The sequence below is a fragment of the Pyrus communis genome, chromosome 7 (genome assembly GCF_041283825.1).
Source record: "Pyrus communis isolate YQ-2024b chromosome 7, ASM4128382v1, whole genome shotgun sequence".
NCBI lineage: Eukaryota > Viridiplantae > Streptophyta > Magnoliopsida > Rosales > Rosaceae > Pyrus > Pyrus communis.
In genome coordinates, this window is record NC_142571.1 from 26,385,024 (window position 1) to 26,508,455 (window position 123,432).

General features: G+C 37.5%; 17 protein-coding genes, 1 long non-coding RNA gene and 2 pseudogenes across 37 annotated transcripts; 14 read left to right on the forward strand and 6 right to left on the reverse strand.

The window, feature by feature from the left end:
* Positions 1-2,943: 2,943 nt before the first annotated feature.
* On the forward strand, positions 2,944-4,445 carry LOC137734474 (peroxidase 52-like; annotated as a pseudogene). The gene is made up of 4 exons (XR_015964448.1): positions 2,944-2,991; positions 3,155-3,348; positions 3,464-3,633; positions 3,837-4,445. The product of XR_015964448.1 is annotated as a peroxidase 52-like (transcript).
* A 5,626-nt stretch (positions 4,446-10,071) lies between these two features.
* Positions 10,072-12,275, reverse strand: LOC137735659 (LOB domain-containing protein 15-like). 2 transcript variants are annotated; one of them, XM_088696728.1, is made up of 4 exons: positions 11,666-12,275; positions 11,440-11,484; positions 10,938-11,193; positions 10,072-10,646 (listed from the first exon to the last, which is right to left on the reverse strand). In XM_088696728.1, exons 2-4 carry the CDS (start codon positions 11,451-11,453, stop codon positions 10,242-10,244), a joined length of 675 nt encoding a protein of 224 aa, XP_088552854.1. In that variant the 5' UTR covers positions 11,454-11,484; positions 11,666-12,275; the 3' UTR covers positions 10,072-10,241. The 2 variants fall into 2 exon arrangements, with proteins under 2 accessions (XP_088552854.1, XP_088552853.1); XM_088696727.1 differs by having other exon boundaries at positions 11,440-11,572; positions 11,666-12,273.
* A 10,170-nt stretch (positions 12,276-22,445) lies between these two features.
* Positions 22,446-23,631, reverse strand: LOC137734475 (uncharacterized). The gene has a single exon (XM_068473737.2). It carries the CDS (start codon positions 23,386-23,388, stop codon positions 22,777-22,779), a length of 612 nt encoding a protein of 203 aa, XP_068329838.2. The 5' UTR covers positions 23,389-23,631; the 3' UTR covers positions 22,446-22,776.
* A 7,623-nt stretch (positions 23,632-31,254) lies between these two features.
* On the forward strand, positions 31,255-33,906 carry LOC137735215 (WEB family protein At2g40480). Its single transcript, XM_068474620.2, has 2 exons — positions 31,255-31,769; positions 32,196-33,906. The coding sequence occupies exons 1-2, from the start codon at positions 31,515-31,517 to the stop codon at positions 33,708-33,710; spliced, it is 1,770 nt and encodes a 589-aa protein (XP_068330721.2). The 5' UTR covers positions 31,255-31,514; the 3' UTR covers positions 33,711-33,906.
* A 1,795-nt stretch (positions 33,907-35,701) lies between these two features.
* LOC137733382 (uncharacterized) lies at positions 35,702-37,693 on the forward strand. 2 transcript variants are annotated; one of them, XM_088696729.1, is made up of 5 exons: positions 35,702-35,842; positions 35,957-36,112; positions 36,589-36,723; positions 36,942-37,033; positions 37,235-37,693. In XM_088696729.1, exons 1-5 carry the CDS (start codon positions 35,760-35,762, stop codon positions 37,339-37,341), a joined length of 573 nt encoding a protein of 190 aa, XP_088552855.1. In that variant the 5' UTR covers positions 35,702-35,759; the 3' UTR covers positions 37,342-37,693. The 2 variants fall into 2 exon arrangements, with proteins under 2 accessions (XP_088552855.1, XP_068328635.2); XM_068472534.2 differs by lacking the exon at positions 36,942-37,033.
* Positions 37,694-38,696: 1,003 nt separating this feature from the next.
* On the forward strand, positions 38,697-41,702 carry LOC137734941 (5-amino-6-(5-phospho-D-ribitylamino)uracil phosphatase, chloroplastic-like). 4 transcript variants are annotated; one of them, XM_088696730.1, is made up of 11 exons: positions 38,697-38,879; positions 38,945-39,064; positions 39,297-39,365; positions 39,489-39,593; positions 39,761-39,815; positions 39,969-40,042; positions 40,167-40,274; positions 40,364-40,504; positions 40,693-40,842; positions 40,953-41,062; positions 41,291-41,702. In XM_088696730.1, the coding sequence occupies exons 1-11, from the start codon at positions 38,775-38,777 to the stop codon at positions 41,457-41,459; spliced, it is 1,206 nt and encodes a 401-aa protein (XP_088552856.1). In that variant the 5' UTR covers positions 38,697-38,774; the 3' UTR covers positions 41,460-41,702. The 4 variants fall into 4 exon arrangements, with proteins under 4 accessions (XP_088552856.1, XP_088552857.1, XP_088552858.1 ...); XM_088696731.1 differs by having other exon boundaries at positions 38,698-38,879; positions 40,191-40,274; XM_088696732.1 differs by having other exon boundaries at positions 38,699-38,879; positions 40,693-40,758.
* Positions 41,703-41,851: 149 nt separating this feature from the next.
* On the forward strand, positions 41,852-45,324 carry LOC137734940 (uroporphyrinogen decarboxylase). The gene is made up of 6 exons (XM_068474275.2): positions 41,852-42,481; positions 42,928-43,049; positions 43,154-43,264; positions 43,396-43,584; positions 44,017-44,142; positions 44,639-45,324. The coding sequence occupies exons 1-6, from the start codon at positions 42,367-42,369 to the stop codon at positions 45,152-45,154; spliced, it is 1,179 nt and encodes a 392-aa protein (XP_068330376.2). The 5' UTR covers positions 41,852-42,366; the 3' UTR covers positions 45,155-45,324.
* Positions 45,325-53,672: 8,348 nt separating this feature from the next.
* Positions 53,673-55,250, forward strand: LOC148695969 (uncharacterized). Its single transcript, XM_088696733.1, has 2 exons — positions 53,673-54,798; positions 55,110-55,250. Exons 1-2 carry the CDS (start codon positions 53,673-53,675, stop codon positions 55,145-55,147), a joined length of 1,164 nt encoding a protein of 387 aa, XP_088552859.1. The 3' UTR covers positions 55,148-55,250.
* A 6,400-nt stretch (positions 55,251-61,650) lies between these two features.
* Positions 61,651-63,651, forward strand: LOC137735541 (adenine/guanine permease AZG1-like). The gene has a single exon (XM_068474968.2). It carries the CDS (start codon positions 61,802-61,804, stop codon positions 63,527-63,529), a length of 1,728 nt encoding a protein of 575 aa, XP_068331069.2. The 5' UTR covers positions 61,651-61,801; the 3' UTR covers positions 63,530-63,651.
* A 2,191-nt stretch (positions 63,652-65,842) lies between these two features.
* LOC148695970 (uncharacterized) lies at positions 65,843-68,029 on the forward strand. The gene is made up of 5 exons (XR_015964624.1): positions 65,843-66,396; positions 66,575-66,710; positions 66,808-66,856; positions 66,999-67,111; positions 67,465-68,029. It is a non-coding gene; the product is annotated as an uncharacterized LOC148695970 (long non-coding RNA).
* A 4,884-nt stretch (positions 68,030-72,913) lies between these two features.
* On the forward strand, positions 72,914-74,406 carry LOC148695971 (phosphoglucan phosphatase LSF2, chloroplastic-like). Its single transcript, XM_088697442.1, has 4 exons — positions 72,914-73,060; positions 73,533-73,703; positions 73,902-74,081; positions 74,335-74,406. Exons 1-4 carry the CDS (start codon positions 72,914-72,916, stop codon positions 74,404-74,406), a joined length of 570 nt encoding a protein of 189 aa, XP_088553568.1.
* A 149-nt stretch (positions 74,407-74,555) lies between these two features.
* Positions 74,556-79,538, reverse strand: LOC137735315 (uncharacterized). 4 transcript variants are annotated; one of them, XM_068474732.2, is made up of 14 exons: positions 79,397-79,538; positions 78,546-78,689; positions 78,292-78,456; positions 77,862-77,957; positions 77,632-77,766; positions 77,435-77,503; positions 77,260-77,356; positions 77,076-77,178; positions 76,446-76,653; positions 76,120-76,233; positions 75,459-75,590; positions 75,157-75,237; positions 74,857-74,973; positions 74,556-74,758 (listed from the first exon to the last, which is right to left on the reverse strand). In XM_068474732.2, exons 1-14 carry the CDS (start codon positions 79,406-79,408, stop codon positions 74,672-74,674), a joined length of 1,560 nt encoding a protein of 519 aa, XP_068330833.2. In that variant the 5' UTR covers positions 79,409-79,538; the 3' UTR covers positions 74,556-74,671. The 4 variants fall into 4 exon arrangements, with proteins under 4 accessions (XP_068330833.2, XP_088552860.1, XP_068330832.2 ...); XM_088696734.1 differs by having other exon boundaries at positions 77,260-77,368; XM_068474731.2 differs by having other exon boundaries at positions 77,260-77,368; positions 78,546-78,665; positions 79,397-79,518.
* On the reverse strand, positions 79,462-82,248 carry LOC137735316 (reticulon-like protein B16). Of its 2 annotated transcripts, none has more exons than XM_068474733.2 (5): positions 81,867-82,248; positions 80,602-80,782; positions 80,328-80,469; positions 80,106-80,175; positions 79,462-79,894 (listed from the first exon to the last, which is right to left on the reverse strand). In XM_068474733.2, the coding sequence occupies exons 1-5, from the start codon at positions 82,018-82,020 to the stop codon at positions 79,728-79,730; spliced, it is 714 nt and encodes a 237-aa protein (XP_068330834.1). In that variant the 5' UTR covers positions 82,021-82,248; the 3' UTR covers positions 79,462-79,727. The 2 variants fall into 2 exon arrangements, with proteins under 2 accessions (XP_068330834.1, XP_088552862.1); XM_088696736.1 differs by having other exon boundaries at positions 80,029-80,175; positions 81,867-82,159.
* Positions 82,249-88,929: 6,681 nt separating this feature from the next.
* On the forward strand, positions 88,930-92,975 carry LOC137733475 (UDP-xylose transporter 3). Of its 3 annotated transcripts, XM_068472624.2 has the most exons (9): positions 88,931-89,126; positions 89,220-89,412; positions 89,956-90,103; positions 90,683-90,867; positions 90,983-91,050; positions 91,302-91,434; positions 91,881-92,042; positions 92,122-92,394; positions 92,523-92,975. In XM_068472624.2, exons 3-9 carry the CDS (start codon positions 89,983-89,985, stop codon positions 92,637-92,639), a joined length of 1,059 nt encoding a protein of 352 aa, XP_068328725.2. In that variant the 5' UTR covers positions 88,931-89,126; positions 89,220-89,412; positions 89,956-89,982; the 3' UTR covers positions 92,640-92,975. The 3 variants fall into 3 exon arrangements, with proteins under 3 accessions (XP_088552863.1, XP_068328725.2, XP_068328726.2); XM_088696737.1 differs by having other exon boundaries at positions 88,930-89,412; XM_068472625.2 differs by lacking the exon at positions 88,931-89,126 and having other exon boundaries at positions 89,385-89,558.
* A 710-nt stretch (positions 92,976-93,685) lies between these two features.
* LOC137735716 (superoxide dismutase [Mn], mitochondrial) lies at positions 93,686-96,327 on the forward strand. Its single transcript, XM_068475160.2, has 6 exons — positions 93,686-94,071; positions 94,454-94,500; positions 94,589-94,714; positions 94,823-94,879; positions 95,318-95,395; positions 96,014-96,327. Exons 1-6 carry the CDS (start codon positions 93,774-93,776, stop codon positions 96,104-96,106), a joined length of 699 nt encoding a protein of 232 aa, XP_068331261.2. The 5' UTR covers positions 93,686-93,773; the 3' UTR covers positions 96,107-96,327.
* A 454-nt stretch (positions 96,328-96,781) lies between these two features.
* Positions 96,782-98,548, forward strand: LOC137735572 (small ribosomal subunit protein eS26y). Its single transcript, XM_068475001.2, has 5 exons — positions 96,782-96,940; positions 97,031-97,123; positions 97,235-97,319; positions 97,464-97,597; positions 98,279-98,548. The coding sequence occupies exons 1-5, from the start codon at positions 96,938-96,940 to the stop codon at positions 98,351-98,353; spliced, it is 390 nt and encodes a 129-aa protein (XP_068331102.1). The 5' UTR covers positions 96,782-96,937; the 3' UTR covers positions 98,354-98,548.
* A 168-nt stretch (positions 98,549-98,716) lies between these two features.
* On the reverse strand, positions 98,717-101,761 carry LOC137735571 (tRNA (guanine(26)-N(2))-dimethyltransferase-like; annotated as a pseudogene). The gene is made up of 6 exons (XR_015964147.1): positions 101,232-101,761; positions 100,780-100,983; positions 100,583-100,682; positions 99,948-100,139; positions 99,787-99,849; positions 98,717-99,120 (listed from the first exon to the last, which is right to left on the reverse strand). The product of XR_015964147.1 is annotated as a tRNA (guanine(26)-N(2))-dimethyltransferase-like (transcript).
* A 283-nt stretch (positions 101,762-102,044) lies between these two features.
* LOC137734476 (uncharacterized) lies at positions 102,045-111,547 on the forward strand. 7 transcript variants are annotated; one of them, XM_088696738.1, is made up of 9 exons: positions 102,045-102,241; positions 106,346-106,540; positions 107,974-108,066; positions 108,757-108,939; positions 109,024-109,126; positions 109,207-109,389; positions 109,699-110,150; positions 110,283-111,115; positions 111,202-111,547. In XM_088696738.1, the coding sequence occupies exons 2-9, from the start codon at positions 106,448-106,450 to the stop codon at positions 111,257-111,259; spliced, it is 1,998 nt and encodes a 665-aa protein (XP_088552864.1). In that variant the 5' UTR covers positions 102,045-102,241; positions 106,346-106,447; the 3' UTR covers positions 111,260-111,547. The 7 variants fall into 7 exon arrangements, with proteins under 7 accessions (XP_088552864.1, XP_088552865.1, XP_068329839.2 ...); XM_088696739.1 differs by having other exon boundaries at positions 106,358-106,540; XM_068473738.2 differs by lacking the exon at positions 102,045-102,241 and adding an exon at positions 105,064-105,222.
* LOC137733497 (alpha-galactosidase 3) lies at positions 111,539-115,878 on the reverse strand. The gene is made up of 15 exons (XM_068472643.2): positions 115,517-115,878; positions 115,162-115,220; positions 114,930-114,986; positions 114,811-114,845; positions 114,363-114,466; positions 114,194-114,266; positions 113,758-113,816; positions 113,606-113,671; positions 113,437-113,520; positions 113,008-113,072; positions 112,848-112,930; positions 112,511-112,601; positions 112,351-112,409; positions 111,984-112,124; positions 111,539-111,881 (listed from the first exon to the last, which is right to left on the reverse strand). The coding sequence occupies exons 1-15, from the start codon at positions 115,723-115,725 to the stop codon at positions 111,768-111,770; spliced, it is 1,299 nt and encodes a 432-aa protein (XP_068328744.2). The 5' UTR covers positions 115,726-115,878; the 3' UTR covers positions 111,539-111,767.
* Positions 115,879-118,749: 2,871 nt separating this feature from the next.
* LOC148695972 (uncharacterized) lies at positions 118,750-120,195 on the forward strand. Its single transcript, XM_088696744.1, has 2 exons — positions 118,750-119,864; positions 120,152-120,195. Exons 1-2 carry the CDS (start codon positions 118,811-118,813, stop codon positions 120,193-120,195), a joined length of 1,098 nt encoding a protein of 365 aa, XP_088552870.1. The 5' UTR covers positions 118,750-118,810.
* The last annotated feature ends 3,237 nt before the right edge of the window (positions 120,196-123,432 follow it).

Sequence of the window (123,432 nt, forward strand, 5' to 3'; positions counted from 1 at the left end):
GATTTCGTGTGGTTGATGATATAAAGTCCGCATTGGAAAATGTGTGCCTCCGCGTGGTGTCATGTGCTGATATATTGGCCTTTGGCCCTTTGCTGCCAGAGATTCTGTTGCCATGGTAAGTTTATTAACTTAATTGTATAACCTATTTACTGCTTAGTATTACGATTTAATGATATTCTTTTTCATTTGTGATTGAGAGTCTTATGTTTGTTTCTTGCCAAAAGTGAAATTGAACCACATTATTGCTAGTCCATTGTGAGGTTAAACTCACCCGTTCTCCCTTAGCTTGGATAATATTGTTTGCTAAAAAACAAAAACAAAATTTGACAATAGTTACTGTTGATCTACAAAATTGGTTGATCTTGGACCAACGTAGCGTAAATCACACTTACACACATGAACACAAATTATATCGTGGTTCATCCCGAGTTAGGGCTACGTCCACATTGTTGTTGCTAGAGAAGCTAGGGTTTGTCATCCCTTAAAGTGAGGGTGAATAGTCCCTTTTATAGAATAAGGGTTTCTCTCACCTCTTACATATATCATAGGCTAAGTAATGTCCAAATATTGAGGCCTAATATATGGTACAACAATTACTGATATTAATTGTACAAAATTAAACATGATGCGTAAAACGCCTATCAATGGCTAATAACCCCATTAACCACTGATAAGCCTTGTACTCACCTCGGTAGCTACTCATGATAACCCTTCCACCCCCACCAGATGCTAAACTAATTTCACTCACTATTGTCAGTTTTCCTTGTAGTGTTTAGGGTGTAGGAATGGATGGACACCCCAAGAATTGTTCCTAGACGCCTAAAAAAACTTATATATATATATATATATATAAAAAAGTTGAACTACTCTTCATATAACTAATTAATTTTATAATAGAACCTCAACTTCTTCACAAATATGAACTTTTGGTGTCCACATAAATCATCCAAATGTTCAGTCCCCACCATTATATGGACGACGCATAAAATTGAACAGGATCCCATACAAAAGGACAAGCAAGGTGCACCATATTCAGGCCCGGGATATACAATGAGACCAACGTGGACAGATCCTTTGCCAAAACAAGGGAATCCAACTGCCCAAAAACCTATGGCTCAGGAAACAATGATTTGGCTCCACTTGATCTTCAAAGCCCTACAGTTTTCGACAACCACTACTACAAAACCCTAATCAAGAACAAAGGTCTCCTCCGGTCTGATCAGCAGCTCTTCGACGGTGGTTCCACCAATTCCACAGTGCGCGCCTACAGCAAAAGCTACGATACCTTCAGTTCCGATTGCGAGTGCCATGATCAAGATGGGAGATATCACACCCCTCACTGGATCTCATGGGGATATTAGGAAGAATTATAGGAAACCTAATTAAGCTTAGTACGTGGGTACTTAAGCCTGACTTCAGCCTAAAGGCATATGTCTTAAGAATAAAATTGTTTTGGGAAAGTATAACTCATGACCTTATCATCTTGTTAAGGTTTACTATAAATATTCTTCACTTTTTATAAGCAAATATTCATTTCAAGTGTCTAGCCTTCCAAGATAAGTTGCTTTCAATCATATATTTGTGCTTATTCGTAAGAAATTACAGAAATACAACAAGGCTATGCATAAAAGCCACGCCTTTAGCTACGTAGAATTTAGAGAACTGAATGATGATCCCTCAAGGTACAAATAGATGTCCAAGTCAGTGACTTTGAGTGCAAGCTGGCTAGTTTACTTGGCATGCAAGATAGAAATACAACTAGGAGAAGTAAACCTAATCTAACCCAAATAGTTAAGAGAATTTGAACCGTATTCATCCCCATTAACAAAGTTGACAGACTACAGCGATTAAGATGTCTAGCTTCTGGAAAAACATGAAATAATTAAATTTCAGAAGAGAGAAAATTTTATAACTCTTCATAGAGAACATTTTAAACCGGCAAGAGAAAATGTAAGTGTAGTGGATTTGTTGTGTGTGCAAAAGAAAAACTTTCATGATGTACCTACCTCGGAATTCAAGATTGGAATGGGTGGAAAAGAAACTCAAGACATAACCCAACTCTTTATAAGTTAAAAGAAGAAAGACTAGAAAAATTTCACAAATCACCAACGAAGAGATTTTAAACATAAATTGGTCAAACTTTTCAGTCGGAAGGTTGTTATGTTCAAAAACCACGTGTCCCTTGTTGAAGCCAATGGAGGAGGATTCTCTCCTCTCCTAATCTCTCTCCCCTTCCCTTCCTTCCTATTTGAACAGTTACGGTTTAGTCACGTCAATATCTTATATTAGTTTTTTTATAGAGACAATAAGACAAAAAACAATGTGTAAAAGGAGGGGAGGGAAGGGGATGAGAATAGAAGAGGAGAGAATCCTCCTCCGAAGCGAATATGTGTGCAGAAGTACTCTATTTTGTACGTAATAAGTGGACTACCAGGTGTATAGTAAGACTGTTTAGTAAACTGCTATTTTGTAGGATGAGTTTGAGTTGATACACTTCTACTGGGTCTATAAGTAGCTAATTAAGCAGTTACGAAAGTAAAATCCATGCATAGCTGCTGAATATACCAATCATATATATACACTTGTCTTCTGGAAGCTGATTTCACTAGAAGCAAAAACTACTCTTATTTTCTTTTAATTTTTTATTTGATTTAATCAACTGCCCCAGTTGAAGATTTTCCTATCCAACATAGTGCACAAACCAAAGAGTGCTTGGGCCAATTCCAAATCCTTCTGTGATTAACCAAATTAAGAACAGACATACATGAGATCAATGGCTTCCTCTTACTCCTTCTGGCCATTGTGATCTTATCTTTCCTAATTGTGCAAGTTGACGTAGTGAAAAGTGATGGACTCTCAACAACTTATTATGCATCATCTTGCCCAAAGCTCTTCCCCACTGTGAAATCCATAGTCGAATCTGCAATAAAAAAAGAGGCTCGAATGGGAGCCTCTCTCCTCCACCTCTTCTTCCACGACTGTTTTGTTAATGTAAATCTTCTCCGTCATCCCTGTGCATAAACTTTGAATGTTATCATGCATTGAGCAATTTAGAAACTGGCCACGCATTATAGCATTATTATAACTAACGTGGTAATTAGTCCTTGTTTTCTTCATTTGGTTTGTCTTAGAAATAAGTATTATTGGTGTGCAGGGATGTGATGGGTCGGTGCTCCTGGATGATGCGCCTATATAACTTTATTGAAGAGAAAAATGTACCTCCTAATAAGAATTCTTCAAGGGGATTTGAAGTCATTGATGAAGTCAAGTCTGCAGTAGAGAAAGTGTGCCCCGGCACCGTCATGTGCTGACATAGTGGCCACTGTTGCTAGAGACTCTGTTGTCATGGTAAGTTACATACCAAATAGTTCTTGATCTAATATTACTTCTGTTTTCAAAGCGTCATGATCATAATTTCCATTCATGTATCTAGTTGTATGAGCATACTATGCGTACATTGCAGCTTGGCGGGCCAAGTTAGGGCATTCAACTGGGAAGAAAAGACGCTAGCTAGGGCTACAAACCCAGTTGTTACTAACGTCAGCATACCCACCGCAAGGGCTAACCTAAAGGAGCTCATCCTTAGATTCAGTGGTATTGCACTCAACAAGAGGGACTTGGTTGCTCTATCTGGTATTTGATTCATTACATCGACACATTCGCATATTTTTCAAAACCATTTAACCGGTTCGTCCTGAATGTGATTAAAAAAAATTGATCTAACAAGAGAACATTACTGATTACTCAAAACAAATAGTCCCACCCAACATATACCCACTATTAATCCTTTATAAATTAGTGCAGTTTATAAAACTAATTACTTTACGTAAATGCAGGAGCTCATACTCTTGGGCAAGCACAATGCCACAACTTCAGAAAGCGGATATACAATCAAAACCAACATAGACACAGATCTAGCACAACAAAGGAGATCAAAATGCCCTAAAGCCAAAGGCTCATGGGATCATCATTTGGCTCCGATTAATGCTCAAACCCCGATAGTGTTCGACAACAGCTACTACAAAAACCTTGTCCAGAAAAAAAGGACTCCTCCATTCCGATCAGCAGTTGTTCAGTGCAGGCAAAACTGACTACATCGTACGTGAGTATAGTGAACACCAGGAATCCTTCTTTAACGACTTTGTGTCAGCAATGATCAAGATGGGAACCATCAACCCCCTCATTGGACCGGCTGGCGAGATTAGATTGAATTGCAGGAGGATTATCCCCATCGTTTGATTAGAATGGTAGCACGCATGGCTTTTTACAATCAATTAATTATGCTTTCGGGAGATCTTCTTACCTTAGAAAAATAGTAGTTAGAATTTCGCTTTTGTTTGACATCAGTAATATTGGTTGATTAGGTTATGAAGTTAGCATACGAAAATTTAGATGCCAAAAATTGAGCACGAAATCAGTAAAACCACGCAATTATACACAGACAATGCGTAAGCTATAACGGGATTCACCCAAATTGAATTATGTCTTGGGATTAAGATGGATTTCCATTCTAATGAATACACAGGACAAGCATGAGACGGTTCGAAATTCAAGAGTGAAAATCATGAAACAAAAGTTGCATCTTTATTCGAAATAAGATGTGTCGCCTAAGTAAAATCGTGGGCAATAAATAAAAAAAATTAACATAACAAACATGCTGACCTAGAAAAAAGGAAAAAAAAAAAAAGCTTCATGAGAAAATGATGAATTTCAGACCTGTATTTTACACGGCACGTCATGGTTCGATTCTTGCCGCTGGAGAATCGCATGATGATGGTCATGAAAGGTTGAAATGCTTCTGTAGGTCTTCCGAACCCCCGAAAAAAGTGAACTGCCATGGAGACACCACTAGCTAGTCCCCTGTTTTAAAAGAAGGGAGAAACCATGTGTAACAACTTCGTGATAGGAAAAAGAGCGTCAAACAAAATGGGCTCTCCACTTGTGGGCTTTAATGTTAGAGCTACGGTCATCTGGTTGGATCCACAATTGGGTTGGGTTTTCTTTTTTGGCCCTTCACATATTGAGATACTAATACTAGTTACACATGTTTAATCAATTCAGAAGCAATTTAATTAGCAATGACTAATGATGTTAGCCTGTAACCAAAAGATGACTAATGATACTACCAGTCTATCCAAATACAATAGATTTTTTGCTAACAATAAAGTCCATCAATGATAGTTTGTTAATAACTAATAATCATCCTGATTAAGTACTGGTTTCAGAGATAACATTCTTGTTTAGTTGACTTTATCCAACTTTGCTTAGCACGTGACTGCACCAAATTTTACTTAGCAATTTGTAGCCGACATACGAGTCTGCTAAGAGTGCACAAACATGCATATGCATGTCACATTTTTAATTGAATGATCTTATATCATCTGGAAAATTGTCATTAACAACGTTTTACAATTTTCCAAACGAAAGTTTTATGCACCATCACGTTCATTTTATAAGCATTAATGTGGCAGTTTTTATTTTTTGTAGGGTTTAAAGTATCAAACAACTTTGGTTAAACAATTCAAAACTAAAAGAAAAATCTGATTCGCAAACAACTTTGGTTCGGGAATCATTTTCTATCTCTTCTATCTCTTTCTTTCTTTGCTTCCAGTTGTGGTCACTCTAGCTTTGTCGATGAAAGTCTTTGTGGTTGTGGTCGCTTTCTCAATTTGTCGAGGAGAGAGTTTTCATGGTTGTAGTCGTGGTCATGACTTTAACATATGTTGTTTAGATCTGAGATGATGTTTTTGTGATTTCGGCGGTTGGCAAAGAATTATAAGAAGGATGCTCGACATTTGTTGGAGGTGACTTGTAGCAAAGCTTCTTTATTGACAGTTATAAAATCATCGGAGGTTGGGGCAATCTTTTCCTCATGGTCCCTTTAGTTCTTCAATTTGCAAAGTTAATTTAGTCATCGTGACTAGAGTGATGGATTTAAGACTTACAGTCCTTAGTGGCTGAAGAATAAATTTGTAATTGTGGAATTGTATGGTGCTGTTTAGTAAGCATCACGTTAAACAATTTTGCTTAATTTAATCCCATTGTCAACCCACATAAATGCCATGGGAGTCTAAAAAAATATAATCATATTCTTTAACTTCCCAAAGTCATGTGTGCACTTGTTTAAAATTCAGCATAGGAGGTGCTCCAACATGTTAAAAATTAAAATACAAGCTGTCAAAACTGTGTATTCTGATTAGTTTTCCATTTTTACAAGTGGAGTTTCATAATTTTGTTATCTTAATTTCTTTTAGCACAATAATTAAACATTTGTACGGATTATTCCTTAATGCATGGCTACAGCCAGATAGTATTTGCTTTAGGTTTACCCTCGAGATTTGAGCGCAAATATGTGCTACTCTGTGAGAGAGAGGAAACATTGGTCAAATATTTGATTTAGGAACCAATTAAATTTTGATCGAAACTTTGTTACCAATGACCATAAGCCATAATCATCCTTTACTTCTTCCTACATATATAGTCAAATAACTGTGACTTTAAAGACCCAATTAGTGACTTCATGAGAGAGATTATGTATATAGATTATGAAGCAAATTTATAGATCTTAGATCTTGGGAATCCTCTACTCACATCACAGTATATTGACAGATTCGAGAAACTTATTTAATTATTACGGGAAATTTTAATGTTTTTTTATTTTATAAAAAAGTGTTCATCAATTTCTTTGAGCTCAATTAGATGTCTCAAATATTTCTAATTTGGCTAATATTTTGCATGAATGATCTTTGAGGTGTAACTTGAAAAATAAATGATTCAGATTGTTAAAGCTCGATGTGATGGGGCCCCAGAACTAATCCCAAATTTCTCAAAAATTGGGAATCCTTTTCCTTAAAGGGCTTGTATTTTGTGTGTGTGTGTGTGTGTGTGTGTGTGTGTGTGGGAGGCCTTTAAGGGAAGGAATCCTCTTTTTTTAAATAAAAATGAGATTAGTGGTGGGACTCACTCTACATCGAATTTCAACGATTTATCCACAAGAAGCTCGACAAACTCTTGAAATAGCGGAAGCTGATTTGAGGAAAGTTGAAGGCAAGAGACAAACAATTGAAGCAAATTTAGCTCTCAGACGAGCTAGGACACAGAGTAGAAGCTATCAATGTGATGTCGTAACTAGTCTAGTTGGTCTGTCCGAATAAGCAAAATAAGGTGTATAAACAAAACTTTTGTTTATACACCTTATTTTGCTTATCCGATTGAATAAGAATCAATTACAATCAAGCGGAATAAAATTCTAATGAAACAAAAACGATAAAAAATAAATATTAAAGAAAATGAGTAGAAAAGATGTCTATTTTGTAAGTTTCAATTCATAGATCATCTTTGCAGAAATTTAATTCAATCCAAAACCATTTGCCTCTTTAATTATCTCAAAGAAATTTTATTTTTCTTATAGAACAAAATGCTCGTTAATTTCTTTAAACTCAATTCAATGTCACAAATATTTTCAATTTGGCTAATATTTTTCTAGGATGGTCTAAGAGGTATAACATAAAAAATAGATAGTTCGGATCGTTGAAATTCGATATGGTGTGAGCCCCACAACTAATCCCCATTTAAAAAAAATATGTGAGCCCCACAACTAATCCCCATTTTAAAAAAATGGAGATCCCTTCTCATATGGGCCTCGTGTATATATGTATATCAAGGAAATACAAACAAACCCTAAACACCTTTAGTCAATAGTGAACTTCCAATCAATTAGTACATAAAACAATTGATAATGCCCGTTGATATCATCCATGCCATATAATTAAAGGAGGGCATGGATGACATTTAGGGAACGAAGGGAAGAAGAGATGATCATGACAGTTATTTCGACAGTTTTCAATGGAGAGAATCAAAGGGAGTTGTATGAAGACAAAGTAAGATGCCATTATTGTAAGCAACCATGACATAAGACCAAATTCCATCACATCTAATTGGTTCTATAATCTTGAAGGAGGGATACCTAGCTAATTCAGTACAGTGTATATATTTGTTAATTAGTTCGAAATATTTCTCACTATTATTTAATAAAATTTGTTAATGAAGATCTTGCTTATGTGATTCAGGTTCCTCGCCTACTTTCCACTTGGGTTGAAATCCACACGCCAAGGAAACAAAACTGCTTTGAGAAATTAATATAGCTGGCAAGACCATTGACCATCCAACAAATACATACATCTACTTGACAAAATGCTGTAACTTCACTAAATAGCAATATATGTGTACGCGTTGTGTGATTATAGTACTGATCATTTCATTTTACAAAACTGCCCCTTCGATAATAGGGGACTAGTTGATATGATTCCCTTTCTTTACTTCTCATACTTCTAGGATCTTTGATTCCTTCATTTTTTTTCATTTTTGTTAAGTAAATATGTCCTTGGGGTTTAGGGTTTGGCTTTGAATATTCTACGGTCATCTATTGCACTATTCATGTGTGATTCAATAAAGCACCTTATTCCTATTGAAAAAAAATAAAAAGACAACCCCATTTTCAATTCTTTTAATTTTGATCAAAATAACCTTGACTGTTTGAAGTTTAAATGGAGATCAAATCTTCTACACCTAAAATGGGTGTGACATCTCTATGACCCCAATTATTGGTTGGCACATGTTAAGTTTTTACAACAAAGTTAAGTTTATATTTATACGTCAGACAATGATCGGAGCCAAAGAGAGACCACACTCATTTTGAGTGCAGAAGATTTGATCTCCTTATAACAATATAATTTCAGAAATTAATTTAATTTTGATTTTATGATAATTTCACGTAGCAATGAGGTTTCAAATATTTGTAGGATTCATTATTGTAGCAAATCCCACAACCTTCAATTTTATCATCGTGCAATAAATCAAAGAATCTTTAGTTTTTGAGCAGGAACCCTATTTATATATATATATAGACACACACACACACCACTACTCCATCAACCAGATGACTCTTAAAATCAAAATTAAATTAACTTGTGAGAACTATGAAATTGTTTTACAGCTTTTCCAGTACAAAAGTTCCATTTTAGCTGTGTCCCAAATGCTACCACTCATGCCATGCCATCGGTTGGTGGTGACTCTACCCAAAATTAATGAGTTATCTAATACTTAATTATTCAGTTTCTCATCATGCTGGGTCAGGGTTACCACCTTGGCCCTTAAAATCTTACTAAGGAAATAGAAACCATAATTTATCCAGAATTGTCTGATGAAATATGATCTGTACCCCAATTGCTCTGCCAACTCTTTATTATGTTTTCAACAAATTAGTGATCAATTAGCATAATGCACAAATTATCCAAGAATAAGGAAGAACAATGAAGCTTCCACTACTACTATTCCCAGTATTCCAGTACCCATATAAAAGGGCGATCCCAAGCCAACAAGGCTTCCTGCTTTGCGAGGGGAACATCTATCGTACTAGCTTTACCCTTGCTTTTTGCAAAGAGACCGTTTCCACAACTCGAATCCGTGACCTTTCAGTCACAAATTAAGGAGCAACGTTTCCGTTTCGCCAAGACTCACCCTCATACCCATTACAATATAAGGGTAGTAAATATTAAATAACGGCAACATTGGTAGAAATTAGATACATATACAAGATTCGCATTAGAGTTTCTAATGTGACCCAAATGCTGGGGATTTCAATTCACAAGCCTTAATTTAATTGTCACCTCCCCCTACTTCAATATTAATTTCTTCAAATTAACAATAATTCATGATCCTTGGTTGGCAGAGAGGTATACAACATGTAATAAAGCATATTTTATATATCATGTAGTAGGATTTCATTAAAATCGCGTTCTTACTAAGATATACGAGGATCAAATAATAAATTCAAAAACATGGTACATGGCAGAGAGGTACTTCTGCATGTTCAACATAATACCATGAATAATGTGCAACAACAGAACAAACTAACACGTTTGACTTTGGTGGCTAGAGTACGAGTTTTAATTTGGATACATGCTATATTTCGTCCAATATCTACGGAGAAGAACAAAAAGTGGTAGAAATTAAAGTTAATAAGTAGCATGCGGAAAGGAACATAACAACCAACAATATCTGGCGACAAAATAAGGACCTAAAATGGATTGACATTAACTAAGAAACTAAAAACCTTCCAAGAAACAGTATATCCACTATAAAACGTCTCTCTTTATCATCATTTTATTCCACTTGAAGAATCATCATAATAAGAAAATTAAATGGGATCGATGTCTTAATTTCAGTCTAAAAATTAAAGTTTAACCAAAGAAGGAAACATTTTCACTTGAAAGGGAGCTATAATCCGCGGCACTGGTTTGTTGATTAGTGTACATAGAAGAAGAAGATGAAGTAGGAGGCATAGGAGGTGGCGGTGGCGGCGGTGGGGTTGGCTGTGGGGTCTGGGGCAAGGAAGCAGCAGAAACAGCCCCGGAAGTAGAGAACAAAGCCATATGATGAGAATTAGATGGAAGGAGATTGGCTTCCCTGTATTTGTATTTAAGTATCTCATCCCTTACTGCGTTGAGCTCAGCTTGTAAAGATTGAATTTGTTGTTGCAAAGCCGAAATTGCACCCATGCATCCATACACCGGATCTCGTAGCCTCACATTTGCTTCATAAACAAGACTATTTGCTGCATCTGCTCTTTGAGTCTCCGGCACCTCCTGATTAAATAATTATGTGCACGACGCATAAGGTAATTAAGAAACAAGAAATAAAAATCCAGGATGAGAAATCTAAAAGATATACATTATCGATAAAAACCAAATATTCTTTTTAACGAAAATAGTGAGGGAATTGAAGGATTAGGATTTATTTCATAAAAACCAAATATTAACAAAATATGGACAAGATGAAGCTTGGCACCAGTATCAAACACTTTTCTCCGAAATTGAAAGTACATGATGAATGCATAATGATGACTTAATAAGAATTAGGACTTATAGTTTAATTACCATGAGCATCTTCGAGACGTTGCTGGCACCAAAGACCTTATGGACCGAAGCAAACTTCTGGGGTTCGTGGGGAGAGAAGTAAGGAGAGAAGGGGCATTCCTGTGCACACCTTCGTCTGAGGAGTTTACAGGCAGCACAAGGAGTGATGGTGTTTAGGGTTCCTGGAGGGCCCAACATGTGTCTTCTTCCCATTTGATAATGGGAAGAAGCATCAGTTTCTCTCTTAAACTTCTTGCCTATCTCATCAACTCTCTCCCTAGAAGCAGAAAATTAACACATAAACAAAATTGTGATGACACATATAATACAAATATAGAAAGGGAATTGATTCCGCAAACTCTTTTCTCCTTTTGCGCATTCCTATTTATTTCCGTTCCTATATATTCTTTTGATTTCTTCATTTCGAAGGCTAGGAAAAAACAGGTGTGCAAGGAGAGAAAAATTTGCGTGGAAGTCAGTTCCCATAGAAAACGTTGCAATTATATGAAAAAATAATTATTACCTTTCTCTGGACATTCAGGCATGCTCTCTCAGGGTGGTGGAGTTGCTAAAGGAGAAAGAGAGGAAGGGTTGAAGAAGGAAGTATAATATAGGTTGTACAAATTAATATGAGTGAACTTCAAAGGCAAGGTACACTATATAAAAAGTAGTCTACCGTTAATATGGTTTTATAAAACAAATTAAGAGACAAAAGGGGTTGGAGTGTTAAGAGAGTTTAAACTACTGACTCTGATTATAAGAAGGGGAGCAGAAAGCTGAGGAACTTTTGTTTGTTGGTGCTGAGAAATATTTCTTTGGTTGATGTACGAGGATTCCAGAATTATAGTTCTCCAGAATCCAATAGAGCACTCTCAGTCTGAGATAAAAGCATCAATGGAGAGAGAATAGTGAGAGAGAGAGGGAAGAAAAGCATAAATGCCAACTCTGTGACCGCTAGCTCTCTCTCGCTCACGTGTGGTTCCTTAAATGTGTTTTGACTTTTTGAATCAACCATTTGATTTCATGCCTGCATGTGATTCTTGCTTCATTCTCAGGAAAGACCTAATTAACTAGTTTTTTTCCCTTTCTTTTTTCTTTGAGAGTTGAACACAAATTATCTTATAAATAACACACATGTTTTTAATTAATAACCTATGACAAACTATTATTGAAAATGAAAAACTAGCTAGCTCCCGATGAGTGTTTAGAATTAGAGAGTACAACTGCTATTTGCTGATACCAAATGTCAATCTACAGTACATGTCTATAATATAATGTATAGTTGAACACACTCACTTTGACAAAAAAAAAAAAAAAAACGCACTCACATAATTCGTTATTCTTCTCCATAAAGTATTTATAAGACACAAGATAGAAAACTAATTTCAAACAAGAAATAAATCAATCCTAATTGAACAAGCAGGCCTAAATGCATAAGGGTAAGGAAACTTAATTTCCTCCTAAAAGTTATTTTGAGAAATAAATTAGAGAAATAAAATATCTCTTCTCTATTTTATTATTCTTTAATATATGTATAACAACAATGTTAATGTATCAGGAACTATATTAGTATGTCTCGGTACCAAACATTTTTTTTCTCTTTCACGTTTTATAATTGAGGAGATATATCTCACTATTAAGTTGTAATAGGCATGTTAGCTCCTTGTCAAAATCAAGAACCCACCCTTGATGAAAAAGCCTGTATCTGGGATCTTGTTCCGAAAACGAAGTTTTATATCGGCATCACGTGTGAAACCCGCAATTTGTACTTGAAGATGGCTAAGACCAACTTTAGACCCATATGATTTAGTCAGAACTATAATCTGTCAAACATTGATTTTCCCATTCTTTACAACTAGCTAATACGTACATATGGATCAACAGCAAATTAGTTCAAGCACTCCCTTTTTCCTTCTGGCATATCCAGCTAGATGGGTTAATTAATCGAAGTGAGTTATATATATATATATTCCTTGTCTAATTTAGTGAGTCATATTTACAAGCAAAAGAATCACACACACAACAATACAATTGGGATAAATCAAAAAATATACATTAGAAGTCATATATAAAAAGAATATAGGACAAATGAGGTTTGCTTGATGGGACGAAGAACTAATTCATGTCGAAAGTTATTTTTTCCTTCCCCTTGTCGGTCATCTCCCAAACTCCTACTTCAAGGAGCTTTCTAACTCTATAAAATTACTCAACACATCAGTGATGTCCACAGAAAAAGACTAGGCACCATTCAAGATAAGTTATATATTGCGACGTATCTATAGGAGTTTACCTACATTTTCATAGAAGGAATGCATTGTGATTAATCTAACCTAGTTGTCTATTTCAGCTATCCAAATGCTGCGTTGTCCATATTTTAACTAGTGCTGTCAACAGCTTCAATGATTGTATGCTTTGTTCAATGATTCGTCTGGCTAAGCCGCAGGCCATCAGAGTTTTTTTCTTTCTTTCATTCGATTAATAGTTAGCTTAAGAAGAAATCCAATGCCTTAATATCGAGTTGCGTGCCGTTATAACATGGGCACACTTATGCTTGGAGAATTGCGTTGAAGAATGTAAAAAAATCTCACATCATAAACTTGACAAAAAAATATATAACTTGTATTCAGTGGTATTATTTTTAATTGTATTGAAGTTTTTTGTAATAAAATTTCATACCTATTAACGTGCAAAGATGTTGAAATAATTTCTCGATTGACTAGCTCGATCTCATCTCTCTCTCTCTCTCTCTATATATATATATATATATATATATATATATATATATGAAAGCTGCATGCAACTATAACAGTAGTGCAATCTAATTAAAATCGTTGGATTAAACAACAAATGAGAAGATTAGACAAATACTTAAGCCAAGTTTCCAATGACCTAATTACTAAGACAAGGGGAATGAGGAATAGTATTAATATATATGTGGTCTGTAGTAGATGGGGCAAATTCTTAGTTGTGAATTTGCGGAGTGTTATGTCAAGGGTGGGTGGTGAAAGGGAGGGAAAGGAAAAGAAAGAATAAATTCCGAAGGGAAAAGAATTAATAAAAAATTGGAGGGGATTAATATTTTAATTTATTGTGAAATGTGAAATTTATATATCTGCATTGCTTAGATTGTAAGAAAATGGCACCATCTTACAATCTTGTTTGACCCGTATTTTAAGGCTCGCAAGCCGCCCCGATGTTCTCTCATCCCCAACCTACTTTCTCACACTTTCACTCTCTAATCTCTCTGCACCAAAACCTAGAACTTTATTATCCGCCATTTTCTTATGCCAATAGGTTTAAAGTTGCTTCAGATAAAGAGTAACTCCAGTTTTTCAGCACTCGTGGTCATTATCACGTGATATTACTATTTCACTTAATAAAATTTAACAAGTTTAATTATAATACCATGTAACAATGTTCCGAGTCCACACCTACATTTCACCATTTGCGATGCGATTTGATTTGATGTGATGAAGCCTGGCTAAAGCTACCTCACGTTTTCATTTTCGCTTTCAACTCTTTATACCGACATTCGTTTCAAATTTTTAAATAATTAGGTCAATATATGTATATGGTAGCTACTAGCCATATCAAGAAATCCACTATAAATAAGCTGTGTGCATGAACTTTGGTTGCAAAATGTTGTTATCTAGTTAAATTGTTAATCTATGATAGCGTGAGATCTCTTCCACTGGTCACAAGTATAAAACCTGAGACTTCTCCTTATCCAGGTCCTCTGCATCCTTAATAGATTTATCTTTCTATCATTCTAAGTAGAGGAAATTAGATATAAGTCCAATTTATATACCCTTATTAGGTTAAATCTGTGGATGGCTGGATCGCTGTTAATCACTAGACTTTGCCCTTATCGTTACAAAATATATGCATGCTAGCTAGCTGGGGAAAATGCTAGGTTTAAGGCATATATATTCATCACTGTGGATTCTTGGATCATTGACATTAAACTCAATGACGGAGTTAAAATGGGGTCATTATTTGTCCATAATTCCAACAACTTCAAAAACCCTATGTATATTGTGTTTGACCCTATAAACAACTATGGCAAACTAAATTACAATTTCTTCTTCCTACATCTTTTTTCTAACTTTTTTTATCATCTATGTCTTCCTTTTCTTTCTTCTTGTGTGACTCTATTGTGCGCACCAAATGCTCAACGAAATGATTTAATAATTAAAAAGTCTTGGCAATATTCAATATTACTCTACAATTTCCTATAGTCACCCTTGACAAGTCTCTATATATTATAGTAGTTGTTGACGTATATTGACATAAGCCTTCAGCATATTTTGGCAAGAATCGACATGTTCCTATCAAGTGTTCGACGAAATGGTCCAATGAAGTTTTTTTTTTTTTTTTTTTTTGGCCAAAATCATGACCCCCTAAATCATGACTCTGCCACTGGTAATATATACATCACTATGGATTCTTTGATTGATCGACGTTAAACTCAAACGGGATAACATGATTTTTGTGATAAAATTTTGGGTAAATTACATTTTACCCCCTCAAGTTTATGGTCGATTTCAATTTCTTACAACATCTGTAAAACATTTTAATTTCATACATTAACTTATCATTTTATTTCAATTTCATACAACCGTTAAAAATAAAATAAAATAAAAATAAAAACCCATAACCCCCTTCGTATTCCCCACCTGACACCCCTCCATCCCCTCCAACCCCTCCACGACTCCACCCCTCCATCCCCTAAAATTATCAATTTTTAATGGTGGGAAATGTGGGCAGGTGAAAAAGGCCGTTAATTTCGCAAATCGAAATCCGCGTGAAGTTTGTGCGTGTGTTTGTTTAAGCTAATTTTAAATCTCTAATCAAACCCCATATCACACAAACCCACAAAATTCAAATGTCAAAACCCTCATCTCGGATCTTGCAAGGCCTGCTAAGATTTCATCGCAGCCAAATCTCAAAATCCTCATCTCCGTCTCTGCCTCGGTTGTCCTTCACTAGGAGGAGCTACCACTCCAGCAATGGGCCTCCTCCACAATTTCCCTCTCACCCGAAAACAGTCCCCAGAGGCGAGGTTGGCAGATACTTCAACCCGGGTATAGGCCTAGGCATGAGGTTTTTCTCTTTCAAGCCGTGGAATTTCAACAAAATCGATGCTAAGAAGGTGTAACATCCCACATCGCCTAGGAGAATGAATCTTGTAAGCCTTATATGTATATTCTCGTCTCTACCTAGCATGAGGCCTTGTGGGAGCTCACTGGCTTCGGGTTCCATTGGAACTCTGAAGTTAAGCGATTAGCGCACGAGAGCATTCCCATGATGGGTGACCCACTGGGAAGTTCTCGTGTGAATTCCCAGAAACAAAACCGTGAGGGCGTGGTCGGGGCCCAAAGCGGACAATATCGTGCTTCGGTGGAGTCGAGCCTAGGATGTGGTGAGGGCCTGAGCCAGGATGTGGTGAGGGTCCGGGCTGGGATGTGACAGAAGGTGTTTGATAAGCCGCTCTTTGCGACATCATCGGCTTTCTCGCGGTACTAGAAGGCCATTGGGTTACAGATTGAGGCATTCTGGAAGAGGACAATCTGGTACTGTTGGGAATTGGGGAAGTACTGTTGGGAATTGAAGAGGGAGGAGTGGATCGGAGAAAGGGTGGCTCGAGTGGGCAAATGGTGGATGATAGGGGATAGGAAAAAGTGTGAGGGCCCAAGTCGGGATATGGTAGAAGGTGTTTGATAAGCTGCTCTTTGCGACATCATCGCCTTTCTCGCGGTACTAGAAGGCCATTAGGTTGCAAATTGAGGCATTCTGGAAAAGGAACAATCTGGTGCTGTTGGGAATTGGGGAAGTACTGTTTGGAATTGAAGAGGAATGAGTGGATTAGAGAAAGGGTGGCTCGAGTGGGCAAATGGTGGGTGATAGGGGATAGGAGAAGGTGTGGGGGCCCAGGCCGGGATGTGACAGAAGGTGTTTGATAAGCCGTTCTTTGCAGCGTCATCGGCTTTCTCGCGATACTAGGAGGCCATTGGATTGCAGATTGAGGCATTCTGGAAGAGGAACAATCTGGTGCTATTGCGAATTGGGGGAGTACTGTTGGGAATTGAAGAGGGAAGAGTGGATCGGAGAAAGGGTGGCTCAAGTGGGCAAATGGGGGGTGATGAGGGATGGGAAAAGGGGATGCTCGGGTGGAGAAGACAAAGGGGGTGGAGGGGTGTCGGGTGGGGAAAACGAAAGGGGTTCTGGGTTTTTATATACTTTTCTTTAATTAATTATTTTAATATTTTAAAATTTTTATTAAGTGTTTAGCTACGTGGCATAAATATGGCAACCACATCAACAGAAATGGGGACCTCATATTTGCCACATCATCGCTCAACAATTAACTTAACAGATTTTTTAACTATTGTATGAAATTGAAATAAAATGATTAATTAAATGTATGAAATTGAAATCTTTTAAAGATATTGTAAGAAATTGAAATCGACCCCAAACTTGAGGGGGTACAATGTAACTTACCCTAAATTTTTTGATACGATAATACCTTATTGAACTTTCATGTTCTTATTGTATTCAATTACATTAGTACAGAAACTGAGGAATATGATGGTGGCATGTTTGGATCGTTTTTGGAAGAGTTGAAAGTGTTTTTTTTTTGACAGTTAAAAAGGTTTAAACTACATTTGGTATAAGAGTTTAGAATGGTTCATAAAAAATATAGAAATTCTTCTTCATCTTAGTTTCATGTATCTTTCATAAGCTTCTTTATATTATAAGGGGTACGTTTTATGTTCATGAGTATGTGTAACCTTTTTTTTTTTATTTAATAAAAATTTTACCTCTCGTAATGCGAAATTTTAATTTAAAACATAAAAAAGAAGCACTTGGAATTTTAATGACGATTTCAACATCTTAATAATAAGGGGTTTTATCACAAATGGTCTCTGAAATTGACCCTTCCCATCAAGATAGTCCTTGAAATTAAAAATATATCAATGTAGTCCCTGAAAATAGGTATCGCAAATCAATGTGATCCTTCTGTCACAATTTTGTTAAAAATTATGCAAAGTGCTGATGTAGCACGTAAATGGGACCCATAAGCCATTTTTTTCGAATATGGATCCTGGGGATCCTCAAATTGTGTCCGTTCATCGTATATCGTGCAGTTAGTTTTTGTCAAGTACTATTCATATTTAATTTTAAATAAAAGTATTTAAAATGATTTCTGGGCGCACGATGTGAGGATCCTCATTAATTTTTTTCTCACAAATGGTCCTTGAAATTGACCCGCGACACCAAAATGGTCCCTGAAATTGACTCGCGACATCAAAATAGTCTCTGAAATTGAAAATTGATCAATGTAGCCCCATAAGTAAGTGTCTTAAATCAATGTAGTCATTCCATCACAATTTTGTCAAAAATTCTATTATGTGCTGATGTGACACATAAATGGGTCACACAAGTCTAATTAAATTAAAGAAAATACAAATAGGCTTAATAATTTAATAGTTAATAAAAAAGTTGTGAAAAGAGAGAACTTCATAGTGCAAAAAGATAAACCAGGTTACAAGTAGGCCCTACTATAAGAAAAAAAAATTTCATAGTGCAAAAAGATATTAAGACAACTTTTTAATTAATTATTAAACTCACATCAGTACATAACAAAAAATTTTGCAGAATTCTGGCAGAAGGATCATATTAATTTGTGACACATATTTTCAAGGACTATATTGATTGATTTTCAATTTCAGGGACCATCTTGATAATATGGGTTAATTTCAAAGACCATCTTGATGGCGTAAGTCAATTTCAATGACTATTTGTGATAAAAAAAAACAAGTAAATCTTGTGGGACCCATTTATGTGTCACATCAACCCTTAACGGAAGTTTTAACAGAATTGTGACGGAATGACTACATTGATTTGCGAAACCTATTTTCAGGGACTACATTTATCGATTTTCAATTTTAGAGACCATCTTGATGGTGAAGGTCAATTTCAGAGACCATTTGTGATAAAAACCCTTATAATAAAGACACTTCTAGCAAAAAAACACTTGTGATAATAATTACAGAAGCAAGATATTTATCTACACGCCACCAAACGAAGTACTGTGGTTTAAGACATTGATATATAAATAAAAACCCAATGGAAAACGAATAATGTTATACTTACCACATTTGAAAGGCAATACACGTGGTATACAAAATGTGGTAAGTGTAGCATTTTCAACCTACTGGATTCAATTAAAAATAAAAGGGCATGTATGGTAACATTTTGAGAAATAATTTTGAAGAACTGTTTTATAAAACAAAAAGGACAAATAGGATTTCTGATTTGAGAACGATAGTTTATTCCAAAAATGAATTTTGAGAATGAAAACATTGAAAATGCATATGGTACCAATATCTAAAATGGTGAATGGGGTGAAGAATGTGATGGTGGTAGTGGTGGCGATAGTGGTCGGAGGTGCTTGTGGTGGTGATAGAGGCGGTGGTGGTGGCTTTAGCAGTGAGACATTGGAGGTGGTGATGGATGGCTATGGTGGTGGGGTGATGGCGATGAATAATATGGTGGTTATGGTGGTGTTAGCGACGATGACAGTGGTGATGAAAAAAGTGCAATGGCAGTGATTATGGTAAGACGGTGGTGGTGGTGTCATTTGATGGTGAAATGGTGGAGGTGGTCGTGGCCTTGGTCAAGGGTGATGTCGGTGGAGGATGTGGTGCATGATGGCAGTGATGGTGGTGAGTGTTAAAAATGATCACAGTTGGTGATGATGGTGAGACTATGAAGAATGTTGTGGTGGTGATCAGGGACGGATCTAGCACTGGCTGGGTTGGGCTATAGCCAACCGAAAATTTCCTCTCCCAACTACCACCTTTGCGTTGTAGCCCAACTAGAAAAAATAGTTCACGTGGTTGCGATGGGCTCATTTTATCAATCTGTTTGAGAAAATTAGGGATTGAAGTCATTAACAGGTAATTTAAAATTTTGAAACAAATAAGGCCTCGCTGAAATTTTTGAAAATCTCTGGACTAATATAATTTGACTTTAAAATTTAGCGCACCTCGATTTCGAATCCTGAATCCGTTCCTAGTGGTGGTGTTGGCGATGGTGACACTAGTGGTGAGCATACATTATTATATTTTTTATTAAAAAAACCTATTTTATATGTATATTTTATTTTTTATTATTTTGAAAACTTTTTTTAGAGTCCCCGCATACATAATTTTTAACTCGTTTTTATATGGGCAAAACGAAAAATTGTTTAACAAAACGTTAATGGACGTGCCCAAAATTTTTTGACAAATTTAAAGGAATTATAATCTTAGCCCAACCTAAAATTAAAAAGGCCCAAATTGCCCGAATGATTTAAAGTTTAGTTTAGCATGAGCAGTGTTTCTAACTACCTCAGATCTCTCAAAACAGGAGATTATATTCACACACCTTAAATTACTTCTCTCATACCTTTTAAATTTTTTAATATTTTTTTATCAAATGTTAATGGTGTGTAAAAAATATTAAAAAATTAAAAGAGTATGGAAGAAGTAAATTGGGGTGTGAATATAATCTCTCAAAACAAAACTTCTTGAAATATTGGTTGCCTAGACGAAAATACAATTCCAAATACTAAGATGATAATTTTTTTTCATAAATTTGTCGATATGTCGTCAATACCTGAATAATGTGATTGACAATGCCATAAATATTTATTGATAATGTCATAGTTATCTAATTTTGATAATCTTACCAAATTGAGATACTTATTTCAACCAATTTTGCAACTTTTTATGACCATGCCTATATATCAAACGATCATAATTTCCCTTCCAAAAATTTAATTGTATCACTCACAATTAGACGTGGTAACAATTTTTTTTTTCTTTCATATGTCGTGTTAACCACAAGTCACATTTTAACAAGACATATGAATCCGAACCCTTAAGCAAACTGACAAAGACTATTTAACTCAATTAAAATTATTTTTTAATGGTTCATTTAATGGATGACCTGTTAACGAAAATCATTATATTGAGATACTGTTTTAATTAATGATTTTGACCTATACACTTGAGAAAAAAAAAAAAAAAAAGTGTTGAGCAAAATAATAAGATTAGTATGTACCCCACATGTTATAATACTAAAAGTCGCGCTTAATAATCTCAGTTATAAGGGTACGGTAACAACACAATACATCTTGAAGAAGAATAAAAAGGTTCAAATTCAAATGAATGGTCTACTGAAGAGCAATATATCTTAAAATTTGATCCAAGAAAATCATGTACGAAACACACTAAGAAAATAAACTATGATTATAAAAAGCTTTTACTTTAGTTGACTAATAAATTACTAAATTCTCTTTATCATTAATGGTTTAAGGGGTGATCCGCATTTTGACTTGAATTCAAGTGTCAACAAATTCATGTCGTTTTAACAAATCGTTCAACACGATGGTGGTCAAAAAATATTAAAATGCATCCGTGTAACTTTCTAATCTCTAGAATAATGAATTTCCGTGTCAAACTACTAGCTAGTCCACCTTTAAAAATCGTGTAACACTCCCAGCACCCCAAGAAAAGTTAAATTTATTAAAGGACATGATGAAATGAATAATGTAATGATAAAGATAATTTACGTTTTTTGGGGGAATATTCACTGTTTTGGTTACTTCATTTTTATGATCCATCAAATTCAAAGATCTAGATCATTGAAATTTGATTCAACGATTATAAACAGAAGTTCATTTTAAAAATTAAAATATCGTTGGATCAAATTTTAATAATCTAGATCTTCAAATTTGATAGATTAGAAGGAAAGGATCCAAAAAGATCCCTTTCCCATTTTCATTTGACATATCCACGTGAGTCGAGGAAACAGAAACAGTTCTAGCAGGACTACTGTATTGTACGCATTCAATTCCGCAGGTTCCATATTTTATACGGCAGGAGATGCCACAATCTGAATTTATATTATTCATTTTAATAATAATATAAATTCAGATTACATGCAGCTCCTTCTTCTTCTTTTTTTATTTTTTGTAAAATTTATTTAATTGCAGCCCCTTTCTTAAATTATTGGTTTAGCTCCCTTTAATCACGTGAATATTAATAACCAGCAACTGTACCTACTCCAGAGCACTAGCAAAAGTGGAAGTAATTGAAAAGTTTTATAAGCCTAATAATACAGAGTTGTATTCACTTTTATGAACATGTAGAGAAGTCCTATCAGAGTAGGAGATTGAAACAACTTACTCGACAGTGATGATTTACAAGATAAATAATTGTTTATTTTTTGTTACTAGATTGTCTCATGTTTTTAGATTAATACAAATCAAGATGCATGAGATAATAATACAAGATAAGTAGATAATTATTGAGATAATAACAGAATTAGATAAAAACACAAATTATGGTCCAGACTCGAGAACAGTGGTTCTTAATTATCAGTAATGTGATATCTGTTATCTTTAATCTTTTTTGTAAACAGTATTAATTGCAGTCAAATAATTTAAGCACTCAAAATCAACATTACTGCGAAGCTACGTTGTGTAATATTTCTTTATAAATTATCACATAAAATAATGGAAAATGATCATAGAAAACTGAATTTCACATGCATTTTGTTGGAATATTGATCATGAGATATGAGATCAATGGAACCATCCACATGTTCTTGTCCATGGCAGTCCACACACTGCAACTGCATGCCCACTTACGCTACTAGAATTAATTAAAATCTAATGTAAAACCCAAAAATAAAAAGATTTAATTAACACGACCATACAGAAAATTCTAATAAAGCAGCAGCACCTCGGCGATTCATGGTTTTACAATGGACAAACACGCAAATTTCATTTTCCTCACTGAAAAGCAGGCTAGCAGCCTCGGATCCCATGAAAATTAGTAGAAATATTACCTTTGCGTTTACCTCCAAAGCATAAAGTTGAAGTAGGTGATCCAGAATTTTGATGATGATGATGATCATAATAATCTCCCCCATAATTATTCTCTAATGGCATCCTCGAAACCGAAAAACATTGATTTTTTCGACCCTTTTTGTTTCTCAAACCTGATGAAGAATTCGATGACGATGACGATGATGAGTAGGATGCTGACAACGGTGATGATGCCAATGACAACGATGATGATGGTGATAGCGATGGCAATGGCGATGCCATGTTGGGTGCCTTGAGCATTTTCTTCAATGACCTAAGCCTGGAAAGAATGCTGCCTAAAAACTTTGTTTTGGAGCTAGGGTTTTGCTGGGTGTGTTTAAAGCTGCTTGGACGGGTAGTGGAATAGGACGGAGGAGGTGTGAGAGGAGGAAGAGAAGACTCTGAAAACTTGTGCTTGGGTGTACCCGGCTGTGACTCCCACTTGAATGGGATAACACCAGCTTCTCCATAGTAAACCCTGCAAGAAGAGTTGGCCACGGATGCTTCCTTGGAGACAATCTTAGAGGAAAGGCACTCGTTTTCAGTCACCATTTTTGAATCTGGTTTTTGGGTTCTGACTGTCTCTGGCTTAGCTACTTGGCTAGCAAGAGAGGCAGATCTGAAATTTCAAGATCCGAAGAAGAAGCAGCGAGGTAGCTGACGACGATATTGAATTGAATAGAATATCTTGTAGAGTACTGGTTGCAGTTGAATGTGGGTCGTCTAGTATTAATTAATCTAAGGTTCCACAAGCAATAATACTAAACCATATTCCACATTTGATGCACGCAAAACAATAATACTAAACCATATTCCACAATTGATGCTGATTTCAGGAATTTGTCTCTTATATGGGACATAAACCTCATGAGCTTAAATTAGTAAGATTATATCTCTCAAAAGAATGTGATATTATAGATTTTTTTTTTCTATTTTCTGAAATTATTTTAAAAAAATATCATACTTAAAATAAAATTTTCATACTTAAGCTTTTAAGAGTTTATTTGAGAGTATTTTTGTGTCAAGCACTTTAGATCATAAATGCTTAACTAGAATCTTTTTTTTTTTTTTTTTTTTTATAAAAAAACATAAATAAATAAATGAAATACTTCTTGGAAATGTTTATAAAAGAAGCATCACTAAAAGTGTTTCTATGATCTAAAAAATGCATCTGATCTTTTCAAAACAATCTCAAACAAACCATCAGAGTGCTTGATAATATTACGGCAGAAGAAGTTGTGAGTCATTTAATGTGTTAAGTGAAGAAATTAGTTGCGAACTCATCATTTACGAAATTCAAATGTAAAATTATCCACAAAAAGAAGTACCACTAAATTATAATATTAAGTAATTATATACGTGGCATCTTTGATAAATTAAAATAATATTATTGACGCATTCCATATTTGCAACTACCAAAATCATAAATAGATTTTTGGAAGAATTTTATTTGATCATGTGATGACATGGATATAGCAGGACCATAAATAAACGATAGCCATAACAAAAACAGTTGAGAAAGTGTGGGATCTGGTTAGGGATGAGCTCTGTATCATAAATGAGAGTTTGTCGCGGTTCATATGCGACTCGGCCTGAGTGGTTGTTTTGATGGTAGCAACAACTGTACAGGAAGCCTGGTTGTGCTGGTTCTTTTGGCATTCACGCCAAGGTAATTTGCTACTCATAAAATAAAGGTGAGGTCTGTCCTGCTATCCCGAAGGCTTGACTTGAGCACGCTTAATTTGATCTCCACATGAGGCGACAATAAATCACTCATTCGACTCATCCAACATACAACCAATCACTTCAAATTTGACTTCCACATGTGCTGTTTAAAAAACATGTCTATCGTTGCAATTTTTAGGGTTTATCTTTCTTTGAGATCGACCACTTGCCTTGTGCACAATTTGAACAATTTCTCTTGGGAAGTCACACGGATAATGTCATTTATAATGATGCTAATAATTGAGGTCAATAGACAGTCTAATCCATGTTAAACTACATTTGCTGGCTTTTCATGAGAAATAAGTGGATTAAATAAGTTCCTGCGACTCCTTTTTTCATCATGTGACACACGTGATTAGAAAAATAGAAATAAAATTGCATGAACTTGTGCTCTTTAAAATATAAAAAATGGCATGTTTACTTAGTGCTATTGGTATGAGAAGCATATGAGTTTCTCATTGAAATTTGTAATCAAACTAATATCCTTAAATATCAAGAATCATATCAACTAAAAAGAACTAATTAATGTAATTCTCTTTCTTTATTTCCCCTATTTCTAAATTCTTTGATTAATTCCTTCTTCTGTGTCTGTTAAGTAAACAGGAACTTTTTGTACATTCTTTATACAGTGTCGATTATGGGTAACAAATTACATGCATGGCGGAGTCAACATAGGGTCATTGGTTGTCTTTGACCCCAACAACTTCAAAATCTCATGTATATTTGGTTGTGTATTGTATATGACCCCTATAAACACCTAAGGCAAACTAAATTACAACCTCATTTCCTACTTTTTCTTCTATTTTCTTCTAGCTATCATATTTGTCTTCATTTTCTCTCTTCTTGTGTGCGACTCTATTATATGTGGTCGATGAAATACTTTAGTTGAAAAGCTTTGGCAGTTTTCAACATTACTACAGTACAATATCTTGCATTCATCCTCAACAAGCCTCTACAAATAATAGTAGTTGTCAATTGGTAAAAATTTTCGGCATTGGTTGACAAGTATTGGCCGATGCCTACTAGATGCTCGATAAAAAGGCAAAATCAGTTTTTTCCTTTTTTTTTTTTTTTTTTTTTGATATTATGACACTATTATATGAAAATTATGGCTACGATTACATTAACAAGTATTTCCTTTATTGGGAACAACATACATCAAATTCGTACAATCAACGCGAACTTTAGCTAGCAGACCTCCTAATGCGCATGTGTAGTTACTGCTGATGTGCTCTAATTAAAATGTTCAACAACCCTACCAGATTTTGTGCCCTAAATTATGAGTTCATGTCCCACGGCTTTAAAACCAGTCTGAACCCTTTTGCCACCAAAAACAAGGGAAGAAGAGATGCTTTGCTTTCTCTTAAGTTTGTTTTCCTGGTGACCTGGTCACTGCATGCATGATGAAATCGTTGGGGGCCTCGGGGCAGTTACACAGTTATTAATATTCTGTTTACTTAGGTATGTAATAGCAATGTTCTAAAAGACGTTAGGCGCTAGTCGGATGGTGGGTGGACAGACGGATTTAAATAAATCTATTATATTTCGTATGAATAAGTGTCTGCTTATAATTAAAAATATATATACTTTCATCATAAACTACTAAATATAATGATATACATATTATGAAGTATTTGAACATAATAAAAACATGGAGATCAAAGATATAATGTGTGTTCATTTAAGTAGTAACAAGTCTCTTACAATTTATTGAAAAAAAATAAAATGTAAAATGAAAGTTATTTATTTTCTGTCTAAGTGAGTTGCGACCTAGGCGGGTGCCTAAGCAGGTTTGGACGGACTAGGCATGTGCCTCAGCAAGTTTAGGCCCTTTCTTAATTTTCAAACGCATAGGTATTAATCGGGGTATTCCCCTAGGCAGAGCTTAGGCGGTACTAGGCGGAAATTTTTAGAACAGTAACACTATGTTTGGGTGAAGAAATTTAAAATTATTAAGGAATTTAAAAATGACGGAAATTGAAATGACGAGATTTTATTTTCTAGAATTTGTAAATTTTCTTGTTTGGTTAACCTAAAAGAACAATGGAATTGAATACGGAATTTGTTATTTTTAAACTGTCAATCATAGAAATTGAGAAATGACACCTATTTACATGGAATTTGAACTTGGGATTTGGAGGTCCCAAATTCCAAGTTTTTTTTCCACGCGGAAATTCTAAATTTCTATGTTTATGAATCCAAACGAGAGAATTGGTGCCTGTCAATTTATAAATTCTAACTTTTACCAAAATTCTATGTTTATTTCCCTCATCCAAACATAGTGTAATAGAATTACAGTTTTGCTTCTGGTCAGTTGTGGACTCACTCACGACAATCGGTCACGCAAATATATGTATTCAAGCAAGAAAGCAACCATATCCATGTTGCAATGCGTAATCAACGGAACTTAGATCATGAACTACATACCATCCTTTTTATTATCAGGTTTTTCAAGTATGTTTCGGAGTGTCTTATGTTTTAAAAAAATTTCATTGTTAGATTTTGATCAAAGCTAAAATGATCAATCTAAATTCTAACATTCAAACACGCTGGAATCTAGAATACTCCATATCATACATAGGATTTTCGTTTAATTACTTGTACTCCAAGTTGCAAGAAATTATCATTGGGGCGACAAAGACAATTATGCTTTACTATTTTTATGCAAGGGTATGCATATTTTATTGCATTCTTTACTCATTAGCTTGGTATATGTGACTCATGTTCAATTGAATGTGAAAGGGGAGAAGTTTTTTTAATGTGCCGGAAATACGGTCGGTTCATCAAGTGTAATAATATAATTGGTTGGAAACTTAAAGAAAAAAAAAAAAATAATTCCAATAAATTGTATTATTACATTTGATGTCCCTGACCGTATTCCTAATACATTAAAAAATCTCTTATGAAAGTGTGACATTAATTCATACCAAACAAAAGTATGACTCATTGAGTAGTGGATTACTGTGGATGTGGTCCATGAACTGACATGATTAATAGAGTATCGTGCTAGAAGTACTAGTTGTACATTTTTGATGATATTATGCTTTGTGTTTGTTGATACGAATTAATTATAATTAACAATTCGTGGGGTCTAGGGTGTTATATATGTTAGACGTATTGATATCGTTGATGAAATCATGTGGTTGTTGACGTGCGTGTTTTAAATTGTTTACCAATTCGTGTAGACTTCCAATGGGAACTCATTTCGAGCTAAACTTTAGCTAAATAATTGAAAAGCTATTTAGCTAGTCGCTTTTGAAGTTAACTACTACTTCAACTTCTCACTTTCAATTAGCTCAGTCCTTTGCTTATAAATGATTTTAACTCACTTATATTATTCAAACTAATTCATTATGCAGCTTAGCTTATCTCAATATCTTAATATAAAAATATCGTATTTTTTTTATAAAAAAAAAAAACCATGCACGTTCGAGCTTTTAAAGTGCGTTCAAATATTTTGATAGCCAATCACTATTGTCTTTCTTTTTCTTACTGATCTTAGTTGCACTGTAGCATAGTAGAATTTTCAAGTTTCTTTTACTAGCAAGTAGGTTAGTGTATCTTCGACACTAACTATATTTTGGTTATCACAAAATGGCTTAAAAATCGTTTTAACTACAGCCACTTTTAAAACGTTACTCCAGCAACACTAGCTAGTTTAGCTACCCGGTAATTTTTGCCTTTTGTTTTCTTAAAAATCGGGATCAGCTGGTAGTTTCTCCACGATTGTAGTCCATTCTTTTGAGGACCAAGAAAACTCACATAGACGTTTCAGCCTCTCCTAACCATCATTGTGTAATTCACCAATGCTAAGAATCGAACCTATGATGGACTTGGAATTCGTCTCCGACAACTAAGCTGCCCAACCATTCTATCTTCAAGTTTTAGGCTTGAATCAGAAAAGTGTGAAAATTGGAGGATTTACTTTTTGTTAAATTTCTCTTCCCTCTTGACTAAACATATTTTAGATTGATGTATAACTAGTCCTTTGAAGCAAGGTGTTTTGTAACGTTTAGACTTAAATACCTAAACACATGTTTGTTGGAGATGCTTTTAGTCCCTCGAAGATGAGAAAGTCTAAAATACGGTAGCTGAACCACTTGGCTATGCGATGATACTCACACATACCTATGACCCTCTATTTTTTATTCAATCGAAACCATTTTTAAATGAGATGTCAAAATTTAAATATCAAATTTAAATATGAAGGCTTATGTGGCACTTTAATATTTTTTGAAATTTTATTCTTTACCCGATATGTCAATTTAAACTATTATTTATTGCGTTATTTATTTTTTATAATTGTAATAAGTGTTTTTAGAACAAAAAATAATAACAAAAATGGTAAAGAAAATTTATTAATCACTAAAATTAGACTTGAAGCAACCACTTTTGATGTCATTCGACGTCATACTACGTAGAAATTGATATTTCAATTAGAAAACACTAAAACTATTTTTTTAACTATGATTGCTGATGTAGACTTTTTGACTGCTCTTGCTCTAATGTTTATGCGAATGGTCGGACATAAATTCGTTTTTGAAATCTCTTATTTTAATGTGTGGTAGTACATGTTTCTATTTTCTAATGAGGGCGTTAGAGCCGTCGAGCCTAGGAAGTATTATGGGCTTATGAATTGTGATCAATTGGATCATTGAAGTGAACTGAAAGGGCCCATTTAATCATAGTTTGGGTACTTGAGTACCAATCTGATATGGGCTTTTTAAGTTCCAAGTCCAAATGACTTGTTTTGAGGATTAATTTCCATTTCCATATTTAATAAAAATTATTGTCACACCATATGATTGTTTGCCATGTGCAGGATCCTTCTTTAAACCTTGAAAAAGAAAGAAAAAAAAAAGTGAATGCATTAATTGATTTTTTTTTTCACTGTAATCGCTTTTACTTTTACGACAAAAGCAAATAAAAAGGGGAAAAAAGTCACTGTAATCTAATTTTAGAAAATAAAAAGGAGAAAAAAGAAACATAAAAAAGTAAAGTTACCAACCAAAACGAAGTTTCCATCAACTTTAAAATGTCAATCATCACCTCTACTGGGTAATGACTTTCCCAAAAACCGCAAATCACGCTCTCGATCCAAAGCACAAAAAAGAGACTAGTCAACAACCACATTTTATGTCCTCATTGATAGTGGCGGATCCAAAATTTTAATATCGAGTAATTTCAATATGAACAATAGATTATAATTTTTCATTCTTATCTTTGTGCAAATAACATTACAAACTACAAAAATTAAATTTGTTCACGAATGTCAGACTAGGTGCTACACTGCTAGTGGCAGTCTTCGATGGTTGGGTGGGGTGGGGGACGGATCCCTTTCCATCTAATTCATCTAGTTCGGGATATGGATCATTGAAAATTGATCAAATGGCTACAAATAGGGAGCCCCTTAATAACTGTAGTTGTTGAATCAAAATTCAACGGCCTGGATCCTGAACTAGATGGATTATGTGGACGTGGGGAATGAGGAATAGCCAAAAAAAAAAAAAAAAAAAAAAGAATTAGAATTTAGTAAAGTGAAGAAGTAAAAATGGGATTGAGTTGGAATTGGTGTCTGACTTTACTTAAAAGTCGTTTGGGGTTTAACTTTTTTGTTTAAATGCTTTGAACTCTGAATTAAAAATGGTGCTACTACTAAATGCTGTCTCCTGTGGATCCGAAGGGTCTCTCACGTGCTTGTGCTTTTAATTTTTTTGTTTAAATGACTTGATTCAAAACGACTTCGTTTTGACTAAGTCATTTATAAAAAAATGTCTTCTTCTTTCTCCTTCTATTTTGTAGAACCTGCACTATAATCTGCAACCATTGCTACTCTTCTCCCCTACCATAGCCCAAACTTAGGTGGTCCTCGAAGGTCCTTAAAGCCACTTATTTGAGTTTTCGGGTGGTCCTGGAAATACAGCTGCTACACTAACTGTCATAATATAAGTGGTTGAACAATTTTTTTTCAAGTATCCAACTACTTGTATTATGACATTTGGTGTACCATGTCATGTTTCGGTACATTGAAAAATCTCTTCATTTATGACATGAGTATATCTCTATTGTAGAATCGTGTATTCGTGTGCTGATTATATAATATCATTTATAGTATTTTTACACATAACATTATACTATTTGTGTCATAAAAATCCTCATCCCTCCCTCACCCGAAATCCTTAATTCTCATTTGAACTTCTCCGTTTACTTTCTCATTTGCCTTTACGATCTTGCATTATAATTAATTATAAGTATAGTCTATTTTCTAAAAATTAATTATGCGAAAAAATTCAAATTCAAAATCATTTAACTCTTCAATTAGCATTGGTACAACCTTAATATTTTTTTTTTTTTAAGGGGACCAGCTGGTGGTTTTACCAAGTTGATTCACCTTTATAAGAGCTGAAAAAACTCACAGAGAAATTTCAGCATTTTCCTTGCCAGTGAAACATAATTGAACTATTTTTTAAAACAACTGTTAATTTACAAAACACATTTGGTTTATAACAAAATTAAAATTGAAAGTGAATGTAAGACCTCTTATTTGCACAAGTACATAAACATTAGTATATCTTAAAGCTTTTTAATCAACGATAATGTTAATAAATTAGACAATTCAACTGATTTTCCCTCCAACCAATCTCTCGTTCGGCACGTCGTTAATAATAACCCCCCATCACTTAAACCCCACTCACACTTTTTTTTTTTCTTTTTTTTTTTGGGTCAAAAAAAACCCCACCCACACTGAAAACCAAAAAGGTCCTCTCTTTCCCGTTTCGACTGCAAAGCTTTACTCACCGAGTGGACCCAGCTGTACCGACCGAGTCACAACTCGGTCCCCCACCACCACCAGCTAAAAAGAATGTCCATCATGGGCCTGACCAAAATCTCCTCTTTAAAGCCTTCGTCTTGCTGCGAAGAACTGCGCTTCAACAATTTCGAAGCTTTCCGCAATGGCCGCCGAAGCGGTTCCGGGTACTCCCCGCATAAACGAAATGAGGCCCGAAATCGGGACGGAGTTCCGTTTTAACAACGGTTCGGGTCATGGACATGGAGCTCCCGGGTCCCCATGTCCTCCGGGGATAAGGAGGGTGGGTTTAAGGGCAGTGATTGATACGTCCCCGCCTTTCGGGTCGGTCGAGGAGGCTGTCACCCGTTTTGGCGGGAGGGGGTCTTGGATACCATTCTACAAGCTCGGAGAAAACTGTGTAAGTCTACCTTCTTGCCTTCTTATATTTAAATTCTGGTTACATTGATACACTATGAAATGCAGAGATTCTCAGTGCAGGATGTTGTTCGCATATTTTGTATTGATAATCTCGATATTTGTATAATAACGCAGACAATGTATGTCGACATTTTTCGTAGTGACATGTAGTATACCAAAATTGTTGCGATACTATACTGACCGTTCATCATTTAATATTAGTAAAGAACGAACATCTTGTCCAGAGAATAACTAACGAGATCTATGTACTCTGTACATTATAGTGCATATTTCTTCATATCCTACTGAGTTATGATAATTTCTGCTTCTCGATCATGTTTGCTTCTTGAATTATTAAGCATTTCAAAAGTTTTTCGGGTGTTTAGGTGATTTTAATTCATATCTACAATAACATTGTGATAAGCAGAATGGGGTTGAGGAATTTGACCTGAAGAAAGTGGAGGAGCAGGCAGCTGAGTTGGAGAAGGATCTGATTGTGAAAGAACTGGAGACGCTTGATGTCCTTGAAGAACTGGCAACAACAAAAAGGATTGTGGAAGAGCTAAAGCGACAGCTGCAGAAAGAGGCATTGAAAAGCTTGACAGTCTCGCCGCAAGATTCCCATTTGGAAGAACACATGTTATCATCCCCTGCCATCAAAGAAATGAACAAGGAAATTTATACGACTGTGGGAAACAACCATGAACGGGTGATGGGAAATTCGAGTCCCTACCCGAATTCTCCTGATCTGATCTTGATGGAGTTGAAACAAGCAAAATTGAACCTCGGTAAAACAATCAGTGATCTTGGGGTGATTCAATCTTCTGTCGAATGTTTGAATAAGAAGATGCGAAGCGAGAAAGTGTTACTTGAAAAGACCCGGGAGAGGCTGACTTCGCAGTTTGCAGGGGTTTCGTCACTAGAGGAGGAGATGAAGAACATTAAAGTGAAGGCACAAATAGGCGATGATGCAGAAACAAATACTAAGAGTGGCTTTGGCAATTCAGCATTTGTTTCAAGGGAGCATATGCAGTTTAGTAAAATAGTGGAAGCTGCGAACTTTGAAGCATCTGGGGCAATGTCAAGGAATGAGCATTCCAAGAACATTATGGAGACTGCTGAAATGAGGTGGATTGCAGCTAAAAAGATGGAAGAAGCGGCAAAGGCAGCAGAGGCCGTTGCTCTTGCTGAAATCCAGGCTTTAACAAGTCGTGGGAGCTCGTCAGGGTACGTTCTTCCAGAGCCCGAGCAAATGAGTTTTAGTTCTCAGATGAAATCTCCTCTAAACTCGAAAGCTCAAGAAGCTGAGGGCTGGTTCAAGAAGAAGCTAGTGGATGCCATGCGCCAAATCGATGAAGCTCATACTTCTAAACTGGCTATATTGAGGAAGCTGAAAGAAGCAACGGAAGAAGTCAAACACAGCAAACAATTCTTGGAGGAGGCTCTGAACAAAGTAGAAATTGCGAATCGAAAGCAACTTGCTGCCGAAGAAGCTCTTGAGAGTTGGGGACCCGAGCACCATCAGAAGGGACAAGCAGCAGCCTACAACATTCACAACCTAAACAATTTCCGATCACCAGATTATAACCTGAACTCTCCGATGAATGAGATGAACAAGTCAGTCATAGTAAATGATGGCCCGAAGCCAGTTTTAAGGTCAACATGCTCGATGCGAGATGTACTTAGCAGGAAGCAAGTTCTCCCCGAAGATTTTGTGGCAACAAAGGAAGTGGATCGCAGCCAGACTGACACTCACAGAGTAGCTTTGAGTGAAATGCTTCATGCTCTGAGGGAGGATTTAACATTTCCTTCGAAAGTCGAGAAGGAAGGAAATGTTCAGAAGCCGGTTTTAGCACATAGGAAGAAATTCGGGTTCATCCAGATTTCGCTTCCCTTGTCGAGGCCGAGTAAGAAAAAGATGCAAACTTCGAATGCAATGTGACACCATTAGATTGATTAACAGTTTCTATTCAGTTCTTTTGCTCTTTTGAGTTATGGTTTTGCTTATGTCTGTCTTGAAGGTGTTGTTTCATTGTTTGGCAGTCTGTATAGGTGATTTTATTAATATGTATTATGCAGTGAGTCTGGACATTTATTTTACTTTGTTTGATGGATTGGAGTGAAGTTTTTTGCTAAAATCCCTTCACCTTGTACAGGTAATTATATTTCTTAGGTTGTACTTAAATTCACATGGGTTTATATAGATACATAAGACTTAGTGTTTTAGAATTCATACAACTGACCTTATTCAGTGAGATAAAACTTGGTTGTTGTTGTGTATTTATATAGATGATATGTTTACTTACGAGTATTGAGGACGGTAGGGAATCATAAAGCTTGTAGACAAAGAAAGTAACAAATGCGAATCAAATTAACTACTCCCACTATTTGATTCCACTTCTCAAAATTGAGAGTGTTTGATTACTAATTTTAAAGCGAGACTCACATGTTGATTCTTTAAGTGTTTAGAAATGCGGAAGAAGTTGGGAATTTGAATCATCTTTTTCGTAGTGTATCTAATTCTAAGTAAACATGCCAAGAAGTAATTTTGTCTATTCGAGTGCTATGCTTATTGTACATGCATTGATAGTCAAGGACGACACATTCACTATAAAAAGATACAATATGATGACTCATTCTTGACAAGTTTCTCATTTACTAGTGAAAAATGAGGTGTTATTATCACTTTGAACTTGATCTAAGTCCAAAATTTTCAGCACGTCAATAACATATATTCAAAAAAGTTTGTAAATTCTTTGATTTATATAAGGCATTGTGATGTATGTGGTCTAATATCCTAGTAGATAAAGTGTTTGGTTTCCACTTATGCGCAGGGGCAAAGCCAGCATAGAATCATTCGTTGTTCATGACCCCAATAACTCCAAAAACCCTATGTATATTGTATTTGACCCTATAAACGGTTAGGGAAAATTAAATTACAACCTCCTCCTTCTCCTACTTCTTCTTCTATCTTTTTTATCACCCATGTCTTTCTTTTCTCTTTTGTCTTTTCATGCGTGCGACTCTACTGTGCGCCCCAAATGCTTAATGTGCTTTAGTGGACAAGTCCTGGCAATCTTCAACATTACTTTATCTTTCCATGTAGCCACCCTTGACAAACATCTACATAATAAGTCTTCAGCATATATTGGCAAGAATCGACATTCTCCTATCAAATGCTCGACGAAATGGTCCAATGGAGTGTTTTTTGGGTCCAAATCATGATCCCATTATTTGATCAGCCACTGCTCATGCATGCTGAGTTCGAAACACTCATATTTCCTAAGTTATTGTAATAGTTTCGAACTCGCCTTGTCTCTTCAATAATAATAATAAAATTTTAAAAGGCATCGTGGCATTGTGCTTTCACACTAGTCACTAGTTGTCGTTAGAAATCATAGTGCTCAATGCCGCCCATTTCCACCTTGCGCGCATTCTAAGATTACCAAGGGAAACGTACTTTTAGTAGAGTGAGGATCCTCACTGGATCCTCTTAGTGAGAATTTCAGGAATCCTTTATTTACATTCGTTCATCGTACATCTTACGGTTAATTTTTATTATATATTGTTTATATTCAATTTTAAATAAAAAAAATTTACAATAATTTCAGACCGTACAATGTATAATTAACGGATGCGATTGAAGAATCTCATCCCCACAAAAAGAATTCGAAGAGAATTCTCCCGGCTTTTTTGTATTTTGCCTCTCTTTTCAGGTAACTTTTCAATTTTACAGCAAGCCCGCCCGCCCAAAACCCGCGCGCAAGTTAGCAATGCACATAGAACTACACTAACGTACACTCCGCTTCCACCCTAGGGACCACACCACGTGGGGCATAGTGGGGAAAAACTGCAAGTGGGTTGGCCCACAAAATGCATACTTATTTACGTGCGCCATTAACCACCAGCGTATCTTATATTGCACCGTCTTCTGGTCTTCCACTAATTCACGCGAGTCCTATAAAATGCAGAGTTGCAGGGTGGTCCTTCAATGGGGAATCCGAGAAGGATCCGGAAGAGGGTTCGAGCAATCCGTCGAGCTCCCGATGGAAGTGCCTTTTGGAAAATTAAATGGTGCGGCATAAAATGCATTATTTTTCTTTAATTTTATTTGGGTTTAATTACGTTTGATTTTCTTTTGTAATTTACTTTGGATAATATTTTGGGATTTTGATCATTTGTTTGCAGCAATTCCTGTGGGGCTTCGGTCCCCATTGCTTTGGCTGGGATGCACGAGTGCGAATTCAACGAGAACGTGAAGAGGTTCAGTGGCGTTAGCGTGGATGTTAAGAAACAGAGCATTTGGGACCAGCTTGTAATCATGGCCCCTTTCCATTTCTTCTTGTAAGTTTTTTTTTTTTTTTTTTTTTTTCCAATTGATTTAGTTATTTGTAATTGCTTATTTAGAAAACACTCACGCTCATAATTGCTTTCGGTAGAAGTGTTTTTGTTAGAAGTATTGAAATTCCTAGTGCTTCTTCAAAGTGCTTCGTGCAAAAATATTTGGCATTTGCTTAATAGAAATCACTTCTATACGAGTTAGAAGCATTTTTAAGTATTTTTGTTGAACGCAATTAAGAGCACTTGTAATTCTTCTGTAAACAATCTCAAACAAAGCCGGACTTGTTTGGAAGTGATTTTAACTATAGTTAAACCAAAAAGACTTCTTACAACTCGTTTAGGAGAAAAGTTTAAAAAGCACATGTGTTGCATATGTACTTGTAAGTGTTTTTCAAGAAGTTCATGATAGGACTTTCAAGTGTCTTTTTAGGAATCACTTATGTTTTTATTAAACGCTTATTTTGTGGGTTTCTTATCAGGAAAGAGTTTACCAAGGCAAGCAAGGCTGGAAATTGGGTTGCCATTAATCGAGAAGGGTTTGAGGCATGGAAGAACGACAAGGCTTACTGGCTTACCAGAAAGCTTTGCTTGAAGAAGCAAATGATAAGATTAAGGTAAATTCACTGACATGAAATTATCAACTGTTTATGTAGCGTTGGCTCTTGGCTTGATCACTTGGGGAGAAACTTACCTATAACGGGGTTGCCACTGTAGTTTTATCTCATGCCAATAATGTATTTTTCGGCGAGGAAATGAAAATAATGACATTATGTTATTGGTTTCAACTTTAATCATCATATATCTAGTTTTAATTGTTCATAATATGGTTTAGCCATAGTTTTCCGAAGACTATAAGAATTCTGATGGCTCTGATGTATTTTGGGATCACTCTGCTACAACTGGATCTTGGCACACCTACCATCGGTCTCCCTCTCTCTCTCTCTCTCTCTCTCTCTCTCTGCTTGTTCTTGTCCTATAGTTCTCTTTAACCCTAATGTTAGTAAAAAAGGGACGAGTGCCGGAGGAGAACATAGGAGTGCGAAAATCACTTTCGATTGCATCGCTCTTGTTTCTTATTCAACATTGTCCTGCTAATTCTCTGAACTTTGTTACCTCCTGAAACAGGCCAGTGGTGCATGAGTTCACCTCATGGAACTGGAAAATGGTGCATGGTTTTTGAGGATTCGGAAGCTAAGAAATCGCCTTTTTTAGCTGATCGTCTTTGGGGGTAATGGAAGCCCCTCCAATCGATCAAACAAAAAAAGTGATTCAGTCCGACTCAAGTGAGTGAGCGAAAGGCGGGGCAAGAGAGCGAGTTCGACTCGTCATTTCTGAGATTACTTTTTCCCATTACCTGTTTCTTCAAAGGCAAGTCATTTGGCTATTGTACAGTAAGTAACAAAAGGGTGGTTTTCCTATGTAGAGTTGAAGGTTTCACTTTTTGATGTGAAATACTTGAGACCCAGACGTTTTGTGTTCATAATATGGTCTCGAGAATGTTTTGTCTTGCACTTATGTAACAAGAAGTTTCAAATTTTACCGCATTTGGCTATAAATTTGTGATCTTATTTACGTTGTTCCTGATACGGATTTTTCATGTAATATGTTGTACTTTCTCTCTTTTTCTTTTCGCGTGTATGAGAAATATAGAAAGATTGATATGTTAGAGGCATGATTGACCAAGATTCAACCTACTCCCATTCCCAACAAGCCTTGTGCTATTTTCTTCAAGGCAATATGGTAATTTTATTTTGTAATGTTTTTATTAATCTTTTGAAAAAGGGCAACGTGGTAAATTTAACCTCTCACTTTAAATCATGCATGTAAAATTCCATTTTAATTCAAATGTTTATATGTGACAAAGTTAAACTATTCTAAAATTTGTTTAGAATTGCTTTTAAAACGACTGAAAACGATTTTAGAGAAATGTTTTTGGGTTCAAAAGGTGTTATTTAGAAGAATAGTGCTTCTAGCAATTTTTAGCTGTTTTTCTATGATTCATTTGGATTTTTACTAATGATTGATTTCAAAAATATTTTCAATAAAAACATTTTCAATTATTTTAAAAACACTTTTAAATGACCTCTTAATCTATGAAATGAAGATGCGAAAGCAAGGGCGCTAGGGTTTTGGGACATTTCATCAAATTTTTGAACACGCTAGCAGCCTCAGTTACTGATTTTATATGTAAATGAGAGACTTTTCTTATAATTACAATCAAAACATAATTTTAGTAGCGTTACTTGTTTAATAGACACTATGGTGATTGATTGGCGCAGAGATAACATTTTACGTATATAAGGCATAGCAAAACTTCCTCTATGAGAAGAAAAAAGGTTTGGGGAAATGAGGATGAAATTAAAAGGGAAGAAAACAAAAGAGAGAAAATTAGAGATATTCTCTTTTTTGTGCGAATTAAAATGACAAATATTTCATTGGAAAAATGTTGAAGTCGGCCCTGAGAAAAACAAGATAATTACACAAAATTAAAAATACGAAAAAAATACCGAAATAGTTATTAACATTCGAAAAATCTCATTTTACATTTCAAACTTTCTATAATTATCAATAACACTTTCAAAAAAATACCAAATAAACAATAAAAATTGTAAGTACAGCAAAAGCTTGCTCGAAGGGCTTTCTAGGCTCTCTATATTCGTCTCTGATGGACCGTGCCTGCAGCAGTTTCAGAAGCTCGTCTTTGCCCCTTCCATGGCGATCCCCGTCTCCTCACCCGCACTCCTCCTTCCCTTCCAAGTTCAAATTGTTGGTAAGCCTCTCTCTTTCTTTCGCAATTCTCGCTTTAATTTGTTGCTGATTGCTTCGATTTCACAGAGACTGAAGCGTTTGGGCGTGGCGAAGCATCAAGGGGTGGTCAGGAGCTGTTGCGGGTTCAACGAAAATGGCTCCGTAAATGGGTTTCCGGTCACACCCAACAAGCTTTTCATGCAGGAGGTAGTGATTTCTCATGCCCCTTTACATGTTTTCTTTATTTGTTGGGTTTTTGTGTTTTATATGGTTTATAAAGCTTGAAAATTTTCGATTTTCAATTTGCAGTTTTGCCTTAGTTTGCAACTTTTATGGTATTTGGAAACTAGAGCTTCTGGGTTTTGATTATTTTCCATTTTAACTAATTTTTGGGTGGTAATTTTGATGTATTTTTCCTTCGCTTTTTCGGTGTTTTCAGGCGATTGGAGCTGAATATGGAGAAGGTTTTGAAACTTTTAGACCTGATGGACCTCTCAAGGTTGATGTGGTAAGGAATTTATGGAGCTATGTGTATAGTGGACAAATTGTTATTTATATTCTGTCGAATTTAATCTACCGGTTATACTTTCTGTTGCTATGACCTTACTACTGTAATTTATACTCCGAGTAGGATTTTTTGAACGACAAACTGCAAGAAGGTTTCCTTAAACGAATACGATATGCCATGAAACCAGATGAAGCTTATGGTCTTATATTCTCTTTTGACAATGTCGTGGTAAGTTTCTATAAGACCCATTAGTTATGTGTTTCAGGTTCTGATGGTTAGAAATAAAAATGTAATGAAGTGTGGAAAATCGTATTTATGATGTCTTACTTATCAAGAAACTATTTAAATGTGCAATTACTAAAAAGAGATCGGATTGCCTGAAATATGTGTTTCAGGCTGATACTCGAACTATGAAATTAAATGCTTGGAAGCAGCTTGCTTCTGAAGAGGGTACATACTACATATCCATTTATTCTCTTTAATAGCCCATTGCATGGCTTTCCGTTCATTCTCAAGATCGGATCATATGTTGAACTGGTATATGCTGATTTGTGTGCGTGTAGAACCTTTCTTTCATTGCCTAAAATTTTGATTCTTGGTCAGGAAAGGAACTTCCCGAAGATGCAGTTTTGCAAAGACGGATGCTTTATGCAGGTGCTGATCATGTGTTGCATAAGGTTTGGGATTAGTGTTCATTTCAGGAATTGTGTTTGATTGTGTTTTCTATTTCTACTCTAATAAAATTTGTGATCATTTTCTATGGTATGAACCATCAATTTTTGATACTTTTATTGAATATAGCTCACAAGTTTCCAAAACTTTCAGCTTTTACTGTGGGATAAAGAAGATGGAGAACTGGATAGATTGGCATTAAAGTTTTCGCAATTATACTATGATAATCTTCTCAGGGTGAGTGCTAAGCCACTTGTGATCTTTTTGAGGGAATTCTATTTGTCTGTTTGATGCAACGATCTTACTGGCCTTTTCTTGTTTTTCAGCTTAGTGAACCTGTGGAGGGGATCAAAGAGTGGCTAGATGCTGTATCCACAGCTCGTATCCCTTGCGCTGTAGTTTCAAGTCTTGATCGGAGAAACATGACAGAAGCCCTAGAACGAATGGGACTGAAGAAGTACTTTCAGGTTCATGTCCTGAATTGCTGAAAGTTTTCCCATGGAAGTTACCACTGAGTTGAATGCTTTCAAAATCACGAACCGTCACAACTTCCACTTTTGATTTCTTATTGAGACGTAAACTATAAACCAAGACTCATTCATGTGTTTCTGTTGATTCGACTTATATGAACAATTTCATCTTTGTGCGGATACAGGCAATTGTGACAGAGGAAGATGGAATGGATTCAATAGCTTATAGGTTTCTTTCGGCAGCTGTGAAGGTATTGTGCAACTCGCTATTATTAATTTACAAATATGGATTACGAGTGTCACTCTTGAATTGGAAGGTTGGATCTTCACTTAAGGCAGGCTCCGCATGTCTGGAGTCAGTCTGTCAGTATATATATGTTCACGTGTTATAGCTTACCCAATTATTCGTGGTATCATTCTCTGACGAAAGTCATTCTACTTGCAGCTGGATCGGAAGCCATCCAAGTGTGTTGTGTTCGAGGATGAGCCTAGGGGTATAACCGCTGCTCACAACTGTACAATGATGGCTGTGGCATTGATTGGCGCTCACCCTGCGTATGTATTTTCATCCGCTTCACCCTTGATAGCGCTGTTTGTCTGTCTGATACAGAAGTTTTATTTATTATTAATACTTACAGAATAGACATTGGAAATGCATTTACTCATGTCCAAATATGCATACGTATACTCCTCCTTTATGAATGTTCAAAAGCGCAGCTCTGAACTGTACCGTGCTATCATGTATACTGTGACATTGATTGAGATCGACGGTGGCACATGCAGGTATGACCTGGTGCAGGCCGATCTTGCAGTTGCTAGCTTTAATGAACTTTCCGTGATCAATCTTAGAAGACTATTTGCAAACAAGGGTTCCACATTCATGGACTTGCAGAAGCAGATTATAGAGAAATCTCCACCGAAGCGGAAACTTACGATAGATACTATTTTCTGAATTCATTTTTTCCCTTTCTAATTCATCCTCTCTACCTCTCTCCATCCCCAATCTTACAGTCTAGCAGCTGATCATCTTCTCTTCCCTTTTTTGTTCCTTGGTTTGTAATTGATCTCGTAAATTTGTTTTTGTGTTCTTGATATACGAAGCCATTTTCATGTAGCCGACCCCGCTTAGTGGGAAAAGATTTTGTTGTTGTTGTTGATATACGAACTTGTTATAGTGAAAAACATTCATTTCTTATGCGGTCAAAGGTCTTGAAAGAAATTATCATCAACGTCCGATTCTTCAAGTGGATGACTATTAGACTAATTGGCCAGATCAGTGTGCCCGCAGGGCTGCAGCTTTGTACCCAAGTTCAAATCATCTCCTTGTAGACTAGAATAAATCACCGATAAAAGCTTCAATTTTTTTAGTATAAGAACAAACTATATGTAGTCCCCATTGATTTTGATTTGTGACTGACTAATTGCCCCTCTTTTCTCACTGTCAGAAGAGATTTCAAGTTCGATTTTCTTCTCGATATAAAATGTCTGAAGTTTAATTTGCGCTCCTTACATGAATCATGTAACTGGCACAGTGACTTATTCCAGTTTAATAACCCCTGTTCTTTAGTAGGGAGCCTAGAAAAACGGCATGTCGCAATACCTTTAAACGACAATGGTCGGAACGCTTTCAATTTCGTTACCGTTGACCGTTGGTGACATGGCAAAAACCAACACCGGTGGGAAATATCCTCTTATCGTTATTGTCATCCACCTCTGACTAAAACAGGCTCACTCCCCCTTCGTCTCCGCCTTCGCTGAGAGAGAGAAACACCAGAAAAAGCTTCCAGAGTTTCAGAGAGAGATGCGACGAGGTTCGGATTAGAGAGACTTCCAATCCAATTCTTCCTACGCATCCAATCATGTCTTGCATTCACAGCTACGGCTCCATAGCTTCCATCTCTCTTCCCACCTCCCCTTCCTTCAATCCAAGATCCAGATGCGCCCCCAAGCCTCGCTTCCTCTGCGCCGTCGGAGGTATTTCAGCTAAATGATGTCGTTTGAATGCTTAATTTGGAGCTTTCGACAATTGGGTTCTGTGGGATATGGTCTGATTGGTGTTGGGTGTTTTTCAATTTGGGGTCTTTATGTAGGATACGGTGCCGTTTCGATGCTTAATTTGAATTTTGAAGCTTACCCTAATTGGATTCTTTGGGATTTGGTCTGATTGATGTTGGGTTTGCTCCAATTTGGGTTCTTTGTTTAATGCTTAATCGTGTACTGAATGCTTGCTAATCAAGTTTGATAATGCCCACGTCCTTAATTTGGAGCTACTCCAGCTGGGCTTTGTGGGATATGGTGTAAGTGATGTTGGGTGTGTTCCAATTTGGGTTCTTTACTTACCACATAGATTGTATGCTTATTGCTTAATGATTTGTTACGTTTGATAATGCTCAGTTGTCGCACTGTGTGGTTCATTTCAGGGAGTGTGGCAGAAGCCCAAGTTGCGTCCATTGCTGAGCCCCTTTTGCTCAATGCAGTTCGTGGGGACGATGTTGAGAGACCCCCAGTTTGGCTCATGAGGCAAGCAGGGAGGTACATGAAGGCAGGTTTATGCATATATCAGATTACTATCTAATTCTCGGTTAATTAGTTCTAACTTTAGTGTAAATGCACCTACTAACTTATTTCAGCATTTTGACATGACAGAGTTATCAAACTCTCTGCGAGAGGTACCCTTCGTTTAGAGAAAGATCCGAAAATGTTGACCTCGTTGTTGAAATTTCGCTACAGCCCTGGAAGGTCTTCAAGCCTGATGGAGTAAGATGCCACTCTGGGATACAGTGTTGGTGGTTTTTCAGTTTAGCCACTTACCTGTTATAATCTTGTTACCCCTTCCGTTGAGTTGCTTGTTTATTTTTTTCTCACAAGTCTCCCATGTGTTGTGACAGGTCATTTTGTTCTCGGATATTTTAACTCCTCTTTCTGGGATGAATATACCATTTGACATTGTAAAAGGTAAGGGTCCTGTAATATTTGATCCTCTGCAGACTGCCGATGATGTTGGTCAAGTAAGAGAATTTGTTCCACAAGAATCAGTTCCATATGTTGGGGAAGCGTTGACAATCTTGCGAAAAGAGGTCTAACATTTTCCCTACTTATTTCTGTTTCAACTTTGAATATCTTCCTTTCATCGTAACCTTGGAATAGTTACATGTATAATTCACTAAAAGTAGTACCTTGCCAGTTGCCACAATGGTGTCAATAATATTGCTATAAAAAAAGGAAGCAAAAAGAGGAAAATATATCACATGGAATTTGGAAGCAAAGACCTGAATCTTTTACAAAAGTGTCAAGGGATCCATTTGACTCCTTACGATATTATGTTAGACTGCAGGGACCTTGAATATATAACACTGCATACCATTGTTATGAATCTAAAAATGCTATAATGGTGTAATTTAATTTTGAAGCTTAGTAGAGTTTGATATCGGATGTGATTTGAATTGGTTTCTCTGCTTCAGTCAGCATCATAACCTTTGGTATGCTCACTGATATCTTCACTTTTCCAGGTAGATAATAAGGCAGCAGTGCTAGGTTTTGTCGGGGCTCCTTTCACCCTAGCATCATATGTCGTGGAAGGTGGTTCATCAAAGCATTTCTCAAAGATAAAGAGACTAGCCTTCTCTCAACCGAAGGTAACTCTTGTGCTTGCTATATTTGGTGTACACAACTTTATGGGGTGTATAATCATAATGCAACATTAAAAATGTGTTTCAGTGGTCTACTATGGTGATACAACATTGACTACTTACTGGGGCTAATAGTATCGAAGGTTGTCAATGGTTGCAGCATTTTCTGTTTGGATTGTTTTTTTTTTTGTGTGACTGGAGGTCTGAAATTAGATGAAAGTTGTTCCCCTTTTTATTTTTTAATCTTGTTTTCTAACTTGTTAATATCATGGTCCTTTAGCATCCATCTTTCCATTCATTTTTACGATAGTTCTACGTATGGTTTCACCTTGGCAATTGGTTATTAGCTCCCAGGGTATTCCCACCTTCATTTGAAACCCGTCTTGCAACGTATCATTAAAAAATTTGATGTTTTTGTGGCCTGTTACATTGTTAACAAAGGAGTGAATATCCTTCTTATCTTTCTTATTCCAACTTTGTTGACGTTTAGTTCTTTCTTCAGGTCCTCCATGCATTACTTCAAAAATTCACAACTTCGATGACAAAATATATTCGATACCAAGCTGATAGTGGAGCTCAAGCCGTTCAGATCTTTGACTCATGGGCCACAGAACTCAGCCCTGTGGATTTTGAGGAATTCAGTCTGCCATACTTGAAGCAAATTGTGGATGCTGTGAAAGAGACCCATCCAGATCTCCCCTTAATCCTTTACGCAAGCGGATCTGGGGGCTTGCTCGAGAGGCTGGCTTTGACAGGTGTTGATGTAGTTAGCTTGGACTGGACTGTTGATATGGCGGAAGGTAGAAGGCGACTGGGACCAAATATAGCAGTTCAAGGTAATGTGGATCCCGGTGTTCTCTTCGGTTCAAAAGAATTCATCACCAGCAGAATAAACGATACGGTGAGGAAAGCCGGTAGAGGGAAACATATATTGAATCTTGGCCACGGCATTGTAGTAGGTACACCCGAGGAGAACGTTGCTCATTTCTTTGAGGTCGCTAAAGATATCAGATACTGAAAATACGTTTAGCTTGAATGAATTTTCTCCTGGTTGAGCTCTTTCCTTTGTAATTCTTTGTTCCGATTTTAGTTCGTGTTAATTCTTTGCTTAATTTATACTGATCTTTGTAATTTGTTGAGCCCTTGACAGGCAAAGAGAGAAATCCAATCTCGATATTAATCTTTGTATTTGTGTTGAGGCTCTGTTAGCATTGATTTGGTCTTAAATTATGGCTTTAAGTTGCTGATTAGTGTTGATGCTCTGTTAGCACCCACTTAACTTGTGTTTTCTTTATAAAAAACGCTTTCAGTCATTTTAAACACTTTCAAACAAGTAAGCAACTGAAACTAGCATATCAAAATTGTCAAAGATTTTTATACCATGGCCCCTAACCAGCACTCTACGACTCCTTATAATCCAAAAAATCGTGTGTAATAATACGTTTTATAATGATGATTAAAGCTATTCAATTGTTGATTAGCTTAAAGTGTCGATCTTGTAAAATATTATTTAGGAAATAAATAAATTGATTAAACAAATAATTCATAACCTAACTGGCCTTGAACAAAAGACTTGTAGCTTGAGTGGTTAAGAACGTATCACATACACTCACCATTAACCCTAATTCATAATTTCATGTTAACTGAAGAGAAAATCCCAAATCACTAACACAATTCAAGTGGTTAGAATGATGCAAACTTCGATTAAGGCAATATATTTACTAGTTAACTTATATTAATTTAAGATGGAATTGGTAGGTTTAGGTATTTCTTAATCTCACTATAGACTTATAATCAATGTGAGTTTTAAAGTTTGTTTCAAATTAAAATTATTACTTTCTAGTATCAATACATTGTCCTAATTTTATTTCGGAAGACATTCTTAAGGAGGGCCTCTTTAAAAATTTGGCATAAGGGCTTCGAACTCTCAGACTCAGCCCTGAATTTATTCTTGTAATTATTTATTATTACATCTAGGCTCAATTGGTTTTGTAAGCTTGAAGTTAAATGTGATCTGCATATTGTTATGAGTGGTTTTCAAATCTTTTGTTCCCTTACATCAATGCCCACGTTTCGTTGGGCTTAGCCTTTATGGGCTCATAACATAAATCGGATTATCGGACTCATGATGTTGCTATAAGCAATGTTTAAAATATCGAGTATTGATGGAAATATTGATATTCAAATTTATGGAAATATAGATGGATGTATCGAATATCAATATCGATATAGGTTGTTTTTGATAGAAATGATGAAAATTTAAAATAAAACTGTAGGGATATTCAAATATTGGTTTGAACGAAATATAAGAGTTTTTCTGATATTTGTGTCAGAAATATCGACGATATCTATTGATTTAAGCCTAAACTTAAGAGTTTCTTCGATATGAGATGATGTTTAGACTTCACCCACAACCCCCCCCCCCCCCCCCCCCCCCCAAAAAAAAAAAATTTCCATATTTTTCTTTGATTTTTTGGATATTTTCATGGAAATATGACTGCATTGAAAACATTTTACACACTGTTTATAAGTAGCCGTTTTAGTACACGGCCGAACCGAGCCAGAAAAAAAATCTAAAAAATTGATTTCGCATGATCTCAGCTCGGTTCTTAGTTTTACCAAGTAAAAACCAAACCAGACCTAATTTTTCTTCCAAATCTAATACCAAAACCCTTGCCTCCTTCACCTCAGTCTAACTCCCTCACTTTCCTCATCTGAATCAGTCTCCTCCATGTCTACCACCGTCTCGCCACATCATTTATCATCGTTTTGTTGTTTCTCTTTAAGTTCGTTGATAGATAATAGATTTACGTATAGGAATTGAATGTTTAGGATTCATAAGAGATGATGAGGCAAGCCCAACAAATAAATTCGTCCAAACTAAATAGAGCTTGTCAAACCGAATCGAAATCGAACCATACCCGTTATGTTATTCATTTTAATTTTATATCAAGGTGAAGTATACTTAAACACACCATCCATGATACACACCACTACATTTTACGCATCCTTCTTGTATTAGTGCATGCATGCATTTCAATGAGAAGCCAGTTTATTACGCAAACCCTAATAGCAAGCATTAGGTATAGATACGAGTTGGATGGCCTTCGCACATGCACCAATTAAGACAGTACATCTAATGCGCACTGTTAGGGTCTGATAAGATAAATTTCACTCCAATGCGTCATTTGCAGTGTTTAAAATATCAATATAAGTGAAAATTTGATATGCAAATTTATGGAAATACCGATAGACAGTGGCGATGCTAAGATTTGCCAAGGGGAGGGGTGAAATTCAAAAGAGTGCAAGGTTCAATCGAATGCGTCACTTGCAGTGTTTAAAATATCGATATGCAAATTTATGGAAATACTGATAGACAGTGGCAACGCTAGGATTTGCCAAGGGGAAGGGCGAAATTCAAAAGAATGCAAGGTTCAATCGAAGCGGTTGCTTTCACATTGGAGAGTGCAACGTTTTGAGTCAATATTCATAATAGAAAATAGTCTCTCCACTAAAGCGGTTGTAAGCAATAATATCAAAGACAATGTAAGCAGAAAGTACAACAAATTTAGTTTCCAAAAAAATAACACACAAAAAAAAAAAAATGAAAACAAAATAGTTGTCAAACAATTTTTTGTTTTTAATATAATAACAGCTACATTTATAATTAATACGAGTTTATTTGGTTTTAGGATAAAATAAAATTATCAGGGTACTAGTTATATATATAATAGACATGTGGGTGTAGAAGTGAAAAAGGAAAACAAACAACCATGCAGCCCTTCCCCAAAAGATTTAAAAAAAAAAAAAACGAACAAACGCAACGTTTTATTAAAGACAAGCCTTTTAAACAACAACGTGTTAAGCTTTAAAAGAGGAAAAGAAAAAACAAAACTCTTCTTCTTCTTCGTTGCGAGCTGTAGCCACTCGCCGTCGACTGTGCATCTAAACTCAGCCAGCAGAACCTGCCTAGATAATCGCCCGGGGGGGGGGGTCCTCATCCCTTCAACCTCTCTCCTCCGTCTTCATCATTCCTTTGCAAATCCAACCAAACTATCGCCCTTCCTGTGCAAATTCGACCAAGACAGTGTACCGGCCAAAACTAATTTTTATAGGTGCCATGAATTTCGACGAGAGCAGAGGGGCTGAACCAGCGCTCCTATGCTGGTTTTCCGGCGAGGGGAGGGACGGTCGTCACTCATCGCCCTCACGTAGCTTCGCCATTGCCGATAGATATATTAATATTGATATTGGTTGTCTTCAACGGAAATTATGAAAATTTGTAATATGTAGGTATATCAACTCATTCAGATTTAATCAAAAGTAGAGAAAACTAGCTAAAAAAAAAAAAAAAAATTCAAAAGTTCAAAATTTGCAATGGACTCCGGCAATTTTGCTATAGTGAATCGGTAAATATTGTCAATGTTTATTGATTTTCCTATATCTCGCCGATATAGGATAAAATTTGCATTTCACCTCCACTTTCCATGTCAATTCTTAATTTTTTGGATACTCCGACAATAATTTCATGGATATTTTAAACACCGATGACTTGTCATCATAAAGGTGCCTAACTTCTATCATCATCATCATCATCATTTGGAGCAGCTGGCAGGCATGACCCTATGTTAGCATATTCCAATATTTGATTGCTGCATGGCACCGAAATGGAGCGAGACGCATCACAAATTAGTATAGGTAGTCTTAACAAAACATTATTGATAGTGTTCACGTTTAGCGTTAAGGATATTTTTACTTTAAAAAGTCACTCTTGATACTATTCACTTACAATACCTTTTTGTCTTTCTGATTAAAACTTAAAGTTTTCAAACTTTTTTCATTAATTTTCTTTTAATTAAATTGTGAGGAAGCAAAGGATAAAACATATTTTCTGTTTTTGTTTTGCCACCTCTTAAAATTCCAGGAAGTTAGAGGCCAAACGTTTTTCATTAATCACAATCTGGTCTACCTGAATCGACATGGGATCACATGCTTCGGCCACGTGACCCTTGGTGGAATCGCGGCAGGTATTTTGCTGCAACCCACAGGGATTTGACTCATGATTCAAATTCCGATTCGGAATTGTTTAGTTTAGTATTCAAATTAATCAAAAAGGTTAGGGTTTATCCTTTTGGAGATTACAGGGAAAAAGATTATCAACAGTTAGCAGTATCATTATTACTATGTTTACCATATTCTTAAGATTTCCGTTTTACTAAATGTAGGTTAAATTAGTTGGTTATGTTAAGTTCGAATCACCTTCCATCTAAATCAAAGTACTTTGTAAATCGCTTTGCTAAAATAAAATTTCCCGTTTCTGGAATGATTATGAACATTTAACAGTATCATCATTATTTCGTTCATGTTCTTAAGTTTTTTCGTTTTAACAAATATAAAATTAAACTAGTTGATCAAGACATTGTGTTTATTTAAATTCAAATCATCTTCTCTATAGATTTGTTAAGAGAAATTTTCCGGTTCCATCAATGGGACTAATTACAATTAGATTAGAGGGTAATGATGAGCGAGCCCACATGATTTCCATCATACAAAATGCTTTAGAAAAACCATAGAATAAAAAACAAAACTTGGTTCTCCACTGTCCCATTGGAGATGGACAAAGAAGACAGGAGAAAGAGATGGTATAAATATATCATAATCATCCTAAATTGTCTCCAACCCATAAGCCATGAGGGGTTCTCCACTTGGTAAAGCTATAGCATCATTTAGTCTCTCCTCTCTTGAGTTCTAATCTTTTGATATGACATGCATTAAGACACATATCACATGCATTATACTCTCTTTTTTCATTTTTTTTTTGTTTTTAATTTGGTCCATGAACATAATTTACTTTAATTTAAAGATAATTAATATTGAAATAGAGGGAGTGACCAAAAAAAATTAGGCTTTTTAGCCAAAATGGTCTATGAGATTTGCATAACACATCACTTTGGTCTTTGAGATTGAAAATCAATAGAAATGGTCCCTGAGATTGTTCACCATCCATTATTTTGGTACTTCCTCCGTTAGGTGTCCTGGAGCTCTTGACCGGAAGTTTGAGCAATTTTCAAAGCTTCGTAACTCAATCGTTTCTTAACCAAATTCGACCCATAATATATCAAAATGAATATAGGAAAGTGTAGAACAAGATTATACCTATTTGGAAGCCCAATGGTTGCCAGAGATAGCAGGAAAATTGCCTGAAAGGTGATTGGTCCAGAGGAAAACTGGAAAACTTGCCGGAAACTGGGTAAACTTTAAACGTTCATAACTTCTTCAATACTCAACAAAATCGAGTGATTCAAAAAACAAAAAATCATACTTCTCAATCAGATGAAGAGAATTCTACCTTTCTCAATGGCTAATTCATCGTAGTTTTCCGAAAAATGGCTCAAAAGTGGCTAACTCGAGATCAAGACAACCACTTTCGAGCCATTTTCGGCCAAACCACGGCTATTTAGCCATCTATAAATGTACCATTCTCTTTGTCTCATTGAGAAGTATGATTTTTGTTTTTGAATCACTCGATTTCGTTGAGTATTGAAGAAGTTATGAGCATTTAAAGTTTACCCAGTTTCCTGCGAGTTTTCCAGTTTTCCCAAGGACCAGTCATCTTTCAGGATATTTTTCGACCATCTCCAGAAACCATTGGATTCCAAATAGGTATAATCTTGTTCTACACTTTCCTATCTTCATTTTGATATATTATGGGTCGAATTTGGTTAAGAAACGATTGAGTTACGAAGCTTTGAAAATTGCCCAAACTTTCGGCCAAGAGCTTCGGGACACTCAACGGAGTTTTTAACCGAATGACCAAAATAATGGACGGTGGACAATCTTAGGGGCCATTTCTATTGATTTTCAATCTTAGGGACCAAAGTGATGTGTTATGCAAATCTCATTGACCATTTTAGCCACAAAGCCAAAAAATTATTAAAAATTGGGCACTTGAAAATGTATAGAATCAATGGATGCATGAAACTTGACCTGCTTGATGTGAATGAGCTCTACCACTTCTCTCTTAAAAGATTGAAAGTTTGAGTAATTGGTTTTGTAGGGTTAATTTGCTTCCTTAATTCTGGAACTCAAAAATCAATGAATTCCATGATGTTTATTCTCTTGATTGTCATGTCACATGTGTAACCATCAGGCTACTATAATTTATGACCATTTTAGCTATTATATAAACCACGAAAAACGTAGTTGCCAAGCAAACGACCGTCACACATTGAAGGAAGAAGCCTACGCCTCTTCATTATTATCAGACATCTTAGTTCTAAGCATCAAGCCCTAACCTTAGGATCAGAGTTAGTGGAACAGATTAGAGAGAACCGGAAAATGAGTTAAGATTAAACTAGGTAACGATCTGCCGGCTAAACTTTGATAAAGTGAAAAATGGTTAGGATTATAATGGATTGTAGATCCGATCCAATATTGTTTAAAAAGAAAAGTTTGGATCTTTAATTTGGATGGTCGTGGATGGACGCAACAAATGGGATCGAGTCCTTGAGAGATAGAAAGATTGTGATATTTGAAGCAACTTGTACTTCAACATCAAATCACCTTTCACTAAACAAAGGAAGGCCGAAAGAGCTTTGTCATGCTTTCAAAGATATGTGTATATAAGATGTAGAGTGTGGACTGTGGAGTGCCACAAAAAAAAAAAAAAAAGATAAACAAAACTCTTACTTTTTCTTGGCCATTCAAAGTCCCACACCATGGATGAATCAGAGAAAAGTGCCACAGTATGGAAATTGTGGGTCCAATACCAAGTGTATAAGTGAATTTCTTTTTCTTTTTGTCTAAATTGGTCGGGAAATTCATTGAAACTCCTCTGATTAGGGAATAAGAAATGTTTCTTAAATTAAGCACATTTCACTTAATTATGTAGTATGAACGAACTTTGCCTTATACAATGTGATAGTGTACTTACACATATATAGAGTGTGCAAATGCGTAAACTTATCACCAACCGTTGGTGTATGCAAATGTTCAATAATTATACATCAAAGCGTAGTCGATGAAAGTGCAACCAATCGTTCATTTAAGTTTAACAATTATATCATCAAAATAAAGCACAAATTAATGCGCTAAAGTACCTAGATGCCATGATTATACAAGTGGGCAAAAAACGGGGGTCCAGCAAACTAATGATAGTATGAGATGTCATTTTTCACAAACTAATTAAACTTCATGTATTTTTTAATTGTGCTTCATCATTGTCCTTTAGACATTTAACAGGAAACTTTGTCTTAAATGATACAATGTATTTCTCTTATTTTCTGGGGCTTTGAAAACCTTGAAAAGTTCCTCAAATGGTGGGGTGCATGGCACCCAACCTTTCATATCAAGCAAGAAATTACTGCTTAATCCGAAATCTAACCCTATGTGCTTGTCATGATCATCTAAAGAAAATTTCATATCACCTAAAGGAAATTTTACATTACCTCCATATAATTTATATAGAACCCCACAGAAAGTAGCAAAATAATGCTATCCAGCTTAAGAAGCATAACTAATCATGCCTTGATTTGCATAAACCATCTTATTATAATTAATTACGATGGAAGCAGGTAAAAATGATTTGCCCGTGGAAAGTCGCGGAACAGGTAGGTCGGTTTGGCATGCATGGAAATTAAAGGGCTCCTTCTTTTCTGAATGGTGTTTTTTCAACATCACCAGCTGGCAGCTTCTTATGGTTTCTTTAACATACGAGAAATTTTTATTATTGGAAATACAAGTCACACGGTGTATTATTTTTTACCTGTTATAACAAAAGTGGATGATATGGTTGATGCCTCATATTTTTATTGTATGTTAACAAAAAACAAGTTCACGTGTTATATAAAGTAATAACGCTAGTCACAAGGGGTTGGTTTAGTGCAAAACAAGCAAAGGTTTGAAACTCTAAACTCAAGTTCGACCTCTCATGAGTGCATTCCTTATGGCCACCATAGGCCAAAAGTACTCTACCATCTCATGGTTTATCGGGACTACACGAAAAAAAGATTGGTTTGCCATTAATGCCACGTGGCCATGCTTCGATACATAAAAAAACTGCTCAGAATACACCTAACTCGAACAACTTTGAGCCTGTTGAGAGAACTTGCCATGTGACTTGGACAGAAGGAATACTGCATTATTCCTTGTCAGACAGCACGCCACCTTTACAGCAGAAAGAACCCATGCTCTGATGTGTTGCAGCATGGGCAGCGCCACCTTTTACAATATTTGTTTATTACATGCAATTGTTTAAATGCATGCGTGTATGTAAGATGTATATAAAAACATCAACTGCTATTACAGCAGTTACCAAGAATAATACAACAGAAATATTAAGCTTAATATGGTATCAGAGCTTAGGCAATCCTTTGCTCTGCTCTGCCTTCACTCTTCCGCTGCTATACTGTGATCTGTTACTGCAGCAACCAGTGCACTGCAAACTGCACACTCGCAGAAGAACATACACAGCCATTAAGCACAGCCGCAGAGCACAGCCAAGCACAGCCACTGCACAGTGCACACTGCCTGCCGACATGGCAACTGATTCTTCCAGCAAACACACCAAATACGAAGATCCCAGCGATCCTCTTTATCTTCATCACTCTGATCAACCTGGAGCGATCCTCGTCACACACCCTTTGAATGACGAAAATTACTCCACTTGGAGCCGAGCCATGGTCATGGCCCTCAATGCCAAGAACAAGGAAGGATTCATCAATGGATCCATTAAAAGGCCCGAGTCTGCATCCACAAGTGAATTCCAACAGTGGACTCGTTGCAACAACCTCGTGAAATCCTGGCTGCTCAACTCTGTCTCGAAAGATATCGGAGCAAGTGTCATCTACAACAATGTTGCAGCTGATATTTGGAATGAGTTGAAGGAACGTTTCTCTCACACAAACAGTGTACATCTCTTCCATATTGAACAAGAGATACATGGAAGTGTTCAAGGAAATTTGAACATTGGTGCATATTATACCAAACTGAAAAGTTTTTGGGATGAACGTGATGCCATGTGCACTCTCCCAACCTGTACATGTGGAGCTGCAAAAGAATTAATGCAGTTTCAGCAAAGTCAGAAAACCATGAAGTTTCTTATGGGCCTCAATGAATCCTACGCTGCGGTTCGTGGGCAACTTTTACTTATGGATCCCCTCCCTGTTGTCAACAAAGCTTTCTCACTTATTATTCAAGATGAGAAGCAAAGAACAGTTTCAATACATGCTCCTGGAAGGTCCTCAGTCACCGACACTGCAGCTTTTGCCGTGCGGGATAACATGCGCAACTTTGGTAGGAATTTTTCTCCAAGAAATTCCCATCTAAAATGTGGTCGTTGTGATGCAACTGGACACACTTCAGATACCTGTCGTGCACACCTCAAGTGCGACTATTGTAATTGGAAAGGTCACACCATTGATCAATGCCGCAAAATGAAAAAGGCGAAAGACAACAGCAATAGGGGAGATTATCAGGATCGCAGGGGTTCCAATTCCAAGGCTAATCATGTTGATACCCAGCCAACGCCTCCAGCAACATTTTCTTCGTCCTACAGCCTCACTTCCGAGCAATATCACAATCTGCTTGCACTCCTTGATAAGAGTCAATCCAACTCCACATCTAATCATGTCGGTACCACCTCTACTATGAATAACTTGTCAGGTAGAGTTTTTTGTGCTTCTGCTCTCAATAAGGGAATGGACTGGATTTTCGATACAGGCGCCACAGATCACATGGTCTGCTCACCAAGCTTAATGACCACAAGTGTTCCGGTATACAATCGACAAGTGCACTTACCCAATCATGCACTTGCCGATGTCACACATATTGGCACAGTTCATCTCTCGAATGATCTCACCCTTCACAACGTGCTTTGTGTTCCATCATTTAAACTGAATTTAATTTCTGTCAGCAAACTTACTAATACCTCATCTTGCTTTGTCATCTTCACTGATAAAATGTGTCTACTTCAGGGCCAACGATCGGGGAAGATGATTGGGACGGGAACTGAACGAGAAGGACTCTACTACCTTGATAATGTGATGAAAACCAGGTGCAATTCAGCGTCAATTTTTGCCTCTCCTTCCCAGCTTTGGCATCAACGCCTTGGCCATCTTTCCAACAATACCTTACGGCATCTCTCTACTTGCATTAAAAATTTGAATTTTTGTAGCATTGATGATTGTTTGATCTGTCCATTAGCCAAACAAACACGTGCTCCTTTTCCTTTGAGTTCTATCACCACAAAAGCTCCTTTTGAGTTAATTCATGTTGACATTTGGGGAGGTTACCATGTTCCCACTATCACAGGGGCACAATATTTCTTAACTATTGTGGATGATTTCTCAAGATGCACATGGGTTTATTTAATGAATCACAAATCAGATGCACGATCTTATCTCATCACTTTCATCCACCTTGTTGAAACACAATTTTCCACACGAGTCAAGGTTCTTCGTAGTGATAACGGTCCAGAATTTTTTATGACCCAATTTTTTTCAGATAAGGGGATTCTCCATCAAACAAGTTGTGTCTCTACTCCCCAACAAAATGGGGTAGCAGAGCGCAAACACCGCCACTTACTCAATGTTGCTAGAGCCTTACTTTTTCAATCTCATCTTCCTAAGAAATTTTGGGGTGATGCTATCCTCACTGCCACTTATCTCATAAATCGGACTCCCACTCCTCTTCTTCAAAGCAAATCACCCTATGAAATACTTCACCACAAACAGCCAGCGTATGCCCATTTACGAGTGTTTGGTTGCTTATGTTTTTCTTCCACCCACCACCATCGTCCCACAAAATTTGATGCAAGAGCCACACAGTGTCTTTTTCTTGGGTATCCATATGGCACAAAGGGATATCGAGTTTACGACCTTCACACGGGTAAAATCTTTATCTCCCGTGATGTTATTTTCCATGAACATGTGTTCCCTTTTTCATCTTCTGCTGCAGTTTCACCACTTGTGTTTCCACATACTCAAGATACTGCCTATGATGATCCCATCATTCATCCGTCCATTCTACCGGAGCAGGATTCCATCGATCCATCCTCTTCTTCGCCGGTGAGTCCTGTTTCGGTTTCATCTCCTTTTCTTTCCACCTCACCACCTCGTCTTAAACGACCCACTCATGCACCTGGTTATCTTCAACAATATCACATCGACATCAACCTCCCTTCTCGGTCCGTCCCTTCATCTCACTCGGCGTTGACCAAAGTACCAGGTACTCCTTACCCTTTGTCTGATGTCCTCACATACGATCGTTTATCTGCTCGACATCGTGCTTTCACCACTTCCATTTCAGCTGCCACAGAACCCAGCTCATTCTCACAGGCTATACGCGACCCTCACTGGCGTTTCGCTATGGAAGAAGAACTGGCAGCCCTTGCTGCGAATAGGACATGGTCTCTGCAACCACTGCCCCCTGGCAAGAAGCCAGTTGGATGTAAATGGGTTTACAAAATCAAATTTCGCTCCGATGGATCCATTGAGCGATATAAAGCACGCTTGGTTGCCAAAGGTTATAGCCAAATTGAAGGCTTAGACTATCGAGAGACCTTTGCTCCGGTTGCAAAATTGACTACAGTTCGTCTACTCCTTGCTGTTGCCTCGGTCCAACAATGGCACCTCCACCAGCTTGATGTTAATAACGCTTTCCTCCATGGTGATCTTGAAGAAGATGTCTACATGTCCTTGCCTCCTGGTTTCGGACGAAAGGGGGAGACACGAGTTTGTAAACTTCATAAATCTTTGTATGGGCTTAAGCAAGCCTCTCGTCAATGGTTTATCAAACTCTCTTGTGCTCTTCGAAAGGGCGGTTATCAACAATCCAAGGCAGATTATTCATTGTTCGTCCGAAACCATGATGGTAAATTCACTGCCCTCCTTGTCTATGTTGATGATATTATCTTGGCAGGAAATAACATACAAGCAATTGAAGATACCAAGTCTTTTCTTATGAAGCAATTCAAGTTGAAAGATCTTGGCCAATTAAGATATTTCTTGGGCATTGAAATTGCTCGCTCTAGCAAGGGGATCACCCTCTCACAGCGAAAATATGCCCTTGAAATACTTGAGGATGCAGGTCATCTTGGCGCAAAACCAGCCACCTCTCCTATGGAGCAAAACTTATCACTCAGAAAGGACGAAGGACAATGTATTACTGATCCTTCCTCTTATCGACGACTTGTTGGGAGACTAATCTACCTGACAATCACGCGCCCTGATTTGGTGTATGCTGTCCATACTCTTAGTCAATTTATGGAGAAGCCTCGAACTCCACACTTGGAAGCAGCCCAGCGAGTCTTACGATACGTTAAGCACACACCAGGGCAAGGTATTTTTCTTTCTGCAAGAAGTCCAATTCAATTGAATGCTTTTTGTGATGCGGATTGGGCCAGATGTCGAGACACACGACGTTCTACCACCGGATACTGTGTATTTCTTGGAGAATCTTTGATCTCTTGGAAAAGCAAGAAACAAAATACCGTGTCACGTTCTAGTGCAGAGGCAGAGTATCGTTCAATGGCAGCAACTTGTTGTGAAGTCACTTGGTTGAAATCTGTTCTACAAGACTTGGGTATCAAACATAAACGTCCAGTCAAGCTATATTGTGATAATCAAGCGGCACTTCACATCGCTTCGAATCCGGTCTTTCACGAAAGAACCAAACACATAGAGATTGACTGCCACCTTGTACGAGAAAGGGTTCAAAGTGGAATGATCGAGACATCTCACATCTCAACCATGAAACAACCAGCCGACATCTTCACAAAGCCACTGAGCTTATACCAGTTTACGACTTTGCTTTGCAAGTTAGGAATAATCAACATTCATTCCAAACTTGAGGGGGAGTGTTGAGAGAACTTGCCATGTGACTTGGACAGAAGGAATACTGCATTATTCCTTGTCAGACAGCACGCCACCTTTACAGCAGAAAGAACCCATGCTCTGATGTGTTGCAGCATGGGCAGCGCCACCTTTTACAATATTTGTTTATTACATGCAATTGTTTAAATGCATGCGTGTATGTAAGATGTATATAAAAACATCAACTGCTATTACAGCAGTTACCAAGAATAATACAACAGAAATATTAAGCTTAATACCGATCCATTTACTACTCTTTTGGTCGTATACTAATATGTACGTACATGTTTCTGAGCTGCTGGGTAGCTAGGACATAAAACCATATAATGCAATTTGATCCGATGAGAGACAGAGAGTCTTCTTTTCTTGCCATATCCTGTCGAATTTCCCATGGAAGTAGATGCAGCATTCAATACTGAAAGCCACTTTGCCCTGACCAACAAGGACACTACTGTTCTCGTGAAGTTGTCACCCAATAATTGAAGATCAAGCTTATCTTTACAATTGGTGATGATGAATATCTGTTTTCACCAGTTCAAATAATTAGGGTTTAAGGGCCATTGGTTAGTATTGGCTCTCATGAATCATGTTACGTAGTCGTAACTTTGCATGAATTACGCATACGGAAGATTTCACTCCCATTTTGTCTTTCCATAAAGCTTTGGAAGAGTGCATGGCTAATGACATTTAGCCCTCTAGTTAGAAATAAATTTGGTTGCAAACTGATTAAATTCAACAAAATTATGGGAACTATTATTAGCACATTAGAAATCTGATTGTGCATTACTTATAAGAGTTTTTTTTTTTTTTTTTTTTTTTTTTTTTTTATCTTTCGAAAAATATAGAAAGTATGGAATGTCAATGTTAATTCCCAAGATTATTTGTATAGACAACTGACACTGTGGCATATGCATGTTTCGGACACGATATGACACCTTAATACAACTTGAAACATGCACTAATATATATATATGACTTATTGCATGGTTAATAATATTAACATTGTTTAATTAATACAATATATAAATAAGTAAACTGGAATACAGCCTATTGTCACGAGAGATTTTTTCTTGCAACTAGTCCCATCACGTGACAATTACATATCTAACGAAATATAATGTACTATTTGAATACATGATAATAATCTATTTCATCACTTGTGCCAATAAGATAATGCAAAGTGTATTCACACATCCATCTTTACATCTCATACACCCTTGTTAATTTTTTATCATTGATCTTCTTCACTTCATTCGATCTGATAGCCGAAAATTAAGAGAGTTGTGTGAGAAGTCAAAATAGGTCTGTGGAGAACACTACCCTAGATAATATATTGATGTCAAGATGAATTCTCTCCATTGCCACCCCTTTCATCATGCTATCATGATCAGTTCATAGAACGCGTTGTAATGGTTAATTAACAGCTTGGATTAAGAGTTAACAACTACGTGGAATCCACTACTAGATCCTTGAAAGGTGGAAATCATTGCACATTGACCCCTCGCTTTCTCTCTTTGCTTAGTTGGACCACTTTATTATATATAGCTCCAGCCTCCAGGCTCCATCTGTGCACTGTTGCATGCGTTTGTAAGATGCATCATTTTCTTTAAGCAAGCAGCTAAGATTCTTAAGCAGATAATTAAGGTTTGATTCCGATTGGTAATTAGGCTTAAATTAATTGCTAGTGTTCATTTAAAAAATAAACAAAATACTAATAATAATCAAGACTATCAGCTGTCAATAATTGAATATCCCCCATTCCCAATCCCGTTTGATTTTATAATGTGAAAACGAAAATAATACTATTAGGGAGAGTGTTATCCAAGTTGTGTATAAAAACAGCGTAAACAACAAACATGCCGTAGTTTTCTTAACGATTTTTGGAAGAAAAAAAATGTTAAATTAGTAACAAGTTTTGGTTGGCATTGTCCTCTGGAAATGTCTACTTGCTCGACGGAGTCTGAAATTCCTCAATTAAAAATTTTAAACTCTGAATTTGTGCAACAATTTTTGCCCAATAAATGACCATCGCCTTACATGTTACACAACAAACCACTATACTTTAGCGGACGAATATTTTCGTCCACAAGTGGTTTTTTTATGGTGAGTAATATATACATATATACATGTGTGTGTATATATATATGTATATGTACTGAGTATCATAAGGAAATTCTGGTACAAATTTTTTTTTGGGGGGTGGTGGGGGAGGTCAACTTCCACCTCAAGGCACTGCTGTGTTTTGTTTGTCCCTAACTGCGACCACTTTTTAAAAATTTGGGGACAAAATTCGGAACTGGACAGCGGCAGCCACTTTGCTACGTGCTCCCACATTCTATGAACCAAAACTAGTACGTGGTTTCTTCTTTTGATGGTCAACACGAAAAGTAGTGGTTGAATCCTACTCTCATGGGAAAATGAGAACATGAAACACAAGTCACTATTTTTTTTTTTCCTAGTATGGAGTGAGATTTAAGTGTTGGGAGTATGTTCAATTTTTGATTCGTGAAATATTAGGCTTGAGTTTTTCACAATATGCTTATTTTAACGTAAAAAATTTTCATCTTTTAAAATTTAGGGTGTGCTGGAGCCTAAAACAATTACTAGCTGATTCCATTCTTAAGTCATGTGGTATATTACATTACGTGTTATAATGAAAAAAACAACAAAATTATTTTGTTACGTTACCGCGGTCCAAGTAAAAATTGAGAAAAATGCCCTGAGAAAAAAACTAAAAAGTCGCAAAATCCTTATCAATGTAGGTAGGATGGATTGAAGTCATACTTTGACTTTCAACATTTTACAACCTTTGCCGTTATATAAACGAGCAGCGATTGGTCAGAGGTTCTAGGTGGGTTTGGTCACTAATTTCATAGATCTTTTAAAAGTTCGATTGGGAAATAAGTTATGATGATGTTCCAAATTTTCAAAAAAACTGCTAATATTGTTCACACCACATTCACACATGAAGAAAATTATGTTACGGTTACATTTTTCTTTGAAGTGACTGTCTATGCATTACTTGAAAGATAAATGTTAAGAAGATTCTCCACGGATTCTCTGTTATCTTATGTATGCATTACTACAAAAAAATCCACTTGCATGCATGATTGAACGTTGCAAGCACAAACCCTAAACGCAAAATCAACGCTATCCAACGGAAATACCATTTGAACACGGAGATACTTTTCACTGCATGAAAGATCCCCTCGCCCTCCCGAATTCTTTCCCTCAAGCAAATACAATTTTGGCCTTACTAATCCTCCACTTATCTCCCTCTTTATATAAGAAAATGCTTTGACTACTATGTTTTTAAATCATACTTTGTAGATTATGTGATATAACAGTTAATAGTTGAATTTTTTTTTTCAATGTGTCACATCATGTATTCAGCAAACTGTAATTCAGATTAGATAATCTCTTTAACATCACCGATTTGAGAAAATATTTTAGTGTGCCGAGAACACGGCTCAGTACACAAACTGTCATAATACAGGTGGTTGTAAATTTTTTTTTTCAAATATTCAACAACTTATATTATGATATTTGATATACCAAATCATATTTCCATAAAATCTCTCCACCCATTTATCTAAAACCCCACACATTTAAAGGTGTCTTTAGCATCACCCATTTATATAAAACCCCACACATGCAAATTACAATACAAAACAACCCCACATCGACATCTCCATGTATAAACCTACCTAAACAAACAACATATACTCCCTAGCACTAGCAGAGGCTTCTGAGCTATCAATCTCTCCGAACGGAACAAAACAACAGAAACTTCGATGGACATGGAGGCTCACGAGTCGCCGCCACCGCCTTCATCCCTAACTCGGCTCAACAACTACGTCGCCAAAACCCGAGTCGGCAAGCACTTCAAACTCGCCGAGCGCAACTCCACGTTCACCACCGAGCTCCGCGCCGGCACCGCCACGTTCCTCACCATGGCCTACATCCTCGCAGTCAACGCTTCCATTCTTTCCGACTCCGGTGGCACCTGCTCCGTCTCCGACTGCATCCCTCTCTGCTCAGACCCGACCCAGTCCCTCCAAAACTGCACCGGGTCCGTCATCCAACCGGACTCCACGTGCAAATTCGACCCGGTCAACCCTGGCTACTCCGCCTGCTTGGAAAAAGTCCGAAAAGACCTCATCGTTGCCACCGTTGCGTCCTCCCTCATCGGCTGCTTAATCATGGGCGCCTTCGCGAATCTCCCGCTCGCTTTAGCTCCGGGTATGGGCACCAACGCCTATTTCGCATACACCGTCGTCGGGTTTCATGGGTCGGGTAATGTCTCGTACCAGAGCGCATTGGCCACCGTGTTTATCGAAGGCTTGATTTTCCTCTTCATCTCCGCAATCGGGTTGCGCGCCAAGCTCGCGAAATTGGTTCCAAAACCGGTTCGGATCAGCTCCTCCGCGGGTATCGGACTCTTTCTGGCGTTTATCGGGTTGCAGAACAATCAGGGAATCGGGTTAGTCGGGTACAGTTCATCGACGTTAGTGACGCTCGGAGGCTGCCCCGCCTCCTCGCGGGCATCTTTGGCTCCCGTCATAACGGCAGTTAACGGCACCGTTAGTTTGATCCAGGGTGGTGCCGTTTCGGGGGATATTATGTGCCTCCGGGACCGAATGGAAAGCGCCACGCTTTGGCTCGGCTTGGTCGGCTTCGTAATTATTGCGTATTGTTTGGTTAAAAATGTGAAGGGGGCGATGATTTACGGGATTGTTTTCGTAACGGCCGTTTCGTGGTTCCGTAACACCAAAGTAACGGCGTTTCCTAATACGGATGCGGGAGACTCGGCCTATGAATACTTCAAGAAGGTGGTTGATATACATACGATTGAGAGTACGGCCGGGGCACTAAGCTTCAAGAGTATCGGGAAGGGGTACTTTTGGGAAGCACTAATTACATTTTTATACGTAGACATACTAGACACGACCGGTACTCTCTACTCCATGGCCCGGTTCGCCGGATTCTCAGACGAAAATGGCAATTTCGAAGGTCAATATTTTGCTTTCATGTCGGATGCTTCGTCTATTGTGGTGGGTTCCTTGTTGGGCACGTCACCCGTGACAGCATTTATCGAGTCCTCTACGGGGATACGGGAGGGTGGACGTACGGGGCTAACGGCGTTGACGGTGGCGGGGTATTTCTTTTTGGCGTTTTTCTTCACGCCGCTATTGGCTTCGATACCGGCTTGGGCGGTGGGGCCGCCCCTGATCTTGGTTGGGGTGCTGATGATGAAATCAGTGGTGGAGATTGAGTGGGACGACATGAGGCAGGCGATCCCGGCGTTTGTGACGTTGATTTTGATGCCGTTGACTTACTCCATAGCGTATGGGCTGATAGGTGGGATCGGAACATTTGTAGTGTTGCACGTAGGGGATTGGGGCCATGAACTTTTGGTCAAATTAGGGTTTTTAAAGTGGGGAGGAGGAGGTGTTGTGGTCAATGGGGCACATGATCAAACTAGAGAAAAAGATGCAAAAGTGCTAGAAATTGGAGTTTGAGATTTTTTATTTCACCAAATGTAACAAATTTGGGGTGGTTCAAAGAAAAATGTAAATATTTTACGTATTGTTTCAAATGTCTTGCTAGACTTTTGGATTTATGTGAATTTTATTTTTCGGAATTGATAGCTATTTTGTTTTGTATACAAACAATGTTTAGCTGATGCACGGTAATGTTACCCACTTGAGCTGTTAGTTTTATTTTTCTTTTCATTTTGTATTTGGGTTGTTTGCGTTACTTTTATAGTAATGAGTGTGTTCATAAGCGCTCAGTTAGAAGTTTTCATTATAAATATGTAAAAAATTTATTTTCAATTGCTTCTTAGAAATGCGCTTGGAATCTCTATAAGTGGTTTTACGATCTAAACGCGCTTTAGATTTTATCTGCCAAATATAGCTAAAAGCGATTTGGTTCTCTAAAATACTTTTAACTATTTCATATATAAAAAAAAAATACAATCACGAAGAAGCCCTTAATCATGTTAGATGACTTGGATCTTTTTATCTATTTGGTTTCTATTTAAATCATGCGTGCTTATTTTCCCAAAACCAATAACAAACCGGATTAAGATATTTATCGTTTGATCATCAAAATAAGTTGTAAATTCCTCATGAAAATTGGTTTTGAGTCTCTCCCATGGTTATTGAGGTTTGGCAATTTCGTACACGATTTGTTAATCCGACAAGAAAATAACAAATTTCAAGTATACCTATTAATGATTTGGGTCGTTATCGGGTAACATATTCAAAACACATTAACATGTCTAGTTATTATCGGGTCATCTGTTAAGAACCCGATAAGATATTGTTTGCCAGATTTAGACATGAGTAGAAATTGACATAACACGATCTGTTAACGAATGGGATCGTTCTTGGGTCACTTGTTACGAATCTGTTAAGATAACTATAACATAAAAACAACCTGATCATGGTAAACACGACCCATTTGTCAGGCATAATTACTATATTTCCAAGGAGAATATAATAATGTATAAAATATATATTTCTATATATGTATTTTTTCCTTTTCTTTTATCCGGTACTATTTATGGGTTCTCCTTTTTCTAGTAATTAACTATATCATATAATATTAAAAATAGAAAAAGAAGTTTCGCACAATCCATAAAGTATACTTTTTTAATTGCTAGAAGATAAGATTAATGACATAAAGTATTTACTTAAACCAAGCAAATAATGGCACTAGCCACTTCTTTCGGACCAAGGCCAACCAGGACACGTGAAATCATGTTCATATTCTGTGTGACAATTGATTCTCATCTCAAGGTTTCTCGACAACACATCCACATCAGAGTTTGACCATGGCTGACGAGCCAACTATATTTAGGTTAAACTATGTATCAATCTTACTTTCGTGTGAATTGGATCTGAGATTTCCTCTAACCATATGAACACGCATAACAGAGCTCGACATAACAACAAAAGAAAACCGTATTTAGGATGATCGTTTATATCAATCAGACATCTTTATGAATCACACATGAGATTTTTTCTAACCAAGGGAAGACAATCGTTGTTTGAAATTTTTTCAATATAGTCGAATTTTCATGGAAATATAAAATAAAAAAAAAACACTACTAGAATTATGCTCACTGCCCACCATTTTTTGCACACCCTTTGCAATTGGTGGCCATAGATATAAAGCTGCTACTCTTACTATATTTTGGTGGCTTTACAGTGGGATGCCACTTATATCAGTGGCCTTAAGAAATCAGCCACCAATGATTGGTGTCTTTTAACTAACTTTATTTCTTAAAATTACACCAAAGACTTTTTACATGTTTTTTCAAGTTTGGGACCTGTTTTTTTATTTCTTTTTCAGTCTTCTCCTTTTTATCTGTCAAAAATAATTGTTTTTTCATTTAATAATCCTATTCTACAGTAGTTTCACCCCCAAATAAATACGAAGTTAGACAACCCTAATTTTCAACCCAGCCGTTCTCTCTCTTTCTCTCTCCTTCCTGAGCTCAACTTCTCGACTCCTCGCCTCCTACCTAACCCTTTCGATGGGATCGACAGCTCGGTGTGGGATTTGGTGAGGGGAAGGCATGCGGCTTATAGAGAGGAGGAGGAAGAGGAGGAGGAGGAGGAGAGAGAAAGAGAAAGAGAAAGAGAGAGAGAGAGATAGAGAGAGAGAGAGAGAGAGGGAGGGATTCGGTGAATGGAAGGCATGCGGCTTGCACAGAGGAGGGAAGGAGGGAGGGAGGGATGAGAAGACGAAAAGCAACTGCAGCAAGTTCATGGACAGGGTCGCAGCAATGAAGACCCCTCGGCAGTCGATTCAAGTCAATCTGGGTAAACATTGATATATAAAACTTATTTATATGTTAATAGTATGGTTTCTTTACTTTTGAGATTGGTTGAACAACAACATTTTCTACTTTCTAGAGTCCATCCTCTTTATTTTAGCCCAGGCCGACTCACTCCACTCTGTTCGAAGATCTTCAACTTTTTCACACAAATTGCTCAAAAATTCTTGCTCTCAAACATCTTAGATCCCTCACTCAACCTTCTGGCATCAACGCCCCAAAGGTATATTTCTCTCATTGCTTTCAGAATTCAGTTTGTATATGTATATATGCTAACATGTATATGAAGACCTTCACATATGGTAGAACTAAAAGGACGGTAGAATGTTTGAATAATGGAATAGAGTCGAGATTATGGTGAGAAATGACAGTAAATAGCTATCACTATGTGAATGTCTTATTTTCTTTCACTATGTAATAGCTATCACTAACTTTTGTTTTTACTATGTTATTGTATTTCCCATGTTGAGAGATAGAACTAAAAGGACAGTAAAATGCTCGAATAATGAAACAGAGTCGAGATTATGCCTGAGGTATCTGGTAATCTTTATACTTTACCAAAGCCAAATTGCAGTTTGTTTTGGAACAAAGAAAGATGATCTGTTAATCTAGGGACATGGCACCCCTTTGGTTTTTGGATAGGATTTGGTGCATTATCAAATAAGAGCTTTTTTTTCTTTAGAATTATCCAATCAGTGCTTATGTATGCTATCTGCAGATGTTACAGTAACAACTGCAAATACAAGTTGAGAGAAAGATCATATTCCTTTTGTGGTGCAGCTAGAGTTTGTTATCGTATGCGGTGCTTTTAGTTGTATGGCCATATGAAGCTATAGATGCAAATATTTCTTAAGGTAGTCTTCTTCACTATGAATAGATTCATACATGCATACTTATTCACGTTTGCATACAGACTTTGGGGTTGCTAAGATTTTCCTTTGGGTTTCATAGGTACATGATGATCCTTCTAACGCTCCAGTTTGATGGTCCAACTCAATGGGTGAGTAATGCCGTTTATTTTCATGCGCATGTTTTCTGGAAGTTCATTCCTGTTTTGGGATGTTTGAATATACAGGCATTGTTTAAATTACAATATTTTATTAAGCTAAACTGTTTAAATTACTTCTTATTTATAATTTTAGCCCTTGCGCCACTTGGAGGGACTGTTGGTCGATCTCATAACAATTGATGTAAGTTCCTTACTTCCGTAATACGGTGCTTGGAGTGACTGCTGGTAGAGCTCATAGCAATTGATGTAAATCCCTTACTTCCGTAATACAGACACTTACATTTATGATCATTTTTGTGTTAAGACGATACAATTATAACTTATAATTGTTTTACATAAATCAACGCATATGAATATCGAATTTACCTGCATTACTCGAATAATTTGCTTTTCGATTCCCAAAGGGAATTAATAAAAACCCAATATCTGTGTAGAAGTTTAGTTTCCAACTTTCTAGTAGTGAAAATGTTGCCCATTGTGCAGACTACATCCTTTCACACACTCACTTTTATGTGGTTAAACATATATATTCAAGATTTTGATCTTTGTGTGATTTGGCAATACTTTTCACCTAATATTCCTCTCTTTCTCTCATGAAGGCATTCATTGCATTAAAAAAAGGTTTCCAGTTAATCAAGTATAGCCGAAAAGGGAAGCCAAAACTTCATCCATTCAGAATTTCTACTGTGGGTAATTTCCTTAAGAGAAGAACAAGTTTGAATCACTTTTTTTTTTAATTGTGTTTATTATAGTTCTTTGAATGAAAATCCTAATTTGTACAAATTACAAGGTATGTTACCACTCTCCTTAGTCTACATATATGTAGTGTGCAAAATTACATCTGTTCTCAAGAATGAACCTGTTTTGTTCCATCCTTTTGTTATACTCTTATATAAACAAATTAACATAATTCATCCTAGAGCTATATAAATTAGGTTACTAATTTGTTTATGCATTTCTTTGTTGATCGTTTATATTTTCACCAATTTTTCATCCTTGCCAAGTAGGTTTTTGTCAATAGTTACTATGATCAACTTCCCTTTTACAATTTCTGTCTTCTATCATTTTCTATTATGTAATTAAAATGTCATATCTTACTGAAAAATAATGTCACTGTTGATGACCCGCAACATCGCGCGGGCATCAGTGTTAGTTTATTACTAAGTCTTAATGGTGTAGGGTATATGTAAATGAATTCAATTAGAACTCACTTTTTTGTCATCTATTTTGTAGCTGCCTTGATCATTAGCTGGTGATCTCTTGTATTGGAATTCCCGGGTTTTTTGAGTTTCTGAAAAAAAAAGAAAATGTTAATGCATTTTTATGCGTGAGTATGCACGCGCTCTTCACTGATATTCCATTCTCATTTCTGTTCTCCCTCATTCATATGTAAATGTTTTGTTGTATCTTGTCCTTTGCCCATTGGTCATAAATATAGTATCTATGCTTTCTTTATCTTATTCTTGAATACCCACGCTGATTAGGAGATCATTTGTTGTTTCAAGGTTGAAGGTGGTCTGCATATTCATGAACTTATCAATTTAATATGTTCTTAGTTGAAGTTGCAAAAGGGTTACAGTGAATTTGTGGAGTTTTTTGTATGGTAAATGACTGCAAACCCCTTGAAAATCTACTTTTCCCTGGTATTTATATGATAATATCTCAATGTTGTCCTCAACTATAATCACTTTCAGTTGGACTTGAGTTAACTTTATTCTTACGAAATTTGTGGGTTTGATTTTGGATGCAGGCTGCAACTGATGATCAGATTCAGGTTATTGAGATGATTAAGCTCTTGGAAACAAAGGGTTCGAATACTTTTTAAAGTTTGGTTCCAACATTTGTACAAAATTCTATAAAATATCAGTTATGCAAATTTATAGTTGTATTCTTATATTTGTTTTCTCACCAAAAATAGAAAAAGAAATATGATACTCCAATTTGGGTGCCCACACAGGGCATCCTTTTTTTTTTTTTTAATATTATTTTGCAACTTTGCCACCGATGTGAATTAGGGTGGCACTGCAGGAAATGCACCAATGCAATATTGGTAGCCATTGTTACAATAGAGTCCTCTACATAGGCCACACTCTCTAGTTTAGTGGGTGCTTGGTGGCCATAGAGGTTTGCCACCAATGTGAGTGGCAACACTTGACAATAGCCACCAATGAAAGTGATGGCTTATAGCCAAATTTCTAGTAGTGAAAATCAGATAAAGATATGAAATATTTAGGATGACCGTTTATATCGATCAGACATCCTTATGAATCACACATGAGACTTCTTCTAACCAAGCGAAGACAATCGTTGTATGAAATTTCTTCGATACAGTCGAAATTTTCATGGAAATATCGAAAAAAAAAAATCAGATAAAGATAAGAAAAAGGGGTGAAGCCTAAACTTCACAAGATATCGGAGAAACTCTTAAATTTCGGCCAAAATCAATAGATTTCGTCAATATTTTCAACATGTTAAATATCAAGAAATTACATATTCATTCTCTAAAGTTTTATTTTAAATGTCTACATTTTTTTAGCAAATTTTCACTATTTTTATCAAAGGCAACTGATATCAATATCAATATTTCACAAATTTGCGTATCGATATTTTTACCGATACCGATATTCTAAACAATTTCTACCACTAGATCAAAGTCTGATTTGTGTATCGATATTTTTATCTAGCTTAGTCACTGCTCTAAAAATCCCCGCCTAACGTCGCCTAGGCTGCCCTAGGCGCTAGAAGGCTGGCAACAGTCCCGATTTATTCCTAACCGTTTGAAAATGAAAAAAGTGCATCTAGAACTGCTTAGGTGTACACCTAGCCCGCCTAGGCACTTGCCTAGGTTCCGACTCTCACTTAGGCAAAAAATCGATGACTTTCATGTTGCATTTTATTTTGTCAATAAATGTAAGAGACTTATTGAATACTTGAATGAACACTGATTATATGTGTGTTCCTTATATTTTCAGTGTGGTCTTGTACTTTATGATCTATATATCATTTTATTTTTCAATTTATGTATCTTAATACAATTACGTGCTTTTTAAGTATAAATGGGCACTTTTTATATAATATATCATAAAATTACTTAAATTCGCCTAGTCCGCTTAGGCCCTGCCCAGGCACCTAGACGCTAAATTTTAATCCGCCACCCGATTAGTGCCTAACGTCTTTTAGAACCTTGAACTTAGTAACTTTTGCTTATGCTAAATGGACTCTATAAACCACAACTTAAAATGTTCTTTTAAGGGGACCATCTAAATCAAGCAGTCAGTGTTTGTCGTGGGGGATTTTGATACCACTCCACTGACCAGACACCTGTACTGTGTTGTTCTAGTGGGGATTTAACTGATTGATCGAAAAGTATGCTCCAAACTCACAACCAGAGAATTAATCCTCCCTTATTTTCTTCCATTTTTTACTGTGTACAAATAATTGAGACTCAGATATGTACAAACGTACATTGACAGGAGACTTTGGATAGATCATTGGCTAGTTTAGCAGACAATTGACAGATGATAATATTATTCTTTTTGCTACTGCATGATAAGTTAAACTTCGTTCGCATAAGTTTATCTTATATTGTCCGTCTCAAGTTTGGATAAAAGAAGAGAGGAGGACGTTAGGTAGTCAACAACTTGTACTCCTAAAAATATCGTCCATATACTTTTATTTCAATTTCCGGAATAGTATGAGGACTTAAATGATTGAAATAGAAAATTGCATGTTAAATGCACCTATATCGGTGTTCAATTATCAGAAAAAGAATTTCTCTTTACTATTCTCTATCTATTTTTTCTCTAAATTAGACTCCAAAAAAAAAGGGGGGGGGGTGTTAAAAATCATATAAAATATTAATAAGAACAATAAGGTACACTTCCATTGTCACGATAAATTCTTATGATAATGAATCATAAACGAATTGCAATAAATTTCAACTGATTCTATTTAATAGGATAATTCTTTGTTGTTGTTCTACTGCTTGATAAGTTGATAACCCTAATTGTTTTTGTGAAGTGAAAACTATAGAAGGAAAAAAGGTTAGAGAGGATTGCAAAGTAGGGTTTCGAGAACATATTCTTGTGTTGATATTACACGAAACATCAAAACATGTTGGATGTGTTCCCTCTAATTCTAAAAAGTTCATGTTTTGGAGGTTTTTTCCAAGACAAATCAAGAGACAAATTAGATTGTGATTTGTTGATTTGTAGCCACAGTAGTGCAGAGGTGTGCAGGAAGTTTCATGTGAAATGACACCGGTTTTGTTAGATATGTTAAGGTATGATTTTCGCAAGGTTGCTTCTCAAAATGAATATAATATATAAAATGAATATAATATATAAAAAGATAGAGATAGAAAAGCTAATTAGAAATTCATTTGTATCTTGGGGCACATATGTGCGATATCTAACCATGAAGCATGCACCTTGGGATATATAAGAAAGTCCTTCGTGTGCAGGTGAAGCTTAATATTTGCCATGCAAGTTGAGGAAACTTGCATCAAACATCTCATTTACGTATACAATCATGTCATACTCACATAATGTTGTACATACGAGAAAAACATCGCAGGAAAAATCCGTGCTTTATCAACTACTGTATACAACGATTTAGAAAAGTTATAGTATTAGATGTCAGCCATTTCATGGCCGTAGACAAAAGGTGAAGACTTAAAAGCCACATGCTCAAATAGCTTGATGAAAGGTTTTGGTTTTTAGCGAACCAATAATATGGTCCATGATCAACCTGATTTTATTATCCCAAACCAATCTGTTCTGTTAGAAAATATCATCTTGGAGCTTGGAAGATCCACTGGCCTCACATTAGGAATTTTGATAGAATTGTAAGGGCATTTTGGACAAATTATCTGCATGACTGGTATAAATCTCTGGTTCCCACAGAGGGAGGAGAAGAAGAAAGAAGTGGAGACAAACGGCAAGTGTAGGCAACAGTTACTTTGGCTCAGTCTTCTTAGCTCCACTTGAACATGATGCGTCTTTAAAAAACATTAAGAAATATCCATGCAATTATTTAGAAAATTTTAACGAAAAGCTACCGGTACTGTTCATTTTAACAAAAAAAAAAAAAAAAAAAAAACCATATTTTTACATTAAAAAAATCAATTCTAGTACTATTCATTTTGTCTTTTATTTTATTCTTTTCATTAAAACTTAAAATTTTCAAACCATTTTCATTAGTTTTCTATTATTTAATGGGTTCAATAATTCCTAGAAACCCAACAAAATTTATCGTGGATTGCCGGAAAACCCTACGAGCAGCAGACCCTCCAGTTCCAAGAACACGGTGGAGGAGTACAACACTGCCATGAAGAAGATGATGAGGAACCCCTACGAGTACCACCATGATATGGGTCAGTCTCGTAATTTCCCCGCGTTTACATTTCTGTAGTTTCGGCTTGCTTTTCACTTTTGATGGATTAATGATTCTGTAGTTTGTTATCTTTTGTGGGCTTTTCTCTATTTTCTGATTAGTTGTGTAGTTTGATTTAAAGATTGAAACTTGAAAGCGCTAAATGCAATTTTTTTACAAACCAAATTTAAAGTTATGTTACAACAAAAATCAAGTCTTATTCTACAAAGTGGGGTCGTTTGAATGAATTCTAGAACGTCATTGCGCTCAATTTTGCATCAAGTCTTCCGTTAGCTCTAAATACTCCATGTCTTTTAGTCTCTTTCAAAGTTTTCTTAGGTCCTCCTCTCGCCCTTTTGCTCTGACCCTCCATCTCATAGTCGCATCTTCTAACTGGAGCATTTGTAGATCTTTAGTTTATGTGTACAAACTTTAGATTATATATTATAACTCAGTTGCACACTTTTGATCTCTACTTAAATGTAGGATTAGTGCTTTAAGATAGTAACTATTAACTTTTCATTGCACCTAAATTCTGGCACCAGTTCAACTTTTATTCCCCTAATGGAGGAGCGGGTGTCACAAGAAGAAAGTATGCACTGCATTTCAGAAACTGTTTTTCCTTTTCTTTTCCTTCTTTTTGGTCCAGAAAACTGTTTTTGTATCTGATAGGCGATGCGAAAAGTTCAGTACTTTGCAGTAACTTCGAATAATTTAGCTACTTACGATCACATCAGATATCAGTCTGTGTATATTACCACGATTTTGAGCAGCAGCAATGACTTGTTGCTGAAATTATCGAGGATTAGGACGTTTCTTTTTGTAATTGACTAGTGATTCAGGACGTCTTTTTACGAATTTGGAATGACTAGGGACAACGGTGATAAGTGAAGTTTACGTGACCGGAATTTTGGGTTTTGCATTTGGGATAAACGTTGAAGAAAACGAACAAATACGGTACCATGTAAGAGGAGAGAAATTAGTACCTTACCACCATGCAATCGATTCCAGTTGCTTCAACTAACGTGATTGCTCGTGTTCAATTTTCAGGCATGAACTACACACTGATGACTGATGACTTGGAATCCGGCACATGAGGAGACGCATATTTAACAGATTATGTTATGCTGGTTATACTAAAATGATCGGCATAACATAATCTTTCTTTCTACCGACATCATATTTTGGGTTGAAGAAGCATCGTGCTTTGTTCTGGAAACATTGCGGACCAGCAACAAAATAAGTTTTGGGACCCTTTGTGCATTTGCCTTACTTTGTTTATCGACTACTGCAGGCAAAGGATTTCGATCCAGATTCCTTGCGGAATGGTCTACCTAAAGCAGTTTCATCGCTCGCATGGGCCATCTCCAAGGGAAAAGGAAAAGTGTGTGCGCATTGCACTGCTGGTTTGGGAAGGGCTCCGGCTGTTGCAGTTGCTTGCATATACTGGTTCCTTGGAATGAATGTGAGTCCTTGTTTCTCTATATATTTCTGATTCTTTCCGTCAAGAAATCGCACAATGCTAGACCCTTTTACGGCCATTTTAGTGTTCCAGACTTCCAGTGAAGTATTGAGGCCTCGATGAAGTCTAAATGGCATTGAGATTTTCCGTTTCTTCAAGTTAACGAATTGTTCGAAATTGATAGCCACTGTGACTGTGCAGCTGAATGCAGCATATGATGCTCTTACTTCCAAGAGACCTTGCGGGCCAAGTAAGAGGGCGATACGCGGAGCTACCTACGATCTGACCAAAAAAGATCCATGGAAAGAGCCCCATGAGAATCTTCCTGAGTATGCATTTGAGGACATAGCAGATTGGGAAAGGAACTTGATTAGAGACCGCGTGTGTTCTCTCCCCGGAACTTGATCACTTCGGTAAGCACTTCTCGTCTTAAACTTCAATTTATAACCGTAGACACAGTGCTCTGGAACATTTGGGCCATGTCCGAAGACACTGGTGCCGGAAATTGCCCTGAAACATACTTTTTCGCGTTGTATGATTTCCGGCGTTCTCTATGCATAAACGAACAATTGCCATTTCACCTTTTACGATCTCCTGCTTGTTAATATTGCTATGGTATGCCGATGCTTGACAGGTTCCCATGCCATTAGAAGCTAAAAACATTGTTGATCAACGCAATGCAGCATCGAGTTGGTACAGGGGATAGGCGGCAGGTTAATTTCTGGGCAATGCTCGACCCGCCGGACACCTTTCAAGATTTTAACTGCAGTTATGTTCCCAGTACAGTTTCGTTTCAGTTTAGAACTAGTGATCCAACGGTGACTATTCGATTGCTAAATTTACTCACACATGAGCTGAAAGAACTTGCATTTCGTACATCATCATATATCTATCTCCGAGGCAACATGCTCTATGTTATTTTCGGTTTTTCTTACAGTAGATAAACAGCAAAAAAATGTGTTCAAGAAACATTAGGAAGTGGAATGTGTCCGGAGTTTTGCGAGTTCAGCTTGACGGCGACCTAAATGAAACGCAATCACCATCCATAGCAAACAGACCTGGAGAAGAACAAGGAGGATCAGCATTAGTTCATCATTGTTCGAGATAAATAACCCGGTACAAAAAAAAATGCAAATGCTTCCAAATTCAAACATACAGGCAGGCCGTAGAGAGAGACAGTTGGCGCTCTTCCGTTAAGAGCGCTGAAAAGTAGCTTGTACATTCCTGCTGCTGTAGCATCTCCTAGTCTTTGAACAAACACATCGATGCAAACCTGCAATATCGCGGACTCAGTTAAATAATGTTTCAAATTGTTGGGTGATTTGCTTAAAATTTCACGGTACATGATTAATGCAATATAGGGCACCAATAAGAAATCCGCGGTAGATGAACACGCTTGATAAAGAAACCAAATCGAAATTAATTTAAATATCAAAAAGAATTCAGAAACTCGTGCCTTGGCTTTGTATTTTTCATCCTGCGAGACAACAGTAAACAGGAGTTCTCTACCTGGTCTGGTCAGAACATAAGTAACAAACTGCACAGAAACACAAAAAGAAAGCTGTAAGATCCAACTTTGCACTCCTCTCGTATGAGATTTTGACCATCGTTTTTATCCAAATGAACGAAAATTCACCTATGCATATTACATAAAATTAACATGTTTTTAGCAATTTACATGCAGACTTCATGGTTGGATTAAGCTATAAGATAAACTGTGAAAGGGAAATCGCAACTCAGAAGTTAGAAAATACAAACCTTCCGCAAGGTCTCAGAAATTGCAACGGCTACCCAAGTTGGCCAGACAGCTATAGCAACCAAATTTAAGAAGGCAACAAATGGAGCCGCGCATATAGCTGTAGTAACCCCCACTATAGTTAGAAAACGCCCCTGTTAATAAAATACACGAAGTGATTATACCCAAATACCTAAATTGATGTATGATACAAAGCATACACATCTGTGGAAACATTTGTTGGAATTTCATGACTGTAAATAAACAGTTTAACAACGTCATAGATCAGTTGCATTGCACTTTCAAGGCAAAATTCATTCTATAACCACTACCAAAACCAAAAAGTCAGCACTATAACCAGTCCCTAATTTGCTTTAAGAATCTTTAATTTTTTTTGTGACGCCTAGAAATAGGAACATGTTGATCATAAGTCATCCTCCTCCAGGCCTGAGACAAGCTTTCTTTCCTTCAGAAACATAACAGGATAGGACACTAAATTGCCTTCAGCAGGAAAGCAGAAAAGCGATAATGTTAAAAGCAGCTGCATACGTGAAACCAACTAAGGACCCGCTTTTAGCAAGCAATGAGCTAAGAAAATATTCTACAAAGGATATCTCACGTTAGTTACCATAGAAACTAGCCAAAATATCAACTATAAAACAAAATCTCCGAAAAACAGCCTACCGTTATGGTAAGTTGTCCGGCAAGGATAAAAACAGCAATAAAGCTGTTTATCTGAGCCAGCAATTTTCTTCTTCCAAGAGAGGTAGTAACAGTCATGGCAATTACACTCACTTTCTGCAGTTACAAAAAATCAGAGATAAAAATCAACTGAAAGAAAGAATGAGAGAAGGAACACAGAAAACAGAAGAAACGGAAAATAAAAACATATGGGGAGAGCAACATATCTGCAGACAAGACTCCATTTTGAGTCAAGTCAGGTAATATAGTATCAGATAGAGACGCTAATTTAGAATTAAGTTAGACCTTGTGACAATGGATGGTCTTACCTGAAAATAGAAGAATGAAGAGATAACTGCACTCAACCACAGGAACAAGGACGCATACAACAAGTAAGATGATGACAATATAAGCCAAAATCCATCTAAAATGGCCCACATCTGAGGCTTCACCACCGGAGTAGGTGACTTGGGAGAATTTCTTTTGTTGTGCATAGTTTGCCCATCAGACTCATTCTTCCGATCAGGGTCAGATTCTCTAACAACGAAAAAAAGAAACCACGTCAAGAAATAAAGTTACATAACAACTTATATATTGTACACGTTACATCAAAGAATGCAAGCTTATAGTTTTTCAGGATTGTTCAACTGCAGTTGGGCTGGAAATAGTTTGAACGAAAATTCACTAAACAATTTGAATCCCAATAAATTTCAAACTTAATTGGCACGCAAAAATTCACCGCATGTCTGAACCCATGAAATAACATTCCAAGACAAGATCACTTACGACATTCTAATAGCTCATAATTTACTTAATATGGAGAAACAACAGATATTATTACAAATTGTAACAGAGAGTTCAGTGTCTTGACTCTAATCTGTGCTTTATAAAATGTTTAGTTTTTTCATATAACAATATCGCAGAATCCAGTGCCAAATGAAATTGATAACATAATTAACCTGATGGGAGATAATTCCTCAGGGAAATGAGATAAATCCAGGGTTATCCCTCTTGATGACTGGGCAGCGAACTCCATTAATAAAGCAGAAAATAGCAGTAGAACTGCAACAAATCAATCCATGGTTTAAGACATATCACACACAGATACTATCAAATTCCAAAAGACTGAATAAGAAAACATACATGGCCCCAACCTAGCCATTCCTGTCGCAAACAATGACCCAAAAAGCTGGCCTAGTGTGGCACCGGCGCCAATAAAACCAAATAATCTTGAACCTGACTGAATACACATCTAGTTACAAGTGTAACAAAAATTCGTGTTGCAATCACATTCGTGTGACAAGGATAGGATACATACCTCACTGTCCATGACATCGATTATTCTAGCCCAAGTCGAGGAAATTGTAATTAGATTAAGTAGGGCAATCTTAAAAAAAAAAAAGCATAAATTTTTATCACTACATAAAGTTAGATAAACAAATTACTTTACATATCCGAAATAGAATTTTAAAAAAAAAAAAAAAAAAAAAAAGCAATTAGATATATTCATCATACCCAGAGGAACAATGCAATTCTGACCGAGACATAGAACCGGCCAAGGTTCTCCCACGCTACAGAATATGCTGTACCAGCATGATTAACAACTACCTTTTCGTCATTTACTGACGCGGTGTCTATACTGACCAAGCCCTAGCCATACACAAGGGAACCATTCAGTACAATACAAACATATTTCAAGAGTGTAAAAAGCAAACAAATTGTACCCTAATGAGATTTCATCTCACCTTCACCTCAGCTTGTGATCCAGCTGACGAAGCACGCCATAGAAAGAAGAATGCAACAAGTGATACACTAAAAAACCTGAGCATCAAAACCAAAGCCTGGAATTTCAAGAAGCAACTATTACAGAGCGATAAGCAAACAAACACATAACGAAAATCTGGCATGAACCAGCTATACCCTTTTACTCTTGAACCAAAAGTTATCAAGTTACAGAAGCACCCCATATCAAAAGAATCAATTTTTATCACAAAAACAACAATTTCGAACTCCGCATATCGAAAAATGGCGGAAACACACGCATAACTAGCTACACCCTTTTGCTTTTCAACCAAAACTATAAAGTTACAGAGAAACCCCACATGAAAATAATCAAATCTTTACCACAATTTCGAACTCCCCATATCGAAAAAAATGGCGGAAATACACACATACCTTGCCTTTGGAAACGTTGGGCAAAGAGAAGATGAGAGTTGCAACTGGTGCGGCAATCGATGTGAGGACCAATGACCCCATAAACAGGCTCGGCAGGTTCGACAGGCCTAAGGAAATTGCACCCTCATCGCGCAGCGGGAGCACTACAAAGTAAGCGCACAAAATCTGCATTGGGAAATCAAAATTTAGCTGAAAGAAAAACAACCCAGTTTTCGAAACTTAGCAAATGGGATTGCAGAATTAGGAGAGCTTACGAAGAAGAAGCAGGATGAGGAGTGGAGGAGAGCTGAGGTCTCGTGAGGGTGCACCACAACGAATGTGGAGAGGATTGTATCCAATCGGGACCTGCTCATGGCTCCTGTGTAAATGGAGGACTGGATTTTTTCGATTAGTGGCGTCTGAGAGAACGAAGAAGAAGAAAAATGAAGAGTTAATTAAAATTTGGTCCCTGAATTCTTCGGTGGTTTGACTTTGGCCCTCAATCTATTGTTTTTGTCTCAAATTGGTCCATGAATTTTATTTAAGGAAAACTAATGAAAAGTCCAAAAAAACTTTAGTTTTAATGAAAAATGACAAATAAAGGTATAGTGAATAGTACCATGAAAATGTAAAAATATGATTTTTTGTTAAAAATGAATAATCCCGAGAGTATTTCGTTATAACTCCTTTTTTTTTTTTTTAAATTCACAAAACTAAAAGCAAGTCCACCGGTTTTAGGAAGGCAAGCAATGAGATTATCCTTATTATTTACTTTAAACACTAAGGCGTTTTTGTGTAAGTTGACAACAGAACTTCATTGGTGTCCGAGTACATAGGCTTTACATTGAAGGATAAGAATCTGATCACATTGATTTGTTGTTAGATTAATCTCTTCTTAACTTCTTGTAAGCGACTGACTAACAGATTAATCTCTTCTTAACTATCATATTCTTCCAGATATCCGTACGATGAAGCAGCCACAGTACATTTATCTACAATTAAGGAGTTTGTGAATGACCTAGAGGAGGTATGTATGCGTGTATCCTGCATTTTCATGGATGAATTTGTGGAAGACCTCACTAATACGATCAATCCCTTGATCAATTGAATGTTCTTGAAAACTCACCGGCATTTTCATTCGATATTCGTTGCAGGTGCACTTTGTTCGGTTCGCGGATGATGTTTACAGTGTTTCAGTGAACAAGGTCACTTGCATTTTCATTCGATATCCGAAATGTTCACTCGTTGAAGAAGACCTCAAGTTTCACATCCTGACCAACACAACTACAGAGCAGCGTACAGATGACGGAACATGAACGAAAAGAATGGAAAATTATGCCAGGCCTTGTATGAGGAAGCAGCGGCAAAGTATGCAACATATCGATGACTTTATAACGAAATATCAAACCTAAAAGTACGATATTGATGACTGATTGTCTGAATCTAAATTATCCGGCTTACGAATCTTTGTCCTTGGGTACATTTCTGGGAAGTCTGTTGAAAACACCATCATCCACTATTTTGTAATGCTTTGAAAACTGCCGGTGGATCCTTCCGCAACACCTATCCACGGTCTCTTCATATTTGCTGTATAAGGCTGGAAGTGTTATCGACAAGATTGAACCTGCCCCCACGAAAGAACTTTCTTTAGCATAAAACGTCACAAGACACATAAATGTATACAGACCTGAACAAATAGTAGCAAAATCGGGAAGGAAGAACTGTCGTACAAACATTGCATATAGTTGCATGATATACCAAATAATAGCAATAAAACCCCATACAAGACATCACGGATCATTCATTTGACAGTCCCAGGAGGATGAAGAACACACCGATATAGGCAAGCGTAAAGAAGGAGAAAAAGCTGCCAATGACGGACAAGAGCCACAAACAAACCACCACCTGTCAAAAGTATAGTAGCTTGGTAAGACAGTAAATGCTACAGATGCAAAGTAATATGTGAACACCTTGTAGTTTCAGAAATAAAAATATATCCTGCACATATAATTCAAACCCGGCGATTCCTGTATTATTATCGTAACATTGATACTGACCTTGAAGAATAGTCTAAAGTCTTTGCCAAGAGTGATGTCATGAGCCATAAGCAGCACATTGTTGATTTTAACACGGAACGACGCTGCAACATTATGAACCATTTCCTCTGATACAACTAGCTCCGGTAATGTTTGCAGTTGTCTACACAAAGAATATGATAGTTATCCTAATTGAAAACAGTCCCAATTCTAGGGAATAAGATAGTTATCCTAATTGAAAACAGTTCCAATTCTAGGGTAATAAAATACCGGGGAACAGGGTAGAAATTCTTACTTATTTCTGAAATCAGCATAGTTGGCACGAAGGAATAAGAGTACAACCAAAATCAGCAAGACATCTGCACAAATTGATAAGAATGATAGTCCAGACCGCTCGAACACAAGCCAGGCAACTGTAGCAACAATGATAGTGACAAAGGAAACACGCCCCCGCTTCCATAACAAAATATCAGCAGCTAAAAAGAAAAAGAGATACAGTGAGGAAAAGAAAAAAATACAATGTTGACAAATCAAGATAGGCATATATGCAAATACGCACTGCAGTAAAGAAATTATGTAAGACAGTGATATTGGCAGCCAATTTCATGTAAACTAACTTGATACTTTCCATTTTAACAAGTGAAAACCATTCTCAGGTCAGTCACTACAATATTCAGATACTTAAAATCCAACTCCTACATTCAAGTTGTTCACGTATGCATGAATGAATAACGAGGGAACAACAAGCCTAGCTATTTACAAAAGACTCTTCAGAAAGAGCAAATGTGACAGGAAAAGAATCAGGCAACTTGTACACACATACTGATAGTGATAGGCAAATGTGATATTTCTGAACAACTCGATAATGGGGCATACTGGGTGAGCACTACTAGAAGCCTAGGATATATCTACCGGATTCGAACTTGTCCGCATGCATCAGATCATAACACAAATATGCAGTGCTTAAACCTTGCATTATGGAACGATGGCATTTGCTCCTCTATCACAGATTCACGATACTTCGCGACTCTTGTAAGGAATGTGCTGGTAGAGTCAATACGATGCAAATTAACTCAACGAAACCCAAAAATTTAGCTTGCTCTTCCGTTTCCCAAAAAATGCAAGTGATTCGGCTCCACGAATGCCATTGTTTGCTTAAACCCTCCTTCTTCCCCTCTTTAACTTTCAGGCATCCTTTTTTCCCAGGCAGTTACAACTAACCACATATTATTTTCAACTAAAGAGCATAATAATCAACTGCCCTCTTTACCGCAACCTTCTACATTACGCCTTTACTCATCCGTTGACTCCCGCCATCTAACGCCAGTCTAAAATTTCTAATCAACCGGCAACATAGACACTACAAGATAATCAAGAACCCAAAAAGCACAACATTTTCGTTTTTCGCAGATAATCAAGTGACAAAACCCCAAAAATTTAAAAGATGGAAAGGAAATTATAGAGATACCCCACAAACCCAAATGGTAGAAATGTTGTAGAAGTTTCAATCTTTCAATAATTCAAGTCAAAATAAAACAAAAAGTTTCAATCTTTGCTCACCTCGACCGCCGCCCAAGCAATTGTGCACCGAATCTTGACGGCCAAACAACCGATACGCAGCGCCGCAGGATGCGGCGGTGTAAGAAGTGGAAGGCACCGCCTTCCGTCCATCCCCATCTCCCTCTGTGCTGCATAATTCTTGTGAATTCTCCATCAAGCAAAGCTACGAAGAGTAAGCAGTTATCGGTGTTTCTCGAAGAACTGAAACGGAGAGAACAGGTTCCTCTGTTATGATCTAAATCATCTGACGTTTGAAGACTTTGGTCTAGGAGTGCGCATGGACCGGGCCGGGCTCAAATTTGGAGGAACCTGACTCATCCGTTATAAATTGTGACGGGAGCTTGGTTGGGTAAAAGAGATTTTGAGTTTTGAAATCAAACCTAACTTGGCTCGTTTGAAACGGATCAGTCTAGAACGGGTCCACAGGTCCAACTCTATTTTTCTTTTTTTTCAAAAATATATTTTTATAAAACTGCATTGCACAAAAACACATACGTTTTCAAAAATTACAAGGGTTGCTTCAAGCTTCTGCACTTCAAATCCAAAAAAAAACATAAACATTAAAACCGAAATAACACCCACATTGACTTCCGCAACGACATCAAAATATATAAGAAAGCAACTCAAAATATATAATAAAGTAACACAAAATATATAGCTATTACAATTGAGCAACACAAAACAGAATCCAGAATTCAAGAATTGAGAAGAATCAGAACTTAAAAGGAGTTTTCCTGAAGAACTCTGAGCAAGTGCGCAAGACAACAGGGCAAGGGCCGTAATTGCATAATTGCATAATTTGGTGAAACTAATCAAAGCTATATGCTCGAGATGATATTTATATTTTTTTAATCTTCAATAGGAACATACATACGTAAAGAAAACAAATTCAGTCAAAATGCACTTGATGCCCCTATAAGAATCTGCTCTTATTTTTAAGAGAAAGAGGGAATAAAAAATCTTATTCAATGTTTTAATGACCCAGGTTTCTAGAATCTGGATAACATTCTCAATCAAATTTCCACACATATTATAAATATCTGTATATGTAAAAGGGCTTGCTTTACAACCATATGCTTACAAGTTCAATAGTAGACACAATAATATAAGGATGCGTTTGTTTGTCCTCATTAATTATCACTTGGACTGGACTAACACTTAGTCCAGTCTCGTGTTTGGTACTGGTAGGGACTAGTTTTAATAAGATTAGGTGGGACTCGCAGGGACTAACAACCTCGCTAGGAGGTCTTAGCGACACCCCCCAAAATGCTTCGGACTACTAAGACCGTCTCTTGTGTTCACCTTCAATTGGGTTTGACGAAAACAAATCCAAGAAATCCAAGTCCGTCTAGAATTTCTTCACTAAAAATTGCCATCGTTTCTACATGCTCGGAGTCGGAGCAGCCATGACAGAGACTTCGAATAGGGTCTTGCAGCACCACAAGAAATCCAAGTGTTCCAACCCCAAGGCACCACCGTCTCTCACTCCCCCAACTTGACAAACCCCGACTCCCCACCGGTTACCATGCGGGGCCTCTGAGAATTGCAAAAACCCCAAATTTGGGAATTGCAAAACACCCAAAGAGAATGGCAAGAGGTGGAAAGAGAAAGAGAAAGGTTTGACTGAGCTTGAAATTGGGCGAAGAAAAAGGAAGGGGAGAGAGAGACAGAGATGCTGAGCAGAGTTCAGTTCGACGGAAACGATGTAATACGTGAGAAATGAAATGAAAGATACACAAAGTGTAGAGATAGTGAGTGAGAAAAAAAAATATAGATTAATAATAGTAAAATATTAGTAAATATGAATTAAAAATTTCAAAAAAAAATTGGATTTCAAAAAAAAAAAAAAAAAATATGTGACTTAGTGCAAAACCGCATTTAACACATTATCATTCCTATACTACTTAGTTCATGCTAAACCAATCTACTTTTGTCCTTTAAGTTAATCCAGTTCAAAATAGTACGGTGCAACAAACGCACCCTAAACACTCAAGTAAGCATCAAAATCACCATCGCAATTCCATGCAACCACACCGACCCTCTTTAACCAATTTCCTCATCCATTACAAAACCAATTGAACTTATTTTTCAAAGTCAATGATCTAAAAACAAATTCTAACCTAACTTATGGTGCCAAGATAATTATTATCATTCGATAATTGTTTAGCAAATACAAGTTTCACAAGTTGTTATGAGTTTCTAAACACATGTACAATCCAAAAGTTCAGGATTTAATAACCTTAAGGATGTATTTTTGGAAAACAACCGATCATCAAGATAACATTCAAATAGGAAAAATTAAAAAAAAAAAATACTCACAATCCTCAGCTGAGCTACTTACTTGTTGATCTTGTTGAATTATTTCCCAAGGCTCTCGAGCTCTTCTTCCGACTGCGAGAGTGCGAGTGCGCGTGTGACTATAGATTGAAGTTTGGAATCGAAAAAAGTTGGAATCCATAAATTATGCAATTGAAGGGAAGAACTAAAGTCTAATTCAAATCGAAAACCCACATTGAAATCCATAAATTATGTAATCCAGAAATTATAAAATTATGCAATTGAAATTCAGAAATTATGTAATTGAAGGGAAGAACTACAAACACACAAGAAATTATGTAAAATATGGGAAGGACTAGGTTTATATTTGGCAGGTTTAAGCATCAATTAACATCAGAGGTTAAAGAATTCACCTGAATTGGCAACGGCGATGGAGTGTTAGTGGTCGCGACGGCGGTGATGTCATCGAGGATGAGAGAAGGAGAATCGAGAAGATGGGTGGTGCGGGTGCCTGGGTTCTCTAAGTCTGGGATGTCGTTGAGGACTCGAGGAGGACAATCGAGGTTGCTGGGCCGTCGTGGTGGTTTCCAAGGCAAAGACTCGTGATGGCGATGATGTCGGGGTGTTGGAGGAGATGACTGACGCCGAGAGAGAATCGAGTTCGAATACAGTCCAGCGACATTGTGAGTCTGTGACAGAGTCGAGCTCGACTGCTAGAGGATGAGACCTAGGTATTAACGATTCAAATTAGATGGTAGCTTACTCTTCAATCTCGTTCGTGCATTGCAATCACAAATGGGTCGGTTTGGGGCCCATTTTTCTATACATTTGGACCCGCCCCACCCCTTAAATTTCAAAGCCCCACCCCGTTTCTCTTTTGATAAAATTGGAACCGGCCCTTATCTGCCCTGAACCTTGATTACCCGCCCCGACCCACGGTTCCCATACCCGTTTGCCCACCCCTACTTTGGTCTGCTCAGGATTCTTTGCTGGGACACCTATCCAATTGAGTAACGACAAAAACAGGGTACCAAAAGAAATTTGGAAAAATATATCTGTAAATTTTTAATCGAGGTCTCAAAACTCAAGTACTTGGTACGTGGATGAGACAAAAGTAGCGAGACGGATGCACTCGTCTTACATTTGGTATGCCAATTTATCTGTCACGCACTGTTTCGTGGAACAGATTTTAGTCAACTTTTGTACCACCCTCCCTCTAGAACTACTTGTTCCAACCAACGGAACACAAAATTATAACTTTTGGACAACAATACCCCTCATATTTTTCATTAATTTCACTATTTACCCTTTCTCATGTAGCCTCATCTTCCTCATCTATCACAAACCCTGCAACCTAGGCTAACCCAATCCCAATAAACCCATCCGAACCCAACCCCACTTTCCTCTCGCCACATTCCTCCTCCTTGCTTATCCCACGACGAGACCGTCGCCCTTCATCGCCAAAACCTCAAGACCACCCACTCGCAGGACGTGGCCGACGCTGTCGCTCAAGGAATGGGACAACGAGGATTAGGCGGAAGATGTGAGGGATGACGTTGGACTAATCGACGGTGCTCATGTAAGGTTGAACTCGTCAGAGTGGATGGATACAATTGTCATTTAATCCTTTGTTCCATTATGGCATGTGTGTACACCAAACGTAGCATGAAACCTCCTTTCCGTTTGGTATGCAAACGGTACCTCACTGAATAGTGTTAACAAATTCAAAAAATTTATTTTAAATTTTATGGTCTTTATTAATCATATTTTTAGTCACCTAACACAAACTAAAAGCCGAATTGTTCAATCTGCTGACTCGTGACGCCAAATCCGAAAGAGAATCTGAATTTGTAACTTTTTAGGCACTACGTTTTTCAAATCTACAAAATTCTAAATGCCATAAAGTTTGGATATTTGGCCGTACCGTAGTAGACAATTAGACATAAAATATTTATTTTTCAATACAAATGAACATGCAACAACTATTAACAAAACAATTTATATTCTAATCCACCCTTCACCATGAAATTCTTTGCAAAGAGAGCGAGACTCCCAACAGGGAAAATGACATTGGCCAAGTTTTCTATGTTTGTGATATGGTCGCACATATAATTTAGAGGTCGCTGATTTTAGGGGTGGGTTCAAAAAATTGACAATCGAAAAAAATCAAAAACCAAACTGAACCAAAGCCAAAAAAAATCGAACCGAAAAAAAATCAAACCGAAACTGTTAAACCGAACCCAACCAAATATGGTTTGGTTTCTAGGATTCAGAAACCGAACCGAACCAAAGTTTTATAAATAATTATAAATTAATATTTTTATTACTAAAACGGTTGTCAATTAGAAAAAATGGGAGGTTTTGATTTAAGGGTTTCTAACCATTGGCTGTGCATCTGATGAATCCTGACAAGTAGGTGCTTCTCCTTTCGCTGCAGCAGTCTGAAGAAAGTTAAATTTTATGAACAAAGCAAGGAATAATTAGAATATATATTCAAGAATACATGAAAGAATCCAAAAATTATACAGATAAATACGTTATTTCAGAAAGCATCAATCTTATTTGTTTAACTTAAGGCTTCAACACCATTACAACTAACCTGTGCATTAATGTATAAGCACCTTTGCTACTGCAATATAAATTTATGAGACAAGAATAAATCCGTGCAATGTAAATTTAAAGTTCGGATTTTGTTATGTTTATTTTAGGTGTGGAAGACTTGAAGTGTGATTGTGTTGGAGATGTTAAAATTTTATATTTCAATTTATTTTATTTTTTTGAAAAAAAAAACCGAAACCGAACCGAACAAAACTGAACCAAAACAAAACCGAACCCAAAAAAAAAAAAGAACCAAACCGAAATTTTGATTTGGTTTCGGTTTTGGCAAAAAACCAAACTGTTTTGAACCGAATCCAACCCTTGTGACATCCCACATCACCCAGGGGAGTGATCCTTATATGTATATTCCCATCTCTACTTAGCACGAGGCTTTTTGGGAGCTCACTGGCTTCGGGTTTCGGGTTTCGTAGGAACTCCGAAGTTAAGCGAGAAGAGGGCTAGAGCAATCCCATGATGGGTGACCCACTAGGAAGTTACTCGTGAGTTCCCAAAAGCAAAACCATGAGGAAATGGTAAGCCCAAAGCGGACAATATCGTGCTACGGTAGTGGAGGGGGCCCGGGAAGTGATCCGCCCCGGGCCGGGATGGGACAATTTGGTATCAGAGCCTAACCCTGGCCGCGTGTGTGCCGACGAGGACGTCGGGCCCCTAAGGGGGGTGGATTGTGACATCCCACATCGCCCAGGGAAGTGATCCTTAAATATATATTCTCATCCCTACCTAGCACGATGCCTTTTGGGAGCTCACTGGCTTCGGGTTCCGTAGGAACTCCGAAGTTAAGCGAGAAGGGGGCTAGAGCAATCCCATGATGGGTGACCCACTGGGAAGTTGCTCATGAGTTCCCAAAAACAAAATCGTGAGGGAATGGTAAGCCCAAAGCGGACAATATCGTGCTATGGTGGTCGAGCGGGCCCGGGAAGTGGTCCTGCCTGGGCCGGGATGTGACAATTTGGTATCAGAGCCTAACCCTGGTTGCGTGTGTGCCGACGAGGACGTCGGGCCCCTAAGGGGGGTGGATTGTGACATCCCACATCACCCAGGGGAGTGATCCTTATATGTATATTCCCATCTCTACTTAGCACGAGGCCTTTTGGGAGTTCACTGGCTTCAGGTTTCGTAGGAACTCCGAAGTTAAGCGAGAAGAGGGCTAGAGCAATCCCATGATGGGTGACCCACTGGGAAGTTGCTCGTGAGTTCCCAAAAGCAAAACCGTGAGGGAATGGTAAGCCCAAAGCGGACAATATCGTGCTACGGTAGTGGAGCGGGCTCGGGAAGTGATCCGCCCCGGGCGAGGATGTGACAGCCCTAGCATATTCAGTCTCATTTTTTGTTTTTTATTTTTGGTTCAAGATTTCTATATAATATTCAAATAATTTTTTTTTAAGTCACCGCTTAACCATCATCTTTGAGTAAGATCATTTTTCCTCTAAATTCATTTCCCTTCCCTTTTCTCTCACTTTTCTTTTTGTCTTTCTCTCAAAAAATACAAAAAAATGTTGAGATTCTTTAATCGTAACCGTTCAAATAAGAAGATAAAAAGGAGAAAAAATAGGAGATAGGAGAATTAACCACCATTTCTAGTAGGGAGTAAGATTTTTTTTCGCCTAATAAGACAACACGAAATATTAGAATGATTTAATCGTGATCATTCAAATAAGGACCGGAAAAGAAAAAAGAGGTATTTGCCATTTTGCCCTCCGAACTTGCATAGAGCTGCTAATTTCTCCATGAACTTTAATTTTAGCCAATTATTCTCATGAACTTTTATAACTAGCCAATTTCCCCCTGAATTTTAATTTTAGCTAATTACCCATGACCTTTTATAACTAGCCAATTTCCTCTTGAATTTTAATTTTAACCGATTACCCCCTAAAATTTTATAAATAGCCAATTTCCCTCATAGTGTTTAGATTTTAAAATTATTCATCCAATTTTCATCTATCTAATCTTCCATTCTTATGCCCCCTACAATTATCATGTGCTGGCCGGATGATCAAAATAGATGGAAAATTGGATGAAAAATTTAAAATCTAGCATTAGAAGGAAATTGACTATATATAAAAATTTAAAGTGTAACCGGCTAAAATTAAAATTCAAAAAAAAAAAAAAAAAAGACTGATTATAAAGTTCAAGAAGAATTAAAATTCAAAAAAAAAATTGACAGGTCTATATACGTTTGTAGAGCAAATAAGCAAATATGCCAAGATGAAAATTACGAGGAAAGAGAATCCGTAGAATCTTTCGTACGTAACTCCCACCTAAGGCCAAAGCTTTTTTAATCGTCCGCGTCCTCTCTCATTCTCCAGCAAGAAAAGAGAAGGACAGAGACGCGAAAGCCACCGACCTCACTCACTTCTGTCAGCTGTCAGACCTCTCTCTCCATCTCTCCATCTCTTCATGTCTCTTACTCGTACAAATATCAATTTCGTATTTCTGATGTTCGACGCATATTGTTAGGTGCATCTCTCTCTAATCAGCCGACCCCAACAGTCCAATTCCACAAGCAAATCACAGAGACAGACAGCACAATTAACTGGGCTTTAACGTCCAATTGATCTCAGCCATCCATCAGATCTGAGACTCTGATCCCTTCCAAACAACTCACCTTCTGGTTCTCTGATTGCCCATTTATCGGTTTCTGTCACTCTCAGTGAGTTCACTTGCTATTCTTTATTATCTTTCTTCTGATTTATGGACAAAAATGATGAGTTTTTAAGATTCTGGGGGTTTTTGTGACTTAAGATCCATCAATATATGTTTGTTTGATTGCCCATCTATCATTTTTTGCCACTCTCAGTGAGTTCATTTCATTTTCCGCATTTTGTTTCTCATTTTATGGTAAAAAGATTGAATTTTTGAGATTTTGGGGTTGTTTAATTCTGTGATCCCCGCAAAACCCATTAATCTCTAGTTCTACGATTGCCCATTTCTCAAATTTTGCCACTCTTTGCGGGTTCACTTCATATTCTGCATAACATTTTATGTGTCATTTCATAGAAAAAAGATTTAATTGTTATGATTACGGGGTTGTTTGAGACTGCGATCCCCTCTAAACCCATTAATCTCTGTTTCTATGATTGCCCATTTCGCAGTTTTTGCTACTCCCAGTGAGCTGACTGATATTCTGCAGTTTTTTTCTTCTCATTTATTCGAGAAAAAATGATTTTGAGTTTTTGGGGTTGTTTGTGGACAGGTTGAAGTTCGATCGGAGGCAAATAAGATGGGGGAAGGCGAGAGGTTTCAGCTGGGGACAGTGGGAGCGTTAACCCTCTCTGTGGTCTCATCGGTCTCCATTGTCATTTGCAACAAGGCCCTCATCAGTTCTTTGGGTTTCACTTTTGGTAAGCTTTTCACTTTTGGATAGTCTCCATTGTTGCCTTATTTTTTGTTGGTATTTCAAATTTTGGACCATGTGTTGTATTTCATTCAATGGTGATTTACTTGGGTTGCCTTCATTTTTTGGGATTTAAGTTTGGTAAGAATGATGAGTTTTGAAGGTTTCATGTGCAAAACAAATGAAATTGATGAAGTTGTTGCTATTGAACAATGAACTTAAGTAGAAACAAAAAATTAGAGCTTTTGAAACAATTGCAAGTGTATGTTCTGTTTTTAAAGGGTATGGTTGGGGTTATTGTCCGTGATTCCACACTTTATAGCTTTCGATTTGTAGTTTGACTTTGATGAGCATCAAAATATAATTCAACCAGTATACTGTACAGTAAGGAGATATAATTTGGGTTCTTAGCAATTCAAAACGGTCCCATTGGTAAATCCCACCACTTCATGTTCTCTTTTGAAGAGAAATTACGGGAATGCACTATTGTTAACATGCGATAGATAGTTGCCATTGTGTTAATGTTTACTTGGTCTATCAGAATTGGAAGTGATTACTGATTAGATTCTTATACATATTTGTGCAGCCACAACTTTGACAAGCTGGCATCTTTTAGTCACCTTTTGTTCCCTTCACGTGGCTTTAAAGATGAAATTCTTTGAACACAAACCCCTCGATCAAACGACTGTTACGGGGTTTGGCATTCTGAATGGAATCTCAATTGGACTGTTAAATCTGAGCCTGGGCTTCAATTCGGTTGGCTTTTATCAGGTATATTTATTTCCTTCAATTGGATTTTGACTATGTAGCTTCTCTAAAACGTTGGCGTTTCAGCATTTTTCTAAATATTAGAATTCTGAAATCCTCTATTGTTCTTGCATTCTAGATGACTAAGCTGGCAATCATCCCTTGCACTGTACTATTGGAGACCCTTTTCCTCGCGAAGAAATTCAGGTTTAGCCTCCTTTTGACTAAGATGCTGATTTACTGATCCGTTCAAGCATATCCAAAATTTTAAACTAGTTACAGAGCCAATTGTTTTCCAATGTTACCTATATATAATCATGTTATTTGATATATTATGTGTTTTTATTCTTACCTCTTTTAGTCTGAAACATTGATTAATCCATAATCTTATATTCTGATTTCCTTACCTATAGACTATACTCGTTCTCATATTATCTTTACTTTAATTCTTATTGCAGTAGGAGCATTCAGATTGCCCTCCTTATTCTCCTCATTGGTGTTGGGATTGCAACAGTCACTGATGTTCAACTTAATGCTCTTGGAAGTATCTTGTCTCTTCTTGCAGTTATTACAACATGCGTTGCTCAAATTGTATCCTCAATAGAGTTTTCTTTTTTGACCGGTATCTGTGTCTAGTTTGTGCTATAATATAAATCATTGATACATGCGCCACTGCAAAATTAAAGAAATAAAATACTTGGACTTAAGAATTCTTGAATAATATTGTCTAATGTCATCGATGCATGGTCTCTGAACCACTTCTGAATTTGACTGCATTAGGCAAAAAGTTGCATGTATGTTCCTTATCAGTAAAAGAATTCACCAGTACTTCCTGTATATGTTGTTTCCGTCTAGTAAAACATATTTAACGTACGCGATAGAAGCTGTTCAGGTCTCGCAGTTCATATTGCTGAATACTTTCCATTAGAAAGAGCTGACGGGAACGCCCTTGTTAAGGTCTTTTTGAGAGGTCTTAGTAGGAGGCTATATTGTAGTTTCACCTGTCTGATTTTGTTTCCTTGACTAGTTTCTTTCAGATGACCAATACCATCCAGAAGAAGTTTAAGGTTTCTTCAACGCAACTCCTGTATCAATCATGTCCATATCAGTCAGGAACTTTATTAATCACTGGCCCGTTTCTGGATTGGTTCTTGACGAATCAAAATGTATTTGCTTTCAAGTATACAAATCAAGTGCTGGTGAGAATTTGAACAGTTTGTCTTTTTCCCGCTTTTCTTTCGAAGAATTACGGATTGTGTTCTCTCTCTGATTTTGCAGGTTTTCATAATTATGTCCTGCCTGATCTCCGTCTCGGTAAATTTTAGCACATTTCTTGTAATTGGAAAGACATCTCCTGTCACCTATCAAGTTCTTGGACATCTAAAGACATGCCTTGTGCTGGCATTTGGTTATATTTTGCTTCATGATCCATTTGACTGGAGGAACATCCTCGGAATTTTCGTCGCACTTGCTGGGATGGTTTTATATTCATACTTTTGCACTCGTGAGGGTCAGAAAAAGGTTGCTGAAGAAGCAACGCAGCCATCACAGGTTTTAACCCAGTTTCCTTAATCTCTGTAATTGCACGACGTACTTTCTAGATATTGAATCGTTCTTTTTAATCGTTGAGCAACGAAGTTATCTGTGAAATCCTCTCTTTTCGTTTGAAATGGTTTCAGGCAGGGGAAGGTGAGTCGGATCCTCTAGTGGCCGTGGAAACTGGAAGCGGGGTAGGAACTGATTCCGCTCCCCAAATTGGCCCTGTATGGAAGTCGAACAAAGATTTGCATGCGTGATGGCAACCACTCAGTCGTCCATTTGCACACCTGATAGCTCTAATAGCAGCATATAGAGCTGTTAGAGAGCAATGACAATATTATTGGTGTAAAATTTCTTCACCCTTCTGTCTCCGGTTCGAACGGGTGTCGGTCCCGCCCTTACTTCGTTCGTGTTCGTGTTCGTGTTGATTACGAATTACATTAAGTTGATACATCGAAAATTAGTTAAAGTGAGGGATGCATATAATATAATGGAACATTGTTACTAATCCTAAGGTGCCAAGAGAAAATGGTTCAATTTTGTACGCATTTGTGTTTTTAAGGAATTTTTAGATGATTAGGTCTTCCAACAAATACACTCCACGCTGTTCGCAAATCTATTTTCTTGCATTTTACTCTCTCGCATTTTATTTTCTTGCAATAGGAGTATCAGTTCGTTTGCGTTGATGCGATTCACCTTCCCATACATCTCATCACATTAACCCCTAAATCTATTCCGCTGCACTTTCACAAACAATGCCTTTCTAATGTCCTTCGTGGCACCGGAACCCTCAACTGAGACACGTTCGTTCCTTGGTCTTCAATCGCATTGAAAGAAGTCAAATCAAGCGCAACCAAAATCACCAACTTCTCTTTACTTGCTCGACCTTAGGCCACAAATTGGCATGCCCGCAACACAAGCTAAAAGAACCGAGAGATCCCTAAATCCTTGACTTAGTAGCCGAGATCGATTTTGAGACCAATAGTCGAACCTAAAACTACTTAGTCGTGTTACTAATGAGATAGGGTTTGAATGCAAAAGAAATTCATCTTTGAATCAAACATAAAGGGTGCCAAAGTAAATAATTTGTAGATTAGTTAGTTACGAACATTGATTCTGATGTACAAATTCAATCCTTCCACAACCCCGATACCGCCTCCATTAAAAATAAAATAAAAAACTTAAGGCAGGAGTTGTTGGATTAAGCCCACAAAATAATGAGAAGCCCAATCCGTTTCATTTGATGATGGATCTCAAATAGGCCCAATATATCTGGCCCATACCACAGATTTGCCCCTACCAACTCCAACAAGTCTCACTCTCGCTCGTCACATTTCTCTCACCTTCTCTCTCACTCTCTCTCCTCTCAGTTCATCGCAAGCAGCATTTCCATGGCTCTCCGATCTCTCGTGGCCAGGAAAGCCCTCCGATCAGGGTTCCAGAGCGAGCCCAGAATCCTCGCCCGTTCTCGCGGCCTGCAGACCTTCTCGCTCCCCGACCTTCCCTACGACTATGGCGCTCTGGAGCCTGCGATCAGCGGCGAGATCATGGAGCTCCACCACAAAAAGCACCACCAGGCTTACGTCACCAACTACAACAAAGCTCTCGAGCAGCTCCACGACGCCATCGGCAAGGGCGACGCTACTGCCGTTGTTAAGTTGCAGAGCGCCATCAAGTTCAATGGCGGAGGTCAAACATCTCTCTCTGTATCTCTGCTATTTTTTTTTTGTAATTATTTATTTGTTTCATTTTCAGATTAGGAACTTTTGTCTAAATTTGTTAAGAAAAAAACTTAAATTAATTAAAATGTTCAAATATTTTGTTGAATTATAATTGTTTGTTGAAGTAAATTGATATTAGAAGTAGCAATTAAATTAGGTAGCATTGTGTTAGTTTTCCCATAATTAGGCTGCTACTGATACTAATTACCGTGATCGAAAGTGCTGATTTAATTGTTTGGTTTCAAGTTCTTGGATGTCTTGTTCATCTCAGGATTTAGCTTATTTGCATTCATCCTGCAGCCCGGAAGATAATCTAATCTTAACAAAAAGGAATTTCCTTTTTCTCGCAGGTCATGTCAACCACTCGATTTTCTGGAAGAATCTGACTCCGATTAGTGTAAGTTCATAATTCTATATTCCTCTATCTTACAAGCTTGTTTTTAAACATTCGTCTGTCTAATACTGTAATGCTTTATTTATGGCAGCAAGGTGGAGGTGAGTCCCCTCATAGCAACCTGGGCTGGGCCATTGACATGAGTTTTGGTTCTTTTGATGCATTGGTGCAAAAGATCAACACAGAAGGCGCTGCGTTGCAGGGTTCTGGATGGGTGGTAAGTTTTGCATCTTGTTGATTTTACAGTATTTGTCCCATGTCATTCAACTACGTGCTTCAATCGATATTCAACCTGTTCACATGCTTGTTTGATCTTTCTTGGCAGTGGCTTGCTTTAGACAAAGAGTTAAAGAAACTTGTGGTTGAAACCACTGCAAATCAGGTAAACCCCAAAATTCTACTTCAATACTTAACATTACTTGTAGCGATATTCAAATTGTACAAATCCCTCCTGCCTGTTGTTTTTCATTGATAACAACGATAGCCTCTCAGCACAATGTAGTCTAGACTCCTCATTATTAGTTCCTTACGGAATGGTATATCTTCTTTCTGGTAATCATGTAGGCTACTGTTGGCTGTTGATTATGACGGTTAGACTTAATCTGAAACTTTAGCTCCAGCATAGAACTCATGCTGAAGATTTTTTGTTTTCTTGTTACCCCATCTCAAGGATTGTTCAACGTTAAGGACTTTAGGATTTACAAAGGTTTCTGTTCTGCATCTCTTTGTCCAAATAACTCGTAGTAGTTAACTGATATGCAGCATGCAATTAGGTTTTTGTTTCATCTGAATATTCTTTAATTTGAGTAACTTGTTACAGGACCCATTGGTTACTAAAGGAGCATCTTTGGTTCCATTGCTTGGTATTGACGTTTGGGAGCATGCGTACTACTTACAGGTAAATTTGAGCAAAGTCGATTTGCATCATCTATATTTTCATAACATGTATATCCTTTAATTATTTTCACTTATCAGTTTGTAAGTGTAGTATATAAGAGTCAATACAGATTGATACACTCTCTTAATTGCCCAATTGGTGAGCCTTGGAAGTCTAAGATACTGTTTATCTTCAGGAGTACAGGTGGATTAGGTAGGAGGGTTGTTAAAACTCTTTGTGAAGGACAAGTCAGTTTTTGCTCCTTGGAGTTGAATTGTTTATGGGGGATAGGTCTTTCCGTGTGGTGAAGTTTATAGTTAGGTTCTCTTTCAGACACAAAGGAAGTGACACCGTTCTTGTTTTCCTATAATGTCTGGTGTCTGTACACAGCCTCCATCCTTTTCTGTCAGCACTTGAATTAGCATCTGAAGTGCCACGGAGACCTCAAACAAGCTTATCGTTTATTCAATTTAAAACCGTCATCACTTTTTACCATGTCCAACGATGAATTTTTCCAGAATACATGTCAGATGTATTTGCTCCTGTTAGCTGTCTGTATTATTACATTCTTGCTATCCTCTTCGCGTATCATTTGATATGAAATTATGAATTAAGATGCATCTGTTATTCATGTTGCAGTACAAGAATGTGAGACCAGAGTATCTGAAGAACATATGGAAAGTCATCAACTGGAAGTATGCCAGTGAAGTGTACGAGAAAGAAAGCACTTAAGCCGAACAAGGTGGCCGCATTTGCATCTGGTTGAGTACATGAAAAATAAAACGACCAACGTGACAAATGAGGACGCTTATTTAATCACGGATGAATGAAAACCAGATTAGCGTATGAACTTGCGTACTTATTTAATCTCTGTTTTTTGAAGTTTAAGTATTTGGTGGTTTGATACAATAAGCTATGTCGTTGGAGCTTTTGTCTATATTTTCTGGCCGAAATTTGCTTCTTGTTATGATTGAGGGGTTTCCAGTTGGTTTATGATGAACGGAAAATGATTTTCGCACTTTCTTTTTCTTGCCACGCACAAGAGGAAGAGTGCATAAGAAGAAAACAGGCGTAAAACCTAAAGTTATATTAAAATTATAGGAAAATAACCAAAAATAAAGAGCTTCAAATTTCAACTCATCTCAACCAAAGATATTGACATCCAAGTACATAAAACTCGAAACTTTTCACTTCCAAGTTTCAAGTGATTAAGAATATTATTGTACCGTAATATTCGTGTCCGATCCTTTGGATGATAACAGCTCTGATTTTCGTAAGTTCTTTTTTTACTTCTTCCCAACTTAATATTAAATCCTGTTTCTAATTAGAAGTTATAGGGATCAAAACGTAACTAAACAAAAAAATTGGGGGCGCGATTACAAATGTGCAATAAACGAAGGGGCGGTTTGTCGGGCTAGGGCGCCAGGGCGCGCTCCATATAAAACAGAAGCCTTGCCGACGCCACTCACATTCTGGCTTCTTCTGCAGCAGCGAGTAAAACCCTACATACTCCATTGCCGACGGCCGCTGAGCTTTCAGATCTCCTCCCTCTCCCGGAACACCATGGTCAGATCTCCGCCCTAAACGCCGCGTTTTATCCATCTCGCCGTCCACCGTTTCCTTTCGCTTAATTTTCTTTTTTTTTTTTCTCTGCAGACTTTCAAGCGCAGAAATGGAGGTCGCAACAAGCACGGCCGTGGACACGTCAAGTTCATCCGCTGCTCCAACTGCGGCAAGTGCTGCCCTAAGGTATGCATACACACACAAATGTGTACATTTATACGTCTGTATATCTATACGTATTCGAATCGTATGAATACGTGATTGATTGCGTTTAATTTTGCATTGGCGATGAACTAGGACAAGGCCATCAAGAGATTCTTGGTGAGGAACATCGTCGAGCAGGCCGCGGTGAGAGATGTTCAGGAAGCCTGTGTCTATGAGCGTAAGTCCCAATTTACCCTCGCATTTCTCTGTTTTTTCTTAATTTGGTGTTGATTTATTGGTTTTTTTTTTTTTTTTGTTCGAGTGTTGCGGTGATCGGTTAAATGTGTAAATGCTTGGATTTGTTTTTGTTTGTGTTGTGTAGAATACACTCTGCCTAAGCTGTATGCCAAGATGCAGTACTGTGTTTCCTGTGCAATTCACTCTCACGTTGTGAGGGTGCGATCCCGCACCAACAGGAGGAACCGCGAGCCGCCACAGCGATTCATCAGACGCAGGGTGAGTTCACATTTTCGATTTCTAGATTTTGGATGTTTGTTATACTATGTAACACTGCTCATTGATTCATTGCTTGTACTGCGTCTTGTTCAGTTATTCCCAAAACCAATTTCAAACATAAACATCCCAAATAACCCATGGAACGAGCTTCAAGCAGCTCCTTTTCCTACATGGAAATAGGACCCGACAAAAGTTTGCTAATTGATCGTTTGTTTGCTTATTCATTCATTGATGGCAGTGTAACGAATGATTGGAAATTATTTTAGCTTCGTTAAGGCCAGAACTTCAACCCCTGTTAGATTTGTGGTGTTACTATAAATAATTTAATCATGTAGAATTTAGGTTTATCTCATCAAGGTTTTTTTGGAACACCCTTCTATCTCGGTTGGCTGGTTTGGAACTGTATGTTCATGGCTGTACTGTTAGTATACTTCAATATGCTTTTCCGCAGCCGATTTTTAAGGCTTTCTTAGCAGCATGGGTTTTGTCATATATTTGTTTTACGTGGCTGCCTTTTTCATTCATATTGTGTGTTGCTGGACATTTCAAGTTCCTTGCATGCTTTTGGTTCGCACTTGGCATGTACACGTTAGCTCAATGTCTATGGAGGCTAATGGCCGATGCTTACAGTATTGATACGTTATTCTAGTTTACCTGATATTCTTATATTTGGATTTTCAGGATGATGCCCCAAGGCCCGGCCAGCCTGGTCAAGCTCCCCGACCTGCTGGAGCTGGTGTTCCTGCTCGTACTTGATTTGAGCATATCAATCCTTCCATTATGCGATGGATGTTTACCGGTCGCTACACAATCTTCTGGACTGAGTTGTGTAGGACTTTTTTGTTATTCTCGCGTTATTGTTCAGACGTTTTGAGGATTAAACCACAATGTTTATGGATGTTTTTTTCTTATGATAATGAAATCCTGGATGACGTAATGTCCAATTTTGAATCCCGTTGCGCGTCTTAAGTAAGGTTATATACCATTTTTGTTTATGGTCAGTTCTACAATCGCAGGTTTATACGGTAATGCAAAATCGTTGCATACAAGGTTTCGACTTTACAAGGTTTCGACTACATGGATGTGACTTTGGAGTTGTCGTTCTCCCCAACAAACCGATTCTCACATGTAACAATTTGTTCATTTACGATCAGTGTTTGTTAGACCATTGCTCTATTGGAACCTTGCAATGTTGTCATGAGTTATCGACTACTGAAAAGTGTCGAAACCATTTGTTTCATGCTCAGAGAAACGAAGTTTAAAGCTTTCAGACTCTTAATATGTTACACTGGTAGTTGCTCGCGCGTAGTTTAAAGCTTTCTTCTCTCGTTGAGCAACACCACCTCGCGCATAGTTGCTCGCACACAACAAAATTAGACCCTAGTGGAAGTGCAATGCGTCTGGAAACTCGTCTTCTCATTCAGCGCTGACGAAGTTGCTTGGCAATTCTAACGCAGTCTTCCATTGGACAATTCGTCTTGATTGCATTGGATTCAATGTGACCGACTCACAGCATATCCCTCCTGCAGGAAACCCAGCGTAAGAGATTAAGTCTCTCGGGTCGAACAAAAAAAAACGTCAGGACTTGAAACTTTGCTCAGGAGTCTTCCCTGCAGTCCAATAACAACTCACACCAACAGCCTGCTAAACTCAATGCCATTGAAACTTTGCTCAATTGGGCCTCGCATAATTCTAGGACAAAATGTTTTTATTCGACTCTAAATATGTACAACTCTTGATGCACACGATCTCGCCCTTCATGCATGCTGTCAAACATGTAACTAATACCCAACAAGTCTCGAGCGTGCACTTGCACTTATAACTGCCCTATCTAAGTTTTTCTCTTTCCAAGTGCCAAACATGCAAAATCATACCCAACAAGTGTCCAACATGCATTTGTAACTGACTAGGCTAGGCTGTCTTACTCAAGTTTCTCTCCGTCCAATTGGCAAACATGCAAACCATAACCACCAAGTTTCCACCCACCATGCACTACAAATCAAACTTAACGAGTGTCCAACATGCATTTGTAACTGACCAGACAGTCTTACTCAAGTTTCTCTCCCTGCAATTGGCAAACATGCAAAGCCATACCTAACAAGTGTCCATCATGCACTGATACTCAACAGCTCCTAAAACTCCAAGTGGAAAACATGCACTCATATGCCAAAGTGAGTAGTGAAAATTACCTCTTGAAGGGCGAACACCACGGCTCTCAGCGACGGAGAATTTACTTTTGCGCAGCTTGCCACCTGGTACAGTAAAAACAGAAAACCCATAATTTTTCACCAGATTAATAACTTCTTGGAACAAAATAAGAGTGGTAAAAAGTTTTTGACTGAGGGAGAACCTCGTCCAACTTAATGTAGCCAAAGGGTAATTTTGGGTCACTCTCTGCCACCATTTGGTTCAAAAGTTTGTCCAAATCAGTTCCTGTTTCACTGCCTGCCCATCCCCACTGATCCGCCAAACTTAACATTTCTGTAATGTAAGCAGTGTCATGCAAGGGCCCTGTCCAGAGAGGGCCAGAAACAACTAGTGCCTTGGAAAACAAGAAAACACCGAAACAAGCCTTCGTTTAAGATTTAGAGTAAATTTGGAACATTGATCCTTAATCTATGACCGAATTATAACTTTAGTCGTTAAACAAAAAAAAATAATTGAAATTCGTATCGAAATTTGATAAAATGTGAAGTATTAGTTCTTGACGCCAGTCCATGAATTATTTCCTCCAAACTTAAGCACGTGACAGACATGTATGTAAAGAGGCACACGCCCTATTCCTCAACTTACTCCTTAAAAGGGATTCACATGCTTAATTTTGGCCGGAATCCTTTTCGTGACCGTAGTTCAACTAAAGCTACAATTGAATCATATTTCAGACCAAAACAAATGTTCAAGATTAATCTTTCTTAGTGAAAAGAAAGAACAAAAACTTGGGAAGTCAAGAAAAATGAAATCATACGACCAAACATCTCCTAATACCTTTGAGTCACTGCAGGGGCAACTGATCCGACCAAGTTCAGCCCATGAGTACTCTTTAGAACTTCTACAGCTATTGCAGTAACTGATGAAACCATAATATCTGTCGGACAAAGTACAACAATCGGTCAGCACCAACACAAGAGGCCTACAAAATCACACAGCTTTCAGGAACATACAAAATCATACAACCCCTTTACTTGTTATCCGGAAGCTTTCCACGATTGACTTGGAGCATTACTCTGAAAATAGGTCCATGATATGAATAGTATGTAAACAATGGAGTCACTCGATGTCCCAGCACAGAAGCTTCCCGTACGGCTCCTCCGATAAGCATTCGTAAACCGAGCTCATTCGAGTATGGCATCGGCTGAACATAAGAAAGTTCTGTAAACAAGAGCAAAACATATCAGAATTGTCTGCAACAAACCAATAAATCCTTCAATGCGTAAAGTTTTAAACTTTTCATTCAACTGGAGAACTACATTTGATTACGATATCAAATTCGAACCCATCAATGTGAAATGCAAGTAGTGTTGCAATATCAATTGGTAAGAAATGAACAAATTACTGTATAAAGCATCAAACTTTAAAGGAATCATAGAGAATTGAAACAACCATTTTGCTTGATATCAGATTTGACACTCACTGTTGAGGCCGGTGACCGCCGGACGAGAACTCATCAGTCGAAGTAACATACAGCAAACATTCAATTTCAAAGCATTAAACACCGACCTCAAAAACGACGAATCACTCCAAAACGAATCAATATCAATCAAATCAAAGAAATCCCTATTCAGATAACACTCCGTCATGATCCGATTTGCATCCGTAAGCGACACCGCCCATCTTGCTTCGTCCCCGGAACCACTCTCCACCTGCGACAAGTTCTCCGTGATAACTTTCCTGTTCTCATCATTCGCGTCATTTGCCAAAACAAAATCGGCCTCCGCCTCGACGAGGTACGGGACGGACCGAATGCCGCAGCCGCACAGTGCATCGAGAACTCGCAATTTGCCCTTGGACTTCTTGTACAGCGCGGCAGCGAGCACGCCGAGGTCACGGCCGGTGGCACTTTCGTGGCGGAAGAAGGTCCCGCCGACGTCGAACTTAAGATCCCTCTCAGTCTGGAACTCCAATTCGCAAACGGAATCGAGAGTTGTCTTTGAATTGGAGTTTGAATATTGGGTTGCGACGGGGAATTTAGGGTTTTGGGATGGGGCTGTAGAGATGAGAAAGGGGATAGGGTTTTAGGAGTTAAGAGTTATCATGGCGGGAAGTCGTCGGGTTGGATTTGGCTCTAATTTTGGCGGGTTTTAATAATGTGGGTTTATTCACTGCACACCTGTTACAATCGACGGCTCAGATTCGATGGTTGATCTTAGGGTTGTGCCACGTCAGCTGGTGAGTCCCGTGTGATTGGGTTAGTGGGCCCCACCGCACCGTTGAAATTATACTGCCATTGGAGGAGCACCTTCACTCTTGCGAGCATTTTCTTCTCTTTGCTGAGTTTTTGCTTTTGGGGTCTGCAAATTAGGGTTTTGACCAGCGAAGAAGATGGTGTGGGTAAGCTTGCTTGAGTTGGGTGGGTCCCACGGAGAAGTGGGCTTTGGACAAAAGAGGAAGATGAAGCGTAGGAGAAGGAATAAACCGCCATGAAAGGTAAAAAGCTCCGAACTTTAATGCTGTTTTCGTTCGCAGTGAATGCTTTCCCCATTCGGTTGTTTGTTGAAATATTCAGCTGGGTTTTGGAGAATTTCACTTGTATTTTTTTAATATTGTGAAAGATTAGATTGTTTCTTCGAAATATTGCGACTGTTCTGTTTGGAAAAGTGCTTCTAGCCGGTGACTGTTTGCAATAAGCAAGTTAATGATGGATTAATGTGTATGTAAGACACCATAATACTAGGTTTAGTTGTGTTGGTTTCCTTTGTTTTTCGGTAGGCGGCTTTCCCAGTTTAGTTGTTACTCGAAACATCGTAATGTCTCGTCTTCCCAAATAGGGAAATCACAGACGTGTTGTTAATTTGAGAGAATTACACCGAACCCTTAAATTGGATTTTGAATGTTGTTTTTTCTTTCCAAGATAAAAGTTTATGATGGAGAACCGACAAAAGAGAACGAGAAATAGAAATGAGAGGGGACATCAAAAGGAAGTGGCTAAGCTTCAGTTAAATCCTAAGTTCAAAATCTTAAATCCAATCTCAAAAGTTTGTTGTTTTAATCACTGACCTAATGGGAGATCAAGTGTATTAAGTTTTTCAATCTCAGTTAGCATCATTGCATATTATTCCTGAATAATAGTCAGCTGAAAATGGAAACATGTTGGCGGAATGCCACGTGGGTGTGAGGCGCATGAAGTATTAACTCTCACCCTGCATATTAACCTATAATGTAAAGGCCACCTTTTAAGTCTGGAAACCATGAAGTGCAAGAGTGGGAGTGGCCTATAGATTAGGAGATTTGTTGGCAAACGTTAGACCATAGGGCCTGTTTAAGCTTCATAGATACGTTACAGGAGAGATCTATATGATAAGTGGAATTCTCTATTAGCCTTAAGTCGCACCTGATTTTGGAAATGATTTATTGTTTCGTAACCTATGAAAAGACGAAAGTTATAAGAAAATCTATTCCATCCCAACGACTCTGAAAACCAACTTAACAGTAAATAAGAGAAAATGGGAGTGATCTTAGCATGAGTTGTCTAAAAGCATAATATCCAGGTGATTTTAAGTCCTTTCGGATCCCTTAATCATTTTCAGTGCAATCTTTTTTAGCTTGGATCAAAGGATGTTTGAAAAGACAACTGAAGTCCAAATTGAGCTGTTTCTGTTCTTTACGGCCAAGACATGATTGTTAAGTACGTTATAGAGCTCACCAGCCAACAAGGAATTTATTTTGTTGGATATCACTACCCTAGTTGTGCTTTACAGTTTTGTAGTACATTAGGGTGTCTAGAAAGTTCATTTGTTCATCTTCTTTTGGCAGGTACATGTCCAACAATCGTAGTTTTTCATACATAACTGACACACCTGTATTGTTTTCTCACACCATGCTCTCTGAAGTTGATCTAAGATTATTTTTAGCCCAACTTGACTTGCCTAGTCATGGGTTAATTTAGATACATTGCATAACAATGTGGAAGGCTCACCAACTTTGTTGTAGGGCCCGTTGGTGGGGTGGGGAGACGTTCACTAATTTTTTCTGGTCATGAATTAAAGGAGAAATGTAGAGATGCCTGCACACACTTCAGCTGGAGCAACTGGGTGTGGTCAATGTAGCATAGGCGATTGTGGGCCTAATGAGTGCCCCTAGGTTAAACTGACATTTTTGGTAGGAAGACAAGTATTTGGTATGACAACAAATTCTAAATCTCTTTGCATTCAGTGCAATTAATATTTTACTCAGGAAGGAGAAAAATAGGATTTGATATTAATGAGGGTCATGCATTTGGGGATTTAAGTAGAAAACTTGGAGAGGTAACAGTGAGACAGCTGAGTACCATATATGCAAGCCACAGAAATTTACATTCTTAACCCAATTACAGTTATCTTTGTTTGTTACCTCATTAATGGCGAAGAATCCAGTCTTCAGAAAAACTGAAAATTTGAGAAAAGTGAGACTAAACTTTTATATGGTAGTAATCCTTGATTAAGACCGTTCCATTGGATTGTATTTGAGTCCCTTGGCGGCAAGAGTTCTTTGCCTTTCATCATTTTGCTTCTCTTCTGCTCTTTTGCTTCTAAGTTGGCCTTGGAGCTTGGAGCTTCCTCATAAAGGAGTGTTTTCCATTCTTTGACTGTTTATATCACTTCTGAGTTCTGTCCTTTTCTTTTAAATCTTTTCATGCTTGTAGAGTTTCTTCAGATAATTTCCCTAAAGGACTTCGGAATCTTTTCTGTTTTTTTTGAAGATTTCTTTTCTCCTATCCTCATAGCACACATGTCAAAATATCCCCAAAATACATAATCTTCAGCATTTACAAGGACTTTAAATACAGAGTCCAAGGGTGTAACAGATATGGACAAACTCTGCATAAAGTTTCAAGCATCTAATTAGCTGTTTTTTCTCTCCTTCTGCTGAATACACATCCTGGATAAGCTCTACTGATCTGTGTGCTATTTCCATTGCCACTCATCTGCTCAAGGTGCCCTGGTCTATCCTTCTCTCTCTATTCTCAGGATTTTGTTTTCGAACCCATCTCATTCCTAACCCTCCCTCCACCAATTTTTTTTTTTTTTTTTTTTACTTTAAAATTCTTAGTTTTGCAGGTTTCTAAAATCATGTAGACATTCACTTGTTGAAATCATCACTGGGGAAGTGTTTGTGTGGGTTTCCTGGGTTACATTTTTGAAGAGTTGAAAGTCTCACCTTTTGAAGAGTTGAAATTCTCAACTTTTATATTTAGCCTTATATTTATGGAAGATTGTCAAGTAAGGTTATCATATTCCCCCTATTTTCAATCTTCTTCCTCCTCTCCTAAGACCTTGTCGAGGTCGATGGATGCAGAGGTATGGTCCTTACTGGAAGAAAGGACCCAGGAGATTTTGTGGACTATTCAACCAAATGTTGAATCTGAGTTGAGACGGAAGATGTTTGCTGATTATGTTCAGAGGCTTCTTGTAGGCCGTCTTGCAACTGAGGTGAGAAGTTCCCCAGATCCCTATTTTTCTTCTCTCTATTTTTGCTTCTTGGCGCGAAGAGGGATCAACAATGGTTGATTTTTTATTTTATTTCGTCTATTTTATTTTATTTTTTATAACTGCAATCCATGCTTCTTTGAAGTCTGTTCGTATGGAATTAAAATTGTACTTCATCACATTGCTATAAGTCTGTGCTTCATAATTCAGTTTACTTTGATTACCTCTGTATGTTGTCTAAATTGGTAATTCTCAATGTTTTAAGATGGAAGAATGTTTGTAAAATTAAAATCTGTATAAGGGTGTGGATTTATTTGCGTGTACCCTCCCTAGCATTTTGAAACATTCCCATTGTTACCTTTATCAGTTGGGTTATGTAAGTATAGTCAGCATACCTAGATAATTTATTTGATTTCCGATTTGCGTGGAAAGTGCTGCGCTACACGTATGGAAGTGTGGTTTGTCGTTACAGCCAAACGAAGCCAACTAAAGATCTAAGCATCAACATGAAGTAACTATTTGACATTGTAGCATGTCTGGATGAAGAAATTGGTATTTCTTATCTGTTACAATAAGAGTACAGAGTCATTCCTTAGATTTTGCTGTTGTCTTCCGATGCCACTGCCACATGACCTACCGTCATAGAGCTTTTTATGTCCCTCTTTCAACGTCATCTTGGAGGGTTTTCTGTTTCTGTTTTATTACAAGTTGTCTTCTTGGGTCCTAGTTCTGTGAATATCTGACCTATCTTCAGAGAACTTATTTATGCAGCTTCCGTAACATTAGGCATCCAGTACGTTAATTGTTTGTGCTGGATGTGCTTTTAGGGTTTGGCATGGAAGTCTTGGATTTGCTTTTAGGGTTTTCCTCTGCTTTCTTTTTTGATCAATATATAATGTACGTGGCCATTCATATTGGAATCTGTTTGTCACTCATTTGAATTCCACGTGTTTCATTTTGTGTACCTAAAATTAATATAATTGAGAGATACGGCATTCCTATTTGTAACTTCTAACTGCTATTTGCAATAAGAAAACTCTGCTGGGGGGACTCTATGATTGATTCATTACAATTATTATATGCTGCTATTTTAATATCCCTAAATTTATGCGAGCTTGTCGAGCAGCTTGCGTTACAGGTCTTCTCCTTTGGCTCAGTCCCATTGAAGGCCTATCTTCCTGATGGAGATATTGATTTGACTGCTCTCTGCCTTCCAAACTTGGTAGATATGCTTGCTCTAAAAATCTGTGCAATCCTCGAGGATCACCAACCACAGGACTCCAAGTTCCAAATTAAAGACGTCTGCTACGTTCGCGCACAGGTTGAGATTTCTTAGATCCTTTTACCCTTTCCAATAATTGATCTGAATGGTTACTATATTTTTGTTTACATATTACATGTATCCTTTTTAGTATTTTCCTCCCTCATTCTTGTTTGTCTGTTATTTCAGTCATTCACGTTAAGGACTAGTTACCCTTTTACTTTCTCAAATGAAAATATCCAAAAGCTATTAGTTTGTCAGTTCTTTCTTTTCTTCCCATTATAGTGCTAAGCATGAGGGCATCATTCTACCCCTAATCTCGAAATTAGACCAACATTAGTACCCTAGACCCCGATTGCTCTCGGTACTCTCAGAGTGACTCCTGGCCTTTGTTATGTAGGACTTTTCTCCACCTTGACAAGTAGCGATTCCCAAAAGTGCTCGATAAAATGAAGAAATATCTACTCAATCAATCCTCACACCCTGGTGCCGCATCAACCAAGGCTACACCTGTAAAAGCACTCATATGTGTGCATGCCTAACACCTGTTTGGCACTTAAAAGACAGCTTATTAGTTTATTTTCAGAGTGTACGGACTTGTGCCTTGTTTTCATGATTGGTCTGCTCCCACTGTCTGATAGTCCTTCCTGATGACTCAAAAAAATTATCCATTTTTAACTAAGGTCGTTTTCATAGTTACATGTAAACCCACTTGACTGCGTATGACGGTATTATATGTTAGAGATTGCGTGTCATTTCCAGATCACGATGTAATCTCCATGTTGAAATTCTTATTAGGTTGTAAGAACTTCAAAATTAAGTCAATTTCGTGCGGAGGAACCTGAACCATTAATGCTTCAGTTCTGATATGGAAAGGGTGAATAAGTTTGGAAATGTATGGACCGTGCATGCTAATTGTGATATAATTATTTTCCATTTATAAGAAAATTGTGTGAACCGGTTGATTTAGTACATTCCAGGAAAATAGATCACTCAAATAGAAAGATGGGGGATGATCAGGGGATGTGCACAAGGAAAACCAGAAATTGGCAAAGATGGTATACATCGCAACCTCAAGATTCGGACCTAAGAATTGAGATCAAAAGTCCATTGCTCCACCTCTTGGTCCTCTTCTCCTCCTTGATATCCTGTATCCTACTTTCCGATTTTGCTCAATGTCACCTTCTCTTGGACTTATTTCTTCTGTCCTCAAACTACTGCTAATCCTAAACAGTTTGAATTTATTTTTTATCTGAAATTTTGTTTTCGGTGGCTGCTGTTTTGTGTGAAATTTTTATTGGTTTGGTAGACAAATTATTTTAATGCTTTTTTCGTAATTTAAGGGAAGCATTTTCACTGCCTCAGTTGCTTTTTTTTTTTTTTTTTAATAAATCGATCATGTTGCAAAAGGAAATATTATCGTTTCTTAACTTTAAAAGGGGGGATCCACTGTACTTTTTTCATATTGTTCTTGTTGGAATTTTGGGTGGTAGGTTAAGGTTGTAAAATGCATTGTGAATGATGTGGCAATCGACATCTCCTTCAACCAGACGGCAGGTCTCAGCACACTGTGCTTTCTGGAGCAGGTTAAAATCTTAACCCTTACATAATATGGAGCTATAGTTTTTCCTGTTTAACGAAAAGTAGCTAAGAGTAGTAACCAGCACTCTTAAAAGCTTTCCTTCAGCTTGCTTGAATTCTTTGTTGAAAGCTTTGTTAATTTCGTACCAATAATTGCAAATATAAACTTAGCTGCACTTGTAATTTTGGACTTAATTACAATTGAATTTCTTCTGTATATGTTACATGCTTCACTTCAACTTTCTATTCTGATCTGTTGGCAGGTCTGAAATTGGCTTATACCATTTTTTGTTGCCATCTTTGCTTTGCTCTTCGTTCACATAAATAGAAAATGTTTTGATGGTTCAGTAAATGTAGTCAGCTCCATCTGATTTTTTATTTTTTTTATTTTTGTTGTTTCGAGCTCGTCATTCACATAATAATTATTCTTCCTCATTCAAACATCTTAATCTTTTTGGGACAGTGGTAAACCAACCAACAAACAATTTAACATTAGTCAAAGATCTTGAGTTCAAATCCTTCCAGCTTAAAATTTTCTAGTTGTAAACCAACAAAACCTTTAAATCTACACTCAGCAATACTTAATATCAACAAAACTTATTAACACATAAGCGCACACACACACACTTGCTCATTTCAAAATTCTAATGCTTGTAACTTTCCTCTTCAACTGACATGCCTGGTGCTTTATTCAGGTTGACCGACTGATTGGAAAAGACCATCTTTTCAAAAAGAGTATTATCTTAATCAAAGCTTGGTGCTACTATGAGAGTCGAATTCTTGGGGCCCATTATGGCCTGATTGCAACATATGGACTGGAAACCTTGGTGTTGTTTATCATCAATCGCTTTCATTCATCGCTCCGTGGTCCTTTAGAGGTATTTCTTTTGTTTTGTTTCTTCAGTTCAGCAGTCACATTTGCATGTGTAAGTGCTCAAATACGACTTTGAAATTGTGAATAGGTCCTGCTTATATTTTTGGAATACTATAGCACATTTGATTGGGAAAATTATGCTATCAGTATAAATGGTCCAGTTGCCTTATCTTTCCTTCCTGAAATCATAGGTAATTTATGCTCACATATGTGAATGTGTAACTGATCTGTTTACTCACTTGACTAGAATCTACTGTATTATTTGCTACAGTGACACCCCAAAACGAGGAGGAAGAATTTCTCCTGAGTGAGGAGTTTGTAAGAGATTGCAGGCTGGCGTTTCCAGATCCAGCAGCGGCAGAGGCAGATAATGTTGATGAATTCCAAATTAAGTTCCTCAACATAGTGGATCCTCTAAAGGACAACAACAATCTAGGCCGTAGTGTTAGTAAAGGTACTCGATCACTTTAACTGCTAGATCAGTTTTTTGTTCACTCTTTTTGAGATGACTATATTTGCCATATACTGTAACATCCCTCCGTGATAATTAACATGACAATCTTGTATTTAAGATGTTTTCTTAACAAGGTATGTTTTATAAACGCATAAATTTGGTTTCTTTTCAATAATCTTTAATTCATATAGATTGCGCTTTATTAAGAATCTCTTATTCAAATTGCATACTTTCCATTCTAGCGTATATCTTGTTCTTACCGGTTCTGTATTCCAATTAGCTGAATGCTGAACTACCTATCTTCTCCAGGAAACTTCTATCGTATAAGATCTGCTTTTTCCCTTGGGGCTCAAACACTTAGAGAGGTATTAATGCTACCGGGTGAACGCATAGGCATGGCACTTGAGAACTTCTTTGTGACCACTCTAGATAGGAATGGGCGTGGAGAAAGGGCAGATGTGACCACTCCTGTCCCTGCATTTGGTACTGGAACATCTGAAGAATCTGACCTTACTGGGGACTACGACAAACATTGTGATAGCCTGTTGTTTGCAAATGCGTATCAGTTTTTTAATACACACAACGGTGCTCCACCTTTTGTAGACGATGATATGAGCAAATGGAATTCCCTGGTTTATACGGCTCAACTATATGGGAATGTCATTTTTCAAATGGCAGAAAATGCATACCAATCTGCTGCCACTTTTGGTGTTGGGGTGATAAAGAAATCACACGGAACAGGCACATATATACCTAACCTGGTATATCGAATTCAACTCTTCTTTATTCAAAATTAAGTTTTTGATACTGCTGATTTCTTCTTCCTCTTTGGATTCAACTATGGACTGTGAAAGATGACTGACTGACTGGCTTTCTCATCCCAAATGCTTCAGGCACTGCAAAATCAAAATGATTCCACAAATGTGCCTCCAAGAGTGAGGAGAAGGATTCCGGAGTCTAGCAATCGCGGTCTGAGGATGAATTCACCTCGAAAGACAAACCAAGTTGAGGTTTCCACAGAAGCAGGCCCGAGCGAAAATGCTCACCGGTTTAATTTTTCACCTGAAGAATTCCCACAGCTTCCCGGCATTCAAATACCCTCATCGTCAGAAGTACATCAATCTGCTCAGCCTGAATTGGCGTCTCCTCTTGCCAAAGAACCGAGGAGGAAATCACCTCGAAAGACGAACCAAGTTGAGGTTTCCACAGAAGCAGGCCCAAGTGAAAATGCTCCCCGGTTCAAATTTTCACCTGAAGAATTCCCACAGCTTCCCGGCACTCAAATACCCTCATCGTCAGAAGTACATCAATCTGCTCAGCCTGAATTGGCGTCTCCTCCAGCCAAAGAACTGAGGATGAAATCACCTCGAAAGACAAACCAAGTTGAGGTTTCCACAGAAGCAGGCCCGAGTAAAAAGGCTCCCTGGTTAAATTTTTCACCTGAAGAATTCCCACAGCTTCCCGGCACTCAACTACCCTCATCGTCAGAAGTACACCAATCTGCTCAGCTCAAATTGGCGTCTCCTCCAGCCAAAGAATCCTCTCACACTTCCGGGAAGTCTAAGTTGGGGAATTCTGAGCATTCACTGTCACTACCGGAAATGCCTTCACCTGTAGCAAGCCCACAGGCAAATACTAGTGCTTCATATGCTCAGAACTTTATACCTGGGGTCCCTGCGATGGGAATGCAGAAGCAACAAGAATTGTCACAGGTCAACGGAGCGACGTAAGGCCATTTTCATCCCTTGAGAGTTTCTTGCCATATTTAAGATAGCACCTGATGTGCCCTTGTAAAATGGTTTAACTCTGCAGGATTTGCTTGAACAAGTTCAAGCTAGACAATGATAACGACTTTCCCCCCTTGGCTTGACGGAGGCACCGAGGCGGCATACGTGGATTAGGTCGGTTGGCCAACGCAATGTGTCCGCCCCCTTGCAACCAATGCGCTGCCCCTTTGCATCCAATCTCAAATCCTATTGGCGTTAATTAGAGTAATTTAGAATATTGCATTTCAATTTAAAAACAAAAGCATTGAGACATCAATTTCATTTTACGCGTTTCCAGTTGAGTTTCCGATTTCACTCTTTGAACTTGTGTATGAATGTTGGAGTTTTCCATTTGGGGTCAATATATATTTTCGCAGTTAGGGTTTATAAAATCCTTCTCATTGTTTCAACAGCTGATGGTTCCGAATGAGAACGTATTCATGTACACACTGAAATATGATACTTCTACGTGAGCAATATACATTACAGAATGGCGCTTAGATCGTCGCCAAGTTCTGCAAAACCCGAAGAATACAGCCGTGAACTCTTGCAGACAACGGTTGTGATGCCTTAATAGGTGGACAACAGACTTTTTTTGGAACAATTTTACGGCTAAGCTACATATCTGAGCGAGGCGGTCCGAGGAGTAAAAATGTACATCCGGCAGTCGTGAGCATCGACCCGAGCACCAAATGACGATACCGCGTCTACCGCTACCTCTTCGTGCTGCAAAATATTTGGATGCCATATAAGCATAAAACAAATAAGTTCATACAAGGAAAAAGAAAATGATACAAAATTAGAAGTCGTGTAGGTCAGTTTCCTCACCTGCCACAAATCTCTCACTGAGACACTGATGCCGGATTCAAGTCCAAGTACTTCCCAAGTAGCTGTTATAGTCTCTGCTTTCGAGCACCGATTCCAGAGAGCAACGGTCAACCTATCTCCTGATAGAGGACCTGCCCAAACCTGGAAAACATAATCATCACCAAACAGTTGATATACAATAGGCTTTTGTTAAAAATCCAAAAGATGTGACGAACTTCTCCCTTGCCTCATAAAAGATATATATGCGAAGGGAGATATATTCTGCCAGCGTACCATAGACACTAAATTGATCGCCGACATACTGATTTTATCTATCTTTCAACTAAGCAATCATTACGACTTTGTACAGCACAAGAAAGGGGAAAACCTGATAGCAACCATCTGTTCCAGAAACATCAACTTTCCTTCCCTGAACCCCAAGTGGATCTGCAAGAACAAAATCATTCCTCTCCTAGTTTCGAAACTTCATAGTTGAAAAGGCGGATATGGAAAAATGATACCTTCAACCAATTAGCACCAATTCTCACCTTGGTTTACAGCAATAACCTCCTCATTGCTTAGAATCTCAAATGTTTCTGCAGTCATGTTTCTTACATCACAACCAATCAAAAGAGGGGCCTGGATATCCGAACGCCCAGTTATCAGTATGTGAAGAACTAGAAAGTAAATGAAAACGAGCCAAGGACAAAACTGTTCATATGCAACATGTCTTATGATGCCCCTTGTGCAAGCTACAATTAAACTAATTCGTTCACATATAAGATTCGTTTTTTGACACAACTCTACAAGACTATGAATGAAAGTTCAATCTGAATTATGGGATCAATATGCAAACGAGGAAGAAAGGAGCAAAAGTTGAAGCACCTTCATCAAAGCCCAGATGCTAAAATGAGCACGGTACTCCTTGTAAGTCATGCCTCCATTGCCAACTTCCAACATATCCGGATCTGCACAAAAAAGATGAAGTATGAAAATTAAATCTTTGATGCCTTGAAAAATCTATTTCAAAAAGCTCGTGTTATACCATTCCATCCACCGGGTCCTGCATACGCTGCCCACTTGTCATTCAAATCAGCAATTGTTGTCATGCTTAACAACAGAAGAACAGCCAACTTAATCAGTATGACCACTGACGATTTTATTAACAATTTAACAGTAAAACTACAGGATCGTGTATATAAGACCTTGCAGCCAAATAATAACAGCCAAAAACAATGATAGACAACAAATGTGAGACATTCTTGTTCAATTACTGAGACAAATGCATATATGAGCACCATAAACTTGGGAGTTAAGAAGCACTTTTAAGGGTCCTCTAAGGTGAAAGCATATACCACAAACCAGTTCTGAGGGTTTAGTACAAATTATGGTTTCAGTGTGCGCAAGTAGAACTATGATATAACCCCCGACACTGTGAAGTTACTGTCCTTGTTAATGGGTAAAGAGTTATAACCTCGCCCAAGTATCATTAATGTCATCTGTAGTACGCCAACTATTTCCAACCTTTCCAGCCCACAAAGCAGGGTCGTCAACACCCCTGTCAAATAAAGAATTTATGAATCAGGATTTCCATAAACTTAACTAATCCAAATACTATAACACAGATCAATAAACTGGATTACCATTCACAAAGCGAATAGAAAATTGTGCGTCCAGATGCATTTAGGGCCTCACGCATTGGTGGGTATCTGGAATGTATGAAACCACATCAAATCAATTTATAGCTAAATCCAATTCCCTTGCCATTAAAATCGAGATTAAGAAGAGCCAATACCGTTCTTTTGGTGGGATCCCCAGGTTATAACAGTTGTCGTACTTCAAATAATCCACATCCTGAAAATACAACTTACTAATTCTCAACAAACCCATGCCTCCCAAGTTTAGATTGCAGACAAATTGTTTATTTAGAAGTGGAGATAAGGGGAATAGGTTATACATTGTGACACTGTCAAATATTTAAGCAACGCCACTTTTTTGCAAACATCGATTAAAGTCTATTAACATTGAGGATAATCAAAGTATAAGGCTTTTAAATTTAGTAGAAATGAGCACAGTATTTGCATGGAGGTCAATCTGTTCTACATGAATTTCAGTCTTTCACTTACACAAGCAATATAAAATGCGGAAACAGTGTCCAATGGTGTTGAATGGCTGCCAAACCAAAGATATACACATTCCACAAAAATTGAATAGAGGAAACAGAAACTGACCCAAGAAGCAAATAGCTTTGCATCAGCACTTTCATGATAAAGTGATCCTGGTCGAACTTGACATGTAAAAACCCTACAAAATAGAATCGGTGATGAGTAGCCAGGAAATTGTACTGAGTATAGCACTTGATATTCGAATAAAAATACATAAGAGTTTCATTCATCCTACCCAGCATCAGAATAAATTCCAAGCTTGAGTCCTTTTCCATGTACATATTCAGCAAGAGCATTAATTCCCGATGGAAATGTTTTAGGTTCAGGGACCAATTGACCCTGAAACAAGAACAGTACGGAGTTCAAAATTTTAGCATACATCAAATTCACAGTTTTACAAGTATATGCTTTTCCACGCAAAGAACCTACATAAGAAAAGTTATATTCTTCCTTCCATGATAATCCATTGTGCATATATATTCATACAGGGCAGAAGAACTTATAGATACTGTACTGAGATATGATTTTGACAAGTTGCACTTAAATAACTCAATGCCGAAGTGTCTTCATATACGACGAAGACGGTATTCCTCACAGACAACAAGATCAACAATTACTGATACAAATTATAGAGACGGGGAGAGAGAAATACATCTTGGTTTAGGTAATGCAATTCAACTGACCTTGGAATTTCGTGTTGGAGAAGACCAGCAATCATCTGCACTCATTGACATTGCATTACATCATAAGTACAAGCAAGTGTTTAAGTTTACCAAATACTTAAGATATGCCAAAATGATACCTATATTGATATACACATAACCTAATTCTGCTAAGCCAGTTGAGATGAGCGCATCAGCTGTGCATCATCAAAATAAATGTCAGTACTTCCGCAAAACTCGGTTAATATAAGCATTTATTTACCACGTGCCGGATACACACCAGCACAAAGACAAACATTGATGCAATAAGGAAATGAAACCAATAATCTATAAATGGTATCGGAGCAGAATCAATCGCAACGAAAAGAGTACCGGTTTCCTTGATCACAGTTTCATTGATATTGCAAGCAAAGAAATTCCAGCTATTCCACCTGCCCACATACAATACAATGCGTATCAACAAAAAAAATTACAATGTCAAGAAGTGAACTTTCATTTCATATATGCAAAAACAAGTAAACCACCAGAAGGGTAATTATAAAACTGCGATTCCCAGCTACCCAACTCCAAAAACCCACAAAAAAAATCCAATTAAAATAAAGATTTTATATTTTCCATCAAATACAAACAATCTAAAAGCTGGGTAGGAGTAAGCAGACCAAGAAAGAACAAACTTCTAACTTCTAACTTCTAATACTACAAGTTAGAGAGAGAACGAGAGAGGAACCCCATCTGAGGCGTTTGAGCCAAGCCGTTGTTGAGCTGCAAAATGCCATACTTGGAAGTATCAAAAATGCGATTAAATGTTGGTCTTTGAAAACTGGGTTTCTCCAGGGTTTGCAAAAGAGGCGTTACTCTGACTGCAATTGCCAAGGAAACTACCGATAGAGAGAGAATCAGAGTGTAGAGAGAGGGAGTGATCCTCCTCTTCGCCATTGTTGAAGGAATGCTATGTTCTTTCCTTCTTCTGTGTTCTTTTGGCTTTATCAAACTGTGAGTGTGAATTGGGAGGAACCGAGAATGTTCGACGAAGAAGGAAAATACCGACGTGGAATATCAAATCGCCCTTTATCCGCTTAATTTATGCATATGACAGGTCAGCACTGGCCAATTTTTGGTCTTTTAATTACAAATTAAATTATTGGATTATGTTCCAAGAATCAAGTATTAAACAAGGATTATCCAATGTTATGAGTCATCATCTCTTTTTTTGGATTTATATATCTTTTTATTTGAGAACTGTTATTAACATTTTAAAATTTTTATTTTACACTTCTCATAAGTGTATTTTTTTTCTAATTATAGAAAGTTTGGAGTGCGAAATAAAATTTTTGAAGTATCAATAACAATTAATTTTTCTTTATTCATAGCAAAATTATGACTTTGATATTTGTAGTTCGGATGAAGTTTTGTTTCGCTTTTTTTTGTAGTGCCTGTTACATGTTACAATTCAAGGACACTTAGTGGAATTCCACATCACTTCATATAAGGAACGGTTTATGGTCGTTTAAATTTTTTTTAAAATCAGTTTTTTTAAAAGGTTGGGGTCTTAATTGTGTTTGTAAATTAAAAAAAAAAGTTTTTTTTCTTTTCAAAATCATAAATCCAAAACGGCATAAAGCAAAAGAAGCACGGGCTTCTCAAAAAAGTGATTTTTTCATTGAAAACAATGAACAATACCAATTTTTATTGACAATCATACCTCCATCTTTTTTTTTTTTTTTTTTTGCTAAAAACATTTTTTGCATTATAGTTTACCAATACGGACCTGCTTTTTTCACAATTATTTTTTCTTACAACACAATAAAAACAATTTTAAAAGAAAGCACATCAACTCCAGATTAGCCCTAATTCATTTATGTATATACGACAATTGCGATTAGCAGTTTTGTAGATAAAAAATAATGAATCATATACATAGTAGATGAACTTTTTCTTAAGTATAAAATCACTTTACAAGGCATTTGGAGATGATATCGAGTAATTGACCATATGACACTTGATAAGCATAAGATGGTAAACAGATAAAGCTTGTTCTCCACGTACGTAATTCTCTGCTAATTCTCCAAGGGGTGGCAATGGAAGAGAGCTTACTTGCGAAGCTTTCTAAATCCAAAGAATAATAGACTAATTGACTGGCAGGTAGGTTTTTACAGTTTTGTTGGTTAGGTAACCAAGCAGCTGCACTTTCACCATCATCTTTCAAAATCTTGATTAGAAAACTAACCCACTTTATAATCGCATCACTAATCTAATTAGAAAACACTAATAATATAAGATTCATTGTTTCCCTTGAAGTTCCTTCTTTCTGTGAACTGCAGCTACACCTTTCAAAGTCAAATTTGGACAGCAAACATTGATTTCTTAATCTTTAAAGCAAAGAATGACCTCCATCTGCACAAGAAATGTCAACTTCTTTACAGTTTTTCATTTATATATTGCGTGTTTCTATTCACAACCAAAATTTTCAATCAAGTTCTGTAGCTATAGATCATGTTCTGCAGCCAGTGAGGCACCCTTGACTGTTAATTGATTGTTTGAAACTAGAAGTAGACTTTACAAATGAATAAATTGGAATTTTATATTTCAACCATGTACATACTCAATAGGAACATTTTCATGCATGTGTCGTGGTGTTACGCAATAAGAATTTGATTTATCGATTATTATAAATTGTTATGATTTGAGGAAGCCCTAGACTTCATTCAGAACTTTGTATTTGAAGATTTTTGATCAGTCTAATTGTTTTCAATTGAGGCCATTTTCTTTCAAAAAGATCAAAAAAAAAAAAAATATCCAACCCGCTTAATGCTTGATTGATGATATGATAATTAGTGGATAAACCTTGCTTAACGCTTTGACTTTAGGACGAATATTTCAACCCATCAACATAGTACTCATGATCGAAAAATATAATGGTTAGGTTCAGAGGGAAGATTAAACAACTAGAATTTTTAGTCTCACAACCAACTTGCTAATTATGGCTTTTTAGTCAAAATAGTTCTTCAAATTTGCATAACTTTTCACTTTAGTCTCTGAGATTTGAAATCAATAAAAGTGGTTTATGAGATTGTCTACCATCAATTATTTTGGTCATTGGGTGAAAAATTATGTTAAATGAGGATGAAAAATTACCCTCAATTTAGCAAACAATAGCTCAAAATGATTTGACCAAAATTGAGGGTATTTTTGTTATTTTATCCTTATTTTATGGAAATATTTCACGAAATGACCAAAATAATTGATTGTGAATAAACTCCCAGACCAATTCTATCGATTTCAAATTTCAGGAACCAAAGTGAGAAATTATGCAAATCTCCTGGACCACTTTGGTTAAAAAGCCGCTAATTATTTTACTTGATTATTCTTTGTCCACCATGCCATTGATTTGGAAGTTTCAACATGTAACCCTTTTTATTTATGCATGCCTACAACGCGGTTTTATAATCGATAATAAAATTTAATTAGTTCTTCAATGTTCACGAAAGAATGTAGAAAATTAAACAAGAACCAAAGATAAGAACAATTAAATTCCCCTCAAATGGGAGAAATTTTTAGTTGTGACGAGAACACAAATGGTACATCACATGTTTCAATAGGAGGGGTGGGAAATTTTGTTTTTTAACTTATTAACTTTTTAACACACATATCTTACCATTTGTATAGCAATACATAATATATCATTCTGTGTACCAATCACACTAAAAATCTCTCCTCAAATGGGTGTTTTAAGTTAGCATAAACATCATAGTCTCTAAATGTAGAGGCTCGGATTGTTAAGAAAGTCAAGGATCATCATCAAGATACTTGCCATATATTGTAATTAATTATATTCCTTTCTTGTATTATGAGCTGTCTATTAGTATCTAGTTTGTAGGAACTGATTGAAGATATATGACTACATATAGTAGTCTTGTAAAGATGATTTCAATTAATAAGAATCGGTGAATTACTACCTTCCAAAATTTACATGGTACCAGAGCCCTTCCTGGGTTCTTAGTTCTCTTTTTTTTCTTGGATTATGGTGGAGGATTCAACGTCAGCAATGGCTAAACTTGAACCATCTAGTGATCCTGCTAGTCCTTTCTTCGTTCATCATTCTGATCACCCGGGAATGATGCTCGTTTCAACCAAACTTACTGGTGAAAATTATGGCACTTGGTGTCGTTCCATGTCAATTGCACTCAGTGCAAAGAACAAATTAGGGTTTGTTGATGGAAGTGTTGAACAGCCATCTGCGAAGACAAAGCCCACGGAATCTGCTCTTTGGCAACGGTGCAACGACATGATCCTTATGTGGATTATCAATACACTTTCCAGTGACCTGGCCACTAGTGTGGTGTACATGATGACAGCCAAAGATGTTTGGGATGATCTTCGAGAACGTTTTTCTCAACAAAACGTGTCTCGTCTCTTTGAAATCCAACGTGACCTTGCACGTCTTACACAAAGTCAACAACCTATCAACGTGTATTTCACCAAGCTTAAAGGTTTGTGGGATGAGATGGATTCCTACCACATTTTAAAGTCATGTTCTTGCGGGGCTGTTCAATCTAATAACGAACAGATGGAGAGAACCAAGGTTTTGCAAATTTTAATGGGGTTGGACGACTCGTACTCTGCGATTCGTGGACAGATCTTACTTATTCAACCATTGCCTTCGATTCGATCCGTCTATTCCATGTTGACACAAGAAGAGAAGCAAAGAGGCATGGCTGTTGGGCCTAGCCTCGTTGAACCTGCAGCTATGGCTGTTCAAACAAGTCGTGGCAACAATGGCAACCATGGAAAAGGAAGATCATCCGAGAGGAAGCCGCTGCATTGCTCATACTGCGATAAGGATCATCACGTTATTGAAACGTGTTGGAAGCTCCATGGCTATCCACCGGGACATCGTCTTCATGATAGGTCCAGTAGTTCGCGTGGTTCTGGTGGGCGCGACAAACCAGCTGTCAACAACGTGGCCTCCATCACGGCACCGTCTAACATGCCCAACCTTACCACCGACCAATTTCAGCAACTGTTATCCATGATGAGTCAAAAAATGGGCCTTGATTCCAAGGCTAATCTAGCAGGTGGGCCTCCTTCTTTCCAATGGGTTATAGACAGTGGTGCCACTGACCATATATCTAGTCTCCCATTGACTAATGCCACCTCAAATCCTCTTCTACCACCTGTGGCATTACCTAATGGGACTCGGGTTCCCATCAATTCTATTGGCACATACAATTTTGGTTCCCAAATATCTCTTTATAATGTGCTTGGCATAGCTTCTTTTTTGATCAACTTAATTTCCGTTAGTCGGATCACTCGATCATTGGGATGCTCAATAACCTTTTATCCTGATTTTTGTACTTTACAGGACCTGGAGACGAGGACGATGATTGGTTGGGGGCGACAACATAATGGACTTTATTATTTGGTGGACTCCAAAGGGCGGACATCACCTACACCTCCCAAGGTTTTTTCCGTCACATGGCACCGCAGACTTGGTCATCCTTCACCCTTGAGACTCCAACTCTTAGCTAAACATTTTCCTGAAATTTCCCTTTCTACCAATAAACCTTGTGACATTTGCCCTTTGGCAAAACAAACTCGATTGTCTTTTGGATTAAGTCATATTAATACTAAGCATGCTTTTGAACTTATACATTGTGATATTTGGGGTCCCCATAGAGTCGCATCCCGTTCAGGTGCTCGTTATTTCCTTACTATTGTTGATGATTTTACTCGTTGCACTTGGGTTTATCTCATGCGTCATAAATCAGACACTCAATCTTTGCTTAAATCTTTCATTGCCTATGCCGACACACAATTTCACCACAAAATTAAAACAATTAGAACTGACAATGGCGGCGAATTTGTTTCTATGCTTCCTTTCTTTAATGATCATGGCATCCTTTTTCAACGCTCTTGTGTTTCCACCCCTCAACAAAATGGGGTTGTGGAGCGAAAGCATAGACATATTCTTCAAACTGCACGAGCTTTGCATTTTCAGTCACATATTCCCTTGTCTTTTTGGGATGAATGCATTCTCACATCCATTTACCTAATTAACCGCATTCCCACCCCTCTCTTATCGGGTCTTACGCCTTATGAGAAATTATTTGGTCACCCTCCTTCATATACCCATTTACGCACTTTTGGGTGTTTAGCATATGCCACTAATCTTCACCCCCAACATAAGTTTGATGCTCGGGCTAAGAAATGTGTTTTCATTGGGTATCCTTTTGGCCAAAAAGCTTACAAATTATATGATTTTCATTCCAAACAAATTTTTACCAGTCGAGATGTCACATTTCATGAGAATATTTTTCCATTTCACCCAAACCCCCACCCCTCAACAGTTACCCCGCACCCATACACTGACCCAAACACTGTCCCAACCACTGACCCACGTACTGAACCCCATACCCACCCAGGCCCACCTGCTCCAGTCTCCATCCCTTTTCCCATAGACCAGCCCATTCCTGACCCGGGTCTTTCTCCTGGCCCAGCACCAATACCCACCTCTGCCACCGATGGGCTTGACCAAGTCTCGGTTCTTCCTGATGGGCCTGCTCTCTCCCTGGACCCGTGTCCAGCATCAGCTCAGCCTGCCGCTGCATCCCCTGCTCCTTTGCGCCATTCCAGTCGCATCCGTGTTCCGCCGAGCAAGCTCCATGATTATGTTTGTCCGACTCTTCCATTGCCCCCCGCCAACTCCTCGCCTTCCGGTCCTCGTACCAGGTATCCTCTTTCTAATTATTTGTCCTATCAAGGGCTCTCTCCTCAGTATCAATCCTTCATTGCGCAATTATCTACTGTTTTGGAGCCTAACTGTTATTCAGAAGCTGCCACACATCCCCATTGGTGCAAGGCCATGGACGAGGAACTCCAGGCGCTTCAGGCCAATGACACTTGGACACTTTCTCCTCTCCCCTCCGGGAAGGTACCAATTGGCTGTCGATGGGTTTATAAAATCAAAAGAAAATCCGATGGGAGTATTGAGCGTTACAAAGCTCGATTGGTTGCTAAAGGTTACACCCAATTGGAAGGTATTGACTATCATGATACCTTTTCTCCTACGGCCAAACTTGTCACTTTCCGCTGCTTACTTGCTCTTGCTGCTACTCACTCATGGTCACTTCATCAACTTGATGTCCATAACGCATTCCTTCATGGTGATCTCATGGAGGAAATCTATATGCTTCCCCCACCTGGTCTTCGGCGACAGGGGGAGAATTTGGTGTGTCGCCTTAATAAGTCGATTTATGGGTTGAAGCAAGCTTCTCGGCAATGGTTTTTCAAGTTCTCACAAGCTATTCGATCAGCTGGTTATGTTCAATCTAAAGCAGACTACTCACTTTTCACTAAGAGAAGAGGGAAGTCATTTACTGTGCTTCTCATCTATGTGGATGATATACTGATAACGGGGAATGACTTGAAAGCAATTGATGATCTCAAATCTTTTTTGAATACCAAGTTTCGTATCAAAGATCTTGGTAATTTGAAATATTTTTTGGGCATTGAGGTGGCACGATCGAAACAAGGTATTTTCATTTCACAAAGAAAGTATTTATTGGATATCCTAAATGATGTTGGTTTTCTAGGATCACGGCCTGCAAGCTTTCCTATGGAACAAAATCTCAAATTACTCCCTGATGATGGGCATGCATTAGATGATCCAGTCAAGTACAGAAGATTGATTGGTCGGTTGATATATCTCACTATAACCCGACCGGATATTACATATTCAGTTCATTTATTGAGTAGATTCATGCAATCACCTCAAAAGTCTCATTATGAAGCTGCTTTACGCATCTTAAAGTATTTGAAAGGCACACCAGGGCAAGGTATGATGTTTCCATCTCAAAATTCATTGAAGTTAAAGGCATATTGTGATTCCGATTGGGCAGGATGTCCTACCACTCGGCGTTCAACTACTGGTTATTGCGTTTTCCTTGGAAATAGCCTTATTTCATGGAAGAGCAAACGACAGAAAACTGTATCCTTGTCTTCTGCTGAAGCTGAATATAGATCCATGGCAGCAGCATGTTGTGAGCTTACGTGGCTCCAAAGCCTTTTTCGAGATCTTCAAGTTCAAGACCAAGGGCCGGCTACCTTGTTATGCGACAATCAAGCCGCCCTTCATATTGCAGCAAATCCGGTATTTCATGAGCGAACAAGGCACATTGAGATTGATTGTCATTTTGTTCGAGATAAGATTATGGAAGGACAAATTGTGACGGGATTTGTTCCTTCCATATCACAACTTGCTGATTTGTTCACTAAAGCTCTTGGGAAGGAAAGATTTCATTCTTTGCTAGGCAAGTTGGGAGTTCGAAACATTCACTCACCAACTTGAGGGGGAGTGTTAAGAAAGTCAAGGATCATCATCAAGATACTTGCCATATATTGTAATTAATTATATTCCTTTCTTGTATTATGAGCTGTCTATTAGTATCTAGTTTGTAGGAACTGATTGAAGATATATGACTACATATAGTAGTCTTGTAAAGATGATTTCAATTAATAAGAATTGGTGAATTACTACCTTCCAAAATTTACACGGATCCCAACGAAACACCTTGTAGACAAAATTTTAAACTGATAAGGAGTTGATATGATAAATGTTTTTAAATATTTAAAACGTTTTTAAAG

What these genes read in the sequence shown, in the direction of transcription:
- LOC137735659 (XM_088696728.1), bottom strand. An exon ending in ACGTCTCGAAGATGCTCATG is followed by an intron (nt 10,647 to 10,937) that starts GTAATTAAACTA and finishes TTATTTAATCAG; the next exon opens with GAGGTGCCGGAGACTCAAAG.
- LOC137734475 (XM_068473737.2), bottom strand. Translation starts at nt 23,388, where the DNA reads ATGGTGACTGAAAACGAGTGCCTTTCCTCTAAGATTGTCTCCAAGGAA.
- LOC137735215 (XM_068474620.2), top strand. Translation starts at nt 31,515, where the DNA reads ATGGCCGCCGAAGCGGTTCCGGGTACTCCCCGCATAAACGAAATGAGG. An exon ending in ACAAGCTCGGAGAAAACTGT is followed by an intron (nt 31,770 to 32,195) that starts GTAAGTCTACCT and finishes TGTGATAAGCAG; the next exon opens with AATGGGGTTGAGGAATTTGA.
- LOC137733382 (XM_088696729.1), top strand. Translation starts at nt 35,760, where the DNA reads ATGGGGAATCCGAGAAGGATCCGGAAGAGGGTTCGAGCAATCCGTCGA. An exon ending in GCCCCTTTCCATTTCTTCTT is followed by an intron (nt 36,113 to 36,588) that starts GTAAGTTTTTTT and finishes GTTTCTTATCAG; the next exon opens with GAAAGAGTTTACCAAGGCAA. An exon ending in AAGCAAATGATAAGATTAAG is followed by an intron (nt 36,724 to 36,941) that starts GTAAATTCACTG and finishes AATATGGTTTAG; the next exon opens with CCATAGTTTTCCGAAGACTA.
- LOC137734941 (XM_088696730.1), top strand. Translation starts at nt 38,775, where the DNA reads ATGGACCGTGCCTGCAGCAGTTTCAGAAGCTCGTCTTTGCCCCTTCCA. An exon ending in CTTCCAAGTTCAAATTGTTG is followed by an intron (nt 38,880 to 38,944) that starts GTAAGCCTCTCT and finishes TCGATTTCACAG; the next exon opens with AGACTGAAGCGTTTGGGCGT. An exon ending in TTGATTGGCGCTCACCCTGC is followed by an intron (nt 41,063 to 41,290) that starts GTATGTATTTTC and finishes TGGCACATGCAG; the next exon opens with GTATGACCTGGTGCAGGCCG.
- LOC137734940 (XM_068474275.2), top strand. Translation starts at nt 42,367, where the DNA reads ATGTCTTGCATTCACAGCTACGGCTCCATAGCTTCCATCTCTCTTCCC. An exon ending in AAGCAGGGAGGTACATGAAG is followed by an intron (nt 43,050 to 43,153) that starts GCAGGTTTATGC and finishes TTGACATGACAG; the next exon opens with AGTTATCAAACTCTCTGCGA. An exon ending in AGGTCTTCAAGCCTGATGGA is followed by an intron (nt 43,265 to 43,395) that starts GTAAGATGCCAC and finishes GTGTTGTGACAG; the next exon opens with GTCATTTTGTTCTCGGATAT.
- LOC148695969 (XM_088696733.1), top strand. Translation starts at nt 53,673, where the DNA reads ATGGCAACTGATTCTTCCAGCAAACACACCAAATACGAAGATCCCAGC. An exon ending in TACTATGAATAACTTGTCAG is followed by an intron (nt 54,799 to 55,109) that starts GTAGAGTTTTTT and finishes TGTCTACTTCAG; the next exon opens with GGCCAACGATCGGGGAAGAT.
- LOC137735541 (XM_068474968.2), top strand. Translation starts at nt 61,802, where the DNA reads ATGGACATGGAGGCTCACGAGTCGCCGCCACCGCCTTCATCCCTAACT.
- LOC148695971 (XM_088697442.1), top strand. Translation starts at nt 72,914, where the DNA reads ATGCGAAAAGTTCAGTACTTTGCAGTAACTTCGAATAATTTAGCTACT. An exon ending in ACTGGTTCCTTGGAATGAAT is followed by an intron (nt 73,704 to 73,901) that starts GTGAGTCCTTGT and finishes GTGACTGTGCAG; the next exon opens with CTGAATGCAGCATATGATGC. An exon ending in GGAACTTGATTAGAGACCGC is followed by an intron (nt 74,082 to 74,334) that starts GTGTGTTCTCTC and finishes GATGCTTGACAG; the next exon opens with GTTCCCATGCCATTAGAAGC.
- LOC137735315 (XM_088696734.1), bottom strand. An exon ending in CCAACGTTTCCAAAGGCAAG is followed by an intron (nt 77,958 to 78,291) that starts GTATGTGTGTAT and finishes TTGAAATTCCAG; the next exon opens with GCTTTGGTTTTGATGCTCAG. An exon ending in TTTCTGAGACCTTGCGGAAG is followed by an intron (nt 75,238 to 75,458) that starts GTTTGTATTTTC and finishes GTTTCTGTGCAG; the next exon opens with TTTGTTACTTATGTTCTGAC.
- LOC137735316 (XM_068474733.2), bottom strand. Translation starts at nt 82,020, where the DNA reads ATGGAGAATTCACAAGAATTATGCAGCACAGAGGGAGATGGGGATGGA. An exon ending in ACTTTAGACTATTCTTCAAG is followed by an intron (nt 80,176 to 80,327) that starts GTCAGTATCAAT and finishes TACTTTTGACAG; the next exon opens with GTGGTGGTTTGTTTGTGGCT. An exon ending in CTTTACGCTTGCCTATATCG is followed by an intron (nt 79,895 to 80,105) that starts GTGTGTTCTTCA and finishes TCGTGGGGGCAG; the next exon opens with GTTCAATCTTGTCGATAACA.
- LOC137733475 (XM_088696737.1), top strand. Translation starts at nt 89,983, where the DNA reads ATGGGGGAAGGCGAGAGGTTTCAGCTGGGGACAGTGGGAGCGTTAACC. An exon ending in TTCTTTGGGTTTCACTTTTG is followed by an intron (nt 90,104 to 90,682) that starts GTAAGCTTTTCA and finishes ATATTTGTGCAG; the next exon opens with CCACAACTTTGACAAGCTGG. An exon ending in TTCCTCGCGAAGAAATTCAG is followed by an intron (nt 91,051 to 91,301) that starts GTTTAGCCTCCT and finishes TTCTTATTGCAG; the next exon opens with TAGGAGCATTCAGATTGCCC.
- LOC137735716 (XM_068475160.2), top strand. Translation starts at nt 93,774, where the DNA reads ATGGCTCTCCGATCTCTCGTGGCCAGGAAAGCCCTCCGATCAGGGTTC. An exon ending in CATCAAGTTCAATGGCGGAG is followed by an intron (nt 94,072 to 94,453) that starts GTCAAACATCTC and finishes TTTTTCTCGCAG; the next exon opens with GTCATGTCAACCACTCGATT. An exon ending in TGCAGGGTTCTGGATGGGTG is followed by an intron (nt 94,715 to 94,822) that starts GTAAGTTTTGCA and finishes CTTTCTTGGCAG; the next exon opens with TGGCTTGCTTTAGACAAAGA.
- LOC137735572 (XM_068475001.2), top strand. An exon ending in GGAAGCCTGTGTCTATGAGC is followed by an intron (nt 97,320 to 97,463) that starts GTAAGTCCCAAT and finishes TGTGTTGTGTAG; the next exon opens with AATACACTCTGCCTAAGCTG. An exon ending in AGCGATTCATCAGACGCAGG is followed by an intron (nt 97,598 to 98,278) that starts GTGAGTTCACAT and finishes TTGGATTTTCAG; the next exon opens with GATGATGCCCCAAGGCCCGG.
- LOC137734476 (XM_068473738.2), top strand. Translation starts at nt 105,079, where the DNA reads ATGGATGCAGAGGTATGGTCCTTACTGGAAGAAAGGACCCAGGAGATT. An exon ending in TAGGCCGTCTTGCAACTGAG is followed by an intron (nt 105,223 to 106,345) that starts GTGAGAAGTTCC and finishes CTTGTCGAGCAG; the next exon opens with CTTGCGTTACAGGTCTTCTC. An exon ending in CGCTCCGTGGTCCTTTAGAG is followed by an intron (nt 108,940 to 109,023) that starts GTATTTCTTTTG and finishes AATTGTGAATAG; the next exon opens with GTCCTGCTTATATTTTTGGA.
- LOC137733497 (XM_068472643.2), bottom strand. Translation starts at nt 115,725, where the DNA reads ATGGCGAAGAGGAGGATCACTCCCTCTCTCTACACTCTGATTCTCTCT. An exon ending in ATTAATGATACTTGGGCGAG is followed by an intron (nt 113,073 to 113,436) that starts GTTATAACTCTT and finishes TCTGTTGTTAAG; the next exon opens with CATGACAACAATTGCTGATT. An exon ending in GAACAGATGGTTGCTATCAG is followed by an intron (nt 112,125 to 112,350) that starts GTTTTCCCCTTT and finishes TATGTTTTCCAG; the next exon opens with GTTTGGGCAGGTCCTCTATC.
- LOC148695972 (XM_088696744.1), top strand. Translation starts at nt 118,811, where the DNA reads ATGGTGGAGGATTCAACGTCAGCAATGGCTAAACTTGAACCATCTAGT. An exon ending in TTCCAAGGCTAATCTAGCAG is followed by an intron (nt 119,865 to 120,151) that starts GTGGGCCTCCTT and finishes TGTACTTTACAG; the next exon opens with GACCTGGAGACGAGGACGAT.